Consider the following 130,318-nt stretch of genomic DNA (forward strand, 5'->3'; position numbering starts at 1 on the left):
AATTGTGTTCACTAAAATAACTTTATTTCATTATGAACCAGGTAATGTTATGCCTTTTTTTAGTTTTGTTGTCATTTAGTTTCCCTTATCGAACTGAAAGCTTTGTTTGCATTCTTGATTGTGTGTGTTTCTCTTAAGGTGAGATGGGGTTTTTTTTGTTTTTTTTATCTCATCTGAACAATCTAAATGACATCATCAAGAACCTTGGCTCTCTCCTCGCTTCAGGAAAGATGTTTTCATGCTCGCACTAATCTGGACTGCACTGCAAAAAGATCATGGGACTGGCCTAGAGGTGAATCCTGAATTATACTGTAGGTGGGGAGCAGGGGTGCAGCTAGGAATTCTACGGCCCCTGACAAGATGTGACGCCGCTCGGGGACCCCCAGAGGTCCCCAAACCCCACGTTGAGAACCGCCGAGCTACAGCACAGGGTTCTTTACATTCCTCTCATTTTTTCCCAGCTGTACAAAGAGCGGAAATAAACACAGCAGTCAGCTGAGGAGCGTCCCGCCCAACCGGCCCCGCAACATGCTCCACCTGGTAGCAACTCTAGATCTCAGATTAACTAATTATGCTGCCTTCAAGTGCTGTCAGAAATGTCGCGATGAACAACCCAATAAAGTCGTAAATACTTCAGGGGAAAGTGGGAGTTTTCTAAGATGTCCGAGCTGCTGTGATGTGATGTTTAGATTGATTAGCTTTGTTACATGTTTCTAGTTTCTCTTTGTTTAACTTTTAGTCGACACAACTTTTGGATAGTAAATTAAAGTGTCAATTACATGCCTGATAGGAATTTTCTCCTCATTCCGCTGCTGCCGCACAAAGTATCTCTGTGCCGCTTTTAAAATAAGACAACAGCCCATGGGTGTCAGTTGGGTAGAGCAAGATGTTGCACTTGCTATATTTGTAGTTTTTATTATTGCAACGGAGAGCAAAGATCAAGCATAAATCACAAGAAATTAATTTGGAAGACATACCTGAAAAAAAAAAATCACAGGACCAGTTCAGCATTCAAGAACAAAGTCTTGTGTCTGTGCAAGATAGTTGGGTGATCTACATCTAATAATTTATTGACCAAATATCTCATCATTTGTTTCCAGAAATGTAATTGATATAAGCAGGTTTCAAAGGTTTGGTGGCATGTGATGTATAGATGCAGGAACTTTGCCAGCACTTGAATATGTGACCAAAGTCCCATTAACAACTTGTGAACTTGGAAGTAGGAATTTACAAGCAGTACTTGAAGGCAGCATTACTAAAAGCATCTTTCTGTTAGTTTTCCTCCCTCTCTCACTCTTTTTGCAGCCCCTTCTCCCTCTCTCCCCCTCCCCCTCCTCTTCTTTTCCCTATATCTCTCCAGGTTGTCACTGGATGTGGGTTGCTTTTCCACGTGCTAATATACTATGGGTGTGTGTTTATTTATATGAGGAAAACGGACGTTAGGTGTTGGTATCAGCAGCACCACCCTGCGTAGAGAACAATAGCAGCTGGGTAGGGCAGAGGGCAAACTTGAGAAGCAAGTAGCACAAAACTTGTACCTGTTTGTTACTGTCATGGGTGAATGGATGTGAAAGGTGGATATGTAACGCACGGTTTGGTTGCCCAATATCTCAAAACATGATAAGAAAAAAACATATGACGCATAGTCTAAATCCTGTGATTTAATTTTAAGGATATTGTAAATGAAGTGGTAATGTGCGAGATCCTAGATTTTTAAATTTTGTCTCCATCTTTGTTGCGCTCATTGCTGTGGTGTTTCTGCACTGCATTTCCCAGAGATCACCTGTCAATCAAACAGTGTGGGCGGCACTGCGATGTCTTTTTCCTTGGATTTTCTGTTAATGAAGTTTGAGTTTCTGTAGTTGACGCTCTTTTCTTTGTCTGTTGAGCCCTGGTGGCTATCATTGCTCATGCTAAGTACCCAGTTCTTTTTCTTATTTATTCCAAACAAATTGCTGGAAAAATGCGGGGAAAATGCTGGAAATGTAAAACGCATCACTTCCTGTGCGCCAGAGGATTTTTTTTTTCCTGGAAAGACTGAAATGTAGCAGCTTTCCTAAACTGGGTATAGGTTGAATCACTATTGTGTCACATCAAATGGCAACAGAGTACAAAAACAGACATTTATTTACAAGAAAATATGAAGATTATTACTTTAAATTTTTGAAGAGACTTCAACTTTAAGAGGAGTGAGACCGATGGGATTGCTGCCTCACTGACCGAGTGCTTTCTGGCCATTTCCCTCCAAATGTTTCGTTTGCGCTGATTAAAACTAGCAGACACATTAAGCTAACTGGTCATGGGCTTGTATCTCCACCCTAAGATGCCTAAAAGACTTGGGATAGTTTCAGGGTCCGGTTTTACTTGCCTGTCAGAGTGGAAATGGGTGGGCCGGGCTGTCAGATTGCGGAGGGGCGGGACAGGTGAGAAGCTAGAAGAAAGGATGGGCGTTCATCGCTTTCAGTGTGTTATGTGTGTGTGTTTCGCCATGTGGAGGATAGGGACGGGAGAAGTTTTCTTTTAGTTTTGTCCACTGGGAATACGTAACAGTTGTTCTTGCACGCACGGGTGTGTTAGCTTAACTTCTTTGACAGCCTCGTTTCGGGTTGCGCGAGCCACTTTGACCGTTTTTTCCCCACAGCCGTTTTTTTTTTTTTTTTCTTTGACTGTAACATCCAAGTAAAACTTTGTAAACACCGTGGTGAATACGCAGTTTCCTCTACTCACTATTTTTTTATTTTAAATTTCCAAACTGGCGAGTGTACTTTTTTTTTTCTTAACCTAGAAAGGTAGGATTCGTGTTTTGTTTGAGCTGCCCAAGGTAAACTTGTCTGCTAAGGTTTGCCTCGTCGCCATGGAGAAGCAGGACTGTCACTCAGCAACGCACGAGTATCCCCATCCGTTTGTCCATGAGGTGAAGCTGACCAGGGCGCAGAGAATCACGGTAACTTTAAAGTTTCATCATGTACTTTTTTATTTTTTTATGGCACAGCAAAAGGTTGTCTGTATTTCCGCGTGTGCCCATGGCTAAATTTACTACGCGCAGACCACAGCGGCCATACAGAACATACAGTCTCTGTTTATCAGAGAGGCATTTAACTTTTTAACCGTTACACCGCCGTTTCCAGTCATATAAACCTTTCTCCTACGTCAAAACAATTTCCTTACTGTCTCTGCTGCTTCTTAGGAGGGTTTGCAGTGAAGATTTAGGATAGGTTTGTTCATTTATTGTTTTATTTCAACCTTTATTTATACAGGGAAATCTCATATAAAAGCTAATTCTCTTTTACATAGGAGCCATGTGCAATCCAACACAAAACAGAGAAGGTAAAATGTTTCAACATGGACAGACAAGTCAAGTTTATTTATAGTCCTTTATCTCAAGCATGGCTTTACATACCATATCATATAGCCTAACATACATCACTTTACATACACTGTATACCATATACTGCACTACATCATATATATATACATATACATATACATACATCAAACATCAAACACACTCGCTCACATTCACACCTACGGGCAATTTAGAGCCTCCAGTTCACCTGATCTGCATTTTGTTGGGAAACACGCAACAATACACACATCAGAAGTCACTACAAATGGTCACACAACTATTTACAGTTAATGTTTCAAGTAAGCTCATCCAAAGGTTTAGGAAGTCCAGTTTACTCAGGGTATTGAACTTAAAAGCTGGCTCTCCTAACTCTGATCTAACCTGAGGGGCCTTGAGCTCCAGCCATGTTTGCGACTGTGTCAGGTAGGTACAGATAGGGCTGGGCCATATGGTTGAAATCAATATCACAAAAATCATAAGGATTTTTCCCCCCAATATCGATATACTGTATATCACGATATGGTTCACTTATGCAAAATAATGAATGGAAGGGTAATGTTAGGTGTGATGTCAAACAATACTGAAATTTTCAAATAATATTACTTAAAATGTTTCATACCTCATTTTGTCAGAGTTCTTAAATAAAATTTGCTTGTTATCATCGGTTCAGACAGCAGAATTGTGAGTCACAATATCCTAAAATCACCAAATTATCACAATATAATTCCACTGAAAGACGATAAACATCAATATTGAATTATCGTTATCGTATTAAGATGTTCTGTTTTTGTCTGATACAGGGCGCCATCCTGGGCACCGTCCTCTTCCCTGTACGCATCATGCTGGCCACGCTCTTCTTCCTCATCATGTGGCCTCTGGCCCGGCTGCGATTGGCCGGCCTGTCCGAGGAGGAGCGCTCCCGTCCCGTCACGGGCTGGCGCCGCTGGCTGTTCCACTCGGTCATCTGTCTGCTGAGCCGGGCCGTGTTCTTCTCCCTGGGCTTCCTGTGGGTGAAGGTCAAAGGGCGGCGGGCGGACCTGAAGGAGGCGCCGGTGCTGGCAGTGGCGCCCCACAGCGGCTTTCTGGACATGCTGGTTCTGTGTCCGACTCAGCTGGCGACGGTGGTGTCGCGGTCGGAGAACGCCAGCCTGCCCGTCATAGGAGGTGAGGGGCTTTGGTTCAGTTGACCCCCCACCACACACACACACACACACACACACACCACCCGTCTGAGACCTAGCTTGTTTCTGATGAAGGCCTCTGAAACTGCGTGTGCATCATCTGACACCAACACTCGAGACTGAAGGCCACAAGATTGAAACCAATGCAAATTAAATTCTTTTAGGTATGGTGGGAGGTTTGTTTGAAGCGGCCCAAACCTGACTGTCGACTGGCGTGGGAATCAAGTGTGTGTGTGTGGGTGTGTGTGTGTAGGGGGGTGGAGAAAGGATGGAGGAGCTAGTGTGGTGAGGGATCATCAGATTAGAGGTCAAAATCAGAATGGTTGAATGAATTGAAGGAGGATGGAGGAAATTTTGATTTTGAGGCCCGGTCACATCTAGAATGATAACTATAAAGGTTACTATAACTATAAAAAGACTTAAATTGTAAGTAAACAGAATGTTTGTGTTCCCACTACAACGACAGCTATAAAAACATCCAAAACAATAATATTTTGGTTCTATCTCTGAGGGATTTTTTTTTTTTTTTTTGGATGCAGAGTCAACAACAAACATTTTCAAGCCAATCAAATTAAAGTTCCAAGATAGAAGGAGGCGGGAGAATTCAGTACCACACTGCAGTGTCAGCTTCGTTTTGTTTAGGAGTAATAAAAATATATTTTTGTAGTGTGCATGCTTGAGCAACAGTGTATCGTTACAGTTTATAGTTGTCTTTACAGTTATCCTTCTAGATGTGAAAAACACAACTTTTAGAATGTCTCAGATATAAAATATCAAACTTTTGTACGTTGCCAGCAAGTTTTTGTGAAATTCATTGATGGTAACGTACATTTTAATGCATATTGACTACAAAGCTCTCATGTTTGGATGAGTTCATCATCAATTGAAGCATTGAAACTGTCCTGAGTTTCATCTCCTGCCTGTTCACTCTGCTCCTTTCCTCCTCTCCTTTCCTTTCCTTTCCTCCAAGTTGTTTCCTGGTAGGAGATAAGAGGTAGCGAGGGTTTGAGAGCAGCAGTGAAAAAAAAAATATCTCTCTTCTCCTCCTCTCCTCCCCTTTTTCTTGTCTCCTCCAAGTTACTTCTGGGATGGAAGATGAGGAGCAGCGACGGTGGGAAAGAGAAAAGAAGGAGGAGAGGAATGGCTTCGAGGGCACAGTGGTGGAAAGCAGGCAGGCAGGCAGAGGGAAGGGGAAAAAGTTGGTTACTGCGGTGGGAGAGAGTGGTGTGTGAGAAATGCAAGGAACAGAAGAGTGTTAAAAACCCATTGATCAGTATTTAGCCTGCAGAAACTTGGAGCGCTGCCGACTGAAATCAGGCAGGGATTCGTCAGTTTATGTCAGCTGAGTTTGTAACCATGCAAAGATCAGCGTGACTAGATGACATAATGTTTTACCCAAATTTTTTTATTTATTTCCCCCTTCCCCCCTCCCCGGGAGAAAAAAAAGATCCATGATTAACTGGCATGCACACTGCAATCTACTGGTAGATCGCAAACTCCAGGTTTCCCACCTATTAGGCAAACAACCAAGAGCAATATGTGGGAAGAGAAGGGGCAAGAGAAAAATGAAAGTATGTAAGGAAGCCCAAAGATAAACAAGTGACTCACTCTCTCTGCTTCTACTGGCTTCTAATCTCCTCTCACTGCTTTCTTGACTTCCTGCAGCAGGCAAATCCATGCTTGCATAATGTCTTCAGTTTTGGCAGTCTTGCAGTGGACTCCTCCCTCAGTTCTGGTTGTGATTTGTGTGTTTGTGTATTTTTGCACTTATGTCTGTGTGTGTGTGTGTTTACAGCTCTGTTGGAGTTCAACCAGTCGGTGCTGGTGAGCAGGAAGGATCCGGAGTCAAGGAAAAAGGCGGTCGCCCAGATCACAGAGAGGCTGACCTCCGATGGCTACTGGCCTCAGGTAAGATCAAGGGGACCAAAAGGCTTTAAAGATGCAATATGCAACTTTTCTGACATTAAATTGTATATATTATACATTAGCATTACATACATTAGCTGTCTGTTCATGCATAAATCCCTGCTCCGTGTTGCTGAAATTGGTTTTTCAGTGATGTTTGGGACGTTTATGGGCGTACACCATTTGTTGTTGGTGTCATATGGTGTCATTGGGTGTCATATGGTGTCATATGGGTGCAGCCAGTGATAAGCCGGGTGGTGGCTATCAAGGTGAGGCTAGCACAGCACAGGGAAGTCATAAACACAACAACAGTAGTGGAAAGCAGTAAGAATTAAAAGTAGAGCAAAAGCTTTGGCAGACAAGCCACGGGTGAACATCACCATTGTTTTTTTGTTTCTTTAATTGCATATTAGCTGTGTTCACCGTCTGCTTCTTCCCCGCCTGTGGAGGCTTAATAGACGCCGGTTCCCTCCGCCTCAGGCTAGATGCCGTGTCAAAGTAGACGGTTCATCAAGACGAGTGACAAGCGTTGGGGTGGGAAGTTGACCGACTGAGGGGGAGGAGGGCGGGACTAACGATGCACTTCACTGCATCAAGGCAAAAAGTAGTGTATTGTAGCTTTAATTACAGTTTGGAAATTGCAAAACTAACCTCGGGTCAGTGCCTGTTTACATCTTGATGGAGAGGGATAGAGGGCAGGGAGCATTAGATATCTGTACATAACCAGGGGAAGCAGATTGGTCTAGAGTTAGATGGTGACTAATAAACAAAAGCTTGTGTTTCTGTGATCTATGGCACTGACATCCCATTGAAAGGCCTGTTAAATGAGCTGCTGCAGGCGCGCTGTGCTGCAGAAATCCCTGCTCTCTGATCTCTGACGAAATCTTATCCATCAATATCATTTCCTCCCCCTTGGCCAGATGCTGATGTTTCCTGAGGGAACCACGACGAACGGCAGCGCTCTCATCAAGTTCAAGCCAGGTGAGCACAGGCAGCGGATCTGTGAATCCCTCTGTGTGAGCTGTCACTCGAGTGTACACACCCCCCTTTTCATGATGACTTTCTGTGATCTTTCCTGTCTCTCTTGCTTCTGTACTGTATCTAATAAAGGAGAGATGCCGTAAAATCTTTTAAAAAGTGCATGGAGTTAGATTAAGACCCTGTTCTAGCCTGTTTTTGTCAAGCGTTGAGTTGTTAAATGTGTTTGTACGCCTGTCCTACGCTCTCAGTATAAAGGAGTGGAGGAGCGTAAACTTCAGTAGGAGAAACCATTTGATCTGGTTTTACTTGACGCCTGACTCTGCACATATTACAGTTTGGTATGAGTTACCTAGGAATGGATGGCATGTTCCAAAGCAGCAGAGGAAAAGGGCGTAGCAGCGTATTGTGTTTGACGCTGGATGATTTACTACTCCCTCTCTCTGCTGCAGTTTTAAGGTTTATTTTTCTCTCTCTCTCTCTTCCCTTTTTTCCCCCATTTTTCTTCTCATTCTCTTCAGGTGCGTTCCTTGCCGGAGTCCCCGTCCAGCCTGTTCTGCTGCACTACCCCAATAAGCTGGTGAGTCAGGTGGGCAGGGAGGGCCGTCCTGTAACTAAAATGTCACCGGTTTGATCCCTGCAACAGCCATCTGTCCATTAGTAAGGCACTGAAGTATGGATAAGAGCTAAATAGTCAGCTAAATACTTAAGTGTAAATGTCAGTGGGTCATCATTTTACTTTATAGACTTCTAGATGGTATTTTTAATCCAGAGTGACTAAGGACCAGCATTATAATAAACTGAAATTTAAGCTGAGGTCACCATTTAGCAAGGAACACTGTTAGATGAACACTGGCCGGATCCCCTTACATCTAATTTGTAGATACACACAAATAAAAGGGGTTTATTATCAGGGTTCCCACACTCCTGGAAAACCTGGAAAAGTCACAGAATTTTAAAATAGTATTTTCCAGGCCTGGAGAAGTTCTGAAAAATGATGAAAAGGGAGAAACGTTTTGAAAAAAGTCATGAAATTTTGTTTGTGAAGTTGATGATTTGTTATCCTGAATACTGTCAAATGTCACAATAAGCTGTGGCTGGCTCTGAAACACCGAAAATAGTGTCGGTTGCTGACTGTTGTTTGTTAAAATTATAGTTAAAATAATATTATAATCCTTGATTTTAATGTGCAAAAACAAACAAATGCTTAACGTTGGTGTAGTTGATGGTTACTTTTTAATTCAGTCTCAGTTTAGTCATAGAAATTAGATTTTTTTTTCATAGAAAGTTTTGGAATTTCATCAGTGAAAAGGTGGGATATTAAAATTTAAAACAGATCGTACATCAGTAAATCAGTAATCTGATATGGTTGATAAGTGCCTCTCTAGGGCTGTTCTACTGAAGTTTAGTGATCATAACCAGACTCAAACAGCGATGCTTTTTTCCATAATTACAGTTTTTTTTATGATGCCCAACTCTCATTCATTCATATCTGTTTTGTGTTCCCTGTCGCATCCCTGCCCAAAAGTCAACACACAGTATCTTACATTTTATTAGGCTGCAGTTTGTCAGTGTGTCTGATCATACTGTAATGTTTGCCTAAGCCGGTGTTTGCATACTGCTAGGTGCCATTCGTCTTCCTGTCAGGGTGTGTAGGAAGGGAATGTGACCGGAGTCCTACATGCCAAAAAAAAAGAAAAAAAGAAACACCTCCCCACCCAGCCTGTGGTCACTAAGGATGGGACTTTTTTCCACTCTGTTCTATTGTGTTCACTGTTTATTATTTTTTGTGACTCTTCCTCAGGATACTGTTCGCTGGACTTACAAGGGAACGACCTGGTGAGTTTTCAGCTCTTCGCCCAGCCGCTGCCACCCTAATGTTAATGTGACAATATTTGCTTATCGTTATGCCATGAAACACCAATGCTAATGACCTCTGGCCCACATAGAAGCCACTGTGAAAGCCCTGGTTTCCTACATAGGTCAGGAAAGTATTGAAAAGCATAGAAAATGATTTGCTTTGAATGTATGGAAAGAAGTCCTCAGAAAATTTGGGAAAAGTCTGGAAACTGTGCACATTGCTCGCACCTGAAAGAGACTGCATATACAGTATTATTAGGTATTGGTAGTTACCCTATATAGTCGGATATATAAAACTGATAAAGCTATAACTGATAAAGCTTGACTACCCATAACACAGTTGTCTCACTGTCTCACAAGAGCAACTTAATTTGTTTAGACACTTGGTCTGTGTTTTTTAAAGTAATATCCTTGACATTTCTCATCAGGTAGGTCTGGTAGCTCTCTCCCGAGAAAAATACAATTGTTTCTGCGGTTTGTTTGGAGTAAACAGAAGAAGAACTGGGTAGTTAGCATGAGCAGCGATAGCCACCATTGCTGAACAGAGCGCCACCTACAGAAACTCAGTGCAAAAACACCACAGCAATGAGTGCTTAGCACCAAAGATGTCGCCAAAATAAAATGCATCTTGCAGATTACCATTTTAAGCACGGGGGTTCACAGGAATTTTCTGAATTGATTAACTGTGTCACCTGCCAAAAGTTTGGGAATTCATGGTCTATATTTTCAAAGCATTACACACTATCATGTTATCATGCAGTTCACGTTGCTGCAGAGAATATAATGTTGGCCTGTTTGTCTGTTAGGATCGAGGCGCTGTGGCACACGACTTCACAGCTCTACACCAACATGACTGTTGAGGTAAGCCAGCGGACTACTTTGAAAATATAAGGTTCTATCTGACATTTTGGTCAAATGCGTTTATAAAGTAGTGCTACAAACAAGTCATTTCATGTGGATGAAGTTTTAAAAGATGTTCTGAGTGCATAAAAATTCAAAGCATAGTCTGTGTTTTGCTCCAAGCAGAGGTGGGGACTTGAGTCAGAATTTTAATTGCTTGGCACTTGACTTGATGCATGAAGAGAAGACTTGAGACTTGACTTGACTTGGGTTCTGGTGACTTGGGACTCGACTTTGATTTGTACTTTGATGACTTGAAAAGGTTTCTAAAGTCTTGAGATCTTGTGTTTGTGTAAATGACTCGGATTGAAAGTGATGAGATTTGTTCCAGCAGACGACTGAATTTAAATTCTGTTTTCTGAATTTGTATGGAATGATTGAATTTATTGAAGTTGAAACTGATTATAGAAATCAAACTCATGATGCTCTTACCAAGTTTTTATCCTATTGAAACCATATTGCATTGAAAAGTCCTAGATATTTAGTTTTCTTTAAGTTATTAAATTGATACTGGACTCTTGATTTCTTCTGACTTGACTTGCTGTTCCACATTTAGACTTGAGACTTGACATTAATGACATGGACTTGACTTGGTAATCTACATTTAGACTTGACTTGAGACTTGTGCCTCAAGACTTGAGACTGACTTGCTGTGAAAACTTCTCATCAAATTCTCATCATGTCATCATGTCGACTCACCAGGCAGATGAAACCTAAAAATTCCACTCTTACAACATCAGTCTGTCTCACCATCGCTGGCTGCCGTGACTAAAAATGGAAAAAATGTGTCATCTTATTGTTCTGCAGTATCTACCAGTTTACAAGCCTTCCCAGGAAGAGAAGGATGATCCCAACCTGTACGCAGACAATGTTCAGAAACTCATGGCCAAGTAAGTAGCAAATTACATAGTGTTTTTATGCCTTATGCCATATAAATTTCATATGTGTAATGTATTTGCACTTCTATCTATGTCCTTGTGTTTCTGTGTGGACCGAAGAGGAACAGTTGTGCCCTTTTAGTAGTAATTAATATCGATCCAAGTAAATTGTGTGCACCCAGTATCATTTTGTGCACTTGGATCACAACTATAGTTCATTTTCTTTTGTCTGAACCACAGCGAAAAGGTTTGCTTTGTTGAATTTTTGTATTTGATTCACTTAGGTTCACATTGCACAATTAGAAGCGAACCAGGGCTCACAAGTAGCTCATTTTATTGGACAGAGTTTTGGTAATCTGTCATCCTATCAGGTTGGAGATTTTAGCATTTTTGGCGTCAAAACAAATCTGATTCCAGTCCCAGGACTTGTCAGCACTCTTTGCTGTAATTGACCTTCTCTGGTGTTCATACCAGTTAAGAACACATGAAGAAATAGCTGAATATATGAGCATAAGTCCAGACTGCGGCTTCACTTTCTGCCCTTGTTTAATTTTGTTATGCTGCCCTCTCCAAGCATGAGGAGCTGCTGTCTGTCAGTTGTCAACATCTGTCTCCTTCTACCCATAAACCCTCGTGTTTTGGGGTTATTTCCTGTAGTCGGCTTGCGTTAAGTTCTCACTCCTAACGAACCACACCGCAGTTTGCTTTAAAGAGGACAGAGACTGAGTTCAGATGGCATTGATCTCACCTAATGAATCGAACTAAAGGATTAAACACTCCAGAGTTTGGTTAAACCAGTGTGAACATGCCTATAAAGTAGTAAATTTTGGCCTGAATATTAAAAAAAAAAAAATCCTGTGTTCATAACTGGGGTGTGTAGGCCGGCGCCGTAGCTACATATTGTGAGTGAAGTCTGTCTGTCAGCTCTTGTAAAGCCGTCTTCCTCTGTGCTTCAGGGCCCTCGGAGTCCCGGCTACCGACTATGTGATGGAGGGCCGGGTTCCCGTCAGTAAACTGGGGGGTCTCTCTCTCCCGCTGGAGCCGCCCGCCAGGCAAACGCTCTCCCTGCTGCACAAAGACGGGTAAGAAGGGAATCTGAGTTCATGTGTGCTCCGGGCCTCAGTCCTGGCATTTGTTCTAACCTGCTTTTACTGATAAGTAGGGTGCGGCAGTGTGAAATGGCTCTGATTTATGCAAAAATCCGATTTCTCTCTCCATCCTCTTTTCTCTCTCAGCCTGGGAGCATCGGAAGTGGAAGCTGCGCTGGACAGAATGATTGACAGGTGTCAGTCAGGAGGCGAGGGATCATGGAAAGCGAGTGCAGAGGAGCTGGCCGCCGTTCTCGGACTGACGGAGAGACGGAGGGCCGTCACGATATGCGGCCTCTACTCCAAGGTTGGAAACTAGAGTCAATTGCGTGTGTGTGTGTGTGTGTGTGTGTGTGTGTGTGTGTGTGTGTGGTCTACTGAGCGAGTGCTTTAGCGTCACAATAAAACCCAAGAGGGCAGCTTTTTACTGTGATGATGCACTGACGGCAGGGTCGATTGTCCTCAAGGGTTTTATGGCTTTTAGTTACCAATTCTCACGTCAGTCATCATCATGTATATCGCCGATTGTGATGTATTCCATGTATTGTTTTCATTCAACATTTATGCTAAACCGCAGTGTCTGTACATACACGTTAGAGAAGGTAAATGAGATGTTAATTACAACATGAATATCGTGTTCATCACAAGTGAGACACAGCATTGCTCTCAGTTGAGAGCAATGAGTTAAACAGATGAGGAAAAGTAAAAAATTTGGACCAAACGTGTGTCATGTAACTGTATGTGTGTGTGTGTGTGTGTGTGTGTGTGTGTGTGTTTCAGGATGAAGTCGTGGACCTCAGACAGATCTACCTGAGCGTTGCCGCTCTTTCTGGCTTTGTCAGCTTCAAGTCGCTTCTTCACACTGCTTTCACTGTAAGTCCCGTACTAATTTGCTTAGTTCCCTCAGTTCCCTTCACTGTAACTTGCCGTCTATCTAATGAAATATTTCTCAATATATCTCCATGTAACATGATGATGTAGCATTTTTGAATCCCTAGTCCCAAGTCCCTTTAGGAATCGCCTAGAAAATACCTTCACGAATCAGCAGAGTTTATGATATTTTGGAAACAGTCTTTTGTCGAATAATTCAGAAAGAAATTTGAATCCTTTTAAAAAAAACTGACTTTTTGATTGTACAAGTAGTGCAACATTGTTTAGACAAGGGAATACCCTTGTTTATATTCCCTGAATAAAGGACTGAATAAAGTTGAGATGAGTTTAAATATGCAACACAAGAGCTGCAGTGTTGGCTGACTAGACGGAAAATTTCATGTGTTGTTAAATGTGTTTTTCCCCTTTTTTATTCACTGTATTCCCCATGATGGATTCATTTCCAAAATGCTACATAATACCTATATTGGAAAATAAATTAGCTCTAAAATTGCAGAGGATCTAGTCTGTGACAGTTGTTTATCATTTTGTCGGCCCAGAACTTCAGTTACCTGCTGTCATACAATATTTGTCAAATCTTGTGCTACCAATCAGTTCATAACAAAACTCTTTGAACACACCCGCTCTGTGGTTCCAGCTGTTTGACAAAGAAGACAGAGGCAGCCTGGGTGCAGTGGAGCTGTCGGGCCTCATGGGGGCGCTGCTGGGCGTCCCTCAGCACCACACTGCTCAGCTGTACGCCGAGGCCTCCGGTGACGGCCAGCTGACTGAAGGTGAGTGTTTGTGTGTTTCTCTCTTCTCAAAGTGCTTCATGTTTATCAGTGTGGAAAGACAGTTCATCACAGAAACCACAATACAAAAGTGTTTTCCTATCTCACGCATCCAGAAGTCCTCAGGGATTTGAGCTTTTTGGACATGAAGCTCCCATTCATTTCCATTGGGACTTTGTTTCTGGGACATTATGTCATGATGACGTGTGTGTGTGTGTGTGTGTGAGTGAGTGTGTGTGTGTGTGTGTGTGTGTGTGTGTGTGAGTGGACGCATTCTTGTGAACACAGTGACTCACAAAACACACATGATAGAAACTTCACACTCACACTACAGGTTCCCTAGATGATGATTAGATTCTGGAGCACCTTACTGCATACATTTGCATATTGAATGAGGAAAAACTGATTTTCTATAAACTACTATAACTCCTTAATGCTTTCAGACACCAAGTTCATATTAATACCATCCATGTGTTCTGTGAAGACAAGTATGTTGACATAGAAATATATGCTTGTGATGTAATGTGTGACCCCACATTGTTCAATGTGAGCCCCACTACAGAAAAGTCGGTTGTTTAATGTGAGCAGTACAGAGATCAAAGGTTTTTGACAGTCCTGTAGTGTGCGCCCAGCTTTAATCAACCTACTGGTGTATTTTGGTGTGTGTGTGTGTGTGTGTGGTTGCGGTTTAACAAATACACCGGAGCTTAGCAGAAGAGTGGCTCACACAAACACTACATGTACAAGTATAATCTGCGGAAATGATTGTCTATGGGATGAGATTAAAAAGCCCCGAGGCTGTTTGTTTGTATGAAAGGCTTATGGAGTAAGCTGCTGTTTGTGTTGCTCAGTCCTTGCACCCTGTCCTTGGTCTGTTTGTTTCCCTCGATTGCTCTCAATTGGCTTTTTTTTTTAATTTTATTTTATTCAAAGTAGTGGTAGCAGTAGCGGCAGTAGAGGTGGTCACAATTTATTTGAATAGTCCAGTGCTGGTATTCAACTTAGTATCAAGTGACTACAATTGAGTTTCAGGTGATACAATAATATGAAAAGTAGTCAAAAGATATTCAATGTCTAGGATAGAGTTAATCTTAGGTTTGGCGTTAGAAATAGGGTAAAATAGGCAATTCACAGTTTGTTGAACATCTACTTTTTGTCACCTGATAGTTACACTACCAGTCAAAAGTTTGGACACCTGATTGAATGTTCTATGTTTTTCATTCTCTTAAAGCCATTTTGATCTAACGGCTTATGCTTCAATGCTTGAATTTTGTTTCTTAGACAAATATAAATAGTGAAGTTGATCCTATGTATGAATTTCTTTCCAAAGCCTTTTGCCTTTCCATCAAGGCAAAGGGCGGCTACTTTAAAGAATCTAAAATATAAGACAGTTTTGATTTGTTTAACACTTTTTTGGTCACTGCATGATTACATTTGTGTTATTTCATAGTTTGGATGTCTTTACTGTTATTCTAAAATGTGGAAAATAGTAAAAATAAAGAAAAATGTGTTGTCCAAACTTTTGACTGGTAATGTAGTTTAGTATCAACATTGGACTATCCAAATAAAGTGGCGATATAAAAGCACTTAAAAATCCCCATTACATTTTGTCTTCCTTCCACAGCGGATCTGCTGCGAGTGCTGACAGCCCACCCGACCTATCAGAGAGTGGTAAACGAGTACCTGCAGCCCGAGGAGGCGGGCTCCCAGCTGTCCTGCACTTCCTTGGCCAATGGGAAGGCCGTGAACAACAACGGAAACATGCAGAACGGAAACGGATCGATCCCGTCCAATAAGAAGAGCGACTGAGGGTTTTGTTGGGGGAAATCTGGAGAGTTTCTCTCTCGGTTTTGATGGGATATTACGTTGAAACGGGCAGCCAATACAAGGACTGTTTTATAGGACGATTCCTCTAACTTCACAGGATATTCAGATAGTTACACAAGACAATCAATCAAGACACAATCAAGTCTCTTCTTGGCATCCTTAAGTGCAATAATGCGACAGATTTGACCAGAATAGACGAAGGATGCTGCTTTAATAATGCCGTGCCATATAGTCAATCGCTCTGGTCAGCAACGGATGGGTGTGTGTGTGTGTGTGTGTGTGTGTGTGTGTGTGTGTGTGTGCGTGCGTGTGTGTTCTGCCTTCGCCAGTGTGCTTTTTAATGAAGGAATCTAGTTTACTCTAAACTCTACATAGCCGTGTTGTTCCAGACACTGTGAAAGTTAAAGTAGTGTCTGACTTTTGTCATTTGAAGCCGTGAAAATGTTATATTTATACAATCGTCTGTCTATTTTGTTTTTTTAAAAAAGGGATATGGGATGTGGAGGAAAAAACTTGTAAAACCCAAAAAGCCTATTTTATGTAAATGAACAATTCTCAGATTTTTTTTCTATGAACATATTGTTTATATTTTACATTTAATCTATTAAACTGTGAATTCTTATTACATATACACATCGCGTCACTCAGTTTTGTTGTTCAGTGGCTTTTCCCTGCGTCATGTTTTTGCGCTCGGTGCCACTTGCTTCCTTTTTTCCTCCTGTTTTTATAACTTGGTCTCTCCTTCATCCTCTTGACTCATTCACTTCTTCCCTGTGTGGAGGCTTCAGGGACGGGGGAGGTGGATTTCCTTCACTCTGGTTTCGACCGTACCGCTTTTGTCTCTTCGGGATGGCCCGGCTGCACTTGGTCGACCCGTGACACCCGACTCGTCTTTCTCACCTCCAAAAGTTTCCCTTCTAGCTACACTTGTCGATGAATTTGAAACCATTTCGTCGGCCACGTTTGTAGCCTTTGTTTTACTTCTCGTTGAGACCGGGCTTGGGATACGGCCGGTCGGTCTCGTCTCATCCTCTGCCTCGTCCCGTTCTCCGCGCCTCTCTCCGCCCGTCTCTTTCTCTGCCGGCTTCTCCCTCTCGTCTCTCTCTGGGTTTCCCTCTGCCCTGCTCTTCCTCCTCGCTCTCTTCATCGGACTGGAAGCCACGCCGTCCGTTTCGTTTCCGTGCTCCGGTGCCTCCGCGTCTGCGTTTAACCTCGGCTCTCTCTCCCCCGAGGCCCCGCGTACCTGCCGTCGCCTTTTCGACGGACTCGCCGTAAGGATCGGGCTTTCTTCTGCGTCCTCTCCCTTCTTTCTTAACCCTTCGCCTTTTTCATCTATTGTCCCGTCTGGGTTTGCTTTTCTACCATTTCTCAGCCCGGGACTGCATGTGGGAGCTGCTGCGGAGGTCGTCCCGGCTGCCTCGCTCTCTTTAATCTTCGTCCAGATATCTGTCCTGCCTGATGCACCGGGCTTCTCCTCCCTCTTCCTAAGTTGCCTTCTCTGAAGAGTCGGGGAGCTTAACGTTTCACCGTCACACGTCTCAGTTCCCCTGATGTCGTTTTGTAGCCGTGTCTTTTTTGTTTCCGCCGTTCGTTTCCCGTCTCCGCCTCCACTTGGAGCCACTGTTTTGCTTCTTTGCTCGGTCAGAGGAGTTGATTCGGGGCGCAGCGTAAGAGACGACCGAAGAGTTTCCTTACAACTTCTCGCAGAAAGTGACTTGGGGCTTGAGATGGGAGGTTTAGGCACATTTGTCTCCTTCAGTGGAACTTTTCCTGGTGATTTTTGATTGTAAACCTCTTCTGGAACTGGCATTGCACCTTTGTTTGTTGTTGAATGATGAGCCACTTGTATCCGTTCCCGCTTTGAATCTGTTCGTATCTTTTCTCCTTTTGCCATCTCTATTTTCTTATCACTATCCTCTAAACGAAGAGTCCTTGTCCTTTTTGTCCCTGGAGTTGACGGTGGAGGTGACTGTAGAGACGAGGGGCTAGAAAAACTGTCAAGTGTTGAAAATTGATTTCCTTTCTCTGCATTTTCTTTCCCTGCTCTCTCTTCTCTTTTCCGCCCCGTTTGCCTTGTCCATTTATCTCCTGTCGTGGAGCTTGTCGTCGGCTTCCGCATTTCCTCCTCAAAACCTTTCTCAGCCTTTACCTCTTGTGTTTTCTTCTCTTTTTCATCTTTCTTCCTTGCATCATCTGTGCAACTTCTCCTTCGTTTCATGGGGCTCGGGAGAGAAGATGACGCAGGAGGTGACGCAGGATTGCACTGTTCAGAGGCTTCCTCCTCGTTAGCCTCTTCTTTGCGTCCACTCGTATGTCTCTCATTTGGAGTTTCATCTATCCTGCTTCTCCTGCTTCTCGTCACAGGACTGGAAAACAAACTTGCCGAGTGACTGAGCATTTCACTGAGGTGTTCGTTCGCGTTCTCCTTTGGTTTCACTGTTGCTTCACCGCTGATTCCTGTCTTAGGTGAAGCCTGCATCTCACTTTTCTCCACCGCGGTATATGTGATTTTCCTTCTAGCTCTGGAGGCGGGGCTTGCCACGGGACTCGGTTGCCCCGTCTTGGGCCTTGGGTCATTTCTATGTGTCTCTCTCGCCTCTACTTCCTTTTCTCCAGTGGTTCTGCTCCTCGTTCTTCTCCTCATGATGCCGGACGTTTGAATCTCCCCCTCCTTTGTTGCATCCCCCTGTTTCACCACCCCATCATCCATCTCTCTATTCTCTTTCCCTAGATTTGAGTCTAAATCTGTCGGTGGGGTTTTGGTTGGAACGGCGTTTTGCAGCTCCACATCAGTGCTGACGTTGGGGTCAGGAGCCTCAAACCTGTCCTCGGACTCCTCTTTGAATTTCTGCGCCTCCCCTTTGAACCGTTCCTTTTGTTCCCCGTCTGCCATCTCCCAAAATTGCCCGGCTGTCTTTGTCATCCTTGCTCCTCCGCTCCGCTCTTTGCAATCATCCTCCTCTCTTCCAGGTAATTGCCCTTCTCCCGCGGACTGTCTCTTCTGTTTATCGAAAATTGCCCCCTCCCTCTCCGGTTTGAATCCGACAGTTTTCTTCATACTCTTTTCAGCTAGTTTCCTCTCCTCTTCTCCTTTCGTTGAGCATTCACCGCTCGGTCTCTCTTTCTCTTTTTCAATTCGATCTGACAGCCTCCTGCTACATCTGCGTTGGTCGGTGTTTGTCATTCCCCTGAGTTTGGTCTTACTCTCTTTAATCTCCACCTTCCCTTCAACTATCATTTTTATCATCCCTTGTTCTCTAGCTTCTGTTTGTCTTTGTGTCTCTGTTGGGCCAGCACCCTTTTTCTGACTTGTCTCACATTCTCTCTCAACCTCCAGACATTTTTCTGTCCCCGAGCTGCCAGACTTCTCTGTCCCCTGTATGCCACCCACTTCTCCCTTTGTCGCAGTTCCTCCATGCATCGCAGAGTCGAGGGGCAAACTCTCCTCCACCTGCCCATGGGAGGAGGCTGTTTCTGGGGCGAGGGCTGTGGTCACCTTCCCTAAGGTTGGGTCGAAATCACATGGTGTGTCGAGTTGCGCTTGGGCCTCGCAGCTAAGTTCGTCAGTGTCCGTCGTCCCCTTGATTCCTCTCTCACTCTCTCCAGTCTCTTTTTCCACTCTTTCAGCAGTCATTCTACTTCTCTCTGGATCTCTGGCCTCTGTCGCTGTTGGATCTTCTGCCTCCGCAACACTCTCTTTCTCCTCCGTCTCCCTTTTCCTCTCTGTCTCCAGCCCTCTTTCTGTCCCGCCGTCGCACTTCCTCTGTCTTTGTTCGTCACCTGTTTCCTCTCGCTCAGTTCCTTCATGCGTTGCAGAGTCGAGGGGGGCGTTCGCCTCCATCTGCCCGAGCGAGAGGAGTGTTTCTGGGGCCGGGACTGCAGGTTGCACTAGGGAGTCCACTGCTGGCTCTGTATTCATGCACACAGCCTGGGGAGCGGTGCGGACATCTTCCACACATGCAGCAGTTGCGGGTAAAGTGGCTGAATCGGTCAACAATGTTTCACCGTCAAGAGAGTATGTTGAGAGCAAGCGTTCATCATGCATATCTCCATTGTTCATCATGGAAAAGGCTTCACTGGAGTCTGGAATATCATTTGCTATCTTCATATGGATTTTCTCCATATTTTGAGCATTTAAGCTCCCAGGAATCTCAGCGTTGCTCTCCTCAGATGATGGAGAACTTGCACCATCTGTTACTTTATCGTCAAAAGAGGGTGCTTGATCCACGCTGCCTGGCCTGGACTGGCACTCCTCTTCGGGGTCAGAGGGAGAACCAGGAGTCGCTGATTCTTGAAGAACTCGCAATTCTTCTGGTGGCTCTACGTTTGTGTTTTCCAGCACCGGGCCAGATAAATGACCGTCCATTAGGGGGTCACGGGACACAGTGTTGGAAACATGCATAAATAATGAATTGGCTGGCGCTGGAATTGGGTCGTCGTATGTGGGACAGGGAGGAGTGTCACTTTCTTTGGGTTGGGGTGACACGTAGAGATGGGAGGATTTGGGGATCCAGTTTAGAAGGCTGTAGCTCTCCTCAAGCCCCCTGTTCTCAGGTGGTGGGGAAGCTAGTAATCCAAGGCGCGCTTGCATAGCCGGGACCTTCAGGGTTGGAGGGCTGATTGGCTGTTTTGGTGGGCTGTCAGTCACCAGATCGCTTATGTCACCGGGCGCAAGAGGGGAAAGTGTGGGACCGAGACCGCCGGGGGATACGAGTGGGGAAAGTCGGTCGAGGGTGGAGAGGGAGGGAGGAGAGGGGTAGGGGTGGGTGAAAGTGAAAGAGAAAATTCCCTCCACGTCATCCACCTCTTCTCCCTTTCCTATATTCTCCTCTTTCTTCAAATCGTCCAGCTGCCCTGTGGTTGAATCTTCTCCACTGAAACTCTGAGAAAACGGCTTGAGGGAGAAAGCTTGGAAGTCGCTGTTTTGATCCGTCATGAGAGGGGCCTGCGGGTCCTCGAGCGCCCCAGAAATGGTTGAGGTTGAGTGGGACTCTGAGGTGAGATGATCCCCGGGCAGAGGTCCGCCCTTAAGACATGACTGGTCTGCCTGTGGGCCAATAGGGTTTGAGAGAAACAGTGAGGCGTCTTTTGACACACCTTCACCACCGTTACTTGTAGGCAATGTGGCTGCTGGCACTTCTAGGGATGCATCATAGTCTTTGAAATCCATTGTGGCTTCAAAGGGTGTGTTTTCAGTCTCAGAGTTGGTAAGCGACTGTGGAGCCGACGTGTGGCTACAGTCCATGAAAAGAGAGTCAATGTGATGAAGAGGAGACGAGACATTTTGGGGATTGTAAAATTCTTCAGTCGGGAACAACGGATACTGTGGATCGCTCTCATAGAGCAGACCAGCAGGGCGCAGCCAGAGAGGGCAGCGCTGAAATGCATCATGGTTGTTTGAGTTTTCCTCATGACCATCAAGTGTGGCATAAATTGGCAGTGGTGGATCGTGGCTGTTGTAGTTCTGAAATACAGCGAGGCCTTGAGGAGAAGGGTGGAAGTGAGGGGAAGTAAAAGGGAAACAGGGAGAGAGTTCCCCTTGCTGGGCGAGCGTGAATCGCAGGAAGTTGCTCCTCTGACCTTCCTGGGATCCCGTATTCAGCAGAAGCAGAGGTGCATTCTGGGCAGCGTAGTTTGGATTAGTAAAGCCTGTGTGTGGCACGACTGGCATGTGAAACTGCGTGCCAGGAGGATCCGAAGTGGGCGACTTAGCTCTTTCCTGCTGCGGCTGCGGCGGTGCCTCAGTTTGTTCAATGTGAGATTTCACCTGAGAAGATGTGCTGTCCGTTATAGGATCGGTGTCGGAGTCGGGCGAAGGTTTGTGTTGTCGCTGCTGCAGCTCGGCCCGCAAAGTCTGTAGACCAGGAGGAAAGACAAGATTACTTAATCGGCCATTTTACACTAGATAACTGGAATTTTCCCTTTCGCATTTCCCTCCTACATGCACACAGACAAATCCTTCACATTTGTATTTTTACAGAGATCATGCAGCGGGGTCGACCACAGTGCAGCGACTCTGGAACAGAAAGGGGTTCAGTGCCTTGCTGAAGGGCACTTTGGAAGCAATGGTGGACACTGTATACTGTATGTACTGTAGTAAAACCCCCAGTCACTAGCACACTGTTGCACACTGCTTCGTTGGCCCTTCTACTGCTAGACCAACCTCCTGCCCCACAAGGCAACACAAAACAACAATAAACAAGTAATTTGTCTTCATGTTACCTCTTGCTCTTGTTCTTCCGGTGCAATGAGGTCTATGGGCTCTGGATCTGAAGACAGGAGGGAATTCAGGTACTCTATATCCAATATGGACCCCACCTGACCGAGAGAGAGCGAGAGGGGGAGAGAGAGAGAGAGAGAGAGAAAGATGAGCACAGATTTAAACCGAGGGATGATAAAATCCATAAAATCTCCACAATATCTATGGCAATATGTGTGGAAGCTTTAACAGCAGCTTCCTCAGTCTTGTCAGTAGTCGTTTTAAAAGCTAACATGCTGCGAGTTAGTTTGGGAAACAAGATAACAAAATTACTTTCTAAGTGGCTTTATTATCTAAGTAAGAAAGTTACAACAATATGGTCTTGTGAGTGAGATATGAATGACAAAACACTTAAGAGAGTGATGACATACTAGGCAATGTTTTGGGCAATAGAGTTGGGCAATGCTTCCGGCAGCAGGAAATAAAGTGGAACACAGAGCCAAATATTTATTCAAATCTCACTTGGCAACATGATGATCCTGTGCGATTAAAACGGCAAGTCCTTGACCAAAGTATTGCTCTCAGATTATATGGAAATGTGTTTAATGTGACAAAATCTAAGATAAAGTAGCAGGCTATAGCAAAACAAAAACCTGGTGAGACTATCCTGTCACAACTTTTGGCTTTAAATCTTGCCAAAGTGTCATGATCTTTAGACATATCAACACTACTGGTTATCTACCGCAGTAGTGGTTCTCAACGTGGAGTCTGGGGACCACCAGGGGTCCTTGAGGGGGTTCCAGGGGGTCCCCAGCAAATTGATGAATTGTTAAACTTCACCTCTATTTCATTTACAAGAAGTTAACACAATTAGAGAATTTAGGAGAATGACTATTTTGATCATAGTTTCACTGTTATCTCTCTACCTACAATACAGATAGTCATGGGATTCTGGACAAAATCATATCTGAATATAAAAATATTCTCAGATTTGCGTCTGAGAGACAAAATCTCATCAAATGGGGGTCTGTGGCCCTAATGTGGACTAAATTAGGGGTCCTTGATATGAAAAAGGTTGAGAATCACTGATCTACCGTTCTGACAAATTCCTCATCACTGCACAGCTCGTCCAGGTAATCCATGAACGAGCTGTTTTCCTCCTCCTCTCCATCCTTTTTTCTCTCCACTTCGTCCTCGTCGTTATTAAATGTGTCCTCCACGCTGTCTCGGATCTGAGCAGAGACGGCAGGAGATTTAGGCAAACCTATCTCATGTACCCAGGTATTATGCATGAAATGATTATTTGTTCTCTGTGGAACACAGCTTTATGCATTGTAGACCTTTTGCTCCAAAATGAAATATCCACCAGTTGGACAAAGTGACATCTACTCTTACAAAACAGTTGCTGAATGAAAGTAAAACTCCATTTGGGAAAACAAAGTTATCGGCTATTTTTAGTAAATTTATCCATCAAATACAAACATTTCAAGGATGGAATAATCTATACTCTTTAACTTTCGAATGATGACTCTATTAATAGTCTCTTGGAGTGAAGCCCCGTTCCCATGCATCATTGATAAGATTTCCGACTGCGGGCTCGTTCCAGACTGATACATAATGTATAGCTGTGGACCTTGGGACAGAGGGAGTCCACGATCTCCATGTATTCCTCGAAGGAGCGCTCTGCCAGCGTCACGACGTCCAGCGAGGCCAGACGGGCGCCGCGGGACGTCCTGGGCTTTTTACTGTGTCTGGTGTTCGTTTTTTGTGTTTTCTCTGCAGCGGTCTCCCCTGTTCGGTTGTTTGCTGCGAGAAGGAAAACAGAGAATGAAAGGAGGAGGATAGGGACTGAAATGTTGATTGAAATTTCCCCATGACCTCAATCTTCAGCAGAGATGAACGGGTGAAAAATCAAGCTGTTTTTCAAGCTAACTTCACACTACAGTGTACCTGTCGCTTTCTTGCAGTGGCTTCTGTGAGAAAAACTAAATTACTGATCTAAAATACTCATACTCTTTCTTGCAGTGGCTTCTGTGAGAAAAACTAAATTACTGATCTAAAATACTCAGTGAGACTCTCCCTGACCTCTGACCTTTTGACTGCGCTCGACTCTGCTTTTTCCCTGACGCTGCGGACTCCAGCGTCACCTTTGCTCTCTGCCTGAGCTGCAGACCGCTCGGCTCGTCTCGCTCCGTCTCCAACAACCTGAGGCCGGGTGCAGAGTGGCAACAAAGTCAGTCGACACATACACACACACACACAATATTGATGCTGTCTGATGAAAAACAATGCATCTACAAAAAGCCAATTTCCAGGAATGGAGAAAAGAATGTTTATTTTCTCAGTGACACCCCTGTGTTCTTTCTAACAGGTTTCACGGGCCCAAGGGTCATGGAAGCCGCTCAACATATAAATGGCCGTGTCAACTCTCAACTCAAGTAGGAAGAAAGAAGAATATGGGGTTGATGAAAGGGGTTTCAGTTTTGGCGACACCCAAGACTGAAAGACTTGAAGCAACTTCGGCACGTTGGCGGCTCCAAACGGCAGCGAGAGGCAACTGTTTGGAAAATGACAACTTCAACCGTTCGCCCCACTTTGTGATATAAGATAATAAGATCAAAGACAAATGCATTTTACACAACAGTCTTGCCTGGTGTCGCTTTAACAGTATTTATTTAAACCCGGCGTTTGAATACAGACACCTCAATTTAAGACCTTTTGAGAGCCTGCACCTAATTTCATCATGAATCCATTATGCAAGTATCAAGGGACAAATGCCGACGCCTCATTATACTCTGATCCAGTGAGGTAAAGCCAGATGCAACGGCTGAACAAACCCCTCTGTTCAGTATTTGCAGTCCTATCTGTGAGATAAGAGAGTAATTTCACGCTACGGCAGAGACGCTTATTGTATTAAAACGCTGAAGCATTCTTTAAGAAAGAGGAAAAAACATTGCACACTAAACACCAGAGGGAACTAAATAAATTATTATGCAAACTGAGGTCTGGGTTATTGAAATCTACCCAGACATTTTCCATTCCATTACCTGTTCTTTTTCTTCACCAATCGCTAAAACCTTATATGTTAATTTGTTCTGTAACTTACTGTTTACATTGTGCCTCACGTGTAAAGATTTTGTTTGTGTGTGTGTTTTAATGATATGGGGCCCGAGCAAAAGCATTGAAAACGCATAGTGAAATGTCAACTTGGCATGCAATGGGTGAAAGCAACCAGTTTTTTTTTTTCACAAAAGGCCGATCTGTTGGGTGGAAAAGGTTTTCGCAAGACACTTAAACTATGCTTAAAAAAAAGAAAAAAGGGGGGAAATGGCAGGAATGACTCCAAACTACACCAAACACAAGCCTACAGGTGTCGAATAAACGATAAACTATCCTCTTCTCCATCTTGTGACCCACTTGTGTGTGGTTTGGTCACGGTTGGCGGCGTCTACTGAGGGACTAATGAAGAAGAAGTTTTTGTTGGGGGGGGGGGGGGGGGGTTTTAAACATCCGTTATTTTCGGCGTAGTAACTGTGAACAGGCTTTGCTCATTCGACGCACTTTGCAGGTGTCGCAGTTGTTGCGGCCTCCTGTGACCGCTCTGCTGACCTCGCCCCGCTCAAATCCACGAATGGCTCTACAAGTGATAATTCTGACAAAATGACATGTGATTATCTCTGCTAGTCACAGTCCAAATCAAAAGGAGCCAATTTCCAGCACCTGTGCTTTTCTTTTTTTCAATTGGCAGGAACCAGCTGTTGCTTCCAATTTTGCAACAATTTGCTTTTGGAAGAAAAATTCAATAAAAATGGGTTGCTGGCGGGGCGTTGGAGCCATGTGGTAATTCCCAAGTAGTGACAGACAACAGCATGACAAAAAAAATAATAAAGTGACCGACCTTAAGGCACAGAAAGAAGGAGAAATGGCTTGAATGGGACAGGGAGGCTACTAGACATGGAGGTGGAAAAGTCATAGTTAGTGATCATAGCAAATGTATGTTTCTGGTGATACTGTGAATTTACCTATAATCAATAATCAATCTAATAAATCAATCGGTTCATGGAGTCTAATCTTGTCTCACCTGCTTCTCTCCTCATACAGACGGAGGTCCGGTCCTGCGATGCAGAGCTCAAGGGGGGGCGGGGCCTGCGGAGACGCCAACAAGCCGGGCAAAACCTCAGGTAGGAGAGCCAGAGAGTCACCTGGGACCGGCCCGGAGCAGGTGAAACCAAACTCAGGGTCAGGTGTGGAGCGGTCAGGATTATTGATACTCAGCCGGGCGGTGCAGAGGGGGGGACAGGGGGCGAGCCTGAGGTCTGGGAAAGGCTGTTTCATTCCCGGCTGGGAGGCAGAAGGGTAAAACGCATGAAGTTTAAGTGGAGAGCGGACACACACGCCGTGGGCGGCGTGACAAACCTCTGGCAGGACATTCAACGACTCCAGGAGCGAGGAAGCGGATCCCAGTGCTGCTGGGGTCAGTCCCGGGTCCCGGTCCTGCAGGGGGTCAGGTGAAGGAGAATGTGTTACATCCTCTGAACCACCTGTATGAACCTCTGCCATCAGGAAGAAGACTAAAGCTCCCTTCCTTTCCAAACTAGGAGAGACCTTAACATTTTTGTGCCAACATCTGTTAGAAAACACATCTTGGGACTCAAACAGCATTGGCAGGTGAAGAGCTGTTATAATAATAATAATAATAATAACTTTATTTATATAGCACCTTTCAAAACAGAGTTTACAAAGTGCTTTGACAGTCAAAGCGGAATAAAGTAGAATACTCAAAATGAATTTAAAAAGCAATGGAACAGTGGTAAACAGGAATTAAATTAGGTTTTTTTATAGGCTTTATTCAGATGGTATATTGTTTAATTTATTGTGTGTTCATCTATTACTATTGTCATTATTGTTTATAACCTTAATGTGTTTAACTTGATGATCAAATGTTGTTGGTTTGTCATTCGACTGCTGGCTACTACAACTGAAGTTCTCTTCCGGGAAAACAAAAGTTATTCTATTCTATTCTATTCTATTCTATTCTATTCTAAAGAGGTTTGTTCAGTGTCTCCCATCCTTGCTGGTTGTACAGTCTGGACCAGAATAGCTGTTTGGGTTCAATTCCCCCTGTTTCCCACATGGTGTGTTTACTGTCGTGTTTTCAGACTGGGGAATTTGGATTGTCCGTCCTCTGAGGTGTTTCTGCAACTGTGGAAGGCAGTTGTGATTGTACCTGGATTTGGTCTAGTTCATCTCTGGCCTGATCTGGTCCTGACGGGTGAAACCGTTGAACACGTCTGGTGGTTTCCTGTCTCATCACAGGGGAACCTTGTGTGTCCGATTCTCCCCGTAGAGCAGATTTATCTGGCGGCTCTGTCAGGTTTTCTCGGCCCTCCTCGGAGCATGGAGACTCCTGCCCATGAGGATTTGGGCAGAGGTGAGGAAAGGGTGTGGATGGAGGCTGTGTGCGGTCAGGATCCAGTGGAGGTGAAGCTCTCTCTCCTCCGTCAGGTAGGAAGGTCTGAGGCGGAGCGGCCAGCGGTGAATCCATCACTTTTAATTGTCAGAAGAGAGAAACTGAGCCTGCAGGGTTCACTGACCCACCTGCTAATATCATTACTACCTTATTAACACCAAATATAATGTTAGTGGTAGTTAATGAAATGAGTGAGCTCAATTAATGTTAAATCAATTAAGTAAAAACCTATGATAAAAGGGTAATTACAGGACTCTAAAATGGGTTTTTACATTGTCAGGTATGTTTTAATTTAGTGTAATCTTCCAGCTCTGCTATTAAAACTTAAATTTGAGTTTAGAATGAGGGTTCATTTTACCTCACCATCTCCTCTCCTCTCTGAAACGAACATTTCCAACTGACTAGTTAAACCTTTGCTCTATCTTCATTCTTGCTGTTTCAGTATTTCAGTGTCAGATAAAACTGCAGATAAAATCTTTACAATGAACTTTTCACTGTCTGGACCCCTTCAAGATGGTAAATGAAAGCTGTGCAATAGCTGATACTCTGCAATGCGGTCAAAGTGCACAACTTATTAGCTTAATTGATTATTAAGCTGACAGCTATGCGATACAAAAAACAAACTTCAGAGCAAACAATGACAATATAGGCAGTGAAAACACATTTTAGGTCGATCAAATTAGGCTGCTTACCTTTGTTATGAGTTTATCAATTAGCGCGTTAGACAAAACTGTTAAAATATCTTCAGCTATATTTAAAAAATAAACCACTTCTGGTTCTTTTGTTTTCTTCCAACTGGAAATTCTGATAACTGCGTATAAACATTCCAGACTTCAGTGTTTAGCTGAAACTAAATCTGTATTAACTAACGCTGCAAAAACAACCAACAACTTATTCTAATGCTGCGCTCAGTGATCAGTGAAGGCCATGACTGTTATACGGTCCGTGCATTTAAAACGATTGTAATGAGTCCTATAAGGTCGGAACGACATCTGATGAGATTTTTGTTGTTAGTTATGATTTAGCATGAAATTATGGTCAGTAGGTGGGATTTCAAAGCTGTGGCGCTGTGATCTAAAGTCACATTTGTACATTTTCTTGTTTTCGAAGAACTTGATATTTATGAGTCTAGATGTAAAAACAGACAGGCATATACGATAAATATTTCATGATAGAAAGACAGTAACCCCAAGAGGGAAATTTTAAAGGAACTCTCGGATATAAAATATTGATGAGAGAAGGCTACTGTCTTACAGGTCTTGTAAGGTCAGAGAAGTGCACTTAAGAAATATCTATCCCACAAATAGGCTACATTTAGGCTATTTCTAAGTTAACAAATATAGATGCACTGTCTGTAACCTGGAGCTGGAGTCTTTGTGTCGCCTATTTTAGAAATACAGTTGTACAGTTTCCCATTAGGCCTATAGGCTACATTTACAATGTAGGCTATATAAAATGTAACTTTACTTAGCCTATGTAATATTGATAAAAGGTTAGATTATACCTATTATCCATGTAATGATACTAGTGGGTCAATTTTATATACATATGTAGCTAAAGATACCCTGATTTAAAACTTTCCTTTATGAATTTACCTCTTCTCTGGACTTTTTAGAACTGCATTCTAATAGGAAAAGTGTCTGTATGCTTAATTATTACAAAAACATGTTCAATGTGGTGTAAAATGTTAAATGCTGTGATCTTATTTTTTTTTATTTTTTTCATAATATGCGTTTCAGTGCTTGTTTTACCCTGATTGTTTGTAACATGCGTTGTTAATAAAGATTTGTTTAATTAAAAAAAAACATTTTCCTATTCTAGTAATCTTTAAAGAGTGAAATTAAATCCTTAACTTTCCTGGAGACCCACTGGAATCCCCTCAAGGACCCGTGCACGTCCTCGGACCGCACTTTGACTGCCACCGATCTAGGAGGTCTGCATGGGGGAAAACACCATTTCCCAGGGTGCTGTGCGCCACAAACACTGTAGCGGATATCCGCCCTGCTGTCCGGCCGAGAAGAAGAAAGTTCGCTGCACGTGGATTTGAGCAGGAATACAACGCATAACTTAACTCGGGATTTAATTTCTCCCCCAAAATATAAAACGACTTGCGTGATTTAATTTTTAGTCGTCGAAGCTTTTTAGAGAAGATCTTCGTCAAAATGTTTCTGCAGTTTTACCTGAATGAGAGCGGAGACAGAGTCTACACTCTGAAGGTATGTTTACCTCCTTCATATGGACTTTAGCTAGCAAACATTAAACTCTGTTAGCATAATCTTACAGGACTTTGACGTACTAATTCATTAAAATAATGCCACTATACGTACATTCTGTTGATAACTTATTTGAATTAATGAATGAATCAGCATTCCTCGACGCTTGCTTTAGCTGTAAAACTGGAGCCAGAGTACGAAATTAACAAGGAGCTTCAGACAAAATGACCCTGGGATGAAGTTATTGTAATAGATTAGATTAGAAACTTTATTATCCACACGTCAAAAATGTGCCTTTGGTTAGCCGTGGTATATAAAATGTAATAGAAATCTAGCCTCATCAAACATCAACAGAGCAACAATTATTGGATGAAATTCACATAATTTGGATAAAATCTTGAGCTCCTGCTTCAAACATATAGGACTGTTGCTCATATACAACAGGCAGTGGAATTTGTACACCCACATAATGTTGTGCTTCATTTTTGTCACTCATACATTTCATATACATGCATACAAATGCATACATTTATCATATTGCTGTCTAAATTGATGATAACAAGCACATTTTATGTAAAAGGTTTGACAAAATGAGGTTTGGTAGGAATATTATTTGAAAATTTCAGTTTTGTTTTGACATCACACCTCAACATTACCATTGGGTTCAATGGGATGAACATTAATTTGATTATCTAGCGTGTGATTTTGCATATGTGAGTCATATCGTGATGTAGGCATATATATTGATACAGAAAAAAATCCATATGGTGATATTGTGATATTGATTTCAACCATATCGCCCAGCCCTATGTTTAAATACCCTCCATTAGCTAGATTATGAGTTATATTCAAATTTTTTGACTGTATGCTATTACTGTTTGCTTATGCAAAGTCACAATTTCCACACAGGGAAATTCTACCTTGCAGCAGAAAAGGTTCCTCCTTTGAGTATTACATCCTCAGCCATCAATTAAATTTATTGATCCTCCCTTTTTTCATCAACAGAAGTTGGACCCAGCGGGCCAGCCCACCAGCTCGGCCCACCCGGCCCGCTTCTCCCCAGATGACAAGTTCTCCCGGCACAGAGTGACCGTGAAGAAACGCTTCGGCCTGCTGCTCACCCAGCAGCCCAGACCCATCCTGTAAAGGAACAGAGGAGGAGGAAGAGGAGGGAGGGATGGAGAGACAGGAGAAGAAGGAGGAGAGATGGAGACATAAGGGCGAAGGGGTGAATTGGACTCGAGATCCCATGCAGCTTGTAAAAGTGCAGCCGGGAGTGTAGCTCGATTTGATTCGGCTCCACTCGACCCTTGACCTCTGTTTCACTCTTACACCCCTGGCCCAAACATATGGGACTGTTCATACTTTGAATACCAGCTGTCATTCACTTGGATTATCATATTCACTCTCCAGGGATGGGAGATTCCTTTGTTTTCATGTGATTTGTTGACGTTTAATTGAGGCTATTGCTATGTTTTAGTGTCTCTGTGTTAAATATCCAAATGTTAGGATGGTGGTTTTTAGTTGATGGTCTGTATATAAAAGTACACAGTCTAAACTTGACACAAGTGCTGTAGATGTGATGCTTACTATACTGTACCGTTATGTAATCCATTTTAATTTGGCTTTTCTAGGTTGTAACCATTTGAACTTTTGTTTTATATGTGAAGAATAAAGTGTAAAATTGAAACGAACACCTTTGGAAACATTTTTATATTGATCGCAGTGTTTTGACTCAGATTCCTGAGATTCCTAGCAGCTTGACTGTATCATTCGGCAGTACGCATGCGCAAGACGTTAAAAATGACGGCAAGTAAAACGGGACATGCTTAGCGCGGCCGCTCGTTTTTGTTGTGTTGGACAAAGTGCCGAGAAGAATTGGGAGAGGAGCCAAATCTTCCCAGATGTAACTGGAACCAGCCATATGGTTAAAGCGTTTTATTTTTACGATACGTGACACCAGGTATGTGCTTTTTATGACTAACGTTAGGCGACTGAGGTTTGCACCGGACATCTGTCGCTGTCAGTGAGCGAGAGCTCCGCGGAGTTGTCACATTTTATCAGCGGCATGGCTAGCTAGCGGCTAACGTTAGCTTGAGCTAGCTAACTCACTGTACCGACTGTAAATGCAGTGAACAGGGAGTACTAGCCAACGAACGACCACCGTACCCGATACAACTCCCTGTACCATTACCGAGATGATGGCTCAGTACCTGTTGACATGCTATTCCAAATATTATCACGCGTAATTTTAATGAAATTGCCAACTTTGGTAATGAGACAGGATCCACTCCCAGTTATCCCAATCAACTGCGCGCCTGTGTAATTTTAGCTGGTTTGAATTTTGTTTACCGACGGCGCACAGACTGAGCAGCTGCAGACAGATGCCGCATTCCTTTGTCATGAACATATCATTTCTGCCCAAACAACATATGGTCATGTCTTCGCTATAACGCCTGTTCTGTTGAATTGATATGTGTTTGCTGACCGGTTCGAGCCAGAATTATTATGGCTAGCTTAATTGGCTTACGATGGCAGGTATGTGGCGGTTAGCATGCAAGCCCAAGCATCCCCATTAACCGGGTTAACCTTATCTTGCTGATTGGGTTTAGACAATATTTATCTTAACGTGGATTAACGCAGGGCTCGGGTGTCCGCTGGGTTATATATCCTTGTCACTGGATCATACTGATTAACAGTTGCAGTAGCCCATGGCAGAGACTGACAGCTAGACAGGTAACTTAGCAACGGTGTCACCAAATGTTCAGTAAATGACCATAAGGTGCCTGCTTTTATTCTTTCATTTGCGTCAAATTGTAGTTTCATTCGTTTTAACAGGTGTAGATTATTCATACGCGGCTAAGAAATAACGCCAAACGTAGCTGGAAGTTTGTGAGAACAGACGCACCCCCCTTTTCCCAGGAAATCACACTAAATGTTTTTTTCAAGTTGAACATGAAAGACGAGTATTGCAGCACTCCCAGCTTTGCGAAACCCATCTACCCCACCTCGCCGTTCCCCCTGCTGTCCATCTCTGTCGAGGCAGCGCTGTAACAGGAAAAAGTGCGGCGCCTCCGCATGTGGAGTGAGAGCGAGCAGCCAGCAGCTACTGGCCCAACCGGTTGGAACCGCTCTCTTATAATAATTAAATTATGAACCGTACTAAAGAAACAAACCCAACTCCATCCACCCCGGGGTTTTCCCAGGGGGAGAGAGGAACTGCACTGTTGACTTTGCACCTCCAAGGCACAGACCCATATAGGTTCATACTGGTTACTGTTTTACACCTTTTCCAATAATAACATAGAGAGAACCCTCAGTTTTTCTGCAAGGATGCACTTAAGTGGTTAATCTCACTGGTTTGCCCGGTGTTGATCAGCATGTGCGACTTCACAGTGAAAGGAAAAGGAGGAATTCATCTTCTGTTGAGGACTAAAAGGAAAGTGGGTGAAAAAAATGAATGAACAAAGGATGATTGAGGATGAAATAATCAGAGTAGGAAGTTTTTCGGTGACAAGAAGCACATGCACACAAACATTTGTCAAGAAATTGAGGAGATGATCTGTGAACCCCCCCTGCTTTGACTCTGAAGTTTAAGTTTTCTTGGGTGCATGGATTTATGTTTAAGACCATATGGGACTACAGTGGTAGAACTGTGTTAAACTGATTATCCTAATAGCTAAACACATGACAGAAATGCTACATGGCAATTATGACTATGTACAGTATGGTGAAATTTGAACTTGTTTTTACTTTCTTCTTCTTCTCTCTCACTCCCTTCTGTCCTCATTACCATGCCTTGTTCGGGTGCCGTCATAGTAGACATTTTCATCTCCAAAGTGCATATCAGGCTCAGAATAAATCCGACTTTTGTTTACTTGAAAAGGGGGCAGAGAGAAAAGACGGGTCTGACACCCTACATGACCACTATCCTAAGCCATAGTCGTATCAAGACACAGAAAAGACACCCAAGTGCAGAAAGACTATCTCAATGTTATCTTGTTGATTCGCATGAAAGCAGCGAAAGATTTCGCTTGAACTTACAAGGAGAGACTTAGCCATTACACTGACACATATTTTCTGTATTCTCATATCTACGTGTACTTATCACGTCTGATTTCGTTTACAGCAATCCCACAAGGAAAAAACCACTACACATTCACAGCTAAGGGCTCAGTTATGTGCAGGTGTCACATGTAAAAAACCACGAACGTATTTGGCAGCATCAGAAAGATCTCTGACACACGCAGAGGGACGCAGACAGAGGCTTATCGCCGAGTTTCGTTCACATGCCTGGCGGCGGACAACCGGCTTGCTCCAATGGAGAAGTGCAGCTGCAAGGGAGAAGATTCTAGAGGCCGCCATCACCTCAGTGTCACCTGGGAGAAAGCCTAGCCTAGTCTAGCTCAGCTCAGCACAGCCCCGCCCCGCTAGCCCGCCCGTGACCGCCCCAACCCCGCCCTCCTCTTCTCCCACCTCCCACACAACCCCCTCCTCCTCCTCCTCCTCATCCTCCTTCACCCACTCCTCCCTCCCTCCCCTACTTTTCCAAGTGAGTTGCCATGGCGTCGGTGCGGTTCACGGTGACGCCCACCAAGGCGGAGGACCTCCCGGGGCTGTCCGACACCTCGCCCGACATCAGCTCCCGCTCCAGCGGCCGCGTGCGCTTCGGCTCCAGGGAGAGCGTCAGCGAGGGGTCGGTGGGCGTGACGACCACCGGCACGGGGGGAGGAGGAGGGGCCGAGACGCCGGACCGCAGCAACACGGAGCAAGGTGAGTAATGGAGTTGTTGTCGTCTGGTTTGAATGTGGAGAACACACACACATACACACAGACACACACAGTAGGTTGTTGTTCTTTGGTGTAAACACAGGTAATGTTACACTAGGTAAGATTTTTATGTGAAAATACACCTGTCATATCGGCCTAAATCACAAAGAGGGACCCATCCTCCCTTGAGACCTCATAGATTCGCCCTATTTGCCCAAATCCTGTCTTGGTGTCAGGTTTGGTCACTCCTCCGCCCACAGAAAGTGACGAATCCAAACTTCAGAGCGAAATCCAAACTGTCTCCTAAGCAGCAGTGAGCAGAGAAAGCTGGACTCACCAACGTTAGATCTTCTCCTCTCTCGTCTCTTTGGTTTCCTTTGGTATAAAGCATCACAGACCGGCCGGTTGGTGAACATGAGCGAGCTGTGGGACGTTTACTGACCCCACTGCACAGGATTTCTGGGTGTTTAAGGTCAAATTTTCCAAACAGTTACCTCTCGCTGCCGTTTGGAGCCTCCAACCTGCAACGTTGCCTATAGAGCAGCTGTAACACACATACTCACATATGTTGCCATATTTTGGTTTAAACACAGTTAACACACAGAAATACACAAACACACACACACACACACACACACACTGTAATCAAATCAGTCACTCATTCATGCGTGCCGTGTACAAGTACAGGCAGCACACTCTCACAGTGCGCTGGCTGCTCCGGCTCAGGGTGTTCTGGTCAGTCAAGCATATTCTCTTCCCTTTATGTTTGACCATCTGCATTCCTGTGGATTCACCGAGGCAGGACGGGTCCAAGAGCCCATGCTGATGCCTGGACGACGGGTGTGACACATCAAATTAAAGCCAGAAGACCCACACAAGAAATACCCAGCACTAAACCTGCTGGCAAAGAGAAGATATTTAGGCTCAGATTAGGCATCCCCAAAATCATTTACGAGAGCTAAAAAGAGAGGTCTTATTTTTAGGTTGTTGCTCACGCATGTTTGAAATGATAGACTGTCTTTTAAATGGGTTTTATGAGTCCTGGGGTCGTTAAAACTTGCCCAGCACCCGGAGCAGTGGCTCCCAAACCGGGTTGCACCTGCCGGGCGGTCCTTGGGGTGCTCCCAGGGTGTCCCCAGCAACATGAGGAGTAGTCTAATTTCACCATTGTTTCGCTCACTGACTGGACAACGGGCACAATGAGAGACCGTGTGGCTATTTTGATCACAGTGTGTAGGTTCCACGCCCCCTCCGCTGTTGTTGTCACCCACCTACAGCGCAGACAGTGATTCAGTTCTTTGTTTAATCATAGCTGACGACAAAAAGCTGCTCAGACGCGGTTCCTTTGGACTCAGTCTGAAGAAATGTGGATGTGTGGTCTAATGTGTGTCTGTTTGGACATGAAAACGTTTGGGGATCCCCAAGGGTGGAAGTAACTAATTACATTTACTCACGTTACTGTAATTGAGTAGCTTTTCTGTGTATCTACACGTATTTATGTAAAAATAAATCACATCCATAACAGAGGACAGATTTCCTGGCTCTTCATCAGCATCAGAAACCGGACCAACGTGAATTGACAAATTGTGGAGCGATTCACAGTGAGAAGAATAATCTGGCTTTACTTTGTTTATGTCTTTTATTGTGTAATTTCCAAATTTTCCAATTAAAAGTATCTAGTTTGAACTCTGTCCTCTCTTGCTTTTAGAATCACATGGGAAAGATCACAGCTAACAACATTCTGTTTTCTAAAAAGTAACTAATGAGTACATTTTAAATGAGCTACTTTTTTACTTTTACTTAAGTCAATGTTAACACCAGTACTTTTACTTCTACTTACGTAAAATATCAGCAAAGTAACAATTCTTGTACTTGACTAGGGCATTCTAGTACTCTTTCCATCACTGGGGATCCCTGACCAAGAGAGCCATGTAAAAACTTTGAATGCGAGTGAGAAACTGGAAAAACAAAACTTTTGCGGTCCACATGTGGAACGCGGTAATTCACTCTCCGAAAGGATGTAGGAAGAGCCGCGCCGATTCACAGGCTCAGCGAGGGGGACTGACAGAGATATAACTGCATTAGTTGCTCTGATCCACTTAAGCAATTGCATAGTAGTAAGGATGCCCCGTGTTCTTTTGTTAACAGGCTTCCATAAATAGAAATCTAGCCGGATAATCCGATTGGGTTTTGATCAGGCTGGGTGATGCCGCGGTTATTTATACAGGGAGAGGGATGGAGACACATGCACACACAACTGCACAGCCTGTCTCTATCTGTTGAGCTATCCATCTGTCTCTCTCTCTATCTGTCACCCGCTCTTTCAAAAAAAAAAAAAATTAGAAATAGCACAGCAATCGTCTCCCTGCGCCGACGAGATAAAATCCCGTCGTTTGACTGAATGAGTCAAGAGCCAGAGAGGCGCTGGAGAGGAAAGGAGGCAGGAGGAGTGGAGCGTTATTTTCAGAAAGGTCAAATGCATTCGGGGGCTGTTATTTTTGATGCTGCCTTCGCCCGTAAAGTTAGCCAGTTGAATTGGATGTGCTCACAGCAGGCGCAGCTCTCACACACACACACACACACACACACACGCTCATCTGGATCCAGCAGCTTTCCGCTCCGCTGGACGCTCACACACACACACACACACACACACACACTGATAACACTCACACACACGTAGAAAAATATCACATTTATGCATGTTAGTCTCTGGTGGAGGACTCTCTCCTGGGGAACACACACACACACACACACACACAAACAAACGCACAGCTGCAGTGTCCTGTGCGAAGTGGAGTGTGAATTGTGTAGTTAAACAGCTGAGGCATTAGCAGAGGAAAAGAGGGTTATTTCTTCTGCAGTAGCGTTTATATGGGTGACTTGGGACAGTTGCTTTCTTTTTTGAGGTTATTTTTTATAGTCCAGGAGGTGAAATGAACATGAATCATTCCATTTTTGCCTAAAAGCAGCAAAAATTGGTACATTTGTACAGTTCAGTGCCCATTTCCAGAATTGGAGCCATCGCAAAAATGTTTGGCCATGGTGGACATTTGTCTTTCTGCCATTAGCAGAAAAATGTTTTCCTGTATAGCTGTTGAACTGACAATAATAGGATATGTGTAAACGTTACATATCTGTTGCATATATCTGTTACATCTTTACATACATATGTACGTAAAATTGTATGTATACCAATTGTGATTTAATGTGTGCATGATTGGTTTTGTTTTTAACCATATTTTTAGCTTTTTCTGTTGTGGCTGCAGTGTTCATACTTCAGTTAAGTGGCAGTCAGGTGGATCAGTCATTGTTAGAATCAGTCAGTCAGTCAGGCGGAGTAGAGAGAGACGGTCTGTGAGGTTTACAAGTGTCAACATCCAGATGACGTTTTATCATCATCACTCTGTCTGCGAGTCCTGACTGTCCAGCTCAACTGGTTGGGTGGTAAACATATCAAGGGAGCCCCTCACAGGCGTGTGTGTGTGTGTGTGTACATGCTTGTACATGTACATGTTTTAGCAGTGTGTGATACTTTAATACTATCAAAACCCTCACTAAACCTGCGGTAAATCAAGATTTTATCCAACACGCTTTTTATCCATTGTTTAGTTTAGTATGTAAAACAAGCTGTAACTCTTATTTTGAAAAGTGCTTTATGAATGAAGTTTTGTAAGCAGTAATGGGGCATATATAGAAAACGGTGTACATGTAAAAGAAGCACCAATCTAAATTTCTGAAGAATTGCTGGTTAGCTTGTCAGTTTTTTTCCTTTCCCTCTCAGCCTCTTGCTCCAGCCAGTGAATATTAACCAGAGAGAGACTTGTTTTCTGTTTTCTTTGGTGTGGTGTCAGTTTCACACTTGCCCTCGCGATCCTTGGCCTGGTAAACAGGATGGGAAATCACACACCCACCAGCCAAATGCTGCTGTGTGTGTGTTTCCCCCCCCCCCATTGGCTAGTTAGTTTGTAACCAGCCGTCGTTTTGAGGTTCTGGTCTGTTGTAAAAATCTCATTGTCTGGTAAGATAGTGGAAGTGGCTGGTGAATTTGGGGATTTACCAGCTGGTGTAGGCTGTAGATGAAAAAAAGTGTGTTTCTTTTCTGGACTGTGAGGTGTGCACAGTGTAGAAAATTAAGACCACCTGCCTCCTTGTTTCTTGTGATAGTTTATTATATACAACTATGACTTTTGATAAGGGAAGGGGGAAAGGAAGAAAAGAAAGGAAGGGGAAAAACAGAAAAGAAAACCTGAGGAGTTACTGCTGGCACTGTATTTATATCTGCCAAAAATGTTTTTCCTTCCTTTCCTTTTTGTGATAGTTTATTATTGAGTGAAAAGAAGAAGGGAAGAGCAAAACGGGAAAGAAAGAAAAGGGTGAGGGAGGAAAGGAAGGTGAAAAAAGAAAAGAAAAACCTGAGGAATTACTCCCGGCACTGTATTTACATCTGCCTAAAACTTTAATGAAAAATAAATGAAAAGAAAGAAAGACCCTCAGAAGGCCGTTTAAACAGTGACAGGTGTTCCACATCTTTACAAAATGTGACACAGAGGGAAATTTGCGTTCGTTTGTATGCAAACCTGAATTAGATTCCTGAACTTTGTAATTAAAGACAAGAAAACACATCTAGTCCTGCTTGCTCAGAGGAAAATCTTGTGTCTCTCTCAGCTTTCAAAGAAGAATCGTGACACAAAGTTGCAGCATCGTGACCGGCGACCGCTGTGTGTGTTCGCAGCGTTGATGTGTGGCTCCTTTTAACTTCTGTGAAGTGTCACATCAAGTATGTAAGAGTGTATGCGTGTGACACTGCATGCCTCTGTGTGTGTGTGTGTGTGTGTGCGTGTGTGTGTGTGTGTGTGTGTGTCGCTGGCGGAGCAGCGAGGGAAGTGAGATTGCTGACTCAGGTGGCGGTGATGCAGTGGTGCGTGCTGACTTAGGTGGAACTGAACCGGCGACATGGTGGCCGACGCATCAAAGTGTGTGTGTGTGTGTGTGTGAGAGAGAGAGAGAGAGTGTGAGAGTGTTGGAGTGAATCTGAGAGCAGCTTTGACTCATCAGGCTGTGGTGGTGACAGAGATGAAAATGGCCGCCGCTGGGGCCGGTCGCCGCCAGGAAAGATGGGGGGCCGGCAGGGCTGGCTGCTGTGTCACGGTGTCCTCCCTCCTTTTGTTCCTCGTTCAGTCTCTTTCTCTTTCTCTTTCTCTTTCTCTTTCTCTCTCTTTCTCTTTCTCTTTCTCTTTCTCTCTCTCTCTCTGACACATGCACACATCCACAAACACTTGACTGTTCAGATGTTAACCACACACACACACACACACACACACACATATACAGAGTCTCTAAAACACCCTTTGGTATCTAGTTATGCTAATGATGAGTGTGTAACTCATTAATAAACTAACGCCACTAATTCTTAACTGTCTCAAATAACTCTCTTGCTGCTGTTCTTTCTCTTTGTCTCTCTCTTTCTCTGGCTCTCCCTTTCCTCTCTGTCTCTTTCTCTCTGTTCCACTGTCACTCTCTCTCTCTCTCTCTCTCTCTCTCTCTCTCTCTGACACATGCACACATCCACAAACACTTGACTGTTCAGATGTTAACCTGTATGTATCTCTGTATCAGTGTTGGGGTCAATTCATGAATGAACTAATCAATTCCAGTTCAACTGAGGAATTGGAATTGATATTGGAATTCCAGGAAGTTTAATTTAATTCTGTGAAATTCCGTGACAGCAGGGGCTCCATGGATGGTATTGTCGTTTGGTCGGTCGGTCGGTCGCTCTGTTCGCCACTTTATGGGTCAGGTGGCCCGCAGGGAGTTAGACTGCAGACTCTCAAGTGGGACACCCCGAGTTCGATTCCCGGCAGAGACGCTCAAAACGTTACAGGGACCCTCCAGGAGTTATTTGATGCAGAGCATGTAATCGTAAATCCATACAGTACTCTTTCCGTCACAGGGGGTCCCTGACCAAGAGGGCCATGCAAAAACCTTGAATGCGAGTGAGAAAATGGAAAAATCAAACGGCAAAACTTTTCATCTGACTGCGGCGACTTTTGCGATCCACATGTGGAACGCGGTAATTCACTCTCCGAAAGGATGTAGGAAGATTCACAGGCTCAGCGAGGGGGACTGACAGAGATATAACTGCATTAGTTGCTCTGATCCACTTAAGCAGTTGCATAGTAGTAAGGATGCCCCGTGTTCTTTGTTAACTTCGGTGATTGAACGTATTAGATTTGTTTAACTGTCTTCTGTTTGATTCATGTTTGATTTATAATGTTCAGCGAGTCAAGACGCGACTCTCTTAGAAGTGGAATTTCATGGAATTTCATGGAATTCAGTTCTATTCACATTCTGTTTCCTTAGAGCTGGGTGACATTTACATTCACACTCCAACTCCAGGAACTGAATTGGAATTTACCATGCATTCTCAATTCAGTTATGTTATGTATGTATGTATTTATGTGAGTCATGCACCCACGAAGCATCAATAACACTTAACCTCTCTCTCTCTCTCTCTCTCTCTCTCTGTCTCTCTCTCTCTCTCCCCCCTCATCTCTCTTTCTTTCTTTCTTTCTTTCTTTCTTTCTCTCTTTCTTTCTTTCTAGGTGATGGGAATTCCAAGATCTCCAGTGTGTACATCAACAACACTCACGGTGTGGACGACGATGACTTCTACGACAGAAACCTGGCCTTATTTGAGGTTCGAGTCTCCATCGGCCATCGAAAGAACTGTTACTTTACATACAGCGTACTATATTCTCACATTAGAAATACTCTTACATACTAACTAATGTATTATAAATACAGTATTTTGTATTAGAGGCAAATTCAGGGTTGGAAGTTAATGTTCTTTGCCTAGCGGCTGCAGTTGCTTCTGTTATAAAAGCTACTACAGAAACTCAAAATGGTGGCTGTTTATCTTCTACAGTGTCTCCTAAACTAGAGCTTTTTATAACACCAGTATTTGGCTGGTGGCTGCTGGTGTTAATTTCCCACCTTGGGCGAATTTCTCTCATCAGTTTTTGGAGTTCCTGTATAAACTTTGAATTATTTCATTCTGTCCTGCTACTTTAATCGGTCATTCGCTCTGCCTCTTTCTCCCCTAAATTTCTTCTTCCTTTCCTTTGTTCTCCATAACTTCCCTTCTCTCTGTTTGCCATTTGTCTTCTTTGTCCCCTTCCTCCCCTTCCTCTCTCTACCTCTACTCTCTTCATCCATCCTTCTTCTCCCTCTCTCTTCCTCTGCTCCTTCCATCCCTCTATCCATCATTAACTCCTTCCATGTCTCCCTTCTCCTGATTTCCTTCATTCCTCCCTCCTCTTGATTCATCCTCTCTCTCCACTCGCTTCATCTCCCTCACTCCCGAACTCTCTCCCTATCATTTCCTTACTCCCTCCCCTCCATTCCTCAACCATCCTTCTCTCTTTTCCTCCCTCACTCTCTCCTTTTTTTCTATCCCTTACTCCCTCCATTTCCTCCCTCCCCTTCTCTTACATCCTCTTATCTTCCCTCCTGTTCCCTCGTTGTCTTCCTCCCTCTTTCTCTCCCCTCTCCTTTTCTCCTTTCCTCCCTCACTCCCTCCCTTTCTTTCTATCCCTTACTCCCTCCATTTCTTCCCATCTCCTTCTCTTACATCCCTGTATCCTTCCTCCCCTTCCCTCCTTGTCTTCCTCCCACTTTCTCTCTCCTCTCCGTCTCTCCTGTCCTTCGTCCCCATCCTTCCCTCCTTCTCCCCCTCCCACCCTTCTCCTCCCTCTATTCCCGCCATCTTCATCCCCCAGGAGGAGATGGACACTCGGCCGAAGGTGTCTTCCCTGCTCAACCGTCTGGCCAACTACACCAACCTGACCCAGGGGGCCAAGGAGCACGAGGAGGCCGAGAGCATCGGGGAGAAGAGGAAAACCAGCAAGGTATACGAGACTCACGCAGCCCTGTGTGCCTAACCAACCTTTTCATTGATAAATCAAACTTTAAACTTTCAAACCCGTAAGGGAGGTTTGGTTTGCAGACAGTGTTTGCAGTAAAAAACAAATTAAAAAAAGGGTAAAACCAGTAAGTAAAAACAATGAAAATGCACAATAAAACACATAACAAACAGGTGGAATCAATGTTGATCCGGCTCCCAAGTACTCGTATTCGATTCGGCAAATGAAGCTGTGCTGATACCGATACTTTAATGAGCTGCCCTTTGGTGCAATAAGATATGACTCTGGCGAGAGGAAAAATGTCTGCAGCGTGGAGAAACTTTGATCTCAGTGAAACAAAGTTCCAGCGGTGCCAAACTGAGGTGTCTGGCCGTGTAGGAGAGGCAAAGCAGCTCCCACAAACTATCCAGAGATAGATTAGAATAATGTGAGGCGATCTTGCCTTCAAATTAAAAGCGTAAAAATTTGCCATTGTCTATTTTGGAAAAAAGAATGAATGCATACACTCAGCTACAGTAGAAACAGACAACAAAAATGTTCTCAAGTGGAGGCCCATGGGACAAACCTCTCGAATGGGGGGGGGAGGTTGTGGTTTAAAACGTCTCTACCCGGCGATCCTCGACATGAAAAACTTTGGGAACCCCTTTCCCAGGGTGCACACATACAAGCATGCACCGTGTCCCCCAGAAATATGTCTCTATTGAGTGGAGAAGCCTCTGAAACAGCATCTAGACCAAGTGACTCTAAAAATCTCTATTGAAGCCAGTAGAAATGAGATCCTGTTAGGCTGACTGAAGTGGGGCAGTCCACCCCGTCATTTCAATAATAGAGCAGACAGTCGTCTACATACATTAAAACAAGGGGTTATTTTCTGTGTGATCATCAAGTGAGATATTATCTGTGAAATCAGAAACACTTATATTCCCGTCTTGATACCTACATGGGACTTTGATCCACATATGAACGATCTGAAACGTACTTTGCCTCGACCAACACTGTTTGAGAATGTAAAATGTATGTATTTAGATAAATCGGTTGACTGTTCATTGTTGTATTTACTAATTTAATGACACATCAATTGTATATTTATTGTTCATTGACAGTTTGATTACTGTCATTTGAATTTGAATTTGTACTTCAGTGTTTCATGCCAATATAGCACCTTAAATTGAATTGAATTGCGTAAGGATAAAAACAGGGAAGAAACAAGAAAGACTACTATCTATTTTCACTGTTGTTCATAATTCATCTTCTTAGCAAATATTGTCATTATCACACATACATATACTTCAAATAAGTCTCTCTGGCAGTGCCATTTTGTGCTGCTGCCCTCTTGACTCTTGCCTCTGCAAATGAAAGTACAGTAGGAGTTGACCCTGATCTGCACCCAAATCCTGGCTGATAAGGAGCCGGCTGACCTAGATTAGACAGACTGTCATAGTGGCTCAGAAACATTCTCCCTTTTCCAATTTCCACCCTGTCCTGCTGAGCGCTGCAGCACTTTTGCGTGATTGGACACACTTTGAGAGCGGACGATGGGGAGAGTACGAGTTCAACCTAAACACTGCTTCAATATGATAATAATATACTGTTCAATATAAACATTCAACATAACTTTGTCCTATGGGGATGAATAATGAAGTCTCTGGCAGGCACCCAAACTATTATCTGGAGGTTGGTAGTTGTTTTAAAAATCATATTTGGCTGGTAAAATTAAAATAGTGCGAGTGGCAGGTGAGTTTTGAAATCCACCTGCCAGTGTTGAAGGTGATTCACTGTAAAAAACCCCAATTATCAGTTGCTGACTAGGGCTGAACGATTTTGAAAAAATATCTAATTGCGATTATTTTGACTGATATTGCAATTGCGATATGATTTGTGATATTAGAGGGAATGATCATTTTTACATCATTATTCTCATTTTCATTGAAAAACGTATTAAAATGATTATGGCGTGATTTTTGCGGGGATCTGTACCAAACAAAGATGTTTTCTTAAGTCTGTAGAATACGATGTGTAGGCCAGGACATCTCTGCAACACGACAATATTTAATTTAAAATGGTATTTTGACACATTTCGCTTTTAACAAATATTGCGCCTCCTGCGATTTGAAAATTGCAGTAGGCCATATTGCGATTTCGATAAAATTTCGATTAATTGTTCAGCCCTATTGCTGACCATCAAATGATTGATGAAATTGATCGTTTTTTTCCTCCATCGCCTGCCAGTCTCCTCAGATGGGGACGTTCATGGGCGTTTACCTGCCGTGCCTGCAGAACATCTTCGGCGTCATCCTGTTCCTCCGGTTGACCTGGGTGGTGGGAACCGCCGGCGTGCTGCAGGGCCTCTGTATCGTCTTCATGTGCTGCTGCTGTGTGAGTACGCACACACACACACACACACACAGTCTCTAAAACACCCTTTGGTATCTAGTTATGCTAATGATGATGAGTGTGTAACTCACTAATAAACTAACGTCACTAATTCTTAACTGTCTCAAATAACTCTCTTGCTGTTGTTCTTTCTCTTTCTCCCTCTCTCTCTCTGTCTCTCTCTCCCTCTATCTCTCTGTCTCTCTCTCTCCCTCTCCCTCTCTCTCTCTCTCTCTCTCCCTCTCTGTCTCTGTCTCTCTCCCTTTGTCTCTATCTCTTTTTCTCTCTCTCTCTCTCACTCTCTCTCTCTCTCTCTCTCTCTCTCTCTCTCCCTCTCTGTCTCTCTGTCTCTCTCCCTTTGTCTCTATCTCTTTTTCTCTCTCTCTCTCTCTCTCTCTCTCTCTCTCTCTCTCTCTCTCTCTCTCTCTCTCTCTCCAGACGATGTTGACGGCCATATCAATGAGTGCAATTGCCACCAATGGAGTTGTACCAGGTATTCCTCCCCCCACCCCCCCTACCCCCCCCCTCTCTCTCTTTTCCTTCCATCCCATAGAATTGGGTTGAATAGAACTCGTGTGCCATGGTAAACTCCCTCACCACACTTAACAAGCCCACCTTAAAGTTTTGATAACATTGTCATGGAAATAAGATTTTAAGAGACTTTTGAAGACTTTAAGGAGCTTTGGATGAAAGCGTCTGCCAAAAAAGATGTATGTTACAGCTTTTGTTTGTTGCAGCATGGGGAATTAGAGAATTGAAAAGTACAGCAAATTGTAAACCAACACAGTGTAATCACATTAATGTGAGTTGGTCAGCTCTTAATCAAGGCCATTAATGAAATTGCCCCCATAAAAGCTGAAAAAGCAACCTCAGCATCGGGTCAAGAGGTTGCTTACAGGAAAGAAGTAAATTTCCTACACTGGTTTCATGTTTGGACAATTTAAAACGTTGAAAATTTTCAACACAACTGCAATTGTTTTTATTCTACTTTTATTAATCCTTTGCCATGGTGATTAATCTGTCTGACTCTCATGCAGCTAGCTGAAGCTTATTTCCACGACGATCATCAAACTTTCTATGGCAGCCATTTTGAGTGTGCCCCGCCAAGTGACCATTTTAGACGTTAATTTGAATGGGACTTCCCATTGTAATCCCAGGTCACATCCACCATCCCTCCTCCCTGCCCCCCCCCCCCTCTTCTCTCCCTGTCATCCAGCACACGTTTAATATTGTTAGTGATATACATGTGCAGTATGTTTTTTCTAATGAGTGTTGTTTCTGTTTGTCCCGTCTCTCCCTCTATCTACCTCTCCCTCTCTGTCTGTACACACATCGAAAACCCAGAATATTGATCCGCCATTGACGCCTCTAGACGAAAAAAAAAAACCCAAATGTCAAAGTAGTGCGATGTTTCCACTAACATGTGACATTTCGATAATTGAACGTAGAGCACAAATCCTCCGCAACGTAGTGAATTGATTTCTAACATGTCTTGTTTGACGTACCATTCCACGCTCTTCTCTCACCTGAACGGCTTCAAGCCCTCATGCTTTCTCACCATCTAGTCTCGGATGGTAGTTGATGTGTAGATGCACTGTGGTTAACGTGTCGGTAATCCAAAGGCGCTTGGCTTCCCAAATACAGCTCAGCACTAAAAGCCGTGCTTCAGGGGCGACATTTGGAGGTGATGACGATTATTTTACTAATAATTACAACTGACAGGATTTTGTCATTATACTTTTATTCCTTACAGCCCACTAAGTTGTCCGCGAAAAGTTGTTTTTCCTACCGATACACGTAGGGCTGGGTGATAATTCAGTATTATATGGTGATTTTTGGGATATCGTGACACACAATTCTGCTGTCTAAATTGATGATAACAAGCAAATTTTATTTAAAAACGCTGACAAAATGAGGTATGGTAGGAATATTATGTGAAAATTTCAGTTTTGTTTGACATCACACCTAACATTACCGTTCGGGTTCAATGGGATGATCATTGATTTGATTATTTAACATGTGATTTTGTGTACGTGAGCCATATATCGAAAAAAAATGATGATTAAAATGATGATTATCGTGATATTGATTTCAGCCATATCTCCCAGCCCTAGATACACACATCTTCTGCTCGAGCTCACAAACCCCCTTCTGTAACCATTAAATTTGGTGCATTTGCCCCCACCGAGGGCAATATTGCCACTCTGAATTGCCCCAAACAGTTGCCCTTGTATTAGATCATCTCAGTTTCATTTACTAACAGTGAAGCAGTGATGAACTTTGATAGACGGCTTCATTGTGGAAACCAAGCGCCGAATTCTGAGCCCACAGTCTGTAGTGAATCTGTAGTTGCTGTTATGATTCCCTCCACATCCTCTGTCTTATGACTGGTTCAAATCGTATTAGCAAATTATGCTCATTGTTTGTTTTAACCTACTTGGGAGTGCCAGGTGGGTGGGGTTTGCCTCGCTGGATAGTGGTGTGTACCAGAAAGTTAAAAACAATCAGGATGACGTATTTCAAACTCAATTTCTGCTTTTTTTATACTTTACAACTTGCACAACGCTTGTCAGAGTCGACTTGACAGTAAACCCCGCCCCTCTGGTTCTCTGAGTGCAGCGAAAAACAAACGCCGGGAGTTATTTGCAGATACGATTTGACTAAGAGTCCGGTCTGTCTTCTCTCTCCAGTGTGTCACGTTTAACATTATGCTTATTTCTACAAGCATAGGATGACTTCTCTCATCAGCTGTCCCTCTTTTCTCTCTCTCTGCCTTTCTCTCTGCTCTTAACATCATAATGTCACTAACCACCCATCCCTCTCTCCCTCGCTCTCTTCATGTCTTCCCCACCTCCTTCTCTCCATCTCTTCTATCTCTATTCTCTCTATCTCCAATCTTCCTACAAACCCCTCTCTCTCTCTCTCTCTCTCCAACCTACTTCCCGTCTCCTTCCCTCTCTTCCTCGCCATTTCCAACCCTGATGTACAACCTGCCCCCTTTCTTTCTCTTTCTCCAATCCTTTCCCTCTCTCCATCTCTCTCTCTCTCTCTCTCTTCACTCCTTCTACCCTCCGCTCTTCCCTCTTTCTCTCTCTCTCTCCCCACTTCAGCGGGAGGCTCCTACTTCATGATCAGTCGTTCGCTGGGTCCAGAGTTTGGGGGGGCGGTGGGCCTGTGTTTCTACTTGGGCACCACCTTCGCCGGGGCCATGTACATCCTGGGAGCCATCGAGATCCTTCTGGTGGGTTGTGGCTTCTTCATCGTCATCATTGTCATCCTCACCATGCCTCTTCCACACCTTCACCACCCTTATGTCTATCGTCGCTTTCGTTAGCGGCGTTGTTTCACTCCAGTGTTTCCTCTGTGATTTGGATTTTGTCTTGCGGTGGGGAAATTTCAGTTTTGGTTCCTCATCCGTTATGTTTTTGGCCTCAGTTATGATTCTACTGCAGGTTGCAATGCTAAAAGTGTGTTTTCTTTGTATCATTTATCATAGTAAATAGATTATTTAAAAGTAGTCAAGGCGCCCGTGCACAACCGCTTATAACCAGGTCCTGGTTGGTCGCAGGAAAACTTGAAAAAAAAAAAAAATGTCGCCTGCACTCTGTTTCTTCTTATTTTATTTTTCTTTCTTATTTTGTTTGCTTTGTTTCGGCTGTCAGGTCTTCCTCAGCATGCAAATTAAAGTATTTATAATGACATCAACTGTAGTCATTACCATAATTGATTGCTTCAATCACATATTAATACAACCAACAGTATCGTAGTAGTAGTAGTGTCACAATGTCAATATTATGTTAGAATTCTATTTACAGAAAACAAGTCAATTCAAAATCTTTATTTAAACCATTAGAAACAAAGGAGTCGCAGGAATACAAAATGGTCAATATAAAGAAATGATCCAACCGCACACTGTGAGGCTTTGCTGACAAAATACTCCCATCTTTATTTCTCTTATAGCATTTGCAAAACAGGCTTATGAAAGGAGCGAACGACGCGTTTCGCTTGTTGCCTCCTCCGGTTCGCCTAAGATACGAGTATTTAATCAGCGAAGCCTCACAGTGTACGGTCGAATAATTTCTTTATATAGATTATTTAAAAGCTTTACATCAACCGTGTTTTAGAGGCTACTTAGAGGCTAAATAATACCGTTTTAATTTCCCATGTTCTCTAGCTGTGGTGAGAGTGCTCTTGCTCTGCTGAATGAATACAGAGGAAACACTGACGTTGTAATCACCGACATTTTGCCGGGTGCCATTATCGTCATCTCATTATCCTCCCATTATCATGTACTCAGTTATTCCTGTTGTAGCTGCAAGCGCCTACAAAATGATGCGTATGTCAGTGGTTACGTGTCTGCTTTGCACTTTTAAAATAGACTAAATAGCGTGTCGTTCCATTCATTAGCATGACTCATAAAATTGTCCATCCTTTGTCTAGTCTTTCTCTTTTCTGTTTGCACTTTGTCACTCTCTTACCTCTCTCTCTCTCTCTCTCTCCCCTCCCTCTCCACCAGATGTACATAGCGCCCCGGGCCGCCATCTTTGTCCCGAGCGAGCCTGACGGCGAAGGGGCGGCCATGTTGAACAACATGCGGGTCTACGGCTCGATCTGCCTCCTCCTCATGTCCTTGCTGGTCTTTGTGGGCGTGAAGTACGTCAACAAGCTGGCCTCCATCTTCCTCGCCTGCGTCATCGTCTCCATCCTCTCCATCTACATCGGAGCGCTGGTCTCCGCCTTCAAACCGCCAGAGTTCCCGTAAGTGTCGGCGTGTGAGAGACACAAATGACCAAAAAATAGAATAAAAAATAAAACCAAATCCCCACCACTCTTGATGAATTGATGAAGCCTCTCAGATGAGTGGTGAAACGTTGTAAACCCTTAAATTTTAAGTACAGTGGATTTTGTTGTTGTTTTTTTGGACATCTTACTACCTGGATGACTGAAATGCATCTACAGATAAAGACACAAATGTTGATTTTTTTTTTAAAGGGAGTGTGCAGTCTCTCCTTAGTATTGTTTTCTTTACTGAGGCAGTAGGAAGGCTGAGAGGCACAGAGTTGAGACAGAGGAGAGAAGGTACTGCTTGGATTCAATCTGGGAAAAACATGAACATTTAAAGCTGTATTTCACTTTGGTAGGACATACTCACCTTTTTCCCCACACATGCCTCTATAGGACAGCCAGTGTCCATGTCTATCATGTATACAAACAGTGCAGAATCGACCCTGGTGATATTATGTTACTCTGCCACCAGGGAGAATAAAAATTATTCATGATTTAAATGATTATTTTTGTCTGTTTTGGTGGTTCTGGTAATGACTGTAAATCCCCTGGGCAGCTGATGTTGTACTCCGACTGCTCATTAACTCCCATGGAGATGTGCGTGCTATAAAATGGAAATGTTCTTCCAGAGTAAAAAAAAATTGCTGTCAATCTTCTGACTGACCTCCTTTCATAAGTGAATTCAGATAAACAAGGTTCTGTTTTAGATCGAGTGCAGGGAAGTTCTGTTTCAGCAGCAGGATTTTCTCTCAGCTCTCTGTCTTACTTTCCCTCACTGCTGACGTCTTTCACTCTTGATTGACGCCTGAACTGACCAATCCTGTCGAACCGCACTCTTCTGACTGACCAATGGGGTTCGCTAATCCTGTCCGCAGGGTGTGCATGCTGGGAAACAGAACCATCAACGGCCACGCTCTCCACGACAGCCACTGTGCCAAGACCACGCTGCTGCAGCTCAAAGAGCCAATGGGGAGCGAGGACGCCAACCTCACCTTCACTGGAGGTGGGTACCGGGGTCAGATCAATGTATTGGTTTGCCGATGTATCGGACGGATTCTGGTCTTTGATGAAATATTGGCCAGTCATGTTTCCACCGCCATGTTCTTCCCTAACCTCAGCTATATTAAAGTCTGCAATGAAATTAGATTTTCTTTCCACTTTTTTAATTATTAATTTAATTGTTCAATAATTCATTACTTCATTGTTGTTCCCTGCTTATTGCTGTACAAGGTCACGGGGGTAGGGCCTATCCCAGCATGCACTGGGTGTAAGGCAGGGAAACACCCTAGGGCGAACACAGATACAGTCACTCACATCCGTACCAACATAAATCCCCTTTGTTCCCCACAGCAGAAAACAGCACCGCGGTCCCGACCTTTGACCCCGGCCATGTTTCTGTGGAGAAGACCACGTCGCTATGGCAACAGTTCTGCGAGGGCACGGAGCTCAACTCCACCTGCGACGACTACTTCACTCACAGCAAATTCTCCCAGATACCGGGGATCCCCGGCCTGGCCAGCGGGATCATTACAGGTACGGTGTGTGTGTGTGTGTGTTACAGAGGATGTGTAGTCGTATGACAGCGCATACATATATAAAGAAGTTAATTCCAAAATGCTATGTATCCATTTTGAAAAGATTTTGCTACCTGAAATTCATCTGTTAATATTTCAGAAATACGTATGACTTCATCTTCAAAAATCCAGCTATTTTCTAAGCAATTGTGTTAAAATGACTCATTACTTAATTAGTAACCACTGATGTGCTTTGCTTTCATGCCAGCAATCATTTTGTATGAGCAGGTGTATGCAAAATGGTCTCATTATGAAACAAATCTCTTACAAATGGGAAAATGGTGAGAGAATTATGTCACATGTGGTAGCATTAATCCAGTGTAAATGAGGGTATTTTTCTCTCTTAAATATGAACATGGGGGTGAGGATTTACTTTCAGTTCAGTTAAATTGGATTGGATGGAGAGAATTGGATTAAAACACTGGAAGCCATTTGCCAAAAAAGTTCCAATCTGTGAAGAAATTATTGATAATTGTGGCTCTATCATTATTTTGTGAATTGCAGTTTCAATTTACATTTTAATAGAAACATTAGAGCCACAGAGCTACACGGGAAATGAAACCCAGGCCAGGTGTCGGTGTGTGTGAGAGAATCCTCGAGGTGCGCTTTAATTAGACTGATGAACACTTCAGCAGGCTCAGAAGTGGTGACATCACTGACGCAATTTATCAAGCATTCATTAGGACAACAGAATAACAAGAAAGAAGATGACTTACACAATAGAAACATAAAACTATATCATGTCAAATACAAATTAAAATCAAGTGCAATCAAATTTATGCCGTGCTCTTTTAAATTGTGTCGTTTCTTTTTATTCTCATTCCATTTGTGTTTTATTCCTGTAATTTGTGTTAAGAAAGGTGCTCTATAAATACTTTCTTCTTCTTCTTGTTCTTCTTCTCCTACTTTTTCTTCTCTTTCTTGTTCTCTTCTCCTTTTCCTTCTTCTCCTCCTCCTTGTTCTTCTCCTTCTCCTTGTTCTCCTTTTTGTTCTTCTCCTCCTTGTTCTTGTTCTTCTCCTTCTCCTGCTTTTTCTTCTTTCTTGTTCTCTTTTCCTTCTCCTTGTTCTCCTTTTTGTTCTTCTTCTCCTTCTTCTCTTTCTTCTTGTTCTCCTTTTCTTTCTCCTTGTTCTTGTTCTTCTCCTTCTTCTCCTTCTTCTTCTTCTTCTTCTTCTTCTCCTTCTTCCTCTTCCTCTTCTCCATGCACAGAGAACCTGTGGAGCTCCTACCTCACCAGAGGGGACGTGCTGGAGAAAGGTTCCCTCAACTCCTCTCACATTGCACACCCAGCAACCAATCAGCGGCCCTACGTGTTCGCTGACATCACCACCTCCTTCACCCTATTGGTCGGCATCTTCTTCCCATCTGTCACAGGTACAGACTTCCCGCTTTTCTTTGATGTGTTTGATACAGTTCACAACTCCCTTGGTGTTCTTGTAATGCTAAACCGAACACTAGGCTCAGGCGATATCCAAGATGTAAATATCACGATGCTGTCCCGCCAAAATATCGCGATATACAATATTATCGGCGTTCGCCAGGAGGGGAGGATGGGGGGGTCAGTCGGGTGTTGGTCTCAACAATTTTCTCAACAGCAATACTAAAACAATTTAAAAAATGTCCTTCTAAATTACATTAGCACTATGATTATTATTCTTTTTTTTTTACTATACTACCACTAGTACATTATGGGTTTATAAGTTTGCACAATTGTGATCTAAGCAACACTTATATATTTGATACCGTGGAAAATATTGCAAATGGAACGTAAAATGAACAGAAACTCAATTGTTTGTGAAAGGTTATCGCCACTCGCCACCGCTCCATTAATAAAAGGTATCAGCGGGTAGAAAACAGTGGGTGTGATGTATTGATGCTGACTTCTTCTGTGGCTGGAGGAGGAGGAGGAGGAGGAGGAAGCGCTTCATCTTGACTTTATCATGTTTCTTTTTCTGTCTGGCCTCCTTTCATGGATATTTCTGCACCCATTCACTTCGATTTTTTCCAATTTAGTTCACTTCATTTGAATTGATTTCAGTTCCATGAGCTTTATTGGCATGTACTGTACTTCAAAATATCGCTGTTAACATGCGAAAACCTTGTTAACTCCGATTTTGGTGATTTTCATGTTTTATCTTCAGTTGAAGGATTACATGCTCCTCTCTGGTTTGAGAAAATGTTCCGACTTCTTGGGCTGATGAAACTCTTTCAAAATTCATGAAGAACCTGACGAAGCCTGTTGGCGAAATGTTTGCTGAATTTTTTTGCACAAATATTATTATAAAAATTGATTATTGGAAAAAATACTGGACTAAGGCTTCTTGGTGTGCGACAAACTTCTTCATTTGTGAATTTATGCGGTTCCCCTTTTCGTCAGAACCTCAGCTACACCCAGCAACGGAGACAAACCTTTCAAAACTCACTGGATAAATTAAAAAATGCATGTTAGTCAAGCTAAAATCAAGGCTGTTTTTCCTAGTTTCTAAAAAGTTGACATTTGGGAGATGTGAGATTTTCACCTGACAGCAAAATCAGTTATGGTAGTAACAAAGCTATTTCGTAATAAATAATAATAGTACTAAGTAACTAACTAAGTAGAACTAAGTAATACTACTAATACTAGTTATTCTCTGTTAATTGTAATGATTTCCTCCTCTTCCTCAGGAATCATGGCCGGTTCCAACCGGTCGGGGGATCTGAAAGACGCCCAGCGCTCGATCCCCATAGGAACCATCCTGGCCATCCTCACCACCTCCCTCGTCTGTATCCTTTTGTCATGTGACACATTTCATTCGGCGGACGCTTTTTATCCAAAACAACTCACGGTACCATGAGTACCATACAGTTTCAGCATGGTGTTCCCAGTGGAAATGGAAACTCTGTTCTACACTTCCTTATATGTTTCTACTAATTTGCACAGTTATAACAACATTCTTTGTAATATAACAAGTTTCTAGCTACTACCATTTTATTTGTACTGTTGTGCCATACAAAGTCAAACTGCTACTTTCTGTGTGTTTGAAAAGTGAAAGAACATGACTAGGGTTTAGATTTCATATAAACAAAGATCAGTCATATAAATGCCATAGCTGTAACTACTTTTTGTGTGTTTGCAAAGTTAAAGATCCTGACTCGGGGTTTAGATTTCATATAAAAAAAATCAATCTTATAAATGCTGTTAAATGAAATGCTATCCTCTTCTGTATCAGCAATACTTTTGTCGGGGGCAGGAGATAGACTTTGAGGTCATGTTTCTCTGTTTCACCACTCATGCAGTTGCCGCTCGTTGGTTTTGTAGAGCAGTATTGTATTTCCGTGTGTTGTATTATAGCAGTAATACCCCAGAGGATGTTCTTTACGGCGAGGCTGAGCTGTGCCACCAGGGTCCTCAAATAGAAATGTTGGAATCGACTCTAATTCTGATTCCAAGTATTGGGAATCGATGGAGTTGATTCCAATAGTCGATTCCAGACAAAATACCGCCACGCTACCGATGTGTGTGTGGTGTAGAATTAGGCATTTTCTCAACAGTCAACGACAGTGTCTAATACCTGGTCTGATCTCTGCCTCTCCTACTCTCTCACTCTCTCTCAAACTTGAGCCACTGGTATGTTTATCAGAATTGACAGAGGGGAATTCGGCTCTGGGATTGACTAGTATGCGCATGCAGGGAATCTACATTTTCTGTGCTGTGTGGAATCGACTCCACAGCTTTGGAGTTGATTCTCGATTCCCAAATGCTTCTTTTTGGAATCGACTGCCAGCCCAGTTATCAGTGCATGCACACTGTCCGAAAAGTTTTCTTCAAAGTGGCGTACGTATACAATTGGGTTGGACTGTATCTTTGACCAATGAGATCGCTCGGCTGAAAACTAGCCGTTATATAAGCACTTTTCAGTCTTCTGGTGCGTGGGAGAAGCTCAAGACAAATTTCCATTTCCACCATTGACGATGAAGTCGGTCCAGTCCAGCCCAGTCTGTTCATGTAGGCACGCTTTGACTATGCAACAGTGTCTGTAGAGCACAGAGGTCCCGCCCCCGCCGTCTTGCAGGAAGCGTGGGGATTTCATAACAAGCGGTCCCACGCATTCCGCTGGTCTTAGAATCCCCCGGCGAAAGCAGCAAGTAGTCAGAAAAAAGCCCAGAACAAAGTTGCTCCTTAGAGATTTATTTACATTTCACATTTTTACTTTTTAGGCATTTAGCTGTTAGTCTTATTCAGACCGAATGGGGACTCAGGTCACATGAGTTGGACTCAAGTTAGACAGAATTTTAATTGCTTGAGACTTGACTTGATGCATGAAGAGAAGACTTGTGACTTGGGTTCTGGTGACTTGGGACTCGACTCTGACTTGTACTTTGATGACTTGAAAAGGTTTCTAAAGTCTTGACTTGAGATCTTGTGTTTGTGTAAATGACCCAGATTGAAAGTGATGAGATTTGTTCCAGCAGACGACTGAATTTAAATTCTGTTTTCTGAATTTGTATGGAATGATTGAATTTATTGAAGTTGAAACTGATTATAGAAATCAAACTCATGATGCTCTTACTTCTTACTTAAGTTTTTATCCTATTAAAACCATATTGCATTGAAAAGTCCTAGATATTTAGTTTTCTTTAAGATATTAAATTGATACTGGACTCTTGATTTGTTCTGACTTGCTGTTCTACATTTAGACTTGAGACTTGACATTAATGACATGGACTTGACTTGGTAATCTGCATTTAGACTTGAGCCAGACTTGGGACTCGAGCAAAGTTGACTTGGTCACACCTCTGCTAAAAGTAATATTTTAGTCTCTCTGCATTGTTATATAAGCTCTGAAACAGATGGGAAACTGTCAAGAAACGCGATTTACAACACGATTTTCCAGAGAAATACCTTTTAGACCCTTTGAATTGATCAAAATTTTACTGCTTTCAACATCTCAACAACCAAAGTGCTCCGGCAAAAACTGCTAGGTCATCATATTTGAGGTAATTTTGGAGTTTTTAAGAAGCCTGTCTCTTTATTATGATGCAGCATTGTAGCTGTTTTCCCTCTCTTGGTAACGTTAAGTCTTTATAAGCCACTGTTGAGTTCTATGTGTTAGTTTTTTTCATGTGCTCTGTTTTATCGTTTCATGATTGTCACTTTAGTGCCATTGCTCGTGTGTTTTCTGGTTTGCAGCGTCGGGAGAAAATTGTATTTTTACTCTTTTGTGTAGATTTATATCCGTTTTATTTTATTTGCCTGCCGAGTGTCTTGTTTTCCTGAGTGCCGTCCCTCCAGACCTGAGCAGTGTCGTTTTGTTTGGGGCCTGCATTGACGGAGTGGTGCTCAGAGACAAGTCAGTATACCTCTCAGTGTGTGTGTGTGTGTTTATCTGTGTGTGTAATCTAGTGATGGGTGTGTCTGTGTGTGTGTGTGTGAAAGAGAGAGAAAAAGCTTGTTTCAAATGTGTGTGAGAACAGTGAGAGTCTGTAAAGAAAATAAAGTGGATCATGTGACAGAATGTGTGTGTGGCCCGCTGCAGGTTTGGAGACTCTGTGAAGGGGAACCTGGTGGTGGGGACGCTGGCCTGGCCCTCCCCCTTGGTCATCGTGATTGGCTCTTTCTTCTCGACGTGCGGCGCAGGCCTCCAGTCGCTGACCGGCGCGCCCCGCCTCCTCCAGGCCATCGCCAAGGACAACATCATCCCCTTCCTCAGGGTTAGAGACACCGTTTTTTTTAGATTTTATTAAACTATTTTCAGTCTAGGTTTTACACTCTTCGCACATCTGCATATATAATACATTCTTTTTCTTTATTTGTGTGTGTGTGTGAGGAGAATATAAACATTTCTTCTTCTTCTTCTTCTTCTCCTCCTCCATATCCTTCTTCTAATCTCTAAGCAAGCAGAAACAGTAGTGAATGACGAGACTTTGTTCTAGTTCTTCTCCTGCTTGTTGTTGTTCTTCTCCTCCTCCTTTGTCTTTTTCTCCTGTCTTTCTTTTTGTTCTTCTCCTCCTTCTCCTTCTTCTTCTTCTCCTTCTCCATATCCTTCTTCTAATCTCTAAGCAAGCAGAAACAGGAGTGAATGACGAGACTTTGTTCTAGTTCTTCTCCTGCTTGTTGTTGTCCTCCTGCTTTGTCTTTTTCTCCTGTCTTTCTTTTTGTTCTTTTCCTCCTTCTCCTCCTTCTTCTCCTCCTCCTCCATATTCTTCTTCAAATCTCTAAGCAAGCAGAAACAGGAGTGAATGATGACTTTATTCTTGTTCTTCTCCTGCTTGTTGTTGTTGTTCTCCTCCTTTGTCTTTTTCTCCTGTCCTTCCTTTTGTTCTTCTTCTCCTCCTTCTCCTTCTTCTTCTTCTCCTTCTCCATATCCTTCTTCTAATCTCTAAGCAAGCAGAAACAGGAGTGAATGACGAGACTTTGTTCTTGTTCTTCTCCTGCTTGTTGTTGTTCTTCTCCTCCTCCTTTGTCTTTTTCTCCTGTCTTTCTTTTTGTTCTTCTTCTCCTCCTCCTTCTTCTTCTTCTTCTTCTTCTTCTTCTTCTTCTTCTTCTTCTTCATATCCTTCAAATCTCTAAGCAAGCAGAAACAGGAGTGAATGATGACTTTGTTCTTGTTCTTCTCCTGCTTGTTGTTGTTGTTCTCCTCCTTTGTCTTTTTCTCCTGTCCTTCCTTTTGTTCTTCTTCTCCTCCTTCTCCTTCTTCTTCTCCTCCTCCATATCCTTCTTCTAATCTCTAAGCAAGCAGAAACAGGAGTGAATGACAAAACTTTGTTCTTCTCCTTTTCCTTGTTCTTCTTCTCCTCTTCTTCCTCCTCCTCCTCCTAATCCCTAAAGAAGCAGAAACCGGTGTGAATGATGAGACTGCCGCTGTTTTTTTCACGCTACTGACTCAAGTGTTTGTGTGTGTGTGTGTGTGTGCCAGGTGTTTGGCCATGGGAAGGCCAATGGGGAGCCTACCTGGGCCCTGCTGCTGACCGCCCTGATAGCCGAGCTGGGGATCCTCATCGCCTCCCTGGATCTGGTGGCTCCCATCCTATCCATGTGAGACACTGATGTTTCTCTGTGTGTGTGTGTGTGTGTGTGTGTGTGTGTGTGTGTGTGTGTGTGTGTGTGTGTGTGTGTGTGTGAGAGAGAGAGAGAAAGAGAGAGGGAGAGAGAGAGCGAGAGAAAGACAGAGAGAGAGAGAAAAATAATCCAGAAACACAGTGAATTTGTAACATTATTAAATGACAAAAAACTACAATACCTATTAGGTGAAATTCCAGACATGTTACATAATCAGTTTGATCTGCATTTGTTTACACTTATTCTTAAGTTGGTTATAATCATTTTGTTTGCTTATGATTATTAATGTTTGCCTTCATTGTTTATTTAAGATTTGGCAACATAAGTATTACTTGTCATGCAAATAAAGCTGATTGAAACAAAAAAAGAAAAAAGAAATTGAATTGAGAGAGAGAGACAGGGAGAAACTGTGGATCTCACTCTTCCTCTCACCCCCTTTATCACTTGTGCTTGTGTGGGCTGCTGCCTGCTGGCTGTAGATTTGTGGTGTGTTCAGTTTCATTGTTTGTTGCGAGTGTGTTTGTGTGTGTGTGGGTGTGTAGGTGAGTCCTGTGAGTTTTTAAGGTATTTTTAGTTACATTTTCCTCCGTTTTTGTTGTGAGATGTTTCATGAAAGAACATAAAAAGTGAAACTCGCCCCACTCTCTCTACAGTGTCACGTCAGTTTGTTAGTAACATGTGATCCTAAAAACTCAGGAGCACATGTGCAACATGAGAGTCAAGGAAGGGGTGATCATTTTTAGTTATGTTCACAGAATATGTGTTTCTAAGTTTTTTTCAGGCACATATTTGACTTTGTCTCCTGGCGAAAAAATTCACCATAGGAACTTGTATCTCTCTCTCTTGCGGTCTCAGTTTTCAATTTTGATTTATTTTTCAGGACTGCTTTATTGGCATGGCTATTAAACAGAAACAGTACGGCCAGAGCAATATACTGAATATGAAATTTCAAAATGTCTCTCAAATTCAAATAAGCTTTATTGGCAGGACAAGTTAATTTGTGTTGCCAAAGCATTTGCAAGAATACAACCATCAACAATAAACAATCATAGAAAATAAATAATAAATTTTTCTCTCTCTTTCTCTGTCTGTCACTCTCTCTCTCAATTCAATTCAAATGAGCTTGCATGAAATACTTAATACTCTTAATACTTAAGATTAAATACTTAATCTGTTGCCAAAACAAAACGGTGATAATCAATGAAAGTAGCAATATTAACAATTAAAATAATTATTTATTATTTAATCTCTCTCCCTCTCTGTCTCTGTCTCCTCTCTCTCTCCCTCTCTCTCACACTCTCTCTCCCTCTCTCTCTCTCTCTCTCTCTGTCGCGCTCTCTCTCTGTCTCTGTCTCCTCTCTCTCTCTCTCCCTCTCCCTCTCCCTCTCTCTCTCTCTCTCTCTCCCTCCCTCTCTCTCTCTCTCTCTCTCTCTCTCTCTCTCTCTCTCTCTCTCCAGGTTCTTCCTCATGTGTTACTTGTTTGTGAACCTGGCCTGCGCCCTCCAGACTCTACTGAGGACGCCCAACTGGAGGCCGCGCTTTTCCTACTACCACTGGTAGTGCTACACACTCCAAACGTACACACACACATACGCTACACACAGACAAACACACACCACACAAAAACCACACACACACACACACTCACTGATCTGTCCCTTGTCTGTGTCCAGGACCTTGTCATTTTTGGGGATGACTATCTGCCTGGCGCTGATGTTCATCTCCTCTTGGTACTACGCAATCGTTGCTATGGTGATCGCCGGCATGATCTACAAGTACATAGAGTACCATGGGTATGTTGCCATGGAGATGGATTCCCCCACATGATTGTACATGCACGGCATGGTCAAGAGCGGTGTGTGTATGTATACGTGTGTGCATGTCCTTCCGTATATACATACATGTGTGTGTGTGTTAGTGTATCTGTGTGTGTGTGTTAGTGTATCTGTGTGTGTGTGTGTGTTAGTGTATCTGTGTGTGTGTGTGAATCAGCTATATTTTATGTGGGTGTGTGTCATTGGAGGTCACAGTAAGTCTTGGATAACCTATTCGACTCTGTGTACGCATCTCCATAAATATGTGTGTGTGTGTGTGTGTGTGTGTCAGAGCGGAGAAGGAGTGGGGCGATGGGATCCGCGGTCTGTCGCTCAGCGCCGCCCGCTACGCCCTCTTGAGGCTGGAAGAGGGACCGCCGCACACCAAAAACTGGAGGTACTGAACTGCATCGTGGACATTTTTCATTTCATTTCATTAATTCCAGTCCACATATAGGAGCTATATAAACAGAAATTAACGTTCACAGGCGATCTAACCAGGAAGCATACGCAAAACAAACAGCTGGCAGGCAGCTTGGATAGCAACATACTTGTCAAAAATTCATTTCCAGGACAGGTAGATAGATGGGGAACAAATGAGACGAGGTGTTTATTGTCAGTTTTAAAGGATGTAAATATTACGATTAGGAAGTGACGTGTGTGACAATCTGTGTTTTGGTGAGGGGAAGAGAAATCTGATTTCAAATTTTTAAAGCCAGGTGTAAAAGGCGCCAAGATGCTCTGTATGACAGAAGAGTATATATAAACAGACTACAACTATACAGTTCATTCAAAGACAAAGAATTGTTCCAGTGGAGCAGCATTGGCATAGCTGATAGCAGCATTGGTGTAATCACAGATGTACAAAGTATGAAACAGCAAATCATGGATGAATGACAGATTGCAAAATACAAGACCTGGTTGCCATCATTTTATTTGCAGTTCACTCAAAGTCAGAATATACATTGAAACTGCACTTCACATAATAATATAGAGCCTTCATTGTCTGTAATTTGTTGTGTAGAAGAACCTGCTCATGGCAAAAGCTCTCAAGTTATTTCATTTTGAGGAAGATACACTTCCTGAATCGATTGAACTGAAAGTGCTTTGACGCCGACTCTTCACCCTAAACACACACACTTACCCCCCCCCCCTTCTTCCTCTCCAGGCCCCAGCTGTTAGTCCTGCTGAAGCTGGATGAGGACGCCCATGTCAAATCCCCCCGCCTGCTGACGTTCGCCAGCCAGCTGAAGGCGGGGAAGGGCCTGACCATCGTCGGCACCGTCATCCCCGGAAACTTCCTCCACAGCTACGGAGAGGCTCTCGCCGCCGAACAGGTGGGACTCCACATCCTTACAGCGTTCCTGAGCTCACGGAAAACCTGGAAAAATTGTTCATAACTGTCTTTTTTTTTTTCAACCGGTTAGGTGTTTCATGTAAAGGTTGGTGAAGCTGTAGATGTAGTTACCTTGGAAGGAAAAATAACACTTAAGTCCCAAGGGAAAGTCGTAATGAAACCAGTGCAAGACCTGCGGCATTTAAAGCAGCTATTCAAAAAGATGATGCCAAGTATCGGTTTTGGAAATGTTGCTATCTTCTTTATCTCTTCAAGATAAAAGAAATAAAAATGGCCATTCCCATTCCAAACATTCCCATCTACATATTATCTCTCTCTTTCTCTTTTCTGTGTGTGTGTGTAGGGGTGTGTGTGGGAGCTGATGAGTTTTTGCAGCTACTTTATCCTCTGGATTCAAGAGCATCAAAAGTCCCATTCTCTCTCTTTAACCTCATTTTGTAGCCATCGCTCGGCCAAATTCAATATTTTTGTTGATGTTTTATGAACATTTTATATAGAATTTTAGAAACATTTGATACTTTGACAAAATGTGTTCTGCAAGCTGAAATTCCATTTCGGCCTCGCCTCCAGAGGGCGTTTATGTGCAGATTGGAATAAGAAGAAGGAGGATTGGAATAGACAGAGCCGCAGCGGATTACAGCAGTCAGAGTCAAACAGCTGAAAATATGACAACATCATCAAACATGCAGCATGTCTTAAACTGAATCCCAGTCCATTTAAACTGGTTTAAAATACTGGTGCCGGAAGCTAAACATGGAGCTATTTGGCTTGTACAGCCGACAAAGACAGACACCCCCAAAAAAACCCTGTTGACCTCCCTCCTGCAGTAGCATAACATTTTTAAACATTATATTTAGTGTTGGTATCAAAGTCAAAATTCTGGTACTATGACAACACTAGTAGGAAAACTTGCATTGCAATCTCAATAGATTTTAATTCTTTTTTATTCTTTCCCTTTCACTCTGTCCTGCTCTTTGTTTGTTTCTTTGTTTTTTTCTGTCTGTCTTCCTTTCTTTCTGTCTGCCTTTCTCCCTCCCTCCCTCCCTCCCTCCCTCCCTCCCTCCCTCCATCTCCGACCCTCAGACCCTGAAGCACCTGATGGATAAGGAGCGTGTGAAGGGTTTCTGCCAGTGCATCGTGGCCCAGAAGCCGCGCGACGGCATCAGCCACATGATCCAGTCCAGCGGCCTGGGGGGGATGAAGCACAACACGGTGGTGATGGGCTGGCCTCACGCCTGGAGGCAGAGCGAGGACCCGCAGTCCTGGAAGACCTTCATCAGTGAGTGGAAGACGAATGGAAAGGGAGAGGGAAAAAAATACAAATCTAAATACTTATCTTCAGTGATTTGGACCTGTCAGATTTGTTAACGAATCAGTAAGCCACAAGAGGTCGTGCTTTACAGTGATTTTATAACGGCTAAGAAGAGTTTTTAGCTGTTCCAAAGTTGTATAAAACTGTTATTGAACAGTGGTAAAAAGAATACAAATGTTAAATATAGTACTTATCTTTAATCAATGTTAATTAAATGTAATAATAATTAAATGTTTATTCTCCCCCAAGCGATAAAGTTCTTGAATGGCAGCTAAACAAAGTGGTTGCTAAGCAACACATAAGTAGTGGTATTAGTGGTGATTTTGGGTTACCACATTAATATTGAAATTAAGAGTTATGCCGTCACAGGTGTGTTTTTTGGGGTATTTTACAAGGGCTTGGAATGTTTAAGCCAATCAGAGCTGAGGACTGGAATTATCTATTTTTATAATAATCTTTTTTTCAACCAATAAAGTATTTAGTATTAAGTGTTGGCTGCTGGAAGACCTACTTAAGGAATAATAATCAAAAAAATTTACAAAATTCCTAATTATATAATGCAGTCAGCCAAACAACACCTAGGACACTTAAATAGACTGCTTACTTTTATATGAAAGACTGCAGTCTCAAAAACGTCTTGGGGAACTGTTGCATCCATTGCTGCGGTCGATGATAAGCTTGAAAGTTATTTACTTTAAAGTAAACTTTCTTTCTATTTATTTTTGATGAATGCTGCCTTATTAGTGCTAATCCCGCCCCCTGTGACCCCGAAAGGAATCAGGTTCTCAGGTCGAGGAGAATGAGTGAATTTGACCGGGAAAAAATCGGTGTGAGCCCGGCATGTAGCAGAGTCTGTTTTAGCTGATAGCAGCCTGACGGCGCCCCCTGTCTCTCCTCCAGACACGGTGCGTGTGACCACAGCGGCCCACCTGGCCCTGCTGGTGCCCAAAAACATCTCGCTGTTCCCCAGCAACAGCGAGCCGTGCGCAGAGGGCTACATCGACGTCTGGTGGATCGTCCATGATGGAGGGATGCTGATGCTGCTGCCCTTCCTGCTGCGCCAACACAAGGTAGGCCCGTGTGTGTGTGTGTGTGTGTGTGTGTGTGTGTGGGAGAGAGACTGTCTTCCTGTTTATGTCCGTCAAAGTGTCCAGTATGTGACAATGTTAGTGTTAATCCACTTTCAGGTCAATCAATTCACAAAGAAAAAAGAAACTGCGATCATTTGCTAATCATATTTTTTCATCCTTAATTATTTTGTGATATTGTAATTATTTTTTATCTTTTTTTATGTCATTTTACTAGACAAATTCTGCGTTGCTTTTGCTTGTAGTTTTTTATTTTGTCCATTCATTTTATGTAAAGCACTTTGAGTTGCATTCTTTGTATGAATGGCGCTATAAAAATAAAGTTATTATAATTGGATGGATATGGCAACTTTTGAAGAAGTTCCACTGACTGAATTAATGGTATTGATCCTCAGCCTGCTGGTGTGGATTTGAAGTGTTTAGTATTGATTCAGTAGAACGTCTAAATGTCTTTTTGAGTTCCTGTCTTGCTTTCCTCCAGTGAGAATATTGCTCGATGTCTAACCGTTGCGTCTGAACGTTCCCCCCTCCCCTTCCCCAGGTGTGGCGTAAGTGTGCGATGCGGATCTTCACGGTGGCCCAGATGGAGGATAATTCCATCCAGATGAAGAAGGACCTGGCAACCTTCCTGTATCACCTGCGTATCGAGGCCGACGTGGAGGTGGTTGAGATGGTACGCCGCTCAGGACTTGTGCCTTTTTCAAGTCACATTTCAAGTCGCATCTGTGTCACATATGAGATATTCAAGATACACTCGGCGTTCCTAAACGTTATGGAATATGACACTTGCCCAAAACGTTTTTGAAATGCCGTGAGGATGTGTAGATAATCTTCCCTTCAATCTCTCATGTGCAAATGTAGGTATCTTTGAAGGTTATCTCAATAACCCAAATAACAAATTTAAAATACTTGTAGCGAGCCAAAACAAGACCTGGGACTGATCTGGGACATTCAGATTAATTGTTGCACAAAAATATGATCATTTAACCGAAGCAAGAACAAAATTTCTCACTAAAATTTGTCATGTAGTTGTATGTATAGAGGCTATACTGTCATAATTGCAGGGATTGTCTTATTATAGCAACTGCATTTAGCGAATATGTTTTGTGTTGCTGCATTTATCCTTTGTCTCTTAATATCTTAACTGTGCGGCTTTGGCTGTTGTTTTGGACTCTGGAAGCAAGGCAAACAACAAGAAAAAAAATGTAGATGGACAATTAACTGTAATCTTCTCTCATCATCTCTTCTCTTCCTTTTCTGCTCTTCTGTTCTCTTCTCTGATAATTTCTTTTCTTTTTTCTTTTCTCCCTTTTTTCTGTTCTCTTCCTTGTTTTTTCCTCTCTTGTCTGATGTTTTCCAATCTTCTCTTCTTTCATCTTTTCTTTTCCAATCTTTTCTTCTTCTTTTTCTCTTCTCTTCTCTCCCCTCTCCTCTCCTCTCTTCTCTTCTCCTCCTCTCTTATTTTCTCTCCTCTCTTTTCTCTCCTCTCCTCTCCTGTCCTCTCTTCTCCTTTCCTCTCCTCTTTTCCTCTCCTCTCTTCCCTTTTCTCTCCTCCTCCCCTCTCCTCTCATCTCCTCTCCCCTCCCCTCCTCTCCTCCCCTCTCCTCTTTTCCTCTCCTCTCCTCTCTTCCCTTTTCTCTCCTCCTCCCCTCTCCTCTCCTCTCCTCTCCTCTCCTCTCCTCTCTCCTCCTCTCCTCTCCTCTCCTCTCTCCTCTCCTGTCCTCTCTTCTCCTCTCCCCTCCCCTCCTCTCCTCTCCTCTCCTCCTCCTCTCCTCTCCTCAGCATGACAGTGACATCAGTGCGTACACGTATGAAAGGACCCTGATGATGGAGCAGAGGTCTCAGATGCTGCGACAGATGAGACTCTCCAAGTCCGACCGGGAAAGAGAGGTAAGCCTGGGTCAGACCGCAGGACTGTTCAAATCTTGACTGACGAGGGACGTCCAGACTGAACGACTGCAAGTCTCCAGTCTGGAGCCTGTTCGCACTGCAGGATAATCTGGACTGACCGACCTAGTCTGTAAGCACCACAGACTGTGTGTGTGTTTATTTGTGTCTCTGTGTGTGTAACGGAGCAGGCAAAGTCCATTAGAATCGCTTCTCTGGTACAAATGCTATCCAAATTCAACTCACTGCTTAAGACTAGGAAGGGGATTTACAGATGACGCTATAGTCCTTGCTAACATGAAAGACACCTGTAACGTGGGTGTGCTTGTGTGTGTGTGTGTGTGTGTGCATGCACTCTCATTTTCCTATGTGTGTGAATAAATGAGACACGAGTTCCCACTGGAAAAGTATCTGAAATTAATTTGATATTAGTTTTGGTTCTTAAATAGTTTGAGAATTGCTCAAAAACTGGAGTCTGGAAATGTATGGAAAATCCAGATACACATATGACTACATGTTGTATGTAGATGTAGACGCACTATCATTTCACATATTGTGATATTTGTTAGTGGGAAGAATAATCTTCAGCTGCAGAATAGGGCTGAACGATTTTGAAAAAATATCTAATTGCGATTATTTTGACTGATATTGCAATTGCGATATGATTTGCGATATTAGATGGAATGATAATTTTTACATAATTATTCTCATTTTCATTGAAAAACATTAAAATGGTTATGGTGTGATTTTTGCGGGGATCTGTACCAAACAAAGATGTTTTCTTAAGTCTGTAGAATATGATGTGTAGGCCAGGAAATCTCTGCAGCACGACAATATTTAATTTAAAATGGTATTTTGACACACATTTCGCCTTTAGCAAATATTGCGCCTCCTGCGATTTGAAAATTGCAGTAGGCCATATTGCGATTTAGATAAAATTTCGATTAATTGTTCAGCCCTAGAATGATATTGATCAGTTGACAGTTTGCCCGGACTCTATCGGTCGACATTTAATGTCTTCAAATCCAGTCAAGAAATGAAGAGCTGGGAAAAAGTATGGAATTTGGAAATGGAAAATGTGTAGGATCCCCGGTGAGAGCAGAATGGAGAACTTGTGCAAAACAATGTGAATCACACGGGTCCAACGTTACCATTAGTTACCGCATTCTCCAGTCATTTAAAGTCCACCTCATCTCCCTCTACCATTGGTTTCCTCAGCGAGCTCGCTGGAGCTTTGATGATGTAAGTTTGCTGGTTGCACAGTAGTTAAGTGTGAGCAGTCTCAAGTAGAGCACCTTTTAGAAATAGTGGCATTTTCCAGAAATGCTGGACAGATGGAGACAGACGTTTTCCTGATCACATGGTTTGGATCAATGAAAAACCTCTGGGTATCCAACAGTGCAATTGAATCCTTCAGACAAAAAAAAAAAACAGATTTCCCTCTGGGGATCAATAAAATACTCCAACTTTAGAGTCTTTAAATAATCAGATTTCCACACATCATTCATCTGAAAAATTAAATTGCTCCTGCATGGTTCTTCATCTGAAGGATTCAATTAAATGGCCAGGAGTTTGTCCACAAGAAGGTTATATGCCGACCTGTGTCAAATATTGATTTACTGCACCAGGACAGTTCAGATAGTGTCAGGCAAGGTGTCAATCACAGAAAAGTCTACTAAATTGACTTTGAAACACTTTCCTGTGATTGTCAAAGCTGTCTGGCCCTCGTTTCGTCCTTTGTGTCAAACCCCACCCATCTGGCACCTAAATAGACTACAACAAACCATAAAAACCTATCTGCAAATGCCGTTTGACTCTATCTAGCTACTTGTACCGTCCGACTTGTATGAAGCAAACTTTGTCTAGTGTAACTACTCTCAAATTCCAACTCCCCTCTCCCTTTTATCCTCGTCTTTTACCCCTCCTCTGCCCTCCTCCACCACTCCCTCCTGAATGCCAGATGCTGTTTGACGCAGGTCTGGCTGTATGTTCAGGACTAGTGCTGTTGTGTCCCTGCAGTTGCCACGGCGCTTTTTGCTACAGTAGAATGTAATATAGCGTTTGTTTTTGTGTTAGCGAGCTTAGTAGTCAGTGACCATGTGTTGTCTGTAGGTGTATCTCTCCCCCAGGTTCAGGAGTATTGGAGTCAGCACCTCAAACCCCAGCAAAGTCTTCAGAGACAGACAGGTACAAAGAGAGAGAAAGAAAGAGATGGAGAGAAAATAGAGAGAGAGTAAGCAGTTGGGGAGGGAGGGAGGAACTGAAAAGGGAAAGATGAAGAAGAGGGACGGGGTGTAGAACGAGGTAGAGAGAGAGTAAAATGTTGATGTGATGAGAAAAGAAAATGGCCGTCTGGTTCATCTCTAAATGAAGTGTGTGTGTGTGTGTGTGTGTGTGTGTGTGTGTGTGTGTGTGTGTGTGTGTGTGTTCATGTGTGCGTGTCTCCACTTTTGTGTGTCTGCATATGTGCCCACCTTTTTGTGTGAATGCGTTTGTGTGTTTGTGTTTGTCTGTGTGTCTATCCACCTGTGTGTGTGTGTGTGTGTGTGTGTGTGTGTGTGTGTGTGTGTGTTCCCGCCCATCCAGGCCCAGCTGGTGAAGGACCGTAACTCCATGCTGCGTCTGACCAGCATCGGGTCGGACGACGACGACGACACGGACGCCGGGGATCGGGGGGAGCGAGACAAGTCGACGGGCGGCAGTGTCGGCGGCGGCGGCGGCGGCGGCGGCGGCGGCGGCGGCTCCTCGACCGAACACCACCGGCGCGTCCAGATGACCTGGACCAAGGAGAAGACCATGCAGTACCGAGCCGCGCACTCCGGCTGCTCCACGCCCGAGGGCTTCAGAGACATGCTCAGCATCCGGCCGTGAGTCCGAATAAGAGACGCAAATGCACACATGGGGTGGGAACGCAGGTTGGTTATAGACACCGGAACCGGAACCGGAACCGGAACCGGAACCCTGCGTTGACACTTTGAGCATAGAGATAAAACAGTTTTATTGACTTTTATTAACTGTTTTATCTCCATGATTTTGAGCAACTTGGTTGATGTGCTGCTCTGTTCTGACCGATTCTTATGCAGCTACAAAGTTTTGAAAAGGCAGATTATGTATTTTTTCCATTTTTCTACCACTTACTGATGAGTTAACATACTGTAGGTGGCTAGCAAGTAGTAATTAGGTAGCATTAATTGAAAATATACAGAAAAACCTCAACAAAATGACTTCAGAGCTTACTGTCGACCCCAGCGATGGATGCAGCCGTTCTCCAAGCATCGTTTTTGACAGATTTATTCCTGTAGTCTTTCAAAGAAAACTTCTTTCAGAGAACTGGGAAGCTTTGAGTGGCTGGAATCAACTTCTTGTTTATTTTCCAGCTATTGATCATGAAACTAAATCACATCAGCAGGGAAACAAGAAAGCACAGAAATGTGATTTGCTATTGACAGCCAGTGGCCGTGAAAAGTTCAGCAATGGTCAAATAAATTATGGGAAATAAATGAACTTCCAGTGATTTGTTGATCATGTTGCTCACAGTGTGAACACACTCCCATCCCTGTAACAGCCAATATTGTACCCATCCACAGACATGCGTCCTGTCGTCCTGCTCACTTACTATGAGTCGCTCTGGACAGGAGCGTCACCTAAGGCCTTGTGTCCACCAAAGTGTTTTTTCCCAGCTGAAAACACCAGGCGCTCTTCTGAAAACGCCCAGCTGGGAGCACTTGAGAGCGCTTTGGAGGCGCAGCGTTTTTTCAGCTGAGACGCTTTGGTTGCTATGATACAGAATATCCGCGGAAGTAAAAATGTCGGCACAAAGTAGAGTACTTGCTCTGGCCCTTGCTCTGGATGAAGGGAAGGCTGAAGCACGTAGGGAGAGAGGACGGACCCGCCGGTCTATGTGGGTTCATGAGATTTTGTGGGCGAGGAAACATCTCGATGAGTACCATTGTTTGGTTCAAGAGCTGAAGTTGGATGGAGGTTGGTCTTTGTGGTATTTGTCCCGCCCCTCCTCCACTGTGATTGGACGGCTGGGTAAAAAGTGACAGTGATGAGCACAGCGTTTTACCCAAAGTTGAACATTTTTCAACTCTCGGCAACCAGAAAAAAACGCCAAACGTGCACGTGCTCAGCGCAGAATAGACGCTCAGCGCCTCGTCACGCTGCTGGCGTTTGTAGCATAGTATAAATACGCGGCGCTCCCATTGCAAACAATTCAAAAAATACGCTGGCTTCAGGAAAAAACGCTTTGGTGGACATGCCCCCTAAATGCCAAAAATGTAATCGTAGTTGTGAGCATGCACAGAAACACACACTTGGGCTTCTTCATGCCCCAAAGCTTTAGAGACATGTTCAGCATCAGGCTGCGAGTCAAAATAAGTTCATATCATACATACACACACACACACACACACACACACACACACACACACACACACACACACACACAGCCGTCAGGCCCCCAGTGCTTCAACCTTCACAGATAATCAGTGTAAGCAAAAAACCTTTACATACACACTCACAAACCGTCTTCACCAACACACACCGCATGGCAGCTGATTCACTCCACAGTGCTTATCAGCGCGCATCACATTATCTAATTACACAGCTAATCAACACACTCGTTAATTGAAGTGCTCGTTATTTCTCCCCCTAGGGACCACTCCAACGTCAGGCGGATGCACACGGCCGTCAAGCTCAACGAGGTCATCGTCAACAAATCCCATGATGCCCGGCTGGTCCTGCTCAACATGCCAGGCCCGCCCAGGAACCCCGATGGAGACGAGAACTGTATCCTTAACACCACCAAAAAAATGTCTGTTTTAATTTATTATTGAGTCCTAAACAAGTCTGAAACAATGTTAATGTCTTGAAATAAGGCAAATCACTCCACTAGTATGAACACAATTCTTGCAACATGTTAATTTGCTTTGTAAACAAATGAAATAACCTCAACCCATTGCCAGATTTTTTTCACTTGATTTAAGAAAAACATTGAAGGTTAAATGTGTAATATTTCTGCTTTTCTGAAGCATAATATGACTAGTAAATATCAGCAGAGGTTCCTGTGAGTGAAACAAAGTGAACAGCCACGGCTCACACGCTGCAGAGATTTCTGCATTCAAAAACACAGGAGCGGGCCGAGGCTGTGTGTTTTTGTTATTGTTTGAAGGCCCTCCAACCAAGCCAAGGTCCATTCAAAAATCTGGCAATTTGTTTTTGCCTTACTCGTCGGCAAAAAACACACATCGGAAAATAGAATTTGAGACTGTCTTACTAATCGGTAGGGTGTTTTGGTAAATTCGGCATGTATATAATCCTCCAAACAGATCGAATTTTAACGTACCGGTCCATTTATATGCTGGGGGGGGGAAAAATGCGCTAACTCTGTAAAACATGATATAACGTTCATTGTTGTTGATTCTGAAACAGTCCAACCGGCCCACCATGCTGATGATGGTCTCGCTCTACGGAGGGTAGAGTGTTGTTGTCATGACAACGCTGAACGATAGAGGCCAGCATTGCACCAGAAATTCCATTTAAAGATATGCTAACGCTCCTTGACTCGCGGTCAGACATGGAGTTCCTGGAGGTTTTAACGGAGGGACTGGAGCGCGTCCTATTGGTCCGAGGCGGAGGAAGTGAAGTCATCACCATCTACTCCTGATTGGACAAACCGGGAGGGGACAACCAGCCTACAGAAGCAGCCAATCACGTGGAAGAGAGCAAAGGGAGACGGTTGGGAGGGGAGGGGTGGGGCTTCGAGCTCTGGGGGTGTGGCCTCTCCAAAAGACAGACTGTCATTGGCTGCAGCGTTGATCGCCCCCTCCCCTCCCCCGCCTCCCCCTCCTCCTCCTCCTCCTATCTTTACATGCCACTTTTTGTCATAACAAGGGTTCCCATTCCGCTTATGACAAGCTACGAAAATGCCAACACAATTCCTTGAATGAGCAAAAGTATGAGAGCGCTCAACTCCGTGTGTGTGTGTGTGTTTGTGTTTGTACGTGTGTGTGTTTGTGAGAAAGTCATCCATCTTGAAGGGACTTTCGTACGTTGCAGCAGGGACCAGCGTTGTCGTATGAGTGAGTGTGTTTGGACGGTGGACCATTGAATGAGAAAACAGAGAGAGAGAGAGAGAATGTGTGGAGTATCCCAGAACGGAGCGATTGTTCCACTGATGTGACTCAGGGTTGCATTTTGTACAGAATGTATTTTGGAAGCAGTTGTGTGAGTTCTGAGCGTAGCCTATATGTCTGAACTGAATCGTTTTTTTTTGTTTTTGTTTTGTTTTTCTCGAAGACACACAGTCAAATTTAGTCCGATACTGCAGAAAAAAAACTGGAAAAGGAGACACTCCAATACAGGAAGAAACGGGGGAGACTCTACTGTCAGTAGAGCACGATCTAGTCTAAGACGAGATCACATGTGTGTCTTTTAAACTGATTTAGTGTGTGGAAAAATAGCGAGTGTCTTCTTACTTGAAAGTGTGTTAGCCTAAAGGAAAGAGAATAGAAAGAATTAAAGGTTATTATGCTCATAACTGCTTATAAACAGTGGCCTCCTGGTTGTATAATATCACTTTTTGTTCATATGTATCCAGACCTTGGTCACATAGTATTTTTGCGAGTAAGCCTGTGCGTTTCTTTTATCCTCCACGCAGGATAAAACAAACCCCGCAGCTCAGTTCACGTTCGGAAAGATAACAATCACAGGAAAGTATGCAGAATTATTTTTAAATACTTTTCTGTGATTCTCCGAGCTTTCCAGCATCGTATTGCCCCTACTTCTCAAAATCCCCACCCTCCTGCTACTCCATCAGCTGATGAGAACAAACAACAAAAATTATTCGCAAAAACACTACTTGACGCGTATCTGTACCCGTTCCGCAGCGCAAAACGTCCGAGCACCAGCAGTCCACACTGGGTAATAAGTGAGTGTAAACACTGGGTGCGCTTTGTGCTGTGCGAGTGGGATGGACTGGTTACTTTAATCAAGGGGGGCGGCCATCTTTATGCACCAGGTCTGTGGGTTTCTTGATGTCAAACAAGATCAATAAATCCCAGAAAAAAAATGAAAAATTTCAATGCAAAGGTACTTATGAGTTCTGCTCTGTGTTGTGCCATAAACCGGCCCCACGTTGGACTGCATGTTGATAGTTAGACGTGTTCGTTTAGTTCAGATGGTGGCAGTGTAGTGTGTGTGAAAGAGCGAGGGAAAACTTTAATTGGGCGAAGGTCTAAGAAAGTGAAGAGGGAAGGATTTCTAAATTTGGAGACAGACTGCAATATGGGGAGTTATAAACACACGAGGACCGCTGCACTGCATGCCGTCAAAATGTTCTTTTTTCACTGTTATTTGGTCGTTCAGGAGAGAAGTGTGTGTGCGAGTGTGTGTGTGTACGTACAGTGGATAAATGATATGTGGGTGCATTCAGCTTAGTCGCACCCGGTATGGTGTTTCTCCATTCCCTCAAACGAGTATTATGGCTACGCTGTGTAGTGTGAGCTTGTGCCCGGCAACTCCCTACCTGCTGTACACCCTTTGACATCCTGCTGTGTGTGTGTGTGTGTGTGTGAGTGAGAGAGAGAGAGAGAGAGAGAGAGAAAGAGAGAGAGACCTGGCTCCTGTAGTGCTTGAGCTCATTGCTAATTGAAGGAGCCATAAAAACTGGAGGTGTTTGATTTCCACTCCGACGCTTAGTCCTTCCTTTATATCTTTTTTTTTTTAAGTGTATTGTGCAGGGATTCATTTATGTTCATTTTTATTTACTAAACTTTTTTTTTTTTTTTTTGCTTGTACATAAAGACAAAGGAAAAACCCCAAGTTTTATCTTTTTTTAATTACATTAATATAAAAAAAGGAAGCATAAAAAACTTTGCTTGAAAAATATGGGAATAAATAAAACCGTTTTGAAAGAAAATTCACCTGAGACTCTTATGCTTATTGTGATTTATTATCAAGATGCTCTGATTCGTTTGTCCTTTTCGGAACGTCAACTTCCCCCCCTTGCGTGATGAGGTCACTTCCACTTGTACGTACAATCCGGAAGCCGGTGCCATGTTGTGATATTTGAGGAAATCATTTCTGGGCGAAGTTCACTAAAGTGGGATAAAAATCAGATTTCGGGGTGAGCATGGAGGTAAGAATAGTTAGCGTTAGACACTTTCGACATAGTAAAATAAAAATCACTTTTCTCTACATATGTGATCAACTACAGCCGCCTGTATCAACAATCTTTGGTTGTCACAAACACAATACTGGCCTTTTCAGGTACGAGCGCCCGAAACGGATCACCCGACCTGACCTTAATTCTCCCTTTATTAACTCGGTATTAACTTCACCTCATCTTTTTTATTGTCCCATTAAAGGCTGATAATGCTTCGGCTTTGGACGAGAAGTGTCAAACTTGATCTTTCAAAATGTATGGCCCTGAGTATTACAACCTCGGTATTAACTAGCTAGGCCATTGGAGCGAACCATTGTGAAAGAACGGGAGGTAAGCTGTCAAGCTACTGCTAACGGTTAAGATAGAATCCATCCGTTAAAACATTAGTCTGTTCAACGACATGATCGTGTCAACTGTTTATTTCTTAGCCGCATTTAGAGTGTCACATGTCAAACGCTGACATTTTTGTTATACCGAAATGAATGGTAGGACCCGGACACTCGTCGCCGGTTTGATTAGTGTCAAACCAGCCAGAATAAAAGTGCACTTCCGGTTCGAACTTTCAAAATAAAATCCTTTTGATGACCATAACCTCTGATATAGCACGGTTTAAGTGTCTGTCTTACAGTAATTACACTCTGTTTAATGTGTTGATTAACATGAGTGTTTAATGCGCTCTAAACGTCAATTTGTCTTATCAAACGTGGCAAATTGTCCGGTTTTATTTCGAAGCCGGTATCGCTTAACTTCCGGTATTATTCTGGCGTCGTTTGTCTAACTTGACGCAGCCTCCCCTCCCGTCTATCCAATCACATCCGACCCATAATATCCATCCATGGCTCGGGATCCATTGAGCAGCCTGGCCCGGGCACCACGAAGGAAAACGGGGACGGTTTGTCTTCCGTCGCGACGGAGACATCCTGAAATACGGTCGTTTCGTTTTCCAGACCTCTGAGTAGCATATACCGGTCGTCCGCAGGTTTTTGTAAGAGTTTGGTCAAGTCTGCTCGCTGCGTCCGTTGATAGATGTAGCGTTTGAGGACAGACAGACGGGCGCCAGGCTGATCCTGAAGTAGTACCGCAGCCTTGCGTCAAGCCAGCTAGCTAAACTGTAGTAGGACAAGTCAGCAAGAAGGGTAGCCACGTTAGCTCGGTTGCTAGCCAGCAGACGGGTTATTTTTGGTATGGTTGCTGGCGTGCTCATGCTCCGTTTAGCCATATGAGCTATCTTAACATCTGTGCAAAAGCTGTCAACTGCAGTGTCGGCAGTTTCATAAGGAGAATAATCTTGAATTGATACTGGGGGTCACGTCGGTGGCCTTTCCGTTATCTGTAACGGCGTTAGCGTTACCCCCCAAAAAATTGGCAGTCCAAGGCAAGGGTAGGCAATTTCGACTTCTTGCGTAACACCTGGTTGCATTGAAGACACAACTCATATGAGGCCCAATTGAAAAGATGGACCTGAATTTTTATTCGGATCTAACGGACGGTACCGGGCAGCATGGCGATCCAGAGTTCTTGGATCCGCAGACTTTCAATGGATTTGACTCTGTCAACAAGGTGACCCTTTAATGAATGGATGAAACTTCTTTACTCACCCTCACTCAGACACAGTACCTCTGTGCAGGCTGTCACCTGGTCCCTTATCCTGCCATAGACTAACCAGGCTGAACGCATGTCAGTGTCTTGCATTATTTGTCATTTGAATTGATATTTCTCTGAGCTAAATGGGAACCATCTGGATTCTTGATGTCTGTGCTGTTTGGTGTTTGCAGGCCAACTGCCTCACTCATTGTTTGCTGAATGATAATGTGCCTGTGAGTGTCAATGTTTGCCTCCTTGACTGTCTAATTTCATGCTGTCAGTGACAAAAATGAAGATGAGCTGTGGTTTTGGTTATATTCCACATTTGAAGTTGAATGTGTTGGTGATTTTGCAGAAACCAGACATTAACCAGCCAGTTTGATCTTTTTTAGAATAGAAAAGACCCTCTAAACAATGGTTGGTTAGCTGCCAGAGTGTCGGGTAGACAAACCTATCAGCCTCAGCCCAAATAGAGCAGCATCTGGCTGGTGTAAATTTCCCCTCTGTATGTGTAGCCTGACTGTTGTTTATCTCCATCTTCTAGTTCCCTGGAGGCAGTGACAGCTACCTGACCATTTCTGGGTCCAGCCATCCATTTCTCTCCTCTTCAGAGGTAGGTCTCTGATTATTTTCTCTCAAGCCATTGATTTTCTCTCTGATGCAGCCTGAAACACACACACTTTTTACGTTGTTGGGGATGGCGCCCCCTCCCATGGATGCTAGTTTGGGCTTACTGTCGCCAACATTGTCACTAGCTGCCTAGTGTTTGTCCTCTAGCACATTGTGCAACTGCGATATCTTTGGAAAAAGGGATTTACAAGCTTCAAGCTGCTTTTTCGGTGCCTGACCGAGACACTGAAAGTGCTGTAGCTGGGCAAAGCAATGATCCATGCCTGGCTCGATCCCTCATCATGTTACACCTAACATTTTAGAGATGTTTCAGTACTTCCAATCTCATAAACTGTATCTTAAAGTTGGTCTTGTGACATCAGTTTGTCCCAGATGTCTTCTGATGTCTGTACAAAGATATGCCGCTGCTTCAGCATTTAAGAGAGCTGTAATTCTTGATATTAAGCTTCATTTGCTTCACTCCTGTTCCCATCCTTGTTTTGATTCTGTTATCATCCTTACCCTTTTCCATTTGTCATTCATCCCCCTCCACTCTACTTTCACATTCACTCTTTTTTATGCCGCCTCTTCCATGTTCCTGTTCTTTCCTTTTTTGCTTTCTCTTTCCATTCCTCTTTTCTCCATGCTCTCCCGCTCCCATCTTCTTCTCTTTCCACCGTTCTCCTCTTCCCCTCTCTCCCATCCCCCCCAGACGTTCCACACCCCCAGCCTCGGCGATGAGGAGTTCGAGATCCCCCCCATCTCGCTGGACCCGGACTCGGCCCTCACCGTGTCGGACGTGGTGTCGCACTTCGGGGACCCCTCCGACAGCGTGGTGGTGCCCGGGAACGCCGTGGTCGGAGGGGACGACCCCTCCTTCGCCTCCACGTTCGTCAACCCCCCCTCCCAGGGACTGGAGCACCTGGGTCTGGGAGTCATCAACCAGCCAGGAGGGGGCGCTCTGTTGGGCTCTTCACTCGGCATGGTGAGGACTGCATTTGAACTGTTTTTAGCGGAGTATTGACTCTGGTTTCAGCCCCAAAGCACTAGAGCTGAACAATTAATCGAAAAAAAAATCAAATCATAATATGAACTTCTGAAATTTCCAAATCACAGAGGCTGCAATTTATTGCTTAAGAGAGAGTTTTGTCCAAAAAGGATTTCTAAACAAGGTGTTTTAGAGCTCTGAGAAGTCTTTGGTCCATGAATCAAGTACAATATTGGCGAAAACCTTTCATCATAAAATCCTACGCACTGACAACAATTTTAAAGTTCTAAAAAAAAATGTATGACTAAAAAAAATTGTGATGATATGAATCATATATATAGAAAGCAGTATTCTGTCAAATAATCGCATTACATTTTTTCTCAATATCTTTCAGCCCTACAAGGTACTCATATTTGGTATGCATGCATGAAGTCCTAATATGTAAAGGTAGTATGCAATTTATTCAAATATTATAAATATCAGTAGGCCTCGGCTCTCTGGATTAACACTTCCCAGGTTTAACATGAAGGATTTCACCATGAGGCTCTGAGTCTAATTCTGACCAGTGTCGTGTTTTACCCCAAAACACAACCAGTTGGAGTCCTTGAATTCCACTAAACAAGACCTTGAAAGTCATTGAAAAGTGCTTGAATTTTCTGTCCAAGTGGGTGTGGGAGCCCTGTTATTCTGACATGTTAACTGGATCACCCTGCTAGCTCTAGCATTGGCCATGTTACAGATCATATAAACATAAACCAAGGCTCATTTTGAAAACTAGGGTGGGATTAACAGTTTCATTGTTGTCATTGATTTGGCCTCTTAATGTCCCAGGATCTCGGCCATCCGATTGGCTCTCAGTTCCGCAGCTCGTCCCCGATGACCATCGACGTCCCGCTGAGTGACATGGGCCACGGGCTACTGGGGACCAACCAGCTGACCACTATCGACCAATCAGAGCTCAGCGCCCAGCTGGGGCTCGGCCTGGGCGGCGGGAACATATTACAACGCTCCCAGTCGCCGGACCACCCTCTGTCCGCCACGGCGTCGCCCACCAGCTCTCTGCAGGACGACGACATGGACGACTTCAGGCGGGTGAGTCTGGAGCTTGTTGCATCGCTTCAGTTACTCTTCCGTTCCTCCGTGACATTTCTCCCTCTGTCTCTTTACCTTATTCCGAAAGCATTGGAAGAAATGTCTTTTCTTTTGTGAAAATGTATAGAAAATTAATTTGATAATTTCCAGGTCTCTTTAAAAGTTTGGAAACTGCATACAAAGAGTTGGGAAAATATAAAAAATATTGCTGCCCAGTTATGATATACACGTACGACTACACAATTTATGTAGTTGAAGTTGACCCACTGTCAGTTCACATCTTGTGATATTTGTGATTGTGAATGATAAGTCTTCAGTTATAGAATATTATGGACTAGCTGACAAACATTCCCAGCCATTATATCAGCATGCACTATACAAAGTCAAATCTGATTTAGAAATTTAAGTTTGGAAAAAGTATGGAATTTTGAAAATATTTAGGAACCCTGCACTTGTTTAACATATCTGCTTAGGGGCCAACTGTAGAAGACTGGGTGTACTGGGAAATTCCCAGGTGGGAATGCATGTGACCGTATGAATGTGAAGCAGGGCGCAGTGCTTAAAATTGAACATGCACGCTCAGCAGGCCTTCCTTGGATAAATATAGGTCAAAATTAAATAAGAAGTATTCGCAAATAATTAGTGTACCAGATGTTGGTTTTACAGCATCAGTGCATCTCCGATAGCAAGACTGTCAATCACAAAAACAATGCTAAATTTAATTTCAAATACTTTCGGTTTATTGTCCTGGCAAGCGTCACCAAACTTGCACCCAAGCAGGGTAAAACACACCAATGAGAAACATTACAGATACATTTTAACCCACGCTTTCTTGTCCGCTCTCTGTCCCTCCTATCAGAGCGTCCTGGTGGAATCGCCAGTCTCTCTCGCCGTCTCCCCCGGAGTCATCTCCCTCGATCCCTCTCTGTCCGACTCCCCCCTCCCCGCCCCCTCCTCCGCCGCCTCCCTAGCCATGAGACGGAAAGGAAGAGCGGGAGGAGCGAAGAAGGAGAAGAGGAAGAAGGACCCCAACGAGCCTCAGAAGCCCGTGTCGGCCTACGCCTTGTTCTTCAGGGACACACAGGCGGCTATTAAGGGACAAAATCCCAACGCCACGTTCGGAGAAGTGTCCAAGATAGTGGCCTCCATGTGGGACAGCCTGGGGGAGGAGCAGAAACAGGTCGGTGGGAAAGTGTTTAATGTCAAGCTGGTAGATCTAGTTAAATTTGAAGGAATAATGACGCCTATTACCAATTTTGTGATCAGATAAATCACAAAGGATAGTTGTAATTGGCTAAAACGAGACCTGGGACATTCAAAGCAGCTAGTCAACAAAAAAATGTAACGCTTGAAAAGAGACGGCGACAAATTTCAGCCATGGAAACTGTGCTATACATCGTGAAAAGAGTCAGTTTGATTGATATGCATGTGTAAGAACCCTGTCTTTTATGAAGATGCATTTGAAATCTCCCTCATTCAGTCAGCTGTGTGAAAGCAGATACGGGCTCATTAAGATGTGAAAAGATGAATGTGCGAGTCTTATTTCACACACGGCTGCCGGTGCTCATAATCCCCCCCCCCCCCCCACGCTCTCAGGTTTACAAGAGGAAGAATGAAGCGGCGAAGAAGGAGTACTTGAAAGCGCTGGCAGCCTACAGAGCCAGCCAGATTTCTCAGGTGAGAGGCGGAGTGTCTGATTCTGGATCTTTACAGCTCCACAGTGAGAGAGCCACCATTTGGAGAATTTGACAGCTATTCTGATAAAATGATTGCTGGCATGAAAGTAAATCTCTTCAATTGAATATCACTGAAATTATTAGTTATGTAGAGCGCTCTCCTTACAAAATGGCAACATTTAAGAGGATGGAATTATCTGTTTTTAAATATTAAGTGATGAACATCGGGTAATATCAGTTGTATTAGTGATGTTCCACGCTGTAAAGTTTGACATGCATATCAAAGTGAGGTGCTGGGTAAGATACAGTAGAAACTAGGGATGAGACGATATATCGGAAGTCAGTATATTGCAATACAAAAATGTGACAATGCGTATCGTGGGGCAGAAAAATAAATCGCGATATTAGCTCCATTTTATTCTGCTGTAGTAATCACAAATGAGATGGATTGCCCATCATAATTTCACAAGCTCCATCCAAATTATATTATCTGCACTTTGTGATGACATTTTTAAATTGTTTATATTGTAGCAAGCCACTGACATCGCTATAAAGATTTGTGGCTCAGAAATAAACATAATTCTCCACGGTCAGACTTCGTGAACTTGTCATTGAACTTTTATTTATTACATCGTATCGTGGTTGCATTGAATCGTGAACCACATATCACGTATCGAATCATATCGTGAGATAAGCACATCGTCTCATCCCTAGTAGATACCAGTGAAACTCACTCTAGCAGCTCAGACACTGTTTTAACCTGACAAACACATCTGATCCAAACACTGTCAGTAACAGGTGTATGAATGGAGTTGCTCTGATGCTGTTTTCTCTTATGTCTTCATTATCTCCGCCCCTCCTCCTCTCCTCAGGCCCCCATTGAAGTACTGGATACGGCCCCGTCGCCCCCCCCTCCAGTCCCGGCTCCCACCGCCTCCGCCCCCTCGGCCTCGGCCCCCGCCACTCGCTCCACCCGGGCCCAGCAGTACAACCCCGAGGAGAACACCATCACCAACATCTGCACCTCCAACATCATCCTCGACCTGCCCCAGGTCTCCACGCGCTCCCGCACCGGCGCCAGCAAGCCCCAACCGCCGCCCCCCGCCACCGCCGCCGCCCCCAACCCCCCCACCGTCACCAAGATCATCATCAAGCAGACGCCGTCGCCCTCCGGCGGCGTGACGGTCACGGCGTCGGCGGCGGGCTCCTCCTCGGCGCGCCAGCCTCCGCCGCTGCAGCAGATGCACAGCACCCCCCCTCCGCCCCGCCTGCAGCAGATGGTGCACGCCCAGGCCCCCCCGCCTCTGCAGGCCAAACCAAGAGGCGGGGGCGCGAACGCCGCCACGGCCCCGCCCCCCCTGCAGATCAAGATAGTCCCGTCGTCGCTCCAGTCGGACTCGGGCACGCCCATCATCGTGACGTCGGCGGGCGAGACGCCCGCCTCGTTGTCCTCCGCCTCCGCTCTGACGGTGGAGGTGGGACAGACGGCCGGCGTGACGGGAGCGGAGGAGGTGGCCGAGGTGGAGGAAGGGGTGAGCGCAGCAAAGTTTAAAACGACTCATTGGAGAACTGACTGTGCTTTTGTTTAGCCAAGATCTATAATAAATATGCACTGGCATTAAGTTTGACAAATATAATGAAATTTAACGTAAAAGTTTTATTGGAAGGAGGTGAGAGCAATCAGCAGTCTACAGTGCTGTGAGGTTACGGCTGGGCAATAATTCAATATTAGTCTTTATTCTCTTTCAATAGAATTATATAGTGATGAAATAATGACATTGAGTTATCGTGATACACAGTTCTGTTATCTAAATTAATAATAAAAAGCAAATGCTAATTAAAATCTAGATGTAAAATGAGATCTGAAACAAATCAGGGAGATTGAAAGTAGGGCTGAACGATTTTGAAAAAATATCTAATTGTGATTATTTTGACTGATTGCAATTGCGATATGATTTACGATATTAGAGGGAATGATCATTTTTACATCATTATTCTCATTTTCATTGAAAAACTTATTAAAATGATTATGGTTTGATTTTTGCGGGGATCTGTACCAAACAAAGATGTTTTCTTAAGTCTGTAGAATATGATGTGTAGGCCAGGACATCTCTGCAGCACGACAATATTTAATTTAAAATGGTATTTTGACACACATTTCACCTTTAACAAATATTGCGCCTCCTGCGATTTGAAAATTGCAGTAGGCCATATTGCGATTTCGATAAAATTTCGATTAATTGTTCAGCCCTAATTGAAAGTAGAGGGTTTATCTTACTTTATGCAGCTGAATGTGATGACTATTATTTTGATGATGAGATTTTGCATATGTTGGCAGATATTGTTATGCTGTATATCGATATAAAAATAATTTCTTTATGATTATCGTGATACTAATTTTGTCCATATCGCCTAGTCCTATGTGAGGTTGACAAATGTTATTTAATATGGTGCAAAGGTGTCAAGTATTTCAACCTGTTGCAGCCTGTAATGACAGGATATTGTTCTTATTCAACTGTTGTGTTTATTCTAAGTCAGTCTTTAGGGCTGGGCGGTATGGTTGAAATCAGCACCACGATAATCATAGGGATTTTTCGATCGATATGCATCGCGACGTGGCTCACATTATGCAAAATCTCATTAAATAACCAAGTTGATGTTCATCTTATTGAACCGAATGGTAATATTAGGTGTGATGTCAAACAAAACTGAAATTGTCAAATAATATTCCTTTAAAATGTTTCATACTTCATTTTTAAAATAAAATTTGCTTGTTATCATCAGTTTAGACAGCAGAATTGTGCGTCACGATATCCCAAAATCCCATATCATCATGAGATTCCACTGAAAGACAATAAACGATAATATTGAATTATCGCCCTATTCTGAATAAGAGTGTCAGATAAATTCCTTAAAGTCGAGATGAAATGAAAAATGCTTTTTTAACCCTTTTAGATCACATCCCCGGTCATATTGTGCACCTATATACCAATATATGCCAAAAAAAATACTAAAAATCAATTTCTTTGTATTCTTATATCAAAATTCAATCATGTTTTCTTCCTGTAAAACAAAATATGCCGTGTGCTTACGTAAGCATGCCCATAACCAATTTCAATCAGTTATATCATGACATCCACCCATCAATCAATCTTCAACTTTTAGCGCACAGAGCTAAGATTCATTAGTTAGCTAGCTTGCAACAGCATGGTTCTTCGGTGTGTCTTCGGGTGTTATGACACGCCCACTTTTCAACGTTCAAATCAAATTCCTCCCAACGTTACGTCCCGCCTGTCTTTCCTGTTTCACTCGGAAATACGTCACGATACGGAAGTTAGATACTCTCGAAATGCCGTTTCATCTCGACTTTAAATGTAGTTCTCTTTCTCTCTCTCTCTCTCACTCACTCACTCTCTCACCCCCCACCCCCCCCTCTCTCTCTCTCTCCCTCTTTCTCTCAGATGGAGGTAGAGGTGAATGTAGCCCCGGGGCCGACTGTGACCCCCACTGCCAGTCCCAACATCTGCGTGCGTGCCGGCTGCACCAACCCCGCCGTGGAGAGCAAAGACTGGGACAAGGAGTACTGTAGCAACGAGTGTGTCGCCACACACTGCAGGTGTGGATTTAGAAAACAAAACACACGCACACCAAACCTGGATCCACCAGTATTTACGCATTCGTGTGGAGGTTTGTTTTAACCTGCTTTGATTATCAGATGGTTGGGGTGTGCTGCATTGGACAATACAATGAGCTTTTGAAAATTACAGTCAAGTATTTGAACGTCAATTAACTTAGGATACTTTTCTGTGATTGATGGTTTACCTGACAGGATCTGAACTGCTCTGATCCTGTAAACCCCACCCAACTGGTACTCCAAGTAAATTAAAGCAAGTTCTGTGAATTATTTGCAGATAATGTTTGGCCCACATACAGTTCCACACGCACACTCTCTTCTATGTTCTTTCCTAGAAGTAGCGGTTTTGGTAAAGTTATGTGCCGAATGAAATTTTAAATTCTCGTTTTGTCCTGAAAATTCTAAGTTAGGGAAATGGTGTTATTTGCTTTCACCTCTGATTACTAAAATGTGTCAACGTATTCTCGAGCTGAACGCTGAACCCCTGCTCCAATTAGAACTACACATATGATCTGTCCCTCTCTGACCTCTGACCCCCTGGTAACATACATACTGTACATACATGTGTGAAACCTTACATTCACACTGCGAGCAACTTGGTTGATGTGTCGCTCTATTCAGACTGATTGTGTGCGGTGCGAGAAGCTCCAGTTGCATCTGTGTAACGGGTCTCATGCAGCTACAGTTTTGAACAGGCAAATCGTGTAGATATTGCCTTTCACAACGTTACATTGTCTTGATGAGTTAACATAACTACCTCGTAAGCACTAATTAGGTAGCATTACTCAAAAATAAACAGAAAAAACTTGAGAAAAATGACCTCAGAGGTTACCTTCAACCCCAACGATGGATGCAGCTGTTCTCCAAGCATCATTTTTTGAGACGTTTATATTTCTGTAGTCTTTCCAGTCGAAGCTGCAGGGAGAACTGGGAAGCTTTGAATGGCTGTAATCAACTTCTCGTCCATTTTGCGCTTGGCAGGCGGAACCATTGTTCATGAAACCAAATTACAGCAGTAGGGGAAACAAGGAAGCACGGAAATCTGATTGGCTGTTGGCGGCCGATGTACACAAAAAGCTCAGGCCTGGCCAACACACATCAGCCGAGTTTCCCTGGTCAAGCAACTCTGTAGGAAATGAATGAACTTCTGGTGACTTGTTGATCCTGCTGCTCCCAGTGTGAACGCACGTTAGGAGAATTTGCACCAAAACAAACTCTAAATTCCCCCTAATCCCTAATATTCGAGTTTTGAAGTGCGTTTTTACCCAGAAGTCACAACACTGTATTCCTTTCTAATCTTTTTTTTTTTCTTCTTTTCAGGGACGTGTTCATGGCCTGGTGTGCCATCCGAGGGCAGAACTCCACCACCGTCACATAGGGAACGGACGCATCTGACGGACGAGTGCCGATGAATGAATGACAGACAGACAGATCGCGGGTCGGATAGTATTTGCACACGTGGTTTTATTTTAGCGGGTTTGTCATCTAGAGCGAAACGATGACGAGGCGATCACAGGAAAGTATTTGAAAGTCGGCGGTAGTATACTTTTCTGTGATTGACAACCTGCCACTACTTTACTGCAGATGTATTAACTCCAGATGAAAAGAAACGCAAAGAAGAAGTATTTGCAAATACTATTTCACCCGGGTCTGATGGTAAGAATGACCGCTCAGAGCAAGACGGACGGATGGATGGATGGATGAATAACGAAGAGAAAAGAAGTAATAATAACTAGAGAGACTTGGCTTCTCCACTGCAGACTCTGTCCTCAACACACAAGAGCAACAAGAGTGGAAAATGCCGATCATCGATCTTGAATTTAAATTATGGACTTGATAAATAATGAGAACATTTTATACGGATGGACGTTGTGTTTTTAATTGTTTTGAGAGGGGGAAAAAAAACAGAAATCATGATCTGACTTGCAGATGTTAATCGATGCAGCTCATTAATTTCAGAGAAAAGCTACTCCGTGTGTGCATGCCCTTCCCTTGACTGTTACCACTGAGGAGCGATCGGTGTGAATTTAGTCCCAGTCAACAAGTGATTTATGTTAAATCATGCTTCAGTAATTTATGGGTGCTTTGTTGTTGAATGGCTGGTGGCAACTTGGGTTTCCAGATCGATCTGTTTAGCCAGCATACTGAATAAACTACCAACAATTTGGCTAAGCACAAACAGTCTAAGTAAAGCTAATTTCCACACCAGCTGAATGATTTTAAATTTTGGTGGTGGCTGGTAGGTTTTCCTACTCTACCAGTCACTTTTGGAAGGTAACCAACTATCATGTGGAGATCCGATACTATTTCAAAACTTTACACAGCTGGAGAAATGGTGATAGTGGCTGCTAAGATTCAGGATTCCTCCAGCCGCTGCAGCCAATGGACAAAAAAAACAAAACAAAACAAAAAGAATAAATGAATTTCCTGCTCTGCCTTGAGAACTCTAGCTGACACTGTACTGCACTCCTGCCACAATACCCTGCAACATAGGAGCTTTTTAAAAACCTGGCAGACATTGTTTTTGCTTTGTTTTTTGTGAGAACATTTTGGTGAAAATTATTGTTGGGAGAGAAAAAAAAAATGACATGGGAATAAAACATACACACCAGCTTTGACAACACTACCGGAGGGGAAAGGGAATATAAATCTTTAATTTTTAACAATAACAGTTTTCATCAGAAGATCATCATTCAGACCTATTGCAAGAAAATTGCTTCCAAAACTGTTACCACTTGGGATTTACACCCCGATTAGGGAAAATAATGGCGTGATCAGTCTGGTTTACTGTAGATATACTGGAAATGTTTTTAATGGTGAAATAAAATATTTTATGTTTTAATATACATTTGGTGAGGAGTTTGTATATATTCCCTTCATGAAAGCGTGTCAGTTCTGTGTGGCTGGAATGGCATTTGAACTTTGTATCGCGAGAGTGACGTCAGGGGGAAGAATTTTAAACCGATGACGATGGCGGGAAAATCCGCCGTGGCGGGAAAAAGCAGCATGGTCAACGAGGCAGGAGGCGCTGTTTCGCGATGCAGTGCCATAAATGCATTACATGCGCCACAAACATAATCAACTAATCACAATTTTTTAAAGAAAGGCGGAAATGATTTAACCACGTATTTAGATCCTTATTCCGCTTCTATTTTTTCTACAACATGTCAACAACCAAAACCGACAAGAGGCATATTATATACATATAAATGCATGTTGTTTTATATAAATATATATATATATAATTAGAAAATAGGCCCTATGCTGGTGCAGCGGAGCGGGCTGATATGTGAAGACACGAAGGGGGAGGGAGTGAGGGAGAAAAGCATAGAAGGAAGGAAGGAAGGAAGGAGGGGGAGAAACGGAGGAATTAATTATAACAGATTGGTTTGTGGGTGGCAGCGTGCGGGAAAAAAAAAACAAGCGTGTTGTTTATACATGATAAATTATATTAGCTTTTAATTAATGTGCGCATTTTAACTTAGGCGTCGGTTTATTGCGTGCTTTGTTTGTTTACATGTTTTATATGTCCGCGCGAGCAGAGAGGCCTTTATAGTGAAATTCGAAGGGAAACAGCATCTCGCAGCGGCGTCTCGAGCCAAGGCGTGGAAACAAGAGCGGTAGTTGACACTCATCCGGCCTGCTGTGAAGCCGGGAGCTGGAGTTTGAAGGTGCAGAGGACTCGCTATGGCGGTAAACTTGGACAAGGAAGCATACTACCGCCGGATCAAGCGATTATACGGCAACTGGAAGGTAAAGGAGGCGATATAAAGCGTGTAACCGAGGAAAGACGTCTGCTGTTTTTTGCCAAAAACGTGCAGAAAGTGGCTGGAGGATGCTGGCCGCTAGCCGCGTTTTTGACGTGCGTGTTGACTTTGTTTTCAGCATGAGTGGTGATGTTTCCAGCCTGTATCCAGCTCCGACAATGAGCGGAAGGCCTCGGTTCACACACTCAGACTGGCTGTTTTTTGTTCAGCATTTGCACGAAAATACTATTTACACTGAAGGTGTTTCTAAAGAATACATTTTGCATTTCATAACACCGCTATCGTTGTAGCTAGCCAGCTAGCTCGCTAAATTCAGAAGTCAGTCAGACTAGCTACCTCATGTTAGCACACAGGACCAAGCAGCCTTATCTCATCCACCGCGTTAGCTAGCTGCTAGCTAGTTTACTACCAAGCTAACTTACTAGCCAAGTAGCTAATTGTGTAATAAAGCAACGTCTCCTAGATAAGTTACAAACGAATAAGTCGTGAGTAAGTACCCATAAAAATACAATTTGCCAGGTACACATCTGGATTTCTTGGCATGCTGTATAACCCGCTTATTGTCAGGCTGTTTGATGGCACTTTCTACTTGCTTAGTAGCAACTAGCAAGCTGGCTAGCCTCCTAATAACGCCAGCATCCCAGTACATGTGCAGAGTGTCTGCAGGTGCTGGAAAAATCTTTAAATAGTTCAAATTACATGATCTAAACTCGGGGCCACAACAAGTTTTGAAAGGGATATAGCTTTGTAAGTCTTAACTTCAGTTTTAGAAGTCTTAAAATGTTGTTTCTTGGTGCTTTATTCCGTTGATAATTCAGCCCAGTCACGCAGAGCTATATTCTGATAAGTCTACAGTTGTTTTCACTTTCATGCGGAATTGGTGTCATATTTCATTCTTACTGGTATTTAAAACATGTCAAATCCAACTTAATGAAACTTGCAGACACCCTGATGTGCTGCAGGTTAATCCAGCATCAGGTGCTGATGTTGCTGGTGACAGGATGAGTTTTATACACCCATCACTGATGGCTAACTCTGATAACTGACTTATAACACAACTAGCCACCTGCCTTCCTCAGGATCAGCAATGTGACAAACTGAAACTAGCAGTCCTTATCTGTCACACACACACCCCCCCCCCCCCCAATAAACTACTATAGATCTAGTAGAAGAATAACTATGTTCTTGTAATTTGCTCATATACGCATAGCATTGACTTGCAAGTTAATCGTAATCTAAATTTCTTATTTCCCCGTTCTTTGTTTCCACAGAAAGCAGAGGATGAGTTCGGCAAAGTGGATGCCATTGTGGTGTCTGTTGGAGTGGACGAGGAAATCGTGTATGCCAAATCCACAGCCTTACAGGTACGGCATATCGCAGCCGGAGCTGCGTGACTATATCACTCAGGATGCCAAGCACAGGCCTTATGTTCAGGGAATGGATGATATGGTCAGGAAGAAGGCAGGGAACGGCAATCACGCAGTAGAAACGGACCAGAATTTTTAACTGATTGATAGATGATGTGTTTCAGAGATTTGAATGTCATCTCTATGTACTTGCACTGTGTAGATGGGTGTAAAGGCAAGTCTCTCCCTCTTTGTCTGTCTGTCTGATTCATAAAACTGACTCTGTGGCCATGAGTTAGTGTTAGATTTCTATATTAAACTATACACCCAGATGCAGGAGATCACCCTGATCTGAATCAAAGGCTAATATTTCTGTCTTGTTTCTCAAATCAGTTCATTACATTAACTATAATCTTTTTTGTCTTGTGAATTGTCCTCAGACCTGGCTATTTGGCTACGAGTTGACAGACACCATCATGGTGTTTTGCGACACCAAGATCATCTTCCTGGCCAGCAAGAAGAAGGTGGAGTTCCTCAAACAGGTGGCCATCACCAAAGGCAACGAGAATGCCAACGGCGTCCCGCCCATCACCCTGCTCACCAGAGAAAAGGTAACAGATGTGAAGATACTGAAGCACACAGAGGAATGTGAGATAGGCCAAATAAGCACACAGTTCAATCAGCCACACCTACATCCTCAATCTAGCTGTTCATTTGAAGTTATTCAACTGTGATTTGGTCACGGTAGATGGTATTGTCCCATGGAGAAATCTGTTTTGCAGTCAGGTTAAGTTAAGTAAGATTTGATGCTTCTCCCTCAGTGGTTCAGTCAGCAACATTTTGACCCCAGCTCGTCTTCGTCCGGCGGACTGGGTGAAGTGTTGCTGAATCAAACGCCATGGGAGCATCAATCCAGAGTGCAGATATCCATCTTCTGTTTCTTTGTCTTCATCGCTTTTTGTATCCAGCACCTCATTGTTATTTTGGGTGTGCATACACTAGCTAAGTCGACACACACCATAGACATTTGAAATGCACCATCCACATGCCATGACAATCCACACAAACACTGTATACACTAGGGCTGCAGAATAAATTGTGTATAATCTTATATCACAATTTAAGTTTCCACTATTAGTAACTGCAGATTATTGTCCTTTTTGGCAATTTGGAAACATTTCATTAGTGCAAAAATTGACATAAAATTAATTTATCAAATCAAGACGAATCATTGTGTTTACATTATTTTGTAAAATAATCAGGATTATTATTTTAGACATAAATTGTGCAGCCCTAGTATATACAGTATTAATTGTGGTCAATAGGCAATAAGATCTCTGGTTTATGATTATAGGCATAAAGTGCATGCACTATTAACTATTAATTAATATTCTAATGGCTGTAGGAATAGGTTTTTAAATCTGCTACTCCCACAACTTGGAAATCTAAATTTGTCTTTGCACTACCTTTGCGTAGTAATTATATATATTCAGTTTATTGTATGTCTTGCTCTATATGTAAGGACTTGTTGTCCTTTCTCCATGTGCGTCAGTATGTACTGTGTTACTACGCACCGATGCTGCCAAGATGGATTTCTGTGCATTTGTTTTAAACGGCCAATAAAGTGAATCGGACTCTTGAAAGAAACCGACACTCACACTGATGCTGCCTCTTGTCACGTGTCTCTCAGAACGAAAGCAACAAGGCCAACTTTGACAAGATGATTGAGGCCATCAGAGGCAGCAAAGAAGGGAAAACAGTGGGAGTCTTCAGCAAGGACAAGTTCCCCGGGGAGTACATGAAGAGCTGGAACGACACCATCACCGCCGAGGGGCTGGAGAAGGTAAGACGCAATCCAGAATGTAAATTAAACCCGCCGTTGACATTAGGGCTGCAACTAACGATTATTATGGTAATCGATTTGATGTGGCGATCAATCTAACGCAGCCCTAATTCACATGATGATGATGATGATTGTGCATTCATTCATAAAACCTGGAGAATGTCGGAAGTTGAAGAATTGGAGAATCACGCTTTATTCCCCATCCCTCCATTACTTCTTCCATCCCTCCCCACTCCCTTCCCCTCTGCCCCCCCCCCCCCCCCCCCCCTCCAGGTGGACATCAGTGCGGTGGTCGCCTACACGATGGCGGTGAAGGAGGACGGGGAGCTGGTGCTGATGAAGAAGGCAGCGGCCGTCACCAGCGAGGTCTACTCCAAGTTCTTCAAGGAGCGAGTCATGGAGATCGTGGACGCAGACGAGGTGAGGAGGAGGAACACTGGATGAGGGTTCAGCCAGTACAGGTTGTTGAAACTGCTGGTAGGCGATATTTTGCGTCACAATTCTATATCTTAAATTTTGCAGTGTTTTTTTCTTCCCCCAGAAATGTCTTTTTGTCAGGGTGGAAAAGCCTCTGAAACAGCATTTAGGCCATGGTGGGACACTAAAACTCTCCACTGAAACCCAGACTATTAAAAATTTTTTTTTTTTTTTTGCATTTGCATGGTGACCCCCACCTATTCAATGGTAGGGGAAACTCAGGCATACATTACTGCATTTTTAAAAGGAAGAATTAATTTAGAAAACACTGACAGAAAACACTACTAACCTATCAAAAAATAGAACCTACAAAGATAATTTTCATTACATCTCATTTTTTGACTTTATGTAGCTATGGAGGTGGATGACGTTGACTGGCCAATATCCGATATTTAATTAAGGCTCAATATCGGCAAACCGATATATCAGTCCAGCCCTACACTGGATATTTACATCGCACATCATGGATTGTCCTTGGCGATGTCAGTCATGCCAAAGTATAAAACTGGGTTTGAATATTGATGGGACATGATTTTGTGACTTTTAATAAGAAATCAGAGAGGTAGTGCACATACCTGAAATGACTGAACCAATCCTCCAAGTTGTGTGGATGGTAAATGACGGCATCAAATAGTTAATTATGAAAAATGTGTCTTACGTCACATCTAAACCTGCATCACTTTGCTTCCAGTAATTAACAGGTGCAATAAATTGAGCTGAATTTCAAAATGAGATGTCAGCCATTTTAAAAATGCACTGCCTACTCTCACCGAATTATCGCTGTCATGAAAGTAAAACACAATGGATTATAATTGATATTACCTGTGCTTACAAATGGCAACATATTAGATAAATCAGCATTTTTTAAATATTGAGCAGTGAATATGGGGTAGCACATTTTATTTTATTTTTTTCTTTTTTTTTTTTTCTTTTAACAAAATGGATATAGTGCGTGTTTGAATTGAACCCTTCAAGTGTAAATCCCTCTCCCTAACATTCCCGTCCCTTCTTCCCCCCCCCTAACAGAAAGTACGCCACAGTAAGCTGGCGGAGTCGGTGGAGAAGGCGATAGAGGAGAAGAAGTACCTGGGTGGTGCGGACCCGTCCACGGTGGAGATGTGTTACCCCCCCATCATCCAGAGCGGGGGGAACTACAGCCTCAAGTTCAGCGTCGTCAGGTAGCTGTCTTCATCTTTGTTGAGATGGCGTGATGTTTTGATCCCCTTTGGTTAATGTGAAAGCTGTTGGTTATTTACAGAAAAAATGCTATTTAAATGTAGTTAACATTGTTGCTTTTGCCCTTGTGTTCATACAACAAACCTGCAGTGAAACCTACTTTCAGTTCAGTCAATCGACCATTTGAATTTTAAACTTGAATTCAAATGTGAAACTTTTTTGGCGTGAGAGTTTCTCATAAGATAAAACTGAGATTGAATGTTCAGTCGTTACCAAATGGTTTGTAGTTTCTGTTTGTTTTGAATCGACTGAATTCGCCCCACGCCTGCAACTGACTAAATCGAGCCCCTGCTTCCCGATGCTGGTGTCATGTTTCACTAAAAATTGGTACAACCGGAGGAAAATTTACGTTCCTTTTGATCATTATTTTAACTCACAATATCCCATCTCTACACCAGCGATAAGAACCACATGCACTTCGGTGCCATCACGTGTGCCATGGGGATCCGCTACAAGTCCTACTGCTCCAACCTGGTGCGCACCCTGATGGTCGACCCGCCGCAGGAGATGCAGGACAACTACAACTTCCTGCTGCAGGTGGAAGAGGAGCTGCTCAAAGAGCTCAAACACGGTGGGTTCAGGGGCGTCGCTGGGAGTGGGAGCGTTGGCTTTTGTAGACGCTTGGATGGCAAAAACGAGAGTGTGGGGGTGGTGTGTGTGTGTGTGTTCAGCTACTCGTATCAAAGGCCTTGTATGTTTTTAAACCCGTTCCAAAGCTGTCAAGACGGATGTCAGAGGCTAACAGTTTGCGTCCAAAATAAGGCCAAACATCTAGAAAAATTCTGTTCAGTCTTGGCATTAATGGGGAGCCAGGCTTTGCAGCAGGGGCCAGCATTTTTATGTCTTTTTAAAGTGATAATGAGTGACATTTTATATAAATAAAAATCCATTTTGCTACTCTATTGTCCATTGATATAACACAACAGTAATTGAACCTACTCAGTTCATGAAAGCTTTGAAGTTGCTATTCTAAACACCCGGTGTCTGGTAGCTCTTTCCTGGGAAAAATCCTCTGGTGGACAGGAAGTGATGCATTTTGTTTTTGTAGCGGCACCAGTTTGATTGGAATACATAGAAGAAGAACTGGGTAGTTGGCATGAGCAGCGAGAAAAGAGCGACACCTACCGAAACTCAAGAACAGTGCAGAAACACCACAGCAATGAGCGCTTAGCAACAAAGATGTCACCAAAATAAAAAAGAGGATTTTGCATATTACTACTCCAAATACCCTTAAGCCATCTTGAACCTATTTATATGTGTGTGTGTGTGTGTGTGTGTGTAACCAGTTTCTGTCTCATTCACAGGAGTAAAGATCTGTGACGCCTACACCGCTGTTCTGGAGTACGTTAAGAAGGAGAAGTCGGACCTTGCAGCCAAACTCACCAAGAACCTCGGGTAAAATGCACACACACACCCTCTACTCTTTGTACTCACACACACATTCACATCCACACACTCTTGTCTCATATCTTCATTTTGCTTTGTCCTTTTTGTAGTTTTGCCATGGGAATTGAGTTCAGAGAAGGCTCCTTGGTTTTGAACGGCAAAAACCAGTACAAATTGAAAAAAGGTGAGAACATAATAATTTATTTGATGTTGCATAGGCTTGTTGGCGACATTACGTTACAAATAACATTCAGTATTGTGTTCTGTAATGCTATTTGTACTTACTACTATTTGTACACCATTATGCTGATGAACAGGAATTCAAATTTAACACATTCAAATACCAAAATTGACATTTAGGTTGTTGGTGTAAAAGTAGAAGTTTGTCTAAAAGTTGTGAAGATCATTTTCTGTTTTATGAAAAAATATCTTGGGGAAATTTCAAGATTTTCTTTTGCAGAAATGCAACCTATAAATCCATTATGATGGGCAATAATGCTAACCTATTTGGTAACCAGAGTTAATGTGTGTGTCTCTCTACCAGGCATGGTGTTGAGTATCAGTCTGGGTTTTGCTGACCTGGTGAACAAAGAGGGGAAGAAGGAGGAGCAGAAAAAATACGCCCTGTTCATCGGAGACACGGTACAGATCAATGAGGTGAGATGCACTTTTACTGCCGAGGCTCCCAGGTGTGACTGAATGAATGAATGTATGTTAAAGTATGTTTTCGTGTGGTTAAAAAAAGGATTTCCCTGACATGAGCATGTTGGTGTGTCGTGATCAGGGTTCCCAGGGGCCTTGAAAGTCCTTGAAAGTTTGAGAATTTGAGAAAAAAATTAGTGGATGGCCTTAAAAGTATTTGATTTCTTTTTTTTTTATTAAATCATCAATACGCCTCAGCTCTCTGGTATCAACACTTCACATCCCGAGGAAAACCCAGTGATGGATATTTTTGTTGATATGGGAGCAGAAGTCAAGAAGTCCTGGTGAAATCAGACGTTTTAAAACTGAACTGACAAGATATTGAATAAAAAATGAGAAAACATGCCAATTTTATGTCCTTGAATTTCCCCCAAACAAGTCCAGAATATAATTTTACATCATTTCAGGCTCCTATCCAGTGTCTCTTTAAATGAGTGCAACTGTGCAAAAAACTGTAGTACGGAGTCCAGTAGTCAAAGCCACAACGCCCAGATCTTCAAAAGTCTTGAGGCAATGCATTACTGGAAATGGCGCGGTGTAGACACCCAAACATATTAATAACAAACCTGAAATTTCTGTGTTTCTGTAACAGGAGGAAGCGGCCACGATACTCACACCAGTCAAGAAGAAGATCAAGAATGTGGGAATATTCCTGAAGGTAACTGTCTTTGCTTGGCATCTTCATTTTTCTTGTCTTTGTTTGCTGCTTTTGTTAATTTATCTACACAAATTACTGATCGGTCTCTCTTCTTTCTGTTTTTTATCATCATATTTCATGTTTTTTTTGTGTGTGTTTTTTTTCTTATAATCACTGTTCAAATAACTAAGTGTGTTGCCTTTGGGTTGCTTCTTACATCCCATTCAGTCTTTTTACCTTTCACATAACTAGAATATCTAATGGCTGCACTTCAGTGGTTTCATGTTGATTATTTATGTCCTTTTTTACAATATTTACAGTATTTTGTCTAACCTACCTTGTCACCTTTACATCATGAGGCCCACAACAGGGGGGGAAAGCATCTGAATTAATTGTGGCGTCCTCAGTTTTATTTATGATTAACATGTTTTTAAAGTTTTTAAATCATCAATTTGATCCACATTCAAAGTTCAATCTTCATGGCCATTTTGGCTTATGAACATGGTTCAACTGGCTTAACATGAAATTACTGAAACTTATTGTGTGTGGTGGTGTTTTTGCAGAATGATGATGAGGAGGATGAAGAGGAAGATGCAGATGACGCTGAGGAGCTACTGGGCAAGGGAGCGCGTGGTGCAGCTCTGCTGGCAGACAGAACCAGGGTAAGAGAGAGTGTGTGTGTGTGTGTGTGTGTTTATGTACCTCTTTTGTCAGCGGTAAAGGAATATCGACCATCAGTCCAAATGTTGATAAATTAAGATGTGGCTGTCTGTTTGTTTATTCTACCAGCCACTTTGGCAGGTAAATATTGTTTGGGAGATTGTTTCCTCTCTTAAAATCTAGTTGGCAAAACTGGGACAGTTGTGAAAATGGCTGGAAAGACTTGGAAAACCACCACAGCCGGTGGAAAAATAATTAGTTTCTGTTTGTTTGTGTGAGTTATGTATGTGTTTTTTCTGTCCATCTACAGCCGTGTAATACATGTGTATTGTGTATGCATTTAGTGTTTTTCAACCTTTTTAAAATCTTGGGATTCCAACACCTTGTGTGGTTACACACTTGCATCTCTTGTTGTTGTTTTTTTAATTGTTCAGAATGAGATGACAGCGGAGGAAAAGAGGCGGGCTCATCAAAAGGAGCTGGCCAATCAGGTGAACGAAGACGCCAAGCGCCGTCTGACGGAGCAGAAAGGAGAGCAGCAGATCCAGAAGTGAGTGGTAGAGGAGAGAAGGGGCAGGTGGAGGAGTGAGGGAGAGAGAGGGGGGTCGAATTTAGGAAATGAGAAATTGGGGTTCATAGAAATTTGATAACGGTTTCTAGATGTAGTGTCCTAGCTTTGTTGTTTTGGTGCGGTACAGCAAGAGCAAAAAAAGGTCACATTAAAGTATTTGAAAGTTAATTTACTTTTACTGTGCTGCCTGACACTAAATGACATCTGAATCATCCTAATGTTGTAAACTCCACCCCTCTGATACTGTAAGGCAGGTTAAAACAAACGCTGAGGATCCTTGGCAAATACTGTTGACCCATCAATATTTCTATATATGTAAATGATAAAATACGTGCCCAAACATTTAATAAATGAAACATGAAGCGTGCGTTAAGCAGCAGAGCCTTGTCTCCCGACATGTAATTAAGAATCTGATCGTTAATTACTTTCTCTCCATCTCTCCCTCCCTCCGCCCCAGGGCCAGAAAATCCAACGTCTCCTATAAGAACATGTCGCAGATGCCCAGAGAAAAAGACATCAGGGACATGAAGATCTTCATCGACAAGAAGTACGAGACCGTCGTCATGCCCGTCTTTGGCATTGCCACACCTTTCCACATCGCCACCATCAAGGTACACTCCTATCTGATGTTCCTTTCACAGTCGCAGCCTTAACTGGATCCCAGTTACTCTTAGCACCCTTTAGAAGTTAATCTGTTGATTTGTGTGTCCAGGTAGTCCCATTTTGAGATTAACTTTTCTCTTTTCTGAGGAAGACCTGGCTAAGAAAGCAGCATTCATCTCTATTAATCAGCATATAAAACATAAAAACTGCAGACAAACCGCATGCAACAATGTACAAAGGCAAAATACACATAAGGGAAAGCAAACTGATTGGCTGTATTATGCAATGAGAGCAAGTAAGGCATCAACTATCAAAACAATAAAATCTACTTTTTTAAACGTTTCCTTGTCTGTAAAAGGCAGAAGTAAAAATAAGCAAAATTGTTTTCCAGTGTCTCCCAAATTTTCTTTTGTAGTTAATAAGTTAATTCTCTTCATCAGTGCAGTGAAAGTTATTGATAATAGCCGATTTACAACCTTAACCTAACCCATGCACATATTTACATCCTAGGGTTTTTTTGTCCCTATAGTTTAATATATTCATTAACCTCTTTTTCTTTCTTTCTTTTTTCTTTTCTTACATTTTCTCTATTTCTACGTTTTCTCTTTTTCCATTTCCTCTTTTTCTTCTCCTGTGCAGAACATCAGTATGTCTGTAGAGGGAGACTACACCTACCTGAGGATCAACTTCTACGTCCCCGGCAGCTCGCTGGGACGCCACGAGGGAAACATCTTCCCCAACCCCGACGCCACCTTCGTCAAAGAAATGTGAGTGAATTGTGACAGCTCTACATCAGATCAGATTTAATGTATTGTTTTTTGGCTCCCCCGATATTACCGCTGGTTACATTTGCATAAAAACATAAATACTTATGTTGGCTTATCCTTGAATACAGTAGTAGTGCAATAAGTGTTAGAGTTGTCAAAGCTCATAAATTTCACTTTTTTCTTGACCAATTGTTTATTTTTCTGTAATTTTGCTGGTGTCATACATTTTACAGTAATAAATTACTTAGAAGTTTGAAAAGTGGCCATTTTTATTTTTGCCTGCTGGTCTAATGAAAATATTTTGGGGGAGTAGAACTCTGACCTACTGGCCCAACTGGGATAGTAGAAAAAATTCATTCAAAATGATTCAGAGTTGGGGTTTTTTTTTTTAAACTTTGCAAATGGACTTGGACTTTTTATTTTTATTTTTTATTATTATTCCAGCTGTTTTCAATCGTGTGCCATTGCGACCCAAAAGTCTGCAGGTGATTTCTCTTGGGTCATGATAGCACATGACTGAAAAACATTGTTGATTCTAACTGGCACTAAATGGTCCAAATTTTTGCAACTTGTTGAAGCCTGCAATCACCCCCGAAGCATGTAAACTGTTGAGTCCATTCCATCTCCTTATCTGACTCGTGATCACACACTCGTGATTTACAACTCCGTCAACCCCCCCTCCCTTTCAGCACGTACCGGGCGTCGAACCTCAAGGCCCCCGGCGACACGTCGGTGCCCTCCACCAACCTGCAGAACGCCTTCCGCATCATCAAGGAGGTACAGAAGCGCTACAAGACGCGGGAGGCGGAGGAGAAGGAGAAGGAGGGCATCGTCAAGCAAGACTCGCTGGTCATCAACCTCAACCGCAGCAACCCCAAGCTCAAAGACCTCTACATCAGACCCAACATCGCCCAGAAGAGGATGCAGGGCTCGTTGGAGGCACACACCAATGGTGAGGGAGGAGAAATGCTGATGTGATGCTTCTCTTTTCAGTTTGCCTCCCATTCCACAGAGAGGTCAGAGGTCAGCTGCAGAACAGTCCCCACTAATGAATGAAGCAAGGGGAAGGATAGTCTCGCAAGGCCAGATCCACCATTTTCCCCAAATCGCGCTTTGGGTCTGGGAAATACCCCATTTTCTCACAGTCAGTGCTTCCTGGTTGACTGCGAGACTTCTGCACTCGTATTTGCCGCTATATTAAACTTCCCAGTGGGCAGGAGAAAATTCCAGTTGAGTCTATTAAAATGGAGATGTCAGTTTTAGGCACTGTCATGCTCAATTTTTTGCTAACATCATACAGAGACGAAGCCTTTACAGAAGCCGTTTACAGGAGTTAGTTCAAGGGAGTGATGTGTTTGCGTTTCTGCCAACAGGCTACAGACGCTCCTTGGCTCGATTCTGATTGGTCATCCGTTTCCTTTGCTTTCTCCGCCCCTTTTGTGTGAAACTGGTAGAGATATTTAACAGGGTTTCACGCTTGCATATGAAACCCTTGGTAGAGGTTGGGGGGAAGGAGGGATGGGTAGGAGATAGACAGAGCAAGTGGAGGAATATTGCGAAAGGAAAAGGTTGTAGAGATTTGGGGGAGTTGGAAGCCAACATGGAGGGGTGTGGAAAGATTAAAATGAAGCAGGGATAGGGCAAGAGAATTTGTAAGCTTTATTTTAATCAGCCAGTTCAAGTAAAAGGAGATTTCAGCCTGGTAGAGGGAATGAGAAGGTATGAGTTTGCAAATCCAACTAAATGAAGAGCTGAGGGTGCGATGAGATGCCTGAAACTTGGTACTATTTTTATTAACTGCAACTACTGAAAGCTCTCTCTCTCTCTGTCTCGCTCTCTCTCTCTCGTCTTGTCGGCCAGGTTTCCGCTTCACGTCGGTCCGCGGTGACAAAGTGGACATCCTCTACAACAACATCAAACACTCCATCTTCCAGCCGTGCGACGGGGAGATGATCATCGTACTGCACTTCCACCTCAAGGTGCGTGTTTGGTTTGGCAGTCCATCTGTCGTAAAAATAAAAACAAAAAAGCCTGCTACAGTACATGTTACAAACACACAGGATCTCATTTAACTCTCCCTTTTGCTCATTCATTTTGTGAACATTCATTTATTCATTTTTAGAGCGCAGAAAATCCAAACAGGCAAAAAAAAGATACGAATCAAATAAAAAAAAAAATAAAAAAAACATTTTATGTAAGATTGAGATCAAAATAAAAATGGAGACAATTAAGAAAAAAAATGAATGAATGATGGTGAGCTTGTACCTGGAAACGGTTTTACAAAGAACATTTTACTTGAATTCATCAGTTAGTAATCCAAAAAGATAAATGAGTGGATGAAGAATGATAAAGATAATCCTTCCTCAAAAATGTTAATTGTTTTAGCTTTTAATGTGAAATAGCGTAAAGATTCTTCCAGAACCAGTTTAAGTTGAATGTCAGCAGTCTTTTTGTTTTTCCAAGATGTTAGTGTCGCGTTTTTTTTGTTTGTTTGTTTTTCGAATGGTGGATATTTCATTTTTGGCCCCTACTCTCCGGTCCAGAACGCCATCATGTTCGGTAAGAAGCGGCACACGGACGTCCAGTTCTACACGGAGGTCGGGGAGATCACCACGGACTTGGGCAAGCATCAACACATGCACGACCGCGACGACCTGTACGCCGAGCAGATGGAGCGGGAGATGAGGCACAAGCTCAAGTCCGCCTTCAAGAACTTCATCGAGAAGGTGGAGACGCTGACTAAAGAGGAGCTGGAGTTCGAGGTCCCCTTCAGAGACCTGGGGTGAGTCGAACCGGCTTCATTCACAAAGTGCTTTTTAATAGAACAGTCTGCCGCATAAAAGACACGAATACAGATGGCGATAAGAGGGGAAAGCGAGAAAGAACAGGTGTATTTGTGTTGGCACCTTCTTAGAAGAAGAGCTATAGGGAGCTGGAATCAACGTCACTTCTGGAATGATTCTCACACTTAACGATTTCTAACGTTTTTCTAAGGTAAAAGTAACTGAAGGCGCACACATCCAAGGTCACACAGGTGCCGGACTAATGAAAAAGACACTGGAAAAAAGTCCACACACTGCACTGATCCCATGAACTAATGGACTAACAGGCATTATGGCTCGAAAGGTCACATTAAGTTGGTAAATAGATTAGTTCATGGGATCAGTGCAGTGCGCGGCCTCGTATTTTTTCAATGTTTTTCTAATGAGCATACATAGTTTGATTGTAAATCAAACAGACTCATGGTTTTGATTGCAGAATTGTTAGCAGTTTATGCCAAACCCCTCAGTGTGTATGAGGATCTGCGCTAACGTGGCTAAGGCTGTTCAGTCAGAAGCGGCTTATGATGTGATGTTGATTTAGGCTTCCTATAGGAGGTGCAGACCTCAGCTGAGATGAATGGAGAAAAAGGAAGCTGTCATGGGAGGGTGAAGGAGGTGATAACAGATCAACGTTGACTTTATAGACCGAGGAGGAATGGTGGTGTTAACGCTGAGGAAGAGATGTGAAAAATAGGATGGGGGAAAATGTCTTTATTAATTAACTGACCATGATGGTTTGTGGTTTCCAAAATTTGCTGGCCTCTCTATATAGAAAATATACACTCACTGGCCACTTTATTAGGTACCTATCTAGTAGCCGCTGGTCATCTGTTGCTGTAGCCCATTTATCATAAAGGCCAACAACTTGTACTGTATGTTGTGAGATGCACTTCTGCACACCACTGTTGTAAAGACTGTTATTGGAGCATTTGTGGCCTTTCTGTTAGCTTGAACAAGTCGGCCCATTCTCCCCTGAACTCTCTCTCATTAACAAGGTATTGTGGAAGTTTTGGGTTTACCGCACCGTTCTCTGTAAACTCTAGAGACTGTAGAGCGTAGAGGGCAGCTGTTTCTGAGATGCTGAATCAACAATCAGACCACGGTCAAAGTCCCTTAAGGCTTTATATATTGAGTTGCAGCCAGAGGAGGAGCAGGCTATTTGTGTTCACGAGCAGGTGTACCTAATGAAGTGGCCGGTGAGTGTATGTAAAGTGCTTATAAATTACCTGGTGAAGTTGCTGGTAGAGTAGACAAATTTAGATAAATGGCTGCCATTAATTTCCCACACTGGTAAAAAGCATTCCCTGAAGGTTTGATTTGGCTGTCCCTCTCGTTTCCAGGTTCCAGGGCGCCCCCTACAGGAGTACCTGCCTCCTACAACCCACATCCAGTTCCCTTGTCAATGTTACTGAATGGGTGAGTGACTCCACTGCATCATCTAGTAACTGCACTTGCAGCACAATGCCTACTGAGTATTTACCAGTCATTATACCACCTGACATTTATGTACAGGATTCAACTTGGAAACCTCCAGAAGTTTGAAAAGGCCTGGAAAATTCTGGGGAAAATGTTACACACCTAAAAACTTCCTCCGGCTAAGTGATTGATGTCAAGCTGCTGGGACATCTAGTCAATTTCCTGATTACATAACTGCCCAGAAGCTATTGCAGTGCCAATGCAACATCTGCACATAGGCATTGGAAAATAATGTTCATGGAAATTGCACTAAATGCCTTGTAATAGTTTTGGAATAGTCATGGAAGTTGGTCAGCAAAAATGTGACGGAATCCTGTCCGTCAATTTCTGTTCCTCACTGAAACAATTGTTGCACTTAATCTATACAGTTAAAGCATTTTACCAAAACATTCATCATTCATTTTGTTATTCTTTAAACATCTTTTCTCCCCCTCCCTAGCCGCCGTTTGTGGTGACTCTGGACGAGGTGGAGCTGGTCCACTTTGAGCGTGTGCAGTTCCACCTGAAGAACTTCGACGTGGTCATCGTCTACAAGGACTACAACAAGAAGGTCACCATGATCAACGCCGTGCCCGTCAACTCGCTCGACCCCATCAAGGAGTGGCTCAAGTAAGGCCCGACAGGGAATGCATGTCTAGTAAATTGGTCAATTAACTTGGTTACTACATTAGTTATTTGGATTTAAATGAGTTAATTCCCCTAATTAATCAAACTGGTCAACAAAGTGTGTCAAAGTAATTTGTTGCTACTCTTGTTTCTATGCATTACAAATCCGAACTCGGGTACTAATGCTGGTTTCTTTTTTGTCCCCTAGTTCGTGTGACATCAAATACACAGAGGGAGTCCAGTCTCTGAACTGGACCAAGATCATGAAGACCATTGTTGACGATCCAGAGGGCTTCTTCGAGCAGGGAGGCTGGTCCTTCTTGGACCCGGAGAGTGAGGTAGGCACAGCACAGCCGGCACGCCACTGCAGGTTTCTACAGTGGTGGAAAGACTGTCGAATTTTTGTTTTTGTCAATTTCTTTAACTAATTGAGCTCAAACTTATTGTGCTTGCCAATTGCCTAACTGTTACTGTACCTTAGAAACAGAGTTGGGTTGGAAAAGGAAAATATCTCACATTTTCTCTAAGGTTCTTGGCAGGGATGTTTACCCCTTTTGTGTGTGTTTGTGATCACATCTGTCTCGCTCTCTCTTGCTCCTCTTCTTCTACTCCTCTCTCAGGGAGAGGGTGCAGAGGAGGACTCGGAGTCAGAAATGGAGGACGAGACGTTCAACCCCTCTGCAGAAGAGGATGAGGAGGAAGAGGAAGACAGTGACGAAGACTACGACTCGGAGACGGAGGACTCTGGTACGTCTCAGAAGTGTTGTTTTTTTTACTATTTGACGCTCATATCAACCAGACCAGGGTCGAATAGTAATATTTCTTGGCATTTGTTTAGCACTGGTTGAGTACTAGACGAGTCTGGGTTTACCAAAGGACAATTCACATGGTGTCAGGTTCTCAATCAAGAGAGAAGTATACTAACTGACTTGCAAATACTTGCCTGTGACTGTCTAAATATTTTGGGACGTAATGTTTTGTCTAGTGTGGCAAAGCTCAACCCATCTGGTATCAAACCAGAAAAAAGTATTTTCAATTAAGATATGACCCAACACAGTTCCTAATGTCTCCTAGGGGTGCTTGTGTTACTTCGAGTTAGGGACACAAGATCCGATATTAAGTATCTGAATCGACCCTGGCAAATTTTGAAGTATTGGCTACAGGTTGTTTGATGAACTCCCGATCCATTTATGAGTATCAAAAAACTGAAGATACCCCGTGCACAGCAGTGCTTCTCTCCTGGGTGCCAGCTGGTGCAGGGTAAACCACAGTAAACCAAAAAATCTATATTCTGGTGTGCGCTGGAATATTGATTTTTTTTTTTGGTTTACTGCCATTTATGAGTATATTTATTTAATTCATTTCAACCCCTCTGGTTCATTTTCAGTGAGAGATTGCCATCTTATCAGCTTTGTCACAAATACTTCCTCTCTTGCTCGCACTCTCTCTTATTTTTATATATATATATATACACATACACATACACACACACACACACACACACACACACACACACACACACACACACACACACACACACACACACACACAAACTCACAGTTCCTAATGTCTCCTGTGTGTTGTTTTGTTCTGTTAGACTACAGTGCGTCGCTGGGCAGCGAGGAGGAGAGCGGCAAAGACTGGGACGAGCTGGAGGAAGAAGCCAGGAAAGGTCTGTATCTGGAACTGGCGTAGGATTCAAATCAAATTATCGAAAACTGTATGTTGCAGTGTTGTATGCTTTTATAAAGTCAGTTGAGGCTGTGTACAACCTCAACTCATTAGCCCAATTCACACAGGATCTGGTCTGGATGTGAAGGGATTTGTAATACTTGAGTTCATCTGTGGTTTTATTCCTGTACGAATCTACCATGTCTGTAAATTGTAAAGTAAACATTCCAGTGCAAATTACCTACCGTATTTTGGTGAAGACAAAGGAGCCCCTGATAATACTAATCACATGCAAAACAAACTAGGTAATTTCAGATGTAATTTGATTTTAATGTGCCGATTCCATCTTCCTCTTGTAGCCGTTTTGGCTCTGCTACAATTAAAACATGAGAAAAGCCATGAAAAACATTGGACAGCAGATTTTTGCCACTATCCCTTTTTTTCTTTTTCATGGCTTTTCCATCTTCCTCCTGTCATGGAAAACTGAGGCAGTAGTGGAAGCAAGAGTGGAAAGTTTTGAATGCATTTTTGGCACAAACTTCAGGTTTTGCTTTGCTAAATCAGACGGTGACAAATTGTAAAATCATGACCTCAAACGGTTTTATCCGGAGCACCGGTCATTACAGCAAATTCCATTTTCCCATGCGAATGCATCCCATGTGGACAGGGCTTTCGTCAAAGACAGTAGAGGTTGTGCACTTTCAGGTGATGTGCAGCATTTACACTTCCAGTAGTTTTGATTGACTATACAAGTGCAAGTCCGTTGGCTGTTTAAAGAAAGTGGTAAATGGGGCTGCAACTAACGATTATTTTCATTATCAATGAATCTGTTTTTGTTTTTTTGATTAATCATTTAGTCTATGAAATGCCAAACATAATGACAAAAGCCAGAGCCCAAAGTGATGTCTTTAAATTAAATTTAAGTAAATTTCTTACTTAGTCTGACCAGCAGCCAAAAAAACCCAAAGTATTCATTTTATGATAAAAAAATGGAGAAAAGCACCAAATCTTGGCGTAACCAGCACAAGTTTGGTATTTTGACTTCATAAATGACATACGATTGTTTATCGAAATTTAGAATTGATAAATTTTCTGTTGCTCGATTAATAGACGAATCGTTTCAGCGCTAGTGGCAAACCTGACTGCTATGGTTCCCCGTCTTAAGGCTTCAGTTCTGGGAATCCTGTGAGCCATCTGTGGTTATTTGCTGGGGCTTCTTCTCTTCTTCAGCGAGACAAATTCCCGTACGTTCGTTACATTACATTTGCCCGTTTCAATTCTTCTGATTTGCACCACTCCCCTCTCTCGCCCTCCAGCCGACAGAGAGAGTCACTACGAGGACGCAGAAGAAACCACCACCAACAGGAAGAGGAAGGTCCGACCACCAGCCCCCCCGCCCAGCAAGAAGAAACGGCGGCACTGAATCTCTCTCTCTCTCTTTTTCTCTGTCTCTCTCACACACATACACACACACACACACACACACATACTGCCAAAACCTAGTTGATCCGACCCTTCCCTTCTACCCCAACCTGGCTCTTTTCACTCATGTTCCTCACACAAACACACACATGCGCAGATACACAATGTGTATATAGAAGTAGATACCCCCCTTATTTTTGTGTTGGTCAGTGTTGACATGGTAACGACGTACCAGCAAAACAGTAAGACACAAAACTTCAGTTTCTTTTTCCCTCTTCATTCCTCCTCCCTTTTGATTTTCACCCTCCATCCATCCATCAGGGGTCGTGTCTGTGTGTGTGCATGTGTGTTTAAATGGGTTTTTATTGCAAACTTTGTGTTTATTTTCTGTTGGAAGATGAGTTTCTTAACTAATGGGTAGTTTAAAAAAAGAAAAAAAGACTTGACATATCTTCTGCCAAGCGTTTTATATAAGACAGAAACTTCGAAAAACTTCAGATTCCCTGTTGAGACATCCCTGTTCTCTCCGCCTCCTTGTCTACTCGTCATTTCACCCTTTACCTCGCGTTTTCTTCGATGTTTGTTTAATTGTGGAACGATAAAACATCTTTGTCTTTTTTTGGAGGGGGGGGGGGGGGGGGTCAGATATACATTTTTTTGATTCTGTTTTCAGATTCTTTTTTTAAACGGAATTTGTACACTTATGCACACAGACACACACACACACACACACACCAACCAATACACACCGTCTCCCTCCCACCTTTCCTTCCTTCTTTCTGTTCATTTCGAGTAGATAGATTGTTGTACTGTTAATTCTGAAAATCCTGTTTTTGTTTTTGTAATAAAATTAAAAGGAACTGTAGTTTATTTTGTGTGGTTTGATTTCTTCCTGATTGCTTCTGTTTTTTTCTTGATCGCAATGAATTTATTATCGTAGACCGGAGATGGAATAGTATTACACGGCTTTGTTAAATACTGAATTCTGATTGGCCACTGAACGCATTCTGAGGCTGCATCACATCTAATCATATCCCTCCGCAGTCAACAAGTCCGGTGTTATGCCGAATTCTGCATGCCTGCCGGGAAAAGCATGCACCTCGCGGAAGCCGCTGCCCCAGTCATAGAATTACACTATTACAAGCCAATCAAAGGGGAAACTATCTCACATTTTAACGGTTTGTGAGGAGAATTGCTCTTTTATAATATTAACTACCTCGGCAGGTCTGCATTTCTACCTGCCGGGAAATGCATCCCCTCTTATCTCAGGCCAGGTGAGGGTCACCTGCATGAAATTCACTCTGTCAACCAAAAATAGCCCAAAATGTGTGCTGTAAAAAGGATTTGATTCTAGGGTCACCAGAATCAAAGTTGTAGGGGGGATGCATTATTCGGCAGGTTACCTGCCGAGGTAATTAACATTATAAAAGAGCAATTCTGCTCACAAATCGTTAAAATGTGAGATAGTTTCCCCTTCTGTTGGCTTGTAATAGTGTAATATGACTGGGACAGCGGCTTCCGCGAGGTGCATGCCTTTCCCGGCAGGCATGCAGAATTCGGCGTTACACCTGTTCATTTCGTTGTTTTCTAACCAAATTGACTACCGTGCCATAAAGACGTTCCTGCAGAAAAACTCGCCCAACCTAGGTTTGAAACATGGATTTTTCTCCCCCTAAATTTTTATGTTTTTCGGAGAGCATGAAACTGTTAATTGCTGATTAGAGGCGGCAATAGTTTACGTTGCTATGGTTACAGTGTAGGATGCTAGCAAAACAGAGAGACGTTTGAACGGTTGAAGTCCTGCTGAACTGTTTTTGGTGGAAGCTTGTGAAATTAACTTGGCTTGTAACGTCGATAAAATAACTTTAGATCAATATTTGATACGTGGCCGTGTCATAAACCGGATAGTGCCGTACAGGGAACCGGTTCGCTGCACATAACGTCACATACCCAACGGCTTTCTCCCAAAAATCACTAGCATTCCTCCCTGAAACAAATGGACACCTATTAGCTGAGTGACATTACCTTCAGGGAAGAATGATTTTTCTTTTAGTCGGTATACAAAGGCACGTGACACAGCTTTTGACCCCTTTGACACCAAATATCTCCGCTGAAAGAGCTACCGTACATTTATCGTCTGGTTAGCCCAACTGAGGCAGGCTGCCCAGTGTCTAGTATAATGGGGTCTAAAGTGACCGTGGGAGGTGACCTGTTATACCTGTCACTGCTTTAAAACAAAAACCTGTTTTGTCCAGAAAATAACAATTGAGTGCATGGCATGAGGCATACAGACAGGGAAAGAGACAGACAGCAGAGAAGAGTGGTTGAGGGGGATTAGAGGAACTGGTTCGGTGAGAGGGTTTGGCCCAGTTTAGCTAATTTACTCATCCTGAAAATGTAGCCCGCGTGTTCACAACACAGTTAAATAGGGGACTTCAGTGTCAGCGAGAGGAGAATAATAGGCCTACCAAGAAAAGCAGAGACTCCAGCTACAGGTAAGGGCCTTAAATATTGAAAACCTGCATGATGTGAAGCTCGATTTTGCTAAAAGTTGAAATATCCTAATTACATTTCTAGCTCTCAGTCCTGTGGATAAGAAGGCATCCTTTCCATTCAAACATGCAACAATTGGGACTTGATTTTGTCATTAAAACGGCAATATCTGCAGCTATCTGCAGATGGCACCGTGCTGTAGAGGAATTATGTTTACTTTGGTTCATATGACAATAACTTATTGGATCTTCAAATTATTGAATGTGTTGGTGTACATGCTCTGAGGAGATGTAGGCTACTCTATTACAGCTAAAGTCTAAATGTAGGAAAATGTGTGCTGTTTTCTATTGCCTGGGTGCCTTGAGCCTTATACTTATTACTGAATGCTGTTAATTTTGGTGATCTTTGAATTTAAGCTTGTTCTATTGTTGCCCTCATAAGTTATTCAGAGTGTCTGGTAAATGCCTAAAGTGTAGATGTTAATATTACATGCAAACAGCCACTGAGAAAGGTGTGAAAGAAGCTGTCCAGCCATGAAGTGGAGACTGTCTTTCCTCCTGCTCCTCACAGGTCAGTATATCACCTAGAAAGTAAAATCTCACCCACTGGATATCATCTAGATGCAGGCACTTGAACACCTATGTAAACGAACATAGAAATTGCACAAGACACATCTCAAATTATATTCCAGCCCTTCATAGATTTATTAGGTGAAGCGTAGAGCCAATACAGTTAGGGAGTGATTCCTACTGGTAAATAGCAGGAGCACAATAAAAAATATGCATTTAATGAAAATGGGTGTACTAGTGCTTGTAATGTTCTCTGGATAAAAAAGGCAACTAAGAGTCTTTGACTTTCTGCACATTTTCTTGATCTGCAAAATCTATTATAAATATATTTTGGAACTTTTTTGGAAGTCAATGAGGAAAATGGACGGAAAAAACTTTGTGAAAAGTTGCTTTTATCTCAAGATAGCAAAAGAGAAAAGAAATATATACACATTGTGTATAAAAGATATAACGTGGAACAAGGATCCCCTTTTCCATCTGTTGATCCTCTTAAAACACAGGAGAAAAAAAACTATTAGAAAAAACCTAAACAATTGGACCCCCAAGAGATGTGGTTTTTATCTTGCCTCCCAGGGCTTCCAAAGAAAAAGCCTTAATAATAATGTAATTTCTATGCATACAAATTATGCATTATTTTGCATTACTTACGCTCTTATCACTGTACATGTGTTCTCGTGTTCACCGTCCACAGGTCTGTGCGCTCTTACCCACTGCCTTCCTCGTCAGTACCACTTCGTCGGTGACGCCTTGCCTTGGCTGGACGCACAGACGCACTGCAGAGAGACGTACACCGACCTGGCCACCGTAGACAACATAGAGGAAATGAACCTGCTGGTGAACACAGTGCAGGACGCCACCGGTGGTTTCACGGAGAAGGCCTGGATCGGGCTGCACGATAACCTCACCAGCTGGAGGTGGTCTTTGTCAGACGAGCGTCACTATGGAGACGGAGAGGCCGACTACAGGAACTGGGATTTTGGTCAGCCCGACAACTTCAACGGGAACCAGCACTGTGTCAGGATGTGGAGCGGAGGGATATGGGCCGACTCGCAGTGCTCCCTGCGGAGCTCCTTCGTCTGCTACAATGGTCTCTGTTCAGATTTTATTCTGATTCAGTGACAGACAGACAGATAGGCAGGCAGATGAAAATGAAATGTTGTGGATTATGACTAATTACGTCCAGAGACAATGCATTACAGATTGCTGACTGCCTGTGTAAAATTGTCAGCAACATAATCGAATGGAATGATCAAACTCTTCCAAACGGATCTAGAAGATAGATAAAACAACAATTTATTAATTTAATATGCTGAGTGTAAATTGGATAGTGGCATTGTCATCTGCAAACGTTATCATCCACTATTTCAAGATAGTGAAATTTGTGTCCATAACATCACAAATACCTTTTCCCCCAGTCTTAAAGCCGCTGTAGGCAGGTTTTATGAGTTGACATTTTGTTTGAATTCAGCAAACATAATCCCCATGTTCGATGAACATAAATGAGTAAGATAATATGTCAGACTCTTTGCAATATTGATCGCATCATTGCTGGTTATTGTTGTGGTTCGGGCATCTGACCAACTGAGGTAAACTTCAGAGCAGGAGGGCTTCGATCTGTGTTGTCAATCAGCTGCGCGCCGGTTGTTACTGGCTGGGTGGGGAGTGGAGGGCTAAGTGCGTTAGTCTTCCTGTTTTCCTTCAGACTTATCAACTGCAGCTTTAACTCAGATTTTTCAAGCTCTGGGACAGTGAGATAAACAGTCCTTCCTCCTATGTATCTCCTTATGTTTCCCATCTTTCTTTCCTTCACAGGGAGAACCAGTTCCACTCAGCCTTTCATTTTTGTTCAGCAGGAGCGGAGCTGGTCTGATGCTCAGCAGTACTGTAGGCAGCAGTACACAGACCTGGCCAGTGTTAGGAACCAGAATGAGAACCAGGAAATACAGCGTTTGGCCAACAACAGGAGCATCTGGATTGGCCTGTACAGGTCTGGAATTTAACACGTCATGCTGTTTGGTGGACGTTTTTGTCAAACGTGCCTTTATAGTACCATGGGCAGATGCTTCTTTAGCATAGGTGGCCCCAGAAGGAATCAAACCCCTCACTTTAGCCAAAATGGACCACAAACATAGTTTCGCTCTCCCTGTTTTAGATTCTCAAATTCTGACAAAACAGTTTTTTGTTTCCAACATGGAGGGGCATCTCTTGTAACCATGGGTTACCGCTCTCTGAACTCTCTGAACTTTGTCTCCAGGCTCCGGGAATGGTCAGATCGGAGTGAGTCCACCTACCGGTACTGGAAGCACAGACAGCCTGACAACGCTGGTGGGAAGCAGAACTGTACTGCCTCTGAACTGGGAAACGCAGGCCGGTGGGCGGATGAACGATGCAGCAAGGCCCTGCCTTTCATCTGCTACGGAGACAAAAGTGAGTGGGACCAAAGTGGTAATCTGCGAGATTCATGTTTTTTCTTTTGTTTTAAATACTGGTGACATTTTTGGAGACAAGCTGTCATTGCTGTGGTGTTTCTGCACTGCACTTCCCAGAGATCACCTGTCAATCAAACAGTGCGAGCGGCGCTTTTTCTTTTGATGATTTTCTGTTGATGAAGGTTGAGTTTCTGTGTGTTCAGCCATGGTGGCTATCGCTGCTCATGCTAACTACCCAAATCTTCTTCTGTTGATTCCACAAATGTAAAACACATCACAAAACAGACATTTTTATGAATATGCTGCAGATTCTAACTTATAATGAATTTAAGTGAGACTGCATTGGATGCCATCATTTACTAGACAATGACTTATGACCGATGGTAACGTCCCATTCTGTCCATACCATGTCTCCATTTTGCAGAAGAAACTCCAGACACCACCACTGTGACCCCAAAAAAAATAACCACCACTTTGACCCCAAACAAAATAACCACCACTGAGATAGACTCAACCACTCACCATCTTAGTACAGAGATGACCTCATCTGACCAGCCGTCGACCCCAGAGGAGGATCAAACACGTACGACTCCTGGTGAGTGAATTGTTTTTTAAAAATAGGAAGCATCAGAAAATACTTTCTAATGACAATTCTTCACATAAATTACACCAATACTCTGCCTGATGTGTACATATTAACCAGGAGTAACAGAGTCACCATGTGGTGAAAGCTAATTATCTCAGTCAAAAAAATGCCATCCTCTCAGGAAAACAAGAGGAAATAGATTAAGCTCTTTGGTAAATGCCCCAAGAGATTACCATTTTGTCCACCTGCTTCATATTTGGTCGTGAATAGCAAGACTTGGGCTTGAGTTATGCTAATCATTTTTTACTTTGATCGACAAATTAAACATTTGCCAAATGCTAAAACGACTGGTAGATGATTTAATTAATTTCCAACATGTGAGGTGTAGTCTGTAATCTGGCCTGTGATAGTTAACATGTTTGTTCTCAGCAGACCAGGTGATTGAACTGCAACTGTTCTTAACTTCTGAGACACAACTGAGTGAGGACGACATCAGAGAGGTGTCGGTGCAGGTGAGAGACGAAACTCTTAGATTCAAGAAAATGTGTAAAATGAACATTTAAACAAAGCAGCTACTCTGAAGGCAGCCTTATCATTTGCACTTGGATCATGCTAATTTTGCTGAATTAAATTCTTTGTGTTTGGCAGTTTAGCAATCGACTGATAGAACTGGGACTTCCCAAGAGCATCAGGGTGGGCGTGAGGAGATCACTGGCAAAATGAGGAACCCATGGACTGAGACAGAGGGATGAATGAAGGACTAGTGAAGACATGAAGAGGAGTGGAGAGCAGAGAAAAGCATATTTTTATTGTATGTTGTGTGTACACACGTGTAGGTCCCAAGGGTGGGGGTGTTTGTGTGTGTGAGGGAGAGTTGAAAGCAGTGTAAATGTAGATAAATTCAACAATAAAATAAAAGAACTACACATGTTGAGTTTGGATCGATGCAGTTACCTACACATATAAAAGTCCTTGGGTCAAATTGATCCCACATCATCATCTTTGTATACAAACTCAGCAGACATTCCACAACCACAACAGTATGTCCATTTTAAGTAGAAAAGTCAAAAAAATTTCATGTAGAAAAAGAGAAGTTAACCACTGAAATGAGTCATATGACCGATAACATAATAGAAGGGTTAAATACAGGGCAGATATATTATTAACCTGCGAAGAACTCTTTCCACCGCCACTGACAAAACTTTTACGTATAGTATAATGTTTTAAAATCTTTTTCTCACCATGTGGATGCTAGTCAACAGGATTTCCCTCTTAAAATAAGTTTATCCACCAATTTAGACTGATATAAATCCTTAAATCCATAGTAGTTACAAGAATATATATATATATTTGGAAAGAAAATATTCTGAACCTATATTTTTACATATATTGTAGTGTTTTGGCTCATGGTAATCACCAACTGGAGTTAATTGTTTGCCAACCTTTTATTTTACCACCACATCACTGGTGATGTTTAGTTTATTAGTTTAGTTTAGTTTATTAGGATCCCCATTAGCTGTTACACTAGGCAACAGCTACTCTTCCTGGGGTCCACATAGAACAAAAAAAAAATGCATACAAATACAAGAAATAAAGATAAAAACGAAAAAGAAAATAACAATGGACAAATTTTAAATCACAAAAAGGAGAAAAACACACAAACAGTGGTAGTATGGTAAAGAAAAGAAAGAGTGCTCGAGAGGCTAGTTTGTGAATGACACCACAGGAGATAGGGGCTAGATAGCCTCTAGTAGGCTACACAATAATAATATAATGATACATAGCACAATACTAATCAATATAACATAGCACAATACTAATCAATATAATATAATCTATACACAATGACCGATATACAAGATTCTTTATAATCTATTGAGAATTATTACAATTGAGTTTAAGCTGTTTTTTAAAGTACAATTCTTTATGATTGAGGAAGGTAAGGAGTTCCATATTGACATAGCTCTGTACATAACTGTTTTTTTTCATTGCATTAGATTTAGGCATAGGCACTGTGAAACGTCCCGTCTCCACATGCCTGGTAGAATAGTTATGTCTGTTACTAGTGTAATGAATTAATTTGCACAAAACAGTTGGGTTCTTTATTGACACAGATGTTCCTGAAAAATATAATGAGACTAGCTAACAATCTTTGTTCTACCATAAGCCATGATAGGCAGTTATGCATATGTGAAGTATTGGACCTATTTCTACACTGCAGGGCAAGGCGCGCCGCTCTATTTTGGGCTAGTTGTAGTTTTCCCAAGTCCTTTTTCGCTGCACTCGACCACACAGCAGGATAATAGTCAAGATGGGATAAAACGTGCCTGGATAACCTGGACCGCAGAGGCTGATGTTAAGAACTCAACACATGTCCTAATTATCGATAGCCCCCTCCCCATTTTCTTAGTTATGTTGTCTATGTGAGTAGACCATGACAGATGAGTCAGTTTTGTTTCTTCCACCAATTTCGATCCCTTTCAGTGATAGATTGAACTTGGTATTTGACTGTAACATATAGCGTGAACCAAATACAATCCATTTTGTCTTTGAGATGTTTAAGATCATTCTGTTATTCATGACCCAGTCTGATAGTAGTTGTAACTCTTTGTTCAGAGCTACAGACAAATCATCCACAGTAGTAGCTGACATGTACAAAGTTGTGTCATCAGCATACATGGACACATAAGTCCTGTCTAAGACCAACGGCAAGTCATTTGTAAAGATTGTGAATAGTAGCGGCCCAAGGCAGCTCCCTTGCGGTATTCCAGACTGTACATGTTTAGTATCAGAGAGACTACCATTAAAGAAAACTCTCTGTGATCTACTGGATAAATAGCTATTTATCCATGTCACAGTAGAGGATGAGAAACCATAGCAAGAAAGTTTCTCTAACAGCAATCCGTGATCAATACCGTCAAAGGGCGCACTGAAATCTAGTAAAACTGACCCCACAAGTTTCTTGTTGTCAATATCCATTAAACAGTCATCTTTTATCTGCGTCAGTGCTGTACATGTTGAGTACCCATCCCTGTAGGCATGCTGAAAGTCTGTATTCAATTCGTTTTCAGCAAAATAGCTCTGTATTTGATTAAAGACAATTTTCTCCATGAGTTTTGCCAGAACCAGTAGAATGCTTATAGGGCGACTGTTTGCACCTGTGAGGTTGGTTTTTGCATTTTTAGGTAATGGGATAATCTTGGCTTCCTTCCAAGCCTGTGGACATACACCCCAATTTAGACTTTGATTAAAAATATGAGTAATTGGACTGGCCACCTGATGTGCTGCAAAACAACTTTACCATCCAGGTTATCCAGACCTGATGGCTTCTCATTGTTGATGGAGAGTAAAAGCTCCTCAACCTTTACAGAGTCAATTGGACTAAACTCAAACCTACAAATGTATTCTTCATGATGCAGTCCAGTATGTAAGAAACACATTGCACAACATCACAACACATATCTTTCCTTAATTTGTTAACTTCACAAGTGAAAAAATCTATGTCAAATGGCTTAGTAATAAATGACCCATCAACTTCAATAAAAGTAGAAGCAGTGTTAGACCCCTTACCCAAGGCATTGTTAAATGTTTTCCACAACAGCTTACTGTCATTTTTAATTTCGTTTATTCTTGTTTTTCTTTCTGTTCAGCTTCGTCACCTGATTTCTGAACTTAAAGTAATTCTGCCAGTCAACCTGACAGCCAGACTCAATTGCTTTCCTTTTTGAAATGTTTCTATTTAATTATTTTTTACTTAACTGTTTTAACAGTAAAGTAAACAGGTACATGCCTGTTGGCTACCGACAAGAATAACTTCATAAATAAATTCAGTGCTAATTCTGGATTCTCCTCTCCACATACATTGTGCCATGGTAATTTTTTCATCTCTTCTACAAATTAATTTTCTGTAGTTCTTGTATGATCTTTTATAAATGATCTTTGGAACTGCTTTTGGAACCTTAGCTTTCCTTGTAAAAGCTACTTTGTTGTGGTCAGTGCACCCAATAGGAACTGATATAGCATTTGAGCATAAATCAGCTGTATTGGTGAAAATATGGTCAATGCATGTAGAGGAAGAGTTCCCAGTTTTGTTAGTATGGATTCTGGTTGGATGGTTGACTACTTGATGTAGGGAAATTAAGGAAGGTGTGTGCAGGCATACAGCAGTTTACAAGGTATAAAAAAGGCCATAGAAACCCAGTCAGGAGACAGTCACACCACAGCTGTCTGCCCTGGTGTACAAGAACTCAAGACTCATCAGGTAAGAAGAAGTCTCCAGTATCCCAACATGAATTACCTGTTAACTTAATATTTTGGCATGTAATTGATGCATGTTGGCATGTAAATAATAATGCTGATTGAGGTACGCCAGAGAACAGATATATGATTTGCTTTTTGTGTATGATGTAAATTTCAACATGGGAAAACTAGCTTAGTGCTAATTACATGCTTATCAGCTGTGAGTGTCTTGGTAAGTAATGTAATATTTGTGTTATCTATAATTTTCCATTTATTACAGAAAACACCTAATCTTTTAGCAGCACCTTTTCCTGAGATGACAAAGGCCTACATTTTTTTTGCATTTCATTAGTTTGCAATCTTAAATATCTGAGCAGATGAAGTTATTTATGACCAGTGAATATAATAAAAAATTAGGAAGTAAAAGTAGGAATTACTACTGTAGTGTATTTTTACTTATGTTCTTGAAGAACGTCTGGTTTTCTGCTTCTGTTTGGCCCATGGTCTTTGCTTCTTATGATGATTTTATTGAATGTAACATTGTACTGTTTATGTGTATGTATATGCATTTCCTCCTTTTTCTCCTCTGTTCTTTTCTTCCTCTGTCCATTGCATTGTATATATAGATAATGTTGTTCTTTGAATGAAAAGAGAAAAACAAGACTTTTCTCCACCAGGTAGCCAAAACTAACCAGCGGCACATCATGGAGAACAATGCTCATCGTTTCAGCAGCATTCCTTTTGGGCAGGAAACAGAGGGCGTCGTCTTCAGAAGAAGCGAGGGAGACAGTCTATCCTTGGGACTTCTTGTGACGTACCTCCTCCTGGGTCTCTTAACCTTCATCCGGGTCTTCTGGTCCCAGCGCAGCCGGCTCGGAGATCCTCAAAACGTCTCCATCTTCCTCGCCTCTCTGATCTTCAACGATGTTCTCCACGCCATATCAACAGTCGTTATGCTGATGGAGGTCTCACTCACACCCTGCCTCTCAGAAATCTGTTTCTACCTCATGGCCTTGTGGTTGGGGTCGAGACGCTGCGGGGTGCTCCTCCATCTCCTGGTCGCCCTGGAGAGCGTCCTCTCCCTGACCCGACCGCAGTGGGCCGCCAGACTGCGCTCTGTTCACTGGTCGGTGCCGATCACGCTCGCCGTGGCGGTTCTCTGCACGCTCCTCTACGGTATGATGGCGGCTGCCGTGGGGCTGGGAGCTGTCGCCTGTGGCTTGGCTTTGGTGATCATTGCGTCAGTCACTGTGTTACGTACAGATGAACCCATGTCCCGTTCTACAACTATCTGGCAGAGTCGGATCGTGGCACTGGCAATGCTCAAATTCCTCTTGATCCACAGTCCCACTTTTATTCTTGAGTGCTTAATACTTAATTCCATGAACTCTGGGAAACCAGATTTGGGCTACATCGAAATATACATGTCTCTAATGTTGAAGCTAAACTTATGTCTCATCATAGATGCACGGCTGTGTTATGTTGTCCTGAAGGGCCCCCCTGGTGTGGAACAACACCAACAGCAGCAGCAGCTGGGTTTTGAGAACCCTACCTTTCCTACAGTTCCTCCCTCTGTAAATGTAATTACATCATAAGATTATGTGTGAAATGTGAAATATGTCACAGCACCATTAAATGTGTTGCAGATCATATTTATAATAACTGTAAACCAAAAATCACTTGGTAAAGGGGAATGCCCTTTACCGTAGACTAGCCTACCCCCCTATTTTTCCGGGTGCCAAGGAGAGAACGATCAGTAATTGCAAATATTAGCATCTCTCTCCCAACTCACAGAGCGTACACTTTAATCTGTGATACAATACCAATGTGTAACCTGAAGCTTCTTCATTCACAATAAGAAGGCTGGTTTGGATAACTCATAGTATTTTTGCCTGACCCTTAAAAACCAATTGAGATTTATGTTAAAGAAGTATCAACTGAATGGTTTCATTCCAAAATGCAACATGTCCATTTAAAAAAAAAAAAAATGAAGTTCACTAGTTAAATATCCCAAGGTCTCAACAAGGACTCAGGTTACAAGAAAAAACCAAAACATTATTTGTTTTAACTTTGTGCTATCAGACATTTTGTGAGAGTACCTTTCTCATTTTGGAACTGAAACTCTTCAGTTTTCCCCTGACAGCATTTCCTTGACCCCAGAAAATAATCTTTCCTTGCAGGACTGTTGCAGTCCCCTTTTCCAATCTACTTCCAATGTACATTTTTCTAACTTTACAATACAAAGTGTAATTTACAATAAGTAAACTGTTGCACAGTGCACAGTGTTTTTCATGTAAGGAAAGCGAAGAAAGGCAAGGAAAGGATGGCAGGTTACAGGTTAAATTTAAGGTCGAGGCACTCGCACATCCGATCGTTTTAGTCACAGGTGCTTGGCTTCAGATAACAACTAATCTGACCCAGGAGGAGGTAACAAAAACAATGTGTTTTTTGGGGGGGTTCAGAGATTTCATTATAAAACAATGTTATACAGCTGATTTGGTAGCATTTGACACTAAGGTACACAAATTACAGGGTAATTACTGTGTAATTACATAGAAATGATCAGAAAGTCACTAACTGGTGATGTCAAGTAACTATTTGTAGTTGTAATGTTTAATTTTTTCAGTTAAATGCCGTTAATTTCTGGTGATAAAAGTGTTCATTAGCATGATAACAGTACTATATTAATGTGGTAAGTTGTGTGATTATTACTGAATAATTACTATGTAATACTCTGGAAACATTTCCTTACTGGACTTTCCAATATCTATTATGAAAGTACTAGATAACACCGTGGGAACTGTACTGCCAAATTAAGTCAGGCTTGATACCTCAATATTACACTGATTTTACTTTGTAGTTACTCCTATTCCTTGGTTCAAAAGGGTGATTAAGTAGCCTAGTTACTGCATCTCAATACATACTCAATACTTTAAAAAAAATAGGTTTGAAAGCTTGAACTAGTTTTTAAAGTTTGAAGTTCAGTTTTTAATCTCTGTATGATGGAATTTGTACTGTTTCAGTAGATTTTCAAGGTCTTCAATAAAACAATGAAACTGGTGTAATGCTTTGATAAATCCAGATCATATGATACATTCAAACTGACAGGATGAGTAAACTTTATGGCTCATATTCAAGGTAAATGATCAACAGGAATGTAGGTCACTTTTTGTATTCTTTCCCAGCAGCTATAACACTACATAACAAGCATGAGAAGTAGCTCACTTTCAACCTGCACTGTCAACACTTTTACATAATATGCTACAATGTTTTTAAATCTTTCTCTCACCATGTGGATGCTGGTCAATAGGGTTTCCCTCTTAGGGATAATAAAGATGGACTTCGCTTGATTTGATTAAAGGGTCAACCCACCTGAACTCAGCTCAACCACCTTTTGTTGTTGTGAAGAGTTTACCCACCAATTTAAACTCATATAAGTCCTTAAAACATAAATTCATAGTACACCATAAGTAGGAAGCAGAATCAGCTTCATGTTAGTAGCTACTAGAAAATATGTATTTTGAAAGAAAATATTCTGTATGTCCCTAACTGACTGACTTCCCATTGTTGAAACGCGCATGCACATAAGTCCCTTTGTGTAGGTCATTGATATAACTAATTAGCCGACATATTATTTACCCTTAAGCTGTTGTTGTTTGTTTACTTGGAAACAGCGAAATGCAGACGAGAGGTAGCTGCAAGCTTTCATCATTTCATTTAGTTTACCGTTTGGTGTGTCCTTGCTTGTATGCACGGATGTATGGATGTATTATGGTATGGATGACATTAAGGTTTACAGTTTATATAGCGGCAGTGTTTATATGGTGGCAGCTGATGCACAAGTACACTCGCACATTCAAGTTTTGAGTCTGAGTGTTGTCCTACGTCTCATTGACTTTCAATATTGAGGAAGTATCTTCTGGAACCTTAATGGAAAGAAGGTCCAGTACCATTTATGGACAGAAAGTCATGGGTCAGATGTTTCAGTTCCTGACAGACAAACATATCATCATATGTTGTGTTGTGTGTTTTATCAACCAACTGGAGTTCATTGTTTGTCCTCTTTTTATTTTACCACCACATCACTGGTGATGTAGGGAAATTAAGGAAGGTGTGTGCAGGCATACAGCAGTTTACAAGGTATAAAAAAGGCCATAGAAACCCAGTCAAGAGACAGTCACACCACAGCTGTCTGCCCTGGTGTACAAGAACTCAAGAGTCATCAGGTAAGTAGAAGTCTCCAGTATCCCAACATTGATTACCTGTTAAATTAATATTTTTGGCAATTTTGTGTCATTTGGACTTACGGTTCTGGAGAAGAAGATTGTCAAAGGTTTTTCAAAATTTCCAAGATGGTGGCCAATCTACCCAGACGGACCTTATGGGTCCCAATTTTAAATTTGTTCAGCATGCCAAATGACAGCTATATACCAAGTTTCAAGTGTGTAGGTCAAACGGGGAGGCCGGGGTGACCGAGTGTATGTTATAGCGCCCCCTGTGGCTGAAATGCGACAAAACTGCTTGGACACCTGTTTACCGGGGTTTGGTATGTGTGCGCCAAATTTGAAAACTTTTGATCAATCAGACGCTGAGCTACAGCCATTTACAATAGGGGAATAATAATAAGAATCTGACCAGAAACATGGTATTCCCAGCTATGCTGTGAATACCTAAAAATAACTCCTCTTGATTTTCAGCATTATTATTATTATTATTATTATTATTGCCAGGTTCAACCACATAACAGTTAAAGGTCCCATATTCTCCACTTTCCAGTGTTTTATTTTATGTCTTGAGGTCCATTCAAAGCTGTGTGTGTGGTGTCATCTACCAAAAACACTCTCAATCCATTTTTACCCGTTCATTTTCCAGCATCTCTCTGAGCCTTACCAAGAACAGGCTGTTTTTGTTGCTGTTTCTTTAAGGCTCATTAATATTAACGACCCCTCTGTCCTGATTGGCTAACCGTTTCAAGAGTGAAACGTGAGACACCGCGGCCCGGCAGCTACAGGTAGGGAAAACAATGGCAACCGCTCAACCGCTTTGAAAAAAACTCTTTGTTAGTCTATTATTTCTTACAGAAATGATAATGAGCGAACCTTTGTGACGCCACAAAGTTACGGAAGTCCAAACAGCTCGTTTAGAGGCTCGTTTTTCTAATATGGATTGTGTGGATTTAGTTGGCTATCGTGCGTTTTGATACTTTCAAAATGTTTAGATAGCACATCCAACTCCTTTAAATTAATCATCAGGCTCATCAGCTGGTGTCTAAAGCTCGCAACCAAAGTCAATGCAGATAGTAAGACGATGGCTTCATCAAAAACAATCACTTAACCTAGCGTCCAAAACATTATGAACTGATTTGCATGAAACTTTGTGGAAAGTTTGGTCATGGGGCATGGAACAACTGATTAACACCGATTTCACGACGATTGGCCAAAGGGGGGCGTGGCGGTGGGCGTGGCTTCTCAGAAAAAGGCATATAACTTCTGAACGGATACATGTAACACCATCAAACTTTGTGGCCAATCAGCAGACAGAAAAAGGGGCAAACCCTCCATTATTGGCCAATCAAACAACATGGAGGCACTGGAGAGCTCATTTCCGGTTTAGACATATCCACCCTGCCAATTTTTCCAAAATTTGGTACAGTGGTAGAACGGCAGCCCTAATGGCCGCTGAACAGATATACAGCTGATTGGCACTATAGCTGATTTACCTTTTGCCGATGTTGCTGGACTCACCTATTCACCAATATAGGCCAAAAAAATTTGATTTTCTAGAGTTTTATATCAAAATCCGGTAAACAGCACGTTTTGATGACTCATCCTGCAAAAATGTGATCCAATGAAATTTTGATAACCATTGAAATTATTCCCTCCACCCTCTGCCATTTTTTTCTAGCATGCAAGCTCAGTTCAGCTGCAACATGGACGAACTTGTGTTTTTGGCTCCTTCATGGAAAACTCTTTTCCCAGACTTTTCCCACAACAGTGCAGACTGCTGTCCATGTTTGATCTGAACGGGTTTGACGTTGACGCGTCCGCTTCCTCGATATTCAAATAAGTCCCTTTTTTTGTGCGTGTGTATTTCCTCTTTTTTTTGCTTTACTTTTGACCAAACGAATTTCCCTCAGGGATGATGAAGTCCTTTGCGTTTTATGCATAGATGATGTTGTTCTTTGAATGAAAAGAGAAAAACAAGACTTTTCTCTCTCCTCCACCAGGAAGCCAAAACTAACCAGACCAGCAGCACATCATGGATCCTGTTTACACTTGGTTTTAAAATGCGTCTTGGGCGATCGGATCACAAGTGGACAGCCGAGACACATCGCCGTTTACACCTGTGTTTATCATGCGTCTCCAAGGTGTCCAGCTGACCACTTGTGTTCAGATGTCGTTACTGCCTACGGCACTTCCGCTAGAAGGTCAAAGGGCCCCGCGCACAGTTATTACGTCAGTCTGTCGCCAGACAAGCGCCAGATTTGTTTAGCACGGGCTAGCTAAGAAAACAACAATGTTTCAAGAACTAATATACATGTACGGGCTCTTCCAACTGTTGAGATTGACAGGACCGTTGGTGTGCTGTCACCAAAACAACCACCACGTCCTGCATTGATGACGTATTTTCCTGTTACGTCCTTGTCGGGGACGCATCAGGACGCATTAGCGTTTACACTACAAAAGATATGTGGTCAAATGCGTCCCAGACCACCTCGGCAAGTGGTTTGAGTGATCGGATCACAATGCGTCTTGGTGGTCGTTTACACTTGTATTTAGCGCTGTCCACTTGTGATCCGATCGCCCAAGACGCATTTTAAAACCAAGTGTAAACAGTGTGCATGGAGAACAATACTCATTGTGTCAGCAGGATTCGTTTTGGGCTGGAAACAGTAGGCATCGTCTTCACAGGAAGCGAGGCAGACCATCTATCTGTAGGACTTCTTGTGACGTACCTCCTCCTGGGTCTCATTATGTTCATCGTGGTCTTCTGGTCCCAGCGCAGCCGGCTCGGAGATCCTCAAAACGTCTCCGTCTTCCTCGCCTCTCTGATCTTCATCGATGTTCTCAACGCCATATCAACAGTCGTTATGCTGATAGAGGTCTCGGCCACACCCTGCCTCTCAGAAATCTGCATTTAAACAATGGGGCTTTTTGGCTTTCAGTGATTTTATTCTAAATCAATATTATACAGCTGATTTTAAGTAGGCATTATACCTTTGATCACAATGATTAGACCAAAGGAATAGACAAAGAAAACAAAAACGAAAGACAAAATGAAGTGCAAAAGGCCCAAAACATACAAAAACAGGAGGAATTGTCAGAACTTTTAAAAAAAAAGTGAGTAAAAGAGAGTATGCTCCATCAAAATGGATGAATCTGTTTGGAAAAGTAAAACTAAAAAAAAAAGTAAAACTCTACTACTTTGAATATAAACATTGTTCTACTTTTTTTTTAAATTTCTCCTCCTTGTTGGACATTGTTCAGCTTATACTTGCAGTTATAAAGATTTTAGTGAATTGTGTCATGATGTGACATACTGAGCAACAGTGTACCAGTGTATGTGTATGAGTGTGTGTGTTTTGCAGCATATGTGGGCCCACAGGCATATTTATACATTAGACTTTGTCCAAAAGCTCTGCATGATCCGTTTTATTGCTTCGCTGGGCATGGAAAAGGCGTAGAGACAAGAAAGGAGAGGTAAAGGTCTAGCCCCGCCCCCTCCGTCCCGTAAGTGACGAAAGATAGAGAGGTATCTGAGTGACGACAGCAAACACAGAAACAGGTGTAAGGCAGAGGTATAAATCTACGTCAATTCAGAAAGAGAGAAAAATCTTTTCTCCACGTTTGCTGCTTTTCTCTGGAAAGACTGAGACTATTCAGGTAAGACCAAATACTGTATTTTGATGTCATATTTTTATTAATTTGTGCAGACAAAAGTAAAGGCAACGCTTTATTTGGACGGTCCAATGTTGATACTCAACTATCAGGTGACAGAAAGTAGATTTTCAAAGTGTCACTTGTCTATTTGCTGCATCTCAATAGACTATGAAACCCTATGTGACCCTATTTTTAACCCTAAGATCAACCCTAACCAAGACACTGAACATCTATACAGACTAATATTCACACTATGTATCACCTGAAACTCAGTAGATGTTTTAGTGACACATTATAGTCAGTTGATAGTAGATTATCAGAGTTGGACTATCTAAATAAATTGTGACTAAAGCATATAACTTAAGATAATGTAGACAAAGTCAGTATCTCAAGGAAAACAAAATGATTCCTGCTTCTCCTGCATACAGGGACAGAACAGTTTGCTTTCAAGTCAGTCAACTCAGAACGAAGACTTTTTAATTGAACATTTAAGGCTTATTATATCTGACACAAATGGATCTTCTACTTTCAGAGTATAAAATGAAACAGAAAATTGATTCCATGAACACACTGCAAAAAATGGCAAGCTGTCCAGTGATTTTTAACTTGTTTGATTTTTAACTTGTTTCAAGATCAGGCTTATTTTGTAACGTTTATAGTCAAATTATCTCACTGCACTGGTAGATAATTTTGCTGGTTTCAATAAATTTCACTTGATACATGCCAAAATCTTTCAAGAAATCATCATAAAACAATGAAGACAATTCTGAAACAAGAAACTTTCTCCAAGACAATTTTACTTAAATTTCCACTTCACATGTCCTGAAACAAGTTACATTATCCTGAAAAAAAGTCCAATTTGTTGAAACCGGTAAAATTATCTGCGGGTGCAGAAAGATGATTTCACACAAAAAAAAAAAAGTCTGGATATGAGATAAAATAACTAGTTTGTCTGTTTTTGCAGTGCAGTAAATTGACCAGCAGACGATTCACAAATAAATCTATAAATACTCTTTAAAAAAAAAATGTATCTCGTTGTTCCATCCTCCTCATAGACGGCCACGAGATGGAGAACAGTCAGCTCAGCAGCAGCGCGTACCGGTGGGACGCGGGCCTCCTCCTCAGCGACAGGGCGTCCCATCACGAGACCGTGTCTCTGGGTCTCCTGCTGGGCGGCCTCTGCGTGGGCCTCCCCGCCATCGCGCTCGTCTTGCTCTCCTTCTGCTGCAAATGCGCCGAGCCCCGAAACCTCACCGTGTTCAGCGTGTCCCTCGTCTTCGTGGCCCTGCTGCAGTCGCTGTCCACGCCCGTGGTGGCGATGGAGCTGATGGGCTCCTACTGCTCTTTGAGATACTGCGGGAAGCTGATGGCCGTGTGGTTTGCCTCCAGGCACTGCGGAGTGCTTCTCCACCTCCTGGCGGCGCTGGAGTTCGCCCTGTCCCGGAAGCGCTTGTCCGCCGGCGGCAAAATTCGATCGGTGTACTGGTCCCTGCCCGTCGTCCTCACCTTGTTTCTCATCAGCATACTTTTCTTCGAAGTCACCGAAGCCGTTGTGGCGCTGGGGGTCCTGGCCATGACTACAGTTTTGATGATATGCGGCACGGCCTGCAATCGCCCAAAAGTAATTGCACTAGCCCTGAGTACTGCTGCAACTTACTGTCCTAGTTTTGTGGTGGGGTGCATGATACTGAATCAAGACTTTGTTTCCGGAAGCCTGAATAACATTTTTCTCTGTTTGACAAACCTCCGTCTGATAACAGATGGAATTCTGTGCTGGGTGATCAGCAGGGAACCTTTCCAAGAACGTCCGCAGAAGACGGACATCGGACTGGACAACCGCGGTTTAGAGCCGTAGTCCAGGGTCTGTGCGTTTGTTTCGACAGTTCACATTGTGTCAGGCTGTCAGTCACAGAAAAGTATACTAGATTGACTTTCCTGTGATTATTTTATCTTTCGGACGCTCATTGTGTTCCTGTGCAGCAAACCCAACCCATCTGGCCCATCCTGCTCCATGCAGTTAACACAAATAAAAGAATGATTTGCAACAACTACCGTCTGGCTTGTAGCTGTCATACTTTGTATTTATTGTAGGCTTTCTTTGCTTATTGAAACAGACACATGACAGAGCCAGTTTTGTATATCCGTGGCATAATTACACAAACAATACATTTAATGAATTCCATAATACATTGCATTACATGTAGATGATCCGGTCTTTTCATTTTCATATTCCATTTTCCTCTTGATGGATGATGCACTGTTTTGTCATTTTGTCCTGTAGATACACAGTACATGCTAGTTACATGCAGTCCCTTTTAAAAAATAAAGTCATTTGTTGAAGTTTTTGCTATCAATCCTTTTGTGACGGATATGTCAGTTTGGAGTGAAGCTCTTCACTTGTCAGTCCTGAGAAGCAAGACGTAGACAGAGTTACAGTTTTTCTTGATTGCCAAGACACATTTCTTGAAATTTTGCTCCATTTCCCAAAACTCTAAACACAAATGCATAACTGCACACTCATCTTCACAAACTTCAAACTTCCATGTCAAAACCAAACTCCACTCAAAACCATGTAATCTTACATCTAAACCAAACTTTGCCTTCAGACATCACACAAAAGACATTAAATACACGTACACTACAAAACAGCCATTACACACTGGTGAGATCAATTCAAAACACTACCGTAAAAACCTGTTACTGCAATGAATAATGGCGCTTATGGTTTTCCCCCAGAACAACCTCTTTACATGATGAACACAATATAAAGACACAACACATGTATACATTTTCAACATTTTTACAGTAATTCCTCAATGTACTGTAGTAAAATAAACTGAAATTGAGTGAAAAAGTAAATGTACTGTAAAAATATGCAACTGATAAAGAACGTAGAATACAGTAAAATCATTTCCATGTATTTACCAATATAAAGCAATGAAAAAAAACAAAACAGTTTGTACATAAAGAAAGAAATCACATTTATTCTGCCTCAGCATCCCGCCTCTGGTCTGGGTCAGGCCAGAGATTCTCATCAACATCACCTCACAAAATAAGTGAACTGACCCATGGCCCTTTTATCTATCTATCCTGAGGTTCTGATTGGTGTGTGAACAATTTTGACTCTTAGGGGAATTGTGTGTTAATTGGGTTCGAGCTGTGATGACTTGAGTTAATGATATTGAATGCCAGTGCTTTCTAAATGAGCACATGGTGCAGCCAGTGATATATGAAGGGATTTGTGTGTAGAGTTTTTCACAAAAAGTTCAACAAATCTGAATCATGTGTGGAAACAGGGGAATAGTGTTTATAGTTTTGGGAAATGGGTCTGTCTTTTGGTAGATGGCGTCATGGTTTGGGATGTTTAGTTAATAGGCCCAGTTATAGTGTGTAAGCGATCGAGAAAAACTCAGACACACAACGCTGAAGTGATCGTGTTGTGAAGAAAAGTATTCTGATAGCTGATCTCAGCTCAGTTACAAACTTAACTGTGGACTAGCTAGGTAGAGAAACAAAATGTGATGCTTCTGACCAAAGAGCTTTTGAGTTTTCTTCCAAAATGAGATGGTTACTCTTTGAAAAATTTCACACCTTCTCCTACAAAGTTATTTTTTCCTCACGTTGTACATTATCAAGTTCATTGAAAGAACATGACATGCTATTGACATTATGTATCTCAGATCATGCAACTGAAATATCTCAACTTATCCACTTGTTGAACTGAGTTGAATAAATGCTGAACTTACACAGAACTTATGTCATACTGTGGGTGTGATTGCCACAAACAGTAGGTTTCAACTGATTAGATACTACACTGAACTTATCCTTATCTCATATTACAGGCAGGACCATGAGGCAGGTGATATGACTCATTTCCTGCCTTGTGCTCATCTGTTCATCAGTGTTTTCCACCCAGGGAATGTTTAGCTGCCCTTTTCCACCAATAGATTGCTGCTAGGGATGTCAATGGTTAACCGTTAATCGGTTAACGCGGCGCCAAAGCTCATCTATCTACTAAAACAAGGAATCTCTGTCTGTCTGTGAGTCTGTCTGTGAGTCTGAGTAAGTGTGTGTGTCCTTCGCATATCTCGAGAACCGTTCGTCCGATCTACTTCACACTTGGCGGGTGTATTGCTGGGGACCCAAGGACGTGCAGTGTCGGATTTGGTGCAATTTGGACACGCGACACGTTCAATATTAATAAACTTTGAATAAACAAGCGAACAGCGCTCTGTGCAGCAGCGGGGCGAACGGGCACTGCACTAGTTGAGTCAATGGAGCGCCGGACTAAAAGGAAAGCGCCACTTTCTTGTATTTCACGTCATTTTGCATTTTTTCTCAAAAATTAACCGGTTAGTTACCGGTTAATGGGTGTCGGCCTATCGAAAGCAAAATTAACCGAAACTAATTGCTGCACATCCACAGTTACATCCATTTATTTCTGTTTACATTTTAGTGGCCAGAAACCTCAGGGTGGTTTTTGACAGTGACTTGACTTTTGAAGATCTAGTCTAGTCTTGTTTATTTATACAGCATTTTACGCACAGTCAAGTCTCAAAGGGCTTTACATACCATCATATACATGTCATATATACTACACTACATCATCACTACATATATATACACACATCCTATACTAGGTCATATACATTCTTCATATACATCATTTACTACATCATGTACATATACAGCATATACCATACTACTATGGTATATACTAGATCATATACATTATATACCATACTACTGTGGTATATACTAGATCATATACATCATACTTCACACAAACACACTCACACACTCACACCTATGGGCAATTTAGAGTCTTCAGTTCACCTGAGGACCGGGACGGAGATTCGAACCCACAACCTTCTTGCTGTGAGGCCACTGATCCACCGTGCCACCTCGGTAAAGAGGGTAGTAAGAGGGAAGTATTGTTTTTTTTTTTTCTTCAATTGAGTAATGTATCAAAAATCAAAGGGTTTTTAATTTCTTGAGAATGCATGGTAAATTCCAATTCAGTTCCTGAAGTTGGAACTGGAATGTGAATGTCTACATAAATTGAGTTTATTATTATTACCAGATGGGGGTGAAGTGTCTTGCTCTAGGGAAGGTCAGGGATGCAAACCGGCAACCTGCCACTTTGTAAGCCCGCTTCTTTGACTTTTAACCTACTGTCCCTTTTTTGACACAGACCTGTATTAAGGTGTTGTCTCTACTTCCTGTGTTACAAAGTACAACGTGCACAGTAGCTTTACAGGTAGGGTGAACCATATCACAACATCAGGATGTGGGACCTTGGCTTGGCTGTAAAAATGACTGAGATTGCTGTGTGGGCTTGACCTTAATTGAGGCAATGTAATGTTGTGGGCAGCAATCTTGTGGAGCAATGAACATTAAGATAAAAACAGACAAAAGGCAGACAGTGTATCTCTGTTCTGAGATTGTGTGAAAATTAGTTTGACCAAAACATTTGAAGATAACCCTTTAAATTACAGGCCGTTAATTTACGTGGTAATGACTGGAAATATCTAAGTAATATCCAAGTAAAATAGATGTAATAACTAGTTATAGCATTACAATGACTGGTAATTAGTGAGGAATATACAAGTAAAAAAGGTGCTTTTATCGGTAATTTGAAACACCTGAAATTTTGATTAAAAAAATGAAACACATTGTGCATTGCCTTATGTCTATGGTGGATCTATAGGTTAGATGCAATGTTTCAGTAATCAAGTTATCAACTAATCAAGCTACTGTTGCATAGTGGTGAATGGCTCATAGGCAAGCAGAGTCTGCCCAGTAACAAAAGCAGCCGGAAGTCGTTTCACAACCTCTAAGATATTATTGCAGCAATATTAGTTTCATCATTAATTTTCTATTGGACTCCATTTTGATATCAGGAGAAACCACATGGAGGTCTAAATCTATGGTGGGAAAACTTGGTGGAGTCTCTGATTTGCTCTTTTTGTGACTAATGTTTGTTTATTGGACTATCTTTCATGCTGTGATGCCCTCTTTTTCAGGATAATACAACTTTTAATCCCTTTATTGATTTCATACTGCTCAATACATTATTTGTAGAAAACTATCTCTTATTTCAAGTGCAGTAAACCATGATGAAGTTTATAGCACTCATAGTGTTTCACTCCTGACTGACTGTATTTGCCTCTTAATGGCCATGGCACTGTGGTGACAGCGCTGGGGTAAAAATAAACCTATACTAAGTAAATGTGTCTTGTTTTTTTTCCAACTTAAATTCAGCTATTTGCATGTTGTGGTGCAAAATAATATTTTTGTGATAGGTTTCCATGAAATATGATAAAAAGTGGCAAGAAAGGGTGTGAAAAGGACTAGCTTGAGCCAAACAAGTGGCTCACCTGGTCATTTAAAAACAAACGCAGGCCCCCCACACCCCTCCTCAACTCAACACACACACACACACACACACACACACACACACACACACACACACACACACACACATACACAGACAAACATTAACTGACGGTAAGCAAATGTCTTGTCCAGACATCATGGTGGTCGAATGCAAACAAAAATATGGTCTCTCTCTCTCACTCACACACACACACACACACACACACACACACAACCACTCACTCATGGTAATGGTCCATTTAGTATAGTAGTATTTTTTTAAACGGAGCTACATTGTTTAGAAAATACAGACTGCCGATGAAAAATGTTAAACCAAAATAACTGTTGATGTATTTACACTATATATGCTTGTGATAATAAACATAAGCGTGGAATTTCTCTCTGCAGGTCATGGGGGGAAGTTTGAAAGATTTGCTTATCTCTGGTCAATAACTTCATCTTACTCCGCAAAATCAACTTTAATTAAAGAATTATTGTATCATTTATCTGGAATATTGCTTTATTTTGTGTGTGTGTGTGCCTTTATGTGTGTGCATGTGTGCCCACACATGTC

At 42.6% G+C, this 130,318-nt stretch overlaps 5 protein-coding genes across 8 annotated transcripts; all 5 read left to right on the forward strand.

Annotated features, from left to right (window-relative positions):
* Positions 1–2,481: 2,481 nt before the first annotated feature.
* On the forward strand, positions 2,482–16,255 carry lpcat4 (lysophosphatidylcholine acyltransferase 4). Its single transcript, XM_071901352.2, has 13 exons — positions 2,482–2,944; positions 4,147–4,510; positions 6,323–6,435; positions 7,353–7,413; positions 7,932–7,990; positions 9,215–9,249; positions 10,077–10,131; positions 10,978–11,060; positions 12,005–12,130; positions 12,284–12,443; positions 12,917–13,009; positions 13,665–13,800; positions 15,422–16,255. The coding sequence occupies exons 1-13, from the start codon at positions 2,855–2,857 to the stop codon at positions 15,604–15,606; spliced, it is 1,560 nt and encodes a 519-aa protein (XP_071757453.2). The 5' UTR covers positions 2,482–2,854; the 3' UTR covers positions 15,607–16,255.
* Positions 16,256–29,307: 13,052 nt separating this feature from the next.
* On the forward strand, positions 29,308–31,198 carry nop10 (NOP10 ribonucleoprotein homolog (yeast)). Its single transcript, XM_071901357.2, has 2 exons — positions 29,308–29,509; positions 30,512–31,198. The coding sequence occupies exons 1-2, from the start codon at positions 29,456–29,458 to the stop codon at positions 30,650–30,652; spliced, it is 195 nt and encodes a 64-aa protein (XP_071757458.1). The 5' UTR covers positions 29,308–29,455; the 3' UTR covers positions 30,653–31,198.
* Positions 31,199–31,366: 168 nt separating this feature from the next.
* On the forward strand, positions 31,367–73,353 carry slc12a6 (solute carrier family 12 member 6). Of its 3 annotated transcripts, XM_078291608.1 has the most exons (28): positions 31,367–31,473; positions 33,326–34,279; positions 40,882–40,976; positions 42,058–42,186; positions 44,431–44,577; positions 45,013–45,067; positions 47,685–47,815; positions 49,091–49,332; positions 50,235–50,362; positions 50,713–50,892; positions 52,141–52,305; positions 53,596–53,694; positions 56,204–56,261; positions 56,448–56,622; positions 57,828–57,946; positions 59,428–59,526; positions 59,644–59,763; positions 60,077–60,181; positions 60,953–61,121; positions 62,225–62,420; positions 63,354–63,523; positions 64,083–64,214; positions 65,324–65,431; positions 66,647–66,670; positions 67,541–67,615; positions 68,015–68,295; positions 70,086–70,219; positions 71,005–73,353. In XM_078291608.1, the coding sequence occupies exons 2-28, from the start codon at positions 34,069–34,071 to the stop codon at positions 71,094–71,096; spliced, it is 3,639 nt and encodes a 1,212-aa protein (XP_078147734.1). In that variant the 5' UTR covers positions 31,367–31,473; positions 33,326–34,068; the 3' UTR covers positions 71,097–73,353. The 3 variants fall into 3 exon arrangements, with proteins under 3 accessions (XP_078147734.1, XP_071757465.2, XP_071757466.2); XM_071901364.2 differs by lacking the exons at positions 66,647–66,670; positions 67,541–67,615 and having other exon boundaries at positions 50,710–50,892; XM_071901365.2 differs by lacking the exons at positions 66,647–66,670; positions 67,541–67,615.
* Positions 73,354–73,477: 124 nt separating this feature from the next.
* tox4b (TOX high mobility group box family member 4 b) lies at positions 73,478–85,992 on the forward strand. Of its 2 annotated transcripts, none has more exons than XM_071901351.2 (9): positions 73,478–73,568; positions 75,724–75,792; positions 76,501–76,773; positions 77,608–77,868; positions 78,728–79,048; positions 79,465–79,545; positions 80,417–81,076; positions 83,006–83,160; positions 84,499–85,992. In XM_071901351.2, exons 1-9 carry the CDS (start codon positions 73,563–73,565, stop codon positions 84,554–84,556), a joined length of 1,884 nt encoding a protein of 627 aa, XP_071757452.2. In that variant the 5' UTR covers positions 73,478–73,562; the 3' UTR covers positions 84,557–85,992. The 2 variants fall into 2 exon arrangements, with proteins under 2 accessions (XP_071757452.2, XP_071757451.2); XM_071901350.2 differs by lacking the exon at positions 73,478–73,568 and adding an exon at positions 74,807–75,155.
* A 592-nt stretch (positions 85,993–86,584) lies between these two features.
* Positions 86,585–106,035, forward strand: supt16h (SPT16 homolog, facilitates chromatin remodeling subunit). The gene is made up of 24 exons (XM_071901349.2): positions 86,585–86,931; positions 88,217–88,309; positions 88,732–88,902; positions 89,982–90,134; positions 90,408–90,554; positions 91,638–91,789; positions 92,246–92,418; positions 93,152–93,242; positions 93,344–93,417; positions 93,778–93,890; positions 94,528–94,593; positions 95,136–95,234; positions 95,667–95,782; positions 96,261–96,414; positions 97,046–97,173; positions 97,863–98,125; positions 99,034–99,152; positions 99,717–99,955; positions 101,336–101,411; positions 101,911–102,080; positions 102,286–102,415; positions 102,698–102,824; positions 103,675–103,749; positions 105,065–106,035. The coding sequence occupies exons 1-24, from the start codon at positions 86,866–86,868 to the stop codon at positions 105,169–105,171; spliced, it is 3,102 nt and encodes a 1,033-aa protein (XP_071757450.1). The 5' UTR covers positions 86,585–86,865; the 3' UTR covers positions 105,172–106,035.
* Positions 106,036–130,318: the final 24,283 nt, after the last annotated feature.

This window comes from Centroberyx gerrardi, chromosome 23 (genome assembly GCF_048128805.1).
Source record: "Centroberyx gerrardi isolate f3 chromosome 23, fCenGer3.hap1.cur.20231027, whole genome shotgun sequence".
NCBI lineage: Eukaryota > Metazoa > Chordata > Actinopteri > Beryciformes > Berycidae > Centroberyx > Centroberyx gerrardi.

Coding starts and splice junctions, on each gene's coding strand:
- tox4b (XM_071901350.2), top strand. CDS start 75,051: ATGGACCTGAATTTTTATTCGGATCTAACGGACGGTACCGGGCAGCAT. Junction 75,156..75,723: donor GATTTGACTCTGTCAACAAG/GTGACCCTTTAA, acceptor TCCATCTTCTAG/TTCCCTGGAGGCAGTGACAG. Junction 75,793..76,500: donor CATTTCTCTCCTCTTCAGAG/GTAGGTCTCTGA, acceptor CATCCCCCCCAG/ACGTTCCACACCCCCAGCCT.
- supt16h (XM_071901349.2), top strand. CDS start 86,866: ATGGCGGTAAACTTGGACAAGGAAGCATACTACCGCCGGATCAAGCGA. Junction 92,419..93,151: donor GCTCAAAGAGCTCAAACACG/GTGGGTTCAGGG, acceptor TCTCATTCACAG/GAGTAAAGATCTGTGACGCC. Junction 103,750..105,064: donor GGAGGAAGAAGCCAGGAAAG/GTCTGTATCTGG, acceptor CTCGCCCTCCAG/CCGACAGAGAGAGTCACTAC.
- slc12a6 (XM_078291608.1), top strand. CDS start 34,069: ATGGCGTCGGTGCGGTTCACGGTGACGCCCACCAAGGCGGAGGACCTC. Junction 42,187..44,430: donor AGAAGAGGAAAACCAGCAAG/GTATACGAGACT, acceptor ATCGCCTGCCAG/TCTCCTCAGATGGGGACGTT. Junction 66,671..67,540: donor CTCGCTGGAGCTTTGATGAT/GTAAGTTTGCTG, acceptor TGTTGTCTGTAG/GTGTATCTCTCCCCCAGGTT.
- nop10 (XM_071901357.2), top strand. CDS start 29,456: ATGTTTCTGCAGTTTTACCTGAATGAGAGCGGAGACAGAGTCTACACT. Junction 29,510..30,511: donor ACAGAGTCTACACTCTGAAG/GTATGTTTACCT, acceptor TTTCATCAACAG/AAGTTGGACCCAGCGGGCCA.
- lpcat4 (XM_071901352.2), top strand. CDS start 2,855: ATGGAGAAGCAGGACTGTCACTCAGCAACGCACGAGTATCCCCATCCG. Junction 6,436..7,352: donor CCGATGGCTACTGGCCTCAG/GTAAGATCAAGG, acceptor CCCCTTGGCCAG/ATGCTGATGTTTCCTGAGGG. Junction 12,444..12,916: donor TATGCGGCCTCTACTCCAAG/GTTGGAAACTAG, acceptor TGTGTGTTTCAG/GATGAAGTCGTGGACCTCAG.